This window comes from Drosophila ananassae, chromosome 3R (genome assembly GCF_017639315.1).
Source record: "Drosophila ananassae strain 14024-0371.13 chromosome 3R, ASM1763931v2, whole genome shotgun sequence".
Lineage (NCBI taxonomy): Eukaryota > Metazoa > Arthropoda > Insecta > Diptera > Drosophilidae > Drosophila > Drosophila ananassae.
In genome coordinates this window covers 4,965,763-5,109,941 of record NC_057930.1, presented here as the reverse complement: position 1 = coordinate 5,109,941, position 144,179 = coordinate 4,965,763, and the positions used below count along the sequence as shown (strand labels likewise).

General features: G+C 40.7%; 4 protein-coding genes and 2 long non-coding RNA genes across 10 annotated transcripts in view; 2 read left to right on the top strand and 4 right to left on the bottom strand.

Moving 5' to 3' along the window:
- Positions 1-62,674: 62,674 nt before the first annotated feature.
- On the bottom strand, positions 62,675-64,514 carry LOC6505391 (iron-sulfur protein NUBPL). The gene is given in 3 exon segments (XM_001966868.4): positions 62,675-63,678; positions 63,681-64,180; positions 64,247-64,514. Coding segments are annotated over 3 exon segments (888 nt in total). The 5' UTR covers positions 64,419-64,514; the 3' UTR covers positions 62,675-63,462.
- Positions 64,515-65,240: 726 nt separating this feature from the next.
- Positions 65,241-83,680, top strand: LOC6505408 (RNA polymerase I-specific transcription initiation factor RRN3). Of its 3 annotated transcripts, XM_001966869.4 has the most exons (6): positions 65,241-65,663; positions 65,722-66,203; positions 82,332-82,823; positions 82,873-83,048; positions 83,106-83,355; positions 83,411-83,680. In XM_001966869.4, the coding sequence occupies exons 1-6, from the start codon at positions 65,457-65,459 to the stop codon at positions 83,628-83,630; spliced, it is 1,827 nt and encodes a 608-aa protein (XP_001966905.1). In that variant the 5' UTR covers positions 65,241-65,456; the 3' UTR covers positions 83,631-83,680. The 3 variants fall into 3 exon arrangements, with proteins under 3 accessions (XP_001966905.1, XP_014759542.1, XP_014759543.1); XM_014904057.2 differs by lacking the exon at positions 65,241-65,663 and having other exon boundaries at positions 66,066-66,203; positions 82,346-82,823; XM_014904056.3 differs by lacking the exons at positions 82,873-83,048; positions 83,106-83,355; positions 83,411-83,680 and having other exon boundaries at positions 82,346-82,484.
- Positions 83,681-95,026: 11,346 nt separating this feature from the next.
- LOC116655384 lies at positions 95,027-97,334 on the bottom strand. The gene is made up of 3 exons (XR_004310484.2): positions 96,523-97,334; positions 95,218-95,890; positions 95,027-95,153 (listed from the first exon to the last, which is right to left on the bottom strand). It is a non-coding gene; the product is annotated as an uncharacterized LOC116655384 (long non-coding RNA).
- Positions 97,335-97,664: 330 nt separating this feature from the next.
- Positions 97,665-100,569, bottom strand: LOC116655385. Its single transcript, XR_004310486.2, has 3 exons — positions 100,225-100,569; positions 98,922-99,077; positions 97,665-98,141 (listed from the first exon to the last, which is right to left on the bottom strand). It is a non-coding gene; the product is annotated as an uncharacterized LOC116655385 (long non-coding RNA).
- Positions 100,570-100,770: 201 nt separating this feature from the next.
- On the top strand, positions 100,771-107,964 carry LOC6505409 (CCR4-NOT transcription complex subunit 3). Of its 3 annotated transcripts, none has more exons than XM_014904060.3 (12): positions 100,771-101,181; positions 101,274-101,383; positions 101,579-101,723; positions 101,835-101,932; positions 102,021-102,170; positions 102,240-103,055; positions 103,121-103,184; positions 103,249-103,581; positions 103,641-103,805; positions 106,210-106,823; positions 106,892-107,095; positions 107,156-107,964. In XM_014904060.3, the coding sequence occupies exons 3-12, from the start codon at positions 101,699-101,701 to the stop codon at positions 107,252-107,254; spliced, it is 2,568 nt and encodes an 855-aa protein (XP_014759546.1). In that variant the 5' UTR covers positions 100,771-101,181; positions 101,274-101,383; positions 101,579-101,698; the 3' UTR covers positions 107,255-107,964. The 3 variants fall into 3 exon arrangements, with proteins under 3 accessions (XP_014759546.1, XP_014759544.1, XP_044572043.1); XM_014904058.3 differs by having other exon boundaries at positions 106,886-107,095; XM_044716108.1 differs by having other exon boundaries at positions 101,480-101,723; positions 106,886-107,095.
- A 34,606-nt stretch (positions 107,965-142,570) lies between these two features.
- The window catches only part of LOC6505390 (protein-associating with the carboxyl-terminal domain of ezrin), a 2,799-nt gene continuing 1,190 nt past the window's right edge, over positions 142,571-144,179 (bottom strand). The window contains exon 3 of the mRNA XM_001966871.4: positions 142,571-144,179. This exon is cut by the window's right edge and continues 272 nt beyond it. Coding sequence (XP_001966907.1) covers positions 142,661-144,179 — 1,519 coding nt within the window. The 3' untranslated portion in view covers positions 142,571-142,660.

Below are 144,179 nucleotides of genomic sequence, written 5' to 3'. Positions count from 1 at the left end.
GTACCGCTATCCTTAGTCGCTCCAGATGCCCAACGCAAGCAACAAACCAATTGGCTAATCACCGACTGGCGAATTAAAATAAACGAACAAAAGTGTAAAATGTAACGTTTACTCTTAATAGACAAACATGCTCTCAACTTTCACTAAACGATCCCTCAAGCTAACGAAGTAACGTACCTTGGCGTCCACCATGACAGACGACTAACCTGGCGTAAGCACATCGAATGCAAGAAGGTGCACCTAAAACTGAAAGCCAGCAGCCTCCACTGGATCATAAATTCACGATCGCCACTGTGCCTGGACTACAAGCTACTACTCTACAATTTAGTCCTAAAGCCAATCTGGACGTATGGCTCCCAGCTGTGGGGGAACGCGAGCAGCAGCAACATAGACATCATACAGAGCGCACAATCGCAACGGTATGTTCGCAACGAAAACATCCACCGGGATCTGGGCATCCTCGCAGTGAAAGACGAAATTCAGAAGCAAAAAGAGTCCTACAAAGAAAAACAAGAATCAAGAATCATCATCAAGAATCATCATCAAACCGTCATTTGGAGAATCATCAATTTGGAGAATCAACAAGCCTTACTTGTGGTCCGTTTACACTGAAGCCACGCGAAGTAGGTAGCTTTCAGAGAGTCCTAATTGTGAACCGTTTTAACATACACAGGATCACTCGATGTAGGTTGATTTTAAGTGCCGTAGTGCAAACACTCACAGCTTTCCTTGCCCGAGCTCCGGGAAAACTTCTATAATAGTTTTAATAAAACAATTAACAAAAAGAAAAGCTTGGGTAACCCAATATAACCGAAAAGAAGCCAATTAACCACAATTTATTAAAAGCAATAGACAAGCTTTTTCTAACAGTTGTGATGTGCTAAAACAAATACTAGTACATTGTTTTAAATAAATAAATAAATAGAAGCTCAGTTAACCAAAGAAACGGCTTCTACTCTTACTTTTCAACCCGCGATATCGAAATGGAAAAATCGGCGATTAAGATTTAGGGCACGGTCTTGCTCACCCGCTCTGCTTACTCCGACTGCCGCGTCATGGAGTTCGCAGTGTAAAACCCCTCCTCCAATGGGGGATCCAAATTTCGCACCAACAACAAGCAGTGCTGCAATTTCTGCAACCACAGCGACATCCACTGCAACTCAAAATACCGCGACATCAACGATTACAGCGAGTACAAAAACAACAACTTCGGAAAGGGCCAAAACGGCCCCGGCCATACCGACTGGATTGGATCGCTACATCCAATTTAAGAGCAAGCTCAGCCCGCAGAGTAATCCAGCAGGCAATGAAACAAAAATTAACCGCGTCCAGAAGATCGACGAAGAACCAGGAAGATCCAGTAGTAACAGATTTGCCCTACTTGACGAAAACCAACCAGCGCCAGACACCGCAAAAAAACCCAAGCCCCTCCAATCTATATCAAGGAGAAAAACTTGAGTGCCCTGGTCAACCGAATTGCGGCGTTGATCGGGAACGGTGACAACTTTCATGTTGTCCCGCTTATCAAAGGGAACATCCACGAAACAAAGGTGCAAACTAAGACTGAAGAGCACTTCCGTATCGTGTCCAAATATTTGGACAATGATCGGATAAGCTATTACACGTACCAGCTGAAAAGCAGCAAGGGCATACAAGTGGTAGTTAAGGGAATCGAACCCGATGTTACCGCCGCAGAAATAAAACTCTTCAAGGTCAAGCTCGAGCCACGCAACGGTCCAGTGACCGTCCAAGAGTATGCACACACTAGGTCATACTGCACACTTCGGGCTGTCTGTGTAGTCTGCGGGGACACCCACAACTCCACTTACTGCACTACAAACAAGGGCAGTACCGCGAAGAAATGTGCAAACTGCGGAGGCAACCATACCGCAATCTATGGAGGATGTATGGTGTACAAGGAGTTGAAGAGTCGCTGTGTCAAGCGACCGCAACGCGCACCCAAAATCCACAGAATGTGTACATTGCATCAAAAGCTACGCCAGACGTCTTCTTCGCCAAAGCTGCGAGGTCCTCATTTGGTCCCCTAAACACCACCAACGGCTTCTCCTAACTCACACAGCGCTCAACAGGCCCCAGAACAGTCACATAGCAAAACGGAAACTATGATGCTTACCCTCCAACAAAGTATGATGGAGCTTATGTCATTCATGAAAACGACCATGCCAACACTTTTTCAAAACCAGAACATGGTAATACAGCTGCTCGTTGCACAACAGTCTAAATAATCTATGCAGACTCTACGAATATCAATGTGGAACGCCAATGGTATCTCACGGCATAAACTAGAATTTTCACGATTCTTGATCGATAACCATATTGACGTTATGCTACTGGTGGAAACGCATCTTACAAGCAAATACTACTTTCAAATAAAAGGCTATACAATCTACCGCACAGATCATCCAGATGGGAAAGCCCACGGCGGAACTGGAGTTCTAATCAGAGAACGTTTAAAACACCATTTTCACAAAAGGTTTGAAACAAACTTCTTGCAGGCCACATCGATACCAATTCAGACAAGAAACGGAAGCCTTTCAATCGCTGCCGTTTACTGCCCTCCTCGTTTCTTAATCTCGGAAGGACAATTTATAGACTTCTACAATTCACTTGGGGATCGCTTTATAGCCGCAGGAGACTACAACGCCAAACACACGCACTGGGGATCACGTCTAGTGACTCCCAGAGAAAGGCAATTGTACAATGCAATTATAAATGTGAGAAATAAACTGGACTATGTTTCCCCTGGAAGTCCGACATACTGGCCAACCGACCCACGCAAGCTCCCAGACCTTAATGATTTTGCAGTGACAAAAAAGATACCTTGCAATCTAATAAGTGCCAAAGCAGTCCCGGACCTTTCATCAGTGCTTTTAACGCTTCTTCAAAGCCCAGAAATAACTGAACACCCCCTCAGCCTGTCATCGCCAAAAATGAACTGGCTTAAATACAAAAAGTACGTGAGTGCCCACATAGAACTCGCCCTGGAGTTTAACATGGAATCAGACAACGACCACACTACGAGCGCCTTGGAGGAAGTACTCGTTGCGGCAGCTAAAATCTCTACTCCTCAAGGGAAGGAAGTAGACCGCTCGTGCGAGAAAAGAGGCGCTCGCGTCGTGAGAGGCAAAACAGCAGATCACCAGCTTCAAAGCAACGCCTTAAGGAAGCAACTCGATCACTCCACCAGGCTCTTCACCAACAGGAAGAAAATGCAAAAATGAGGTACATCCAGAATCTTTCACCAACAAGCAAAAAGTATCCTCGGTGGAGGGCCCACCTAAATCTCAGCGCCCCAATCGAAACGACCACCCCGATAAGAAACTCTTCGGGATGCTGGGCTCGCAGCGACGAAGACCGAGCTGAAACATTCGCTACACATCTCGAAAGTGTCTTCTAGACCAATTTTGCTTCCGAAGAAACCACGGAACCATCGAGCAAGTGAACAGATTAGATTAACATCCGAAATACGCTCAGCCTTCGAAGAGCGAGAATACTGTAGCGCTATTTTTCTCGACGTATCTCAAGCTTTTGACAGAGTTTCGCTTAATGGACTCATGCACAAAATTAAAACGTATTTTCCAACATACACCCACAAGCTACTGGAATTATACCTCTACAATAGGGTATTCTCCGTGAGATGCAACGCAGCTACTTCGGGCGACTACATCATCGAAGCTGGAGTTCCACAAGGAAACGCACTCGGCCCGTGTCTATATGTTTTGTATAATGCAGATATTCCTACGAACGCACAACTAACAACGTCAACATTCGCCGACGGTACCGCTATCCTTAGTCGCTCCAGATGCCCAACGCAAGCAACAAACCAATTGGCTAATCACCGACTGGCGAATTAAAATAAACGAACAAAAGTGTAAAATGTAACGTTTACTCTTAATAGACAAACATGCTCTCAACTTTCACTAAACGATCCCTCAAGCTAACGAAGTAACGTACCTTGGCGTCCACCTTGACAGACGACTAACCTGGCGTAAGCACATCGAATGCAAGAAGGTGCACCTAAAACTGAAAGCCAGCAGCCTCCACTGGATCATAAATTCACGATCGCCACTGTGCCTGGACTACAAGCTACTACTCTACAATTTAGTCCTAAAGCCAATCTGGACGTATGGCTCCCAGCTGTGGGGGAACGCGAGCAGCAGCAACATAGACATCATACAGAGCGCACAATCGCAACGGTATGTTCGCAACGAAAACATCCACCGGGATCTGGGCATCCTCGCAGTGAAAGACGAAATTCAGAAGCAAAAAGAGTCCTACAAAGAAACAGAATCAAGAATCCAAGAATCATCATCAAACCGTCATTTGGAGAATCATCAATTTGGAGAATCAACAAGCCTTACTTGTGGTCCGTTTACACTGAAGCCACGCGAAGTAGGTAGCTTTCAGAGAGTCCTAATTGTGAACCGTTTTAACATACACAGGATCACTCGATGTAGGTTGATTTTAAGTGCCGTAGTGCAAACACTCACAGCTTTCCTTGCCCGAGCTCCGGGAAAACTTCTATAATAGTTTTAATAAAACAATTAACAAAAAGAAAAGCTTGGGTAACCCAATATAACCGAAAAGAAGCCAATTAACCACAATTTATTAAAAGCAATAGACAAGCTTTTTCTAACAGTTGTGATGTGCTAAAACAAATACTAGTACATTGTTTTAAATAAATAAATAAATAGAAGCTCAGTTAACCAAAGAAACGGCTTCTACTCTTACTTTTCAACCCGCGATATCGAAATGGAAAAATCGGCGATTAAGATTTAGGGCACGGTCTTGCTCACCCGCTCTGCTTACTCCGACTGCCGCGTCATGGAGTTCGCAGTGTAAAACCCCTCCTCCAATGGGGGATCCAAATTTCGCACCAACAACAAGCAGTGCTGCAATTTCTGCAACCACAGCGACATCCACTGCAACTCAAAATACCGCGACATCAACGATTACAGCGAGTACAAAAACAACAACTTCGGAAAGGGCCAAAACGGCCCCGGCCATACCGACTGGATTGGATCGCTACATCCAATTTAAGAGCAAGCTCAGCCCGCAGAGTAATCCAGCAGGCAATGAAACAAAAATTAACCGCGCCCAGAAGATCGACGAAGAACCAGGAAGATCCAGTAGTAACAGATTTGCCCTACTTGACGAAAACCAACCAGCGCAAGACACCGCAAAAAAACCCAAGCCCCTCCAATCTATATCAAGGAGAAAAACTTGAGTGCCCTGGTCAACCGAATTGCGGCGTTGATCGGGAACGGTGACAACTTTCATGTTGTCCCGCTTATCAAAGGGAACATCCACGAAACAAAGGTGCAAACTAAGACTGAAGAGCACTTCCGTATCGTGTCCAAATATTTGGACAATGATCGGATAAGCTATTACACGTACCAGCTGAAAAGCAGCAAGGGCATACAAGTGGTAGTTAAGGGAATCGAACCCGATGTTACCGCCGCAGAAATAAAACTCTTCAAGGTCAAGCTCGAGCCACGCAACGGTCCAGTGACCGTCCAAGAGTATGCACACACTAGGTCATACTGCACACTTCGGGCTGTCTGTGTAGTCTGCGGGGACACCCACAACTCCACTTACTGCACTACAAACAAGGGCAGTACCGCGAAGAAATGTGCAAACTGCGGAGGCAACCATACCGCAATCTATGGAGGATGTATGGTGTACAAGGAGTTGAAGAGTCGCTGTGTCAAGCGACCGCAACGCGCACCCAAAATCCACAGAATGTGTACATTGCATCAAAAGCTACGCCAGACGTCTTCTTCGCCAAAGCTGCGAGGTCCTCATTTGGTCCCCTAAACACCACCAACGGCTTCTCCTAACTCACACAGCGCTCAACAGGCCCCAGAACAGTCACATAGCAAAACGGAAACTATGATGCTTACCCTCCAACAAAGTATGATGGAGCTTATGTCATTCATGAAAACGACCATGCCAACACTTTTTCAAAACCAGAACATGGTAATACAGCTGCTCGTTGCACAACAGTCTAAATAATCTATGCAGACTCTACGAATATCAATGTGGAACGCCAATGGTATCTCACGGCATAAACTAGAATTTTCACGATTCTTGATCGATAACCATATTGACGTTATGCTACTGGTGGAAACGCATCTTACAAGCAAATACTACTTTCAAATAAAAGGCTATACAATCTACCGCACAGATCATCCAGATGGGAAAGCCCACGGCGGAACTGGAGTTCTAATCAGAGAACGTTTAAAACACCATTTTCACAAAAGGTTTGAAACAAACTTCTTGCAGGCCACATCGATACCAATTCAGACAAGAAACGGAAGCCTTTCAATCGCTGCCGTTTACTGCCCTCCTCGTTTCTTAATCTCGGAAGGACAATTTATAGACTTCTACAATTCACTTGGGGATCGCTTTATAGCCGCAGGAGACTACAACGCCAAACACACGCACTGGGGATCACGTCTAGTGACTCCCAGAGAAAGGCAATTGTACAATGAAATTATAAATGTGAGAAATAAACTGGACTATGTTTCCCCTGGAAGTCCGACATACTGGCCAACCGACCCACGCAAGCTCCCAGACCTTAATGATTTTGCAGTGACAAAAAAGATACCTTGCAATCTAATAAGTGCCAAAGCAGTCCCGGACCTTTCATCAGTGCTTTTAACGCTTCTTCAAAGCCCAGAAATAACTGAACACCCCCTCAGCCTGTCATCGCCAAAAATGAACTGGCTTAAATACAAAAAGTACGTGAGTGCCCACATAGAACCTCGCCCTGGAGTTTAACATGGAATCAGACAACGACCACACTACGAGCGCCTTGGAGGAAGTACTCGTTGCGGCAGCTAAAATCTCTACTCCTCAAGGGAAGGAAGTAGACCGCTCGTGCGAGAAAAGAGGCGCTCGCGTCGTGAGAGGCAAAACAGCAGATCACCAGCTTCAAAGCAACGCCTTAAGGAAGCAACTCGATCACTCCACCAGGCTCTTCACCAACAGGAAGAAAATGCAAAAATGAGGTACATCCAGAATCTTTCACCAACAAGCAAAAAGTATCCTCGGTGGAGGGCCCACCTAAATCTCAGCGCCCCAATCGAAACGACCACCCCGATAAGAAACTCTTCGGGATGCTGGGCTCGCAGCGACGAAGACCGAGCTGAAACATTCGCTACACATCTCGAAAGTGTCTTCTAGACCAATTTTGCTTCCGAAGAAACCACGGAACCATCGAGCAAGTGAACAGATTAGATTAACATCCGAAATACGCTCAGCCTTCGAAGAGCGAGAATACTGTAGCGCTATTTTTCTCGACGTATCTCAAGCTTTTGACAGAGTTTCGCTTAATGGACTCATGCACAAAATTAAAACGTATTTTCCAACATACACTGGAATCATACCTCTACAATAGGGTATTCTCCGTGAGATGCAACGCAGCTACTTCGGGCGACTACATCATCGAAGCTGGAGTTCCACAAGGAAACGCACTCGGCCCGTGTCTATATGTTTTGTATAATGCAGATATTCCTACGAACGCACAACTAACAACGTCAACATTCGCCGACGGTACCGCTATCCTTAGTCGCTCCAGATGCCCAACGCAAGCAACAAACCAATTGGCTAATCACCGACTGGCGAATTAAAATAAACGAACAAAAGTGTAAAATGTAACGTTTACTCTTAATAGACAAACATGCTCTCAACTTTCACTAAACGATCCCTCAAGCTAACGAAGTAACGTACCTTGGCGTCCACCTTGACAGACGACTAACCTGGCGTAAGCACATCGAATGCAAGAAGGTGCACCTAAAACTGAAAGCCAGCAGCCTCCACTGGATCATAAATTCACGATCGCCACTGTGCCTGGACTACAAGCTACTACTCTACAATTTAGTCCTAAAGCCAATCTGGACGTATGGCTCCCAGCTGTGGGGGAACGCGAGCAGCAGCAACATAGACATCATACAGAGCGCACAATCGCAACGGTATGTTCGCAACGAAAACATCCACCGGGATCTGGGCATCCTCGCAGTGAAAGACGAAATTCAGAAGCAAAAAGAGTCCTACAAAGAAAAACAAGAATCAAGAATCATCATCAAGAATCATCATCAAACCGTCATTTGGAGAATCATCAATTTGGAGAATCAACAAGCCTTACTTGTGGTCCGTTTACACTGAAGCCACGCGAAGTAGGTAGCTTTCAGAGAGTCCTAATTGTGAACCGTTTTAACATACACAGGATCACTCGATGTAGGTTGATTTTAAGTGCCGTAGTGCAAACACTCACAGCTTTCCTTGCCCGAGCTCCGGGAAAACTTCTATAATAGTTTTAATAAAACAATTAACAAAAAGAAAAGCTTGGGTAACCCAATATAACCGAAAAGAAGCCAATTAACCACAATTTATTAAAAGCAATAGACAAGCTTTTTCTAACAGTTGTGATGTGCTAAAACAAATACTAGTACATTGTTTTAAATAAATAAATAAATAGAAGCTCAGTTAACCAAAGAAACGGCTTCTACTCTTACTTTTCAACCCGCGATATCGAAATGGAAAAATCGGCGATTAAGATTTAGGGCACGGTCTTGCTCACCCGCTCTGCTTACTCCGACTGCCGCGTCATGGAGTTCGCAGTGTAAAACCCCTCCTCCAATGGGGGATCCAAATTTCGCACCAACAACAAGCAGTGCTGCAATTTCTGCAACCACAGCGACATCCACTGCAACTCAAAATACCGCGACATCAACGATTACAGCGAGTACAAAAACAACAACTTCGGAAAGGGCCAAAACGGCCCCGGCCATACCGACTGGATTGGATCGCTACATCCAATTTAAGAGCAAGCTCAGCCCGCAGAGTAATCCAGCAGGCAATGAAACAAAAATTAACCGCGCCCAGAAGATCGACGAAGAACCAGGAAGATCCAGTAGTAACAGATTTGCCCTACTTGACGAAAACCAACCAGCGCAAGACACCGCAAAAAAACCCAAGCCCCTCCAATCTATATCAAGGAGAAAAACTTGAGTGCCCTGGTCAACCGAATTGCGGCGTTGATCGGGAACGGTGACAACTTTCATGTTGTCCCGCTTATCAAAGGGAACATCCACGAAACAAAGGTGCAAACTAAGACTGAAGAGCACTTCCGTATCGTGTCCAAATATTTGGACAATGATCGGATAAGCTATTACACGTACCAGCTGAAAAGCAGCAAGGGCATACAAGTGGTAGTTAAGGGAATCGAACCCGATGTTACCGCCGCAGAAATAAAACTCTTCAAGGTCAAGCTCGAGCCACGCAACGGTCCAGTGACCGTCCAAGAGTATGCACACACTAGGTCATACTGCACACTTCGGGCTGTCTGTGTAGTCTGCGGGGACACCCACAACTCCACTTACTGCACTACAAACAAGGGCAGTACCGCGAAGAAATGTGCAAACTGCGGAGGCAACCATACCGCAATCTATGGAGGATGTATGGTGTACAAGGAGTTGAAGAGTCGCTGTGTCAAGCGACCGCAACGCGCACCCAAAATCCACAGAATGTGTACATTGCATCAAAAGCTACGCCAGACGTCTTCTTCGCCAAAGCTGCGAGGTCCTCATTTGGTCCCCTAAACACCACCAACGGCTTCTCCTAACTCACACAGCGCTCAACAGGCCCCAGAACAGTCACATAGCAAAACGGAAACTATGATGCTTACCCTCCAACAAAGTATGATGGAGCTTATGTCATTCATGAAAACGACCATGCCAACACTTTTTCAAAACCAGAACATGGTAATACAGCTGCTCGTTGCACAACAGTCTAAATAATCTATGCAGACTCTACGAATATCAATGTGGAACGCCAATGGTATCTCACGGCATAAACTAGAATTTTCACGATTCTTGATCGATAACCATATTGACGTTATGCTACTGGTGGAAACGCATCTTACAAGCAAATACTACTTTCAAATAAAAGGCTATACAATCTACCGCACAGATCATCCAGATGGGAAAGCCCACGGCGGAACTGGAGTTCTAATCAGAGAACGTTTAAAACACCATTTTCACAAAAGGTTTGAAACAAACTTCTTGCAGGCCACATCGATACAAATTCAGACAAGAAACGGAAGCCTTTCAATCGCTGCCGTTTACTGCCCTCCTCGTTTCTTAATCTCGGAAGGACAATTTATAGACTTCTACAATTCACTTGGGGATCGCTTTATAGCCGCAGGAGACTACAACGCCAAACACACGCACTGGGGATCACGTCTAGTGACTCCCAGAGAAAGGCAATTGTACAATGAAATTATAAATGTGAGAAATAAACTGGACTATGTTTCCCCTGAAAGTCCCACATACTGGCCAACCGACCCACGCAAGCTCCCAGACCTTAATGATTTTGCAGTGACAAAAAAGATACCTTGCAATCTAATAAGTGCCAAAGCAGTCCCGGACCTTTCATCAGTGCTTTTAACGCTTCTTCAAAGCCCAGAAATAACTGAACACCCCCTCAGCCTGTCATCGCCAAAAATGAACTGGCTTAAGTACAAAAAGTACGTGAGTGCCCACATAGAACTCGCCCTGGAGTTTAACATGGAATCAAACAACGACCACACTACGAGCGCCTTGGAGGAAGTACTCGTTGCGGCAGCTAAAATCTCTACTCCTCAAGGGAAGGAAGTAGACCGCTCGTGCGAGAAAAGAGGCGCTCGCGTCGTGAGAGGCAAAACAGCAGATCACCAGCTTCAAAGCAACGCCTTAAGGAAGCAACTCGATCACTCCACCAGGCTCTTCACCAACAGGAAGAAAATGCAAAAATGAGGTACATCCAGAATCTTTTACCAACAAGCAAAAAGTATCCTCGGTGGAGGGCCCACCTAAATCTCAGCGCCCCAATCGAAACGACCACCCCGATAAGAAACTCTTCGGGATGCTGGGCTCGCAGCGACGAAGACCGAGCTGAAACATTCGCTACACAACTCGAAAGTGTCTTCTAGACCAATTTTGCTTCCGAAGAAACCACGGAACCATCGAGCAAGTGAACAGATTAGATTAACATCCGAAATACGCTCAGCCTTCGAAGAGCGAGAATACTGTAGCGCTATTTTTCTCGACGTATCTCAAGCTTTTGACAGAGTTTCGCTTAATGGACTCATGCACAAAATTAAAACGTATTTTCCAACATACACTGGAATCATACCTCTACAATAGGGTATTCTCCGTGAGATGCAACGCAGCTACTTCGGGCGACTACATCATCGAAGCTGGAGTTCCACAAGGAAACGCACTCGGCCCGTGTCTATATGTTTTGTATAATGCGGATATTCCTACGAACGCACAACTAACAACGTCAACATTCGCCGACGATACCGCTATCCTTAGTCGCTCCAGATGCCCAACGCAAGCAACAAACCAATTGGCTAATCACCGACTGGCGAATTAAAATAAACGAACAAAAGTGTAAAATGTAACGTTTACTCTTAATAGACAAACATGCTCTCAACTTTCACTAAACGATCCCTCAAGCTAACGAAGTAACGTACCTTGGCGTCCACCTTGACAGACGACTAACCTGGCGTAAGCACATCGAATGCAAGGTGCACCTAAAACTGAAAGCCAGCAGCCTCCATTGGATCATAAACTCACGATCGCCACTGTGCCTGGACTACAAGCTACTACTCTACCATTCAGTCCCAAAGCCAATCTGGACGTATGGCTCCCAGCTGTGGGGGAACGTGAGCAGCAGCAACATAGACATCATACAGCGCGCACTATCAAAAATCTTGGGAACTGGGGCACCTTGGTATGTTTGCAACGAAAACATCCAACGGGATCTGAGCATCCTCGCAGTGAAAGGCGAAATTCAGAAGCAAAAAGAGTCCTACAAAGAAAAACTTTCTTCACTCCCAAATCCCCTCGCTCAGGGATTGACTCGGGTTTCTAGCAGATACCGCCTGCGACGCACCGACCTTCCAACCCAGCAATCGATTTGTAGGGCCGTCTAACTCTCTATCAACATGACTGTTAGTTAAGTTAAAAATATAAGATTTGATACACGTCTTTTTAGTCTCCCAAAGAGAAGATTCAAGAAAAAAAACAACGTTTTTTAAAAAAAAAAAAAAAGAGTTCAGACACTGAGTAACGAGACGATTCACTCTGATTTCGCAACTGTCTTTATTTCAGAAGAACAACTCTTATATAAGATGCTAAATTATACATCATTAAATCTAAGAATGGTCAATGTTATGGACGTTCTAAAACTGAGGTTAATGCCAGGGTCACCCACCTCTGAATCTGCTGACTCAGATGGTTTGTGCATGTACTGCTTTCCCCACGCATGTACTGTTTTCCACACGCATTTCGGCTTCGCTGTACATGTACTGCTTTCCACACGCATTTCGGCTTCGCTGGCTGGTTTTTGCTTGCTTCGGTCAGTCGGTCATTCTTCCCGCTGATAATGCTGATTCTGTAGGACCGGCCGATAAGGAATCAGCCGAACCACTATACCACCGGTACTTGAGGAAAACCAGCCTGGGACTTCAAGTACCCCACATCAACTCCAGCCTGATCACAGCAAGCGCCTGGTCAACCCGAGCAGTCCCTTGCAGAATCCAGGTAAATTTAGTCAGGACTATTTACGGTTTTTGACTACGACTCCGGGACCTACCGTTATTCCCGTGAGTTCAAGTTTGACGTAGTTGCCGCATAACGCTCTACGGACGAACATTTGGTGACCCCGACGTGGCCCTTTTCTAGGGGATCACAACCTGAACACAAGCCGCAACGCAATTTAACTCATCAAAAAAAACCACATCATAAAATACATACATAAAAAAAAAGGATACATCCAAATTCTCATTAATAAGAAAATTGAAAGCAACATAGCCATCCAAAGGCCAATAAGAAACTTCGCTAAGGACTCCGCAGAGCGTAAACTCAAGGAAGGATACTTCGAGGAGAGACTCAGACAGCTCACTCACTCATGGACCCAGTTTAAAAAAAATGATGCCAACCTCCATGAGCTAGCACTACACACACATTCCTGAGAATAAGTATTTCACAAAGGCCAAAGCGCTAGAAGAGCTTGTGAAAAAATATGAAGCAATATTTTCGGATGGAATCCCATCAGTGTCAGGCCCTTCACGATTAGACGATATGGAAGACTTTCTGTGCAACCGCACCGAAGGACGGGAAGGTCCACACACCTCAGACAACACATGAAGGAGCTATGGAAGGAAATCGTCACGGGATACCATGATCTCATCGACCTGGAACCAGCCATAAAAAATGATGGATACACCGATGACAGATTTCAGGTGGTACGAGCAGAATACTTTTTGTTTCTGAGCGAAGAATCGCAATGGCCTTCAGCATCAACACAAAAACCTGCGATCGCACCTCCGTTTGTAATACCACCAGTAGAAATTCCAAAGTTTGACGGAGACTACAGGCATTGGCTACGATTCTACGAAATTTTTACGGAATGCATCCACGATCAAGACTACAGCGATGCATTAAAATTCCGTCATTTGGAGAATCATGTAACAAGTGAAGCAAAAAACCTAATCTCAACGTCAATTGGCGGACAAACCAGTTACCAGGATGCCGGGCAACGACTAAAGAATAGATACCAAAATGAACGGCTGTTGATTAAATTCGCGATCCAAGACCTTTTCGGACACCCTAGAACAAATGGATCAGCGGACCAGCTGCGCATCCTACATGATACCGTGCTCCGAACGGTCGCCACTCTCAACGCACTCAAAGTGTCAACAGACAACTGAGAGCCAATCTTGATACACATCATTGAGGAAAGATTGGATCCACACACGCTGTCATCTCTAGAACTAGCCCTCACCGATCCAACCAATCGACAATCTCTGAAGGAGATGTTAGAAAACCTTGAGCGTCAGGCAACCAGTCAAGTAACAATGCAGAAAAATACGTCGGCGGCTCCACTTCGATTCAGTTCATCACGATGGGTGTGTTCAGCCACAGCCCTGCTTACAGATAATCCCACCGTTCTTTTACCAACCGCCCAAGTGGCAATATATGGACCAGCCGGAACCCCTCAACAATGCCGCACACTTCTAGATTCTGGATCACAGATTAACATAATCACCAGAAGGATGGCTGACACACTTGGACTACAATTGGAGCCATCAACCCTGAACATCGCTGCACTGGGAGGAACAACTAAAAGATCACGAAAAAAGGCTGTGGTGACCCTATCATCATTAACCACTGACTTCGAAGATCAAATCAACGTCGTTGTACTACCGGAAATAATGCCCAATTAACCATCCCAACCTATTCAAGCGCCAAGAAATATCTCACCCCAGTTGCGCTTAGCCGATCCTGAATTTACACAGCCCCAGAATATTGATCTGTTGTTGGGCGCCGAAATCATCTCCCAGCTTATGAGGCCACAACAGGCATTTGAGAGAAGGACAGCCACTACTAAAAAATACCGCGCTTGGATAGATTGTGATGGGGCCAGTGCGACCGGAATCAGCTCCTAATATCAAGGCAGAACAAGTCGTCGGTAATACGACGGCTTGGACACCGGAAGCTAACGAGCCACAACAAAGTTTGATTCCATGCATCGGCAAGAAGCAAATAATAAAAACCGAAAGATTACGTAGTTCCCCACTCATTGCGAATCAACAAGGAGAGCCGCAGACGGACCCCGAACCACAAGCCCAAAGTTGTCAACTCACAACTGAAGAGCACAGAGTGGAAGGGCCAGTAACCAAGGAAATTCAAGGAGTAGAAGTCACCTCCTATCTGGCATGGGTAACATGCATCTCCAAAAGGGAGCAAGAAGCAAAGTCAAGAGAGACCAAGAGTCCTGTATGCGCACTGACCAACCAAAAAAAAGGTCTAGTACTTCATGGGATGCCCAAGGAGAATGGTTACGAGGGCGCGCAACAAGGCGAAGGAGACAACAGGTCGGATAGAATTATCGTTGGTAGAGATCTCACCCACATGATTCAAAATTTTTTTTTGTAGTCACTTTAGATTTTTAGTGATTAGTTTTAAGATACACAATATTTTCTAGCGCAAGGGTACACATCGGTTCACTTAGACGGTCCAACAACAACGCACAGCCCCTATTACCTAGAAGATTGAGTACCTCAATGGGGGGAGAATGTTGACACCTAGTGCCAAGACCTACTACCCTATATGCACACTTAGTAATTGATCCAATCAATATGCATCAGCATGTCGCAATATAAAACCCACTAACCGATTTTCTCACCTATAAAAAATTAGTAATAAGCATAAAACTATATCCAACCTATTAACCCAGCACTAGTAGACGGCGCCAAAAGCAGAAGCAGCATATCAGCGGGGAGAATGACCGACTGACCGATGCAAGTAAAAAACCAGCCAGCTAAGCCGAAATGCGCAAGCAGTACATGAACAAACAATCTGAGTCAGCAGACTCAGAGGTGGGTGACCCTGGCATTAACCTTAGTTTAGCACGTCCAGAACTTTGACCTTTCTTAGATTTAATGATGTATAATTTAGCATCTTATATAAGAGTTATTCTTCTGAAATAAAGACAGTTCCGAAATCAGAGTCAATCGTCTCGTTACTCAGTGTCTGAACCACGGCACTTAAAATCAACCTACTTCTAGTGATCCTGTGTAAAACGGTTCACAAGTAGAATCCGCGGCATACCAGTCTACTTCTAGTGTTGCTCCCGTGAAACGGACCACAAGTAGAACCCCGCGTCACCTCCTTACTTCTCGTGTTGCTCCCGTGAAACGGACCACGAGTTGATCCCGCGGCATACCAGTCTACTTCGAGTGTGCTCCCGTGAACGGACCGCCAGTAGACCCCGCGGTACCTAACTACTCCAAGTGTTGCTCCCGTGAAACGGACCACGAGGAGACCCCGCGGCATACCAGTCTAGCTCGAGTGTTGCTCCCGTGAAACGGTCCACCAGCAGACCCCGCGCTCTCACACCCTACTCTAGAGTGATGCTCCCGTGACCCGGCCCGCCAGTAGGACCAGCCGCTAAGACATCAGCCGAACCACCATACCACCGGTACTTGAGGAAACCCCCCCCAGGACTTCAGCACCTACAACTCATGCCTGATCACAGCAAGCGTCTGGCCAACACCGAGCAGTCCCTTGCTAGAACCCCGGTAATTAGTCAGGACTATTTACGGTTTTTGACTACGACTCCGGGACCTACCGTTATTCAATGTAACAATGCAGAAAAATACGTCGGCGGCTCCACTTCGATTCAGTTCATCACGATGGTTGTGTTCAGCCACAGCCCTGCTTACAGATAATCCCACCGTTCTTTTACCAACCGCCCAAGTGGCAATATATGGACCAGCCGGAACCCCTCAACAATGCCGCACACTTCTAGATTCTGGATCACAGATTAACATAATCACCAGAAGGATGGCTGACACACTTGGACTACAATTGGAGCCATCAACCCTGAACATCGCTGCACTGGGAGGAACAACTAAAAGATCACGAAAAAAGGCTGTGGTGACCCTATCATCATTAACCACTGACTTCGAAGATCAAATCAACGTCGTTGTACTACCGGAAATAATGCCCAATTAACCATCCCAACCTATTCAAGCGCCAAGAAATATCTCACCCCAGTTGCGCTTAGCCGATCCTGAATTTACACAGCCCCAGAATATTGATCTGTTGTTGGGCGCCGAAATCATCTCCCAGCTTATGAGGCCACAACAGGCATTTGAGAGAAGGACAGCCACTACTAAAAAATACCGCGCTTGGATAGATTGTGATGGGGCCAGTGCGACCGGAATCAGCTCCTAATATCAAGGCAGAACAAGTCGTCGGTAATACGACGGCTTGGACACCGGAAGCTAACGAGCCACAACAAAGTTTGATTCCATGCATCGGCAAGAAGCAAATAATAAAAACCGAAAGATTACGTAGTTCCCCACTCATTGCGAATCAACAAGGAGAGCCGCAGACGGACCCCGAACCACAAGCCCAAAGTTGTCAACTCACAACTGAAGAGCACAGAGTGGAAGGGCCAGTAACCAAGGAAATTCAAGGAGTAGAAGTCACCTCCTATCTGGCATGGGTAACATGCATCTCCAAAAGGGAGCAAGAAGCAAAGTCAAGAGAGACCAAGAGTCCTGTATGCGCACTGACCAACCAAAAAAAAGGTCTAGTACTTCATGGGATGCCCAAGGAGAATGGTTACGAGGGCGCGCAACAAGGCGAAGGAGACAACAGGTCGGATAGAATTATCGTTGGTAGAGATCTCACCCACATGATTCAAAATTTTTTTTGTAGTCACTTTAGATTTTTAGTGATTAGTTTTAAGATACACAATATTTTCTAGCGCAAGGGTACACATCGGTTCACTTAGACGGTCCAACAACAACGCACAGCCCCTATTACCTAGAAGATTGAGTACCTCAATGGGGGGAGAATGTTGACACCTAGTGCCAAGACCTACTACCCTATATGCACACTTAGTAATTTGATCCAATCAATATGCATCAGCATGTCGCAATATACAAACCCACTAACCGATTTTCTCACCTATAAAAAATTAGTAATAAGCATAAAACTATATCCAACCTATTAACCCAGCACTAGTAGACGGCGCCAAAAGCAGAAGCAGCATATCAGCGGGGAGAATGACCGACTGACCGATGCAAGTAAAAACCAGCCAGCTAAGCCGAAATGCGCAAGCAGTACATGAACAAACAATCTGAGTCAGCAGACTCAGAGGTGGGTGACCCTGGCATTAACCTTAGTTTAGCACGTCCAGAACTTTGACCTTTCTTAGATTTAATGATGTATAATTTAGCATCTTATATAAGAGTTATTCTTCTGAAATAAAGAGAGTTCCGAAATCAGAGTCAATCGTCTCGTTACTCAGTGTCTGAACCACGGCACTTAAAATCAACCTACTTCTAGTGATCCTGTGTAAAACGGTTCACAAGTAGAATCCGCGGCATACCAGTCTACTTCTAGTGTTGCTCCCGTGAAACGGACCACAAGTAGACCCCGCGTCACCTCCTTACTTCTCGTGTTGCTCCCGTGAAACGGACCACGAGTTGATCCCGCGGCATACCAGTCTACTTCGAGTGTTGCTCCCGTGAAACGGACCGCCAGTAGACCCCGCGGTACCTAACTACTCCAAGTGTTGCTCCCGTGAAACGGACCACGAGGAGACCCCGCGGCATACCAGTCTAGCTCGAGTGTTGCTCCCGTGAAACGGACCACCAGCAGACCCCGCGCTATCTAACCTACTTAGAGTGTTGCTCCCGTGAAACGGACCGCCAGTAGGACCAGCCGATAAGGAATCAGCCGAACCACCATACCACCGGTACTTGAGGAAAACCACCCCAGGACTTCAAGCACATCAACTCATGCCTGATCACAGCAAGCGTCTGGCCAACCCGAGCAGTCCCTTGCAGAATCCAGGTAAATTTAGTCAGGACTATTTACGGTTTTTGACTACGACTCCGGGACCTACCGTTATTCAATGTAACAATGCAGAAAAATACGTCGGCGGCTCCACTTCGATTCAGTTCATCACGATGGTTATGTTCAGCCACAGCCCTGCTTACAGATAATCCCACCGTTCTTTTACCAACCGCCCAAGTGGCAATATATGGACCAGCCGGAACCCCTCAACAATGCCGCACACTTCTAGATTCTGGATCACAGATTAACATAATCACCAGAAGGATGGCTGACACACTTGGACTACAATTGGAGCCATCAACCCTGAACATCGCTGCACTGGGAGGAACAACTAAAAGATCACGAAAAAAGGCTGTGGTGACCCTATCATCATTAACCACTGACTTCGAAGATCAAATCAACGTCGTTGTACTACCGGAAATAATGCCCAATTAACCATCCCAACCTATTCAAGCGCCAAGAAATATCTCACCCCAGTTGCGCTTAGCCGATCCTGAATTTACACAGCCCCAGAATATTGATCTGTTGTTGGGCGCCGAAATTATCTCCCAGCTTATGAGGCCACAACAGGCATTTGAGAGAAGGACAGCCACTACTAAAAAATACCGCGCTTGGATAGATTGTGATGGGGCCAGTGCGACCGGAATCAGCTCCTAATATCAAGGCAGAACAAGTCGTCGGTAATACGACGGCTTGGACACCGGAAGCTAACGAGCCACAACAAAGTTTGATTCCATGCATCGGCAAGAAGCAAATAATAAAAACCGAAAGATTACGTAGTTCCCCACTCATTGCGAATCAACAAGGAGAGCCGCAGACGGACCCCGAACCACAAGCCCAAAGTTGTCAACTCACAACTGAAGAGCACAGAGTGGAAGGGCCAGTAACCAAGGAAATTCAAGGAGTAGAAGTCACCTCCTATCTGGCATGGGTAACATGCATCTCCAAAAGGGAGCAAGAAGCAAAGTCAAGAGAGACCAAGAGTCCTGTATGCGCACTGACCAACCAAAAAAAAGGTCTAGTACTTCATGGGATGCCCAAGGAGAATGGTTACGAGGGCGCGCAACAAGGCGAAGGAGACAACAGGTCGGATAGAATTATCGTTGGTAGAGATCTCACCCACATGATTCAAAATTTTTTTTGTAGTCACTTTAGATTTTTAGTGATTAGTTTTAAGATACACAATATTTTCTAGCGCAAGGGTACACATCGGTTCACTTAGACGGTCCAACAACAACGCACAGCCCCTATTACCTAGAAGATTGAGTACCTCAAGGGGGGAGAATGTTGACACCTAGTGCCAAGACCTACTACCCTATATGCACACTTAGTAATTTGATCCAATCAATATGCATCAGCATGTCGCAATATAAAAACCCACTAACCGATTTTCTCACCTATAAACAATTAGTAATAAGCATAAAACTATATCCAACCTATTAACCCAGCACTAGTAGACGGCGCCAAAAGCAGAAGCAGCATATCAGCGGGAAGAATGACCGACTGACCGATGCAAGTAAAAACCAGCCAGCTAAGCCGAAATGCGCAAGCAGTACATGAACAAACAATCTGAGTCAGCAGACTCAGAGGTGGGTGACCCTGGCATTAACCTTAGTTTAGCACGTCCAGAACTTTGACCTTTCTTAGATTTAATGATGTATAATTTAGCATCTTATAAAAGAGTTATTCTTCTGAAATAAAGACAGTTCCGAAATCAGAGTCAATCGTCTCGTTACTCAGTGTCTGAACCACGGCACTTAAAATCAACCTACTTCTAGTGATCCTGTGTAAAACGGTTCACAAGTAGAATCCGCGGCATACCAGTCTACTTCTAGTGTTGCTCCCGTGAAACGGACCACAAGTAAACCCCGCGTCACCTCCTTACTTCTCGTGTTGCTCCCGTGAAACGGACCACGAGTTGATCCCGCGGCATACCAGTCTACTTCGAGTGTTGCTCCCGTGAAACGGACCGCCAGTAGACCCCGCGGTACCTAACTACTCCAAGTGTTGCTCCCGTGAAACGGACCACGAGGAGACCCCGCGGAACGAGTGTTGCTCCCGTGAAACGGACCACGAGGAGACCCCGCGGCATACCAGTCTAGCTCGAGTGTTGCTCCCGTGAAACAGACCACCAGCAGACCCCGCGCTATCTAACCTACTTAGAGTGTTGCTCCCGTGAAACGGACCGCCAGTAGGACCGGCCGATAAGGAATCAGCCAAACCACCATACAACCGGTACTTGAGGAAAACCACCCCAGGACTTCAAGCACATCAACTCATGCCTGATCACAGCAAGCGTCTGGCCAACCCGAGCAGTCCCTTGCAGAATCCAGGTAAATTTAGTCAGGACTATTTACGGTTTTGACAACGACTCCGGGACCTACCGTTATTCAATGTAACAATGCAGAAAAATACGTCGGCGGCTCCACTTCGATTCAGTTCATCACGATGGTTGTGTTCAGCCACAGCCCTGCTTACAGATAATCCCACCGTTCTTTTACCAACCGCCCAAGTGGCAATATATGGACCAGCCGGAACCCCTCAACAATGCCGCACACTTCTAGATTCTGGATCACAGATTAACATAATCACCAGAAGGATGGCTGACACACTTGGACTACAATTGGAGCCATCAACCCTGAACATCGCTGCACTGGGAGGAACAACTAAAAGATCACGAAAAAAGGCTGTGGTGACCCTATCATCATTAACCACTGACTTCGAAGATCAAATCAACGTCGTTGTACTACCGGAAATAATGCCCAATTAACCATCCCAACCTATTCAAGCGCCAAGAAATATCTCACCCCAGTTGCGCTTAGCCGATCCTGAATTTACACAGCCCCAGAATATTGATCTGTTGTTGGGCGCCGAAATCATCTCCCAGCTTATGAGGCCACAACAGGCATTTGAGAGAAGGACAGCCACTACTAAAAAATACCGCGCTTGGATAGATTGTGATGGGGCCAGTGCGACCGGAATCAGCTCCTAATATCAAGGCAGAACAAGTCGTCGGTAATACGACGGCTTGGACACCGGAAGCTAACGAGCCACAACAAAGTTTGATTCCATGCATCGGCAAGAAGCAAATAATAAAAACCGAAAGATTACGTAGTTCCCCACTCATTGCGAATCAACAAGGAGAGCCGCAGACGGACCCCGAACCACAAGCCCAAAGTTGTCAACTCACAACTGAAGAGCACAGAGTGGAAGGGCCAGTAACCAAGGAAATTCAAGGAGTAGAAGTCACCTCCTATCTGGCATGGGTAACATGCATCTCCAAAAGGGAGCAAGAAGCAAAGTCAAGAGAGACCAAGAGTCCTGTATGCGCACTGACCAACCAAAAAAAGGTCTAGTACTTCATGGGATGCCCAAGGAGAATGGTTACGAGGGCGCGCAACAAGGCGAAGGAGACAACAGGTCGGATAGAATTATCGTTGGTAGAGATCTCACCCACATGATTCAAAATTTTTTTTTGTAGTCACTTTAGATTTTTAGTGATTAGTTTTAAGATACACAATATTTTCTAGCGCAAGGGTACACATCGGTTCACTTAGACGGTCCAACAACAACGCACAGCCCCTATTACCTAGAAGATTGAGTACCTCAATGGGGGGAGAATGTTGACACCTAGTGCCAAGACCTACTACCCTATATGCACACTTAGTAATTTGATCCAATCAATATGCATCAGCATGTCGCAATATACAAACCCACTAACCGATTTTCTCACCTATAAAAAATTAGTAATAAGCATAAAACTATATCCAACCTATTAACCCAGCACTAGTAGACGGCGCCAAAAGCAGAAGCAGCATATCAGCGGGGAGAATGACCGACTGACCGATGCAAGTAAAAACCAGCCAGCTAAGCCGAAATGCGCAAGCAGTACATGAACAAACAATCTGAGTCAGCAGACTCAGAGGTGGGTGACCCTGGCATTAACCTTAGTTTAGCACGTCCAGAACTTTGACCTTTCTTAGATTTAATGATGTATAATTTAGCATCTTATATAAGAGTTATTCTTCTGAAATAAAGAGAGTTCCGAAATCAGAGTCAATCGTCTCGTTACTCAGTGTCTGAACCACGGCACTTAAAATCAACCTACTTCTAGTGATCCTGTGTAAAACGGTTCACAAGTAGAATCCGCGGCATACCAGTCTACTTCTAGTGTTGCTCCCGTGAAACGGACCACAAGTAGACCCCGCGTCACCTCCTTACTTCTCGTGTTGCTCCCGTGAAACGGACCACGAGTTGATCCCGCGGCATACCAGTCTACTTCGAGTGTTGCTCCCGTGAAACGGACCGCCAGTAGACCCCGCGGTACCTAACTACTCCAAGTGTTGCTCCCGTGAAACGGACCACGAGGAGACCCCGCGGCATACCAGTCTAGCTCGAGTGTTGCTCCCGTGAAACGGACCACCAGCAGACCCCGCGCTATCTAACCTACTTAGAGTGTTGCTCCCGTGAAACGGACCGCCAGTAGGACCAGCCGATAAGGAATCAGCCGAACCACCATACCACCGGTACTTGAGGAAAACCACCCCAGGACTTCAAGCACATCAACTCATGCCTGATCACAGCAAGCGTCTGGCCAACCCGAGCAGTCCCTTGCAGAATCCAGGTAAATTTAGTCAGGACTATTTACGGTTTTTGACTACGACTCCGGGACCTACCGTTATTCCCGTGAGTTCAAGTTTGACGTAGTAGTCCTAAGGACTCTGCAGAGCGTAAACTCAAGGGAGGATACTTCGAAGAGAAACTCAGACAGCTCACTCACTCATGTACCCAGTTTAAAAAAATTATGGCAAGCTCAAGGAGCTAGCACTAAGTCCTGAGAATGAGTATTTCACAAAGGCAAAAGCGCTAGAAGAGCTTGTGAAAAAATATGAAGCAATATTTTCGGATGGAATCCCATCAGTGTCAGGCCCGTCACAAAGGCCCCGGAAAACAGGCGAAATCTCGAGCCAAAGGCACAATCATCACGAAGAAACGAAGGAGAAGACCTTCGATTAACATCATTAAAACGAAGACATGAAGGACGATTAGACGATATGGAAGACTTGCTGTGCAACCGCACCGAAGGACGGGAAGTGTCCACACACGTCAGACAACACATGAAGGAGCTATGGAAGGAAATCGTCACGGGATACCATGATCTCATCGACCTGGAACCAGCCATAAAAAATGATGGACCATGATCATGATGGAATGATGACAGATTTCAGGTTGTACGAGCAGAATATTTTTCGTTTTTGAGCGAAGAATCGAAATCAACTTCAGCATCAACACAAAAACTCACGATTGCACCTCCGTTTGTAATACCACCAGTAGAAATTCCAAAGTTTGACGGAGACTACAGGCATTGGCTACGATTCTACGAAATTTTTACGGAATGCATCCACGATCAAGACTACAGTGATGCAGTAAAATACCGTCATTTGGAGAATCATGTAACAGGTGAAGCACAAAACCTAATCGCAACGTCGATTGGCGGACAGACCAGTTACCAGAATGCATGGCAACGACTAAAGAATCGATACCACAATGAACGGCTGTTGATTAAATCCGCGATTCAAGAGCTTTTCAGACACCCCAGAACAAATGGATCAGCGGACCAGCTGCGCAGCTTACATGATACCGTGCTCCGAACGGTCGCCACTCTCGACGCACTTAAAGTGTCAACAGACAACTGGGACCCAATCTTGATACACATCATTGAGGAAAGATTGGATCCACACACGCTGTCAGCTCTAGAACTAGCCGTCACCGATCCAACCAATCGACAATCTCTGAAGCAGATGTTAGAAAACCTTGAGCGTCAGGCAACCAGTCAAGTAACAATGCAGAAAAATACGTCGGCGGCTCCACTTCGATCCAGTTCATCACGATGGGTGTGTTCAGCCACAGCCCTGCTTACAGATAATCCCACCGTTCTTTTACCAACCGCCCAAGCGGCAATACATGGCCCAGCCGGAACCCATCAGCAATGCCGCACACTCCTAGATTCTGGATTACAGATTAACATAATCACCAGAAGGATGGCTGACACACTTGGACTACAATTGGAGCCATCAACCCTGAACATCGCTGCACTGGGAGGAACAACAACAAGATTAGGAAAAAAGGCTGTGGTGACCCTATCATCATTAACCACTGACTTCGAAGATCAAATCAACGTCGTTGTACTACCGGAAATAATGCCCAATCAACCATCCCACCCTATTCAAGCGCCAAGAAATATCTCACCTCAGTTGCGCTTAGCCGATCCTGAATTTACGCAGCCCCAGAATATTGATCTGTTGTTGGGCGCCGAAATCATCTCCCAGCTTATGAGGCCACAACAGACATGTTTGGGAGAAGGACAACCACTACTAAAAAATACCGCGCTTGGATGGATTGTGATGGGGCAAGTGCGACCGGCATCAGCTCCTAATAGCAAGGCAGAACAAGTCGTCGGTAATACGACGGCTTGGACACCGGAAGCTAACGAGCCACGACAAAGTTTGATTGCATGCATCGGCAAGGAGCAAATAGTAAAATTCGGAAGAGTACATAGTTCCCCACTCATTGCGGATCAACAAGAAGCTAACGAGCCACGACAAGATCAACAAGGAGAGCCGCAGACGGACCCCAATCCACAAGCCCAAGGTTGTCAACTCACAACTGAAGAGCACAGAGTGCAAGGGCCGGTAACCAAGGAAATTCAAGGAGTAGAAGTCACCTCCTATCTGGCATGGGTAACATGCATCTCCGAAAGGGAGCAAGAAGCAAGGTCAAGAGAGGACCAAGAGTCCTGTATGCGCACTGACCAACCAGAAAAAAGGTGTAGTACTTCATGGGATGCCCAAGGAGAATGGTTACGAGGGCGCGCAACAAGGCGAAGGAGACAACAGGTCGGATAGAATTATCGTTGGTAGAGATCTCACCCACATGATTCAAAATTTTTTTTTGTAGTAACTTTAGATTTTTAGTAATTAGTTTTAAGATACACAATATTTTCTAGCGCAAGGGTATACATCGGTTCACTAAGACGGTCCAACAACAACGCACAGCCCCTATTACCTAGAAGATTGAGTACCTCAATGGGGGGAGAATGTTGGCACCTAGTGCCAAGACCTACTACCCTATATGCACACTTAGTAATTTGATCCAATCAATATGCATCAGCATCTCGCAATATACAAACCCACTAACCGATTTTCTCACCTATAAAAAATTAGTAATAAGCATAAAACTATATCCAACCTATTAACCCAGCACTAGTAGACGGCGCCAAAAGCAGAAGCAGCATATCAGCGGGAAGAATGACCGACTGACCGATGCAAGTAAAAACCAGCCAGCTAAGCCGAAATGCGCAAGCAGTACATGAACAAACAATCTGAGTCAGCAGACTCAGAGGTGGGTGACCCTGGCATTAACCTTAGTTTAGCACGTCCAGAACTTTGACCTTTCTTAGATTTAACAAGAAAGGAAAGCTAACTTCGGGCGGAGCCGAAGTTGATATACCCTTGCAGAAATTTCTATCAAGTTAAATATTCATATGGTCAATTTTTTCATAATCCATTTCAAAAAACATATTTAGCCCATTTAGTTAAACACACTCAGAGTAGGGTTATCAGAATATTGATATCGAATAATGGTATTTTGTAGAACTAACGATCATAAAATTTAAATACATTTAATTTTGGGCCTGCAGGAGTTTTTATTGGCCCATTGAATTTATCCCTCGCTTTAATGAACACGTGCAAGGGTCATTGCAAGCGCACGTGCAAGGGACAAATTGCATAACAGGTATCACAGGTACGAACCGTAACATAACACGGCACTTTGGCACCTATAATAACAGGTAGTAGCTCATTTCTGATTGGTCCAGTAGGATAAAAATTATCTTAAAAATTGTTACTTCATATATTTCTAACATTAAAATTGCACAACAGGTAGATCAGGTAGATATAAAACATGGTTTTTATTGCCTTTTTAAAAACGGATGAAATTGCGTAACCCTAAAGGGTTAAGGTACAATGTTTTATTATTTTGGATATTACCTAACTTGGCTATATATTGGAAGATCCATTAATCCCCAGATCAGTCAATGACAAAAATTTATCGAGTGACGACGTTACTCTGCCGAAAGTATTTTTTAAAAGTGTGAAAAAAGTCTTTTTTTAAGTGCAAAAACAAGTGTGAAAAAGTATTTTTTTAAGTGCAAAAATAAGTGTGAAAAAGTATATTTATAAAAGTGAAAATTAGTAAATAGTTTATTTCAAAAATAGTTTTGAAATTACTTTTGAAACAATTTGGTAAGTCTAATCACCCAAAACTTTCAACCCAACAATCCTTATGTCCTATTATTTACGTTTCCAATTAATTAATTTCCATAATTTTCCATTTTCAAAATTCATAATTTTTCAACTAGCACGGAAAAAAGATGCCACGTATTTCACGATTGTCACAGGAGCAACGCCGACAAGCTGCTTTAAATCGAAGCAGGGCTCGCTACGAGGAAAATAATTCACAAATAAGGATGCAGAATTCTCAGCACATCGCCAATGTTCGCGCCAGGCCCGTCACAAAGGCCCCGGAAAACAGGCGAAATCTCGAGCCAAAGGCACAATCATCACGAAGAAACGAAGGAGAAGACCTTCGATTAACATCATTAAAACGAAGACATGAAGGACGATTAGACGATATGGAAGACTTGCTGTGCAACCGCACCGAAGGACGGGAAGTGTCCACACACGTCAGACAACACATGAAGGAGCTATGGAAGGAAATCGTCACGGGATACCATGATCTCATCGACCTGGAACCAGCCATAAAAAATGATGGACCATGATCATGATGGAATGATGACAGATTTCAGGTTGTACGAGCAGAATATTTTTCGTTTTTGAGCGAAGAATCGAAATCAACTTCAGCATCAACACAAAAACTCACGATTGCACCTCCGTTTGTAATACCACCAGTAGAAATTCCAAAGTTTGACGGAGACTACAGGCATTGGCTACGATTCTACGAAATTTTTACGGAATGCATCCACGATCAAGACTACAGTGATGCAGTAAAATACCGTCATTTGGAGAATCATGTAACAGGTGAAGCACAAAACCTAATCGCAACGTCGATTGGCGGACAGACCAGTTACCAGAATGCATGGCAACGACTAAAGAATCGATACCACAATGAACGGCTGTTGATTAAATCCGCGATTCAAGAGCTTTTCAGACACCCCAGAACAAATGGATCAGCGGACCAGCTGCGCAGCTTACATGATACCGTGCTCCGAACGGTCGCCACTCTCGACGCACTTAAAGTGTCAACAGACAACTGGGACCCAATCTTGATACACATCATTGAGGAAAGATTGGATCCACACACGCTGTCAGCTCTAGAACTAGCCGTCACCGATCCAACCAATCGACAATCTCTGAAGCAGATGTTAGAAAACCTTGAGCGTCAGGCAACCAGTCAAGTAACAATGCAGAAAAATACGTCGGCGGCTCCACTTCGATCCAGTTCATCACGATGGGTGTGTTCAGCCACAGCCCTGCTTACAGATAATCCCACCGTTCTTTTACCAACCGCCCAAGCGGCAATACATGGCCCAGCCGGAACCCATCAGCAATGCCGCACACTCCTAGATTCTGGATTACAGATTAACATAATCACCAGAAGGATGGCTGACACACTTGGACTACAATTGGAGCCATCAACCCTGAACATCGCTGCACTGGGAGGAACAACAACAAGATTAGGAAAAAAGGCTGTGGTGACCCTATCATCATTAACCACTGACTTCGAAGATCAAATCAACGTCGTTGTACTACCGGAAATAATGCCCAATCAACCATCCCACCCTATTCAAGCGCCAAGAAATATCTCACCTCAGTTGCGCTTAGCCGATCCTGAATTTACGCAGCCCCAGAATATTGATCTGTTGTTGGGCGCCGAAATCATCTCCCAGCTTATGAGGCCACAACAGACATGTTTGGGAGAAGGACAACCACTACTAAAAAATACCGCGCTTGGATGGATTGTGATGGGGCAAGTGCGACCGGCATCAGCTCCTAATAGCAAGGCAGAACAAGTCGTCGGTAATACGACGGCTTGGACACCGGAAGCTAACGAGCCACGACAAAGTTTGATTGCATGCATCGGCAAGGAGCAAATAGTAAAATTCGGAAGAGTACATAGTTCCCCACTCATTGCGGATCAACAAGAAGCTAACGAGCCACGACAAGATCAACAAGGAGAGCCGCAGACGGACCCCAATCCACAAGCCCAAGGTTGTCAACTCACAACTGAAGAGCACAGAGTGCAAGGGCCGGTAACCAAGGAAATTCAAGGAGTAGAAGTCACCTCCTATCTGGCATGGGTAACATGCATCTCCGAAAGGGAGCAAGAAGCAAGGTCAAGAGAGGACCAAGAGTCCTGTATGCGCACTGACCAACCAGAAAAAAGGTGTAGTACTTCATGGGATGCCCAAGGAGAATGGTTACGAGGGCGCGCAACAAGGCGAAGGAGACAACAGGTCGGATAGAATTATCGTTGGTAGAGATCTCACCCACATGATTCAAAATTTTTTTTTGTAGTAACTTTAGATTTTTAGTAATTAGTTTTAAGATACACAATATTTTCTAGCGCAAGGGTATACATCGGTTCACTAAGACGGTCCAACAACAACGCACAGCCCCTATTACCTAGAAGATTGAGTACCTCAATGGGGGGAGAATGTTGGCACCTAGTGCCAAGACCTACTACCCTATATGCACACTTAGTAATTTGATCCAATCAATATGCATCAGCATCTCGCAATATACAAACCCACTAACCGATTTTCTCACCTATAAAAAATTAGTAATAAGCATAAAACTATATCCAACCTATTAACCCAGCACTAGTAGACGGCGCCAAAAGCAGAAGCAGCATATCAGCGGGAAGAATGACCGACTGACCGATGCAAGTAAAAACCAGCCAGCTAAGCCGAAATGCGCAAGCAGTACATGAACAAACAATCTGAGTCAGCAGACTCAGAGGTGGGTGACCCTGGCATTAACCTTAGTTTAGCACGTCCAGAACTTTGACCTTTCTTAGATTTAACAAGAAAGGAAAGCTAACTTCGGGCGGAGCCGAAGTTGATATACCCTTGCAGAAATTTCTATCAAGTTAAATATTCATATGGTCAATTTTTTCATAATCCATTTCAAAAAACATATTTAGCCCATTTAGTTAAACACACTCAGAGTAGGGTTATCAGAATATTGATATCGAATAATGGTATTTTGTAGAACTAACGATCATAAAATTTAAATACATTTAATTTTGGGCCTGCAGGAGTTTTTATTGGCCCATTGAATTTATCCCTCGCTTTAATGAACACGTGCAAGGGTCATTGCAAGCGCACGTGCAAGGGTCATTGCAAGGACACGTGCAAGGGACAAATTGCATAACAGGTATCACAGGTACGAACCGTAACATAACACGGCACTTTGGCACCTATAATAACAGGTAGTAGCTCATTTCTGATTGGTCCAGTAGGATAAAAATTATCTTAAAAATTGTTACTTCATATATTTCTAACATTAAAATTGCACAACAGGTAGATCAGGTAGATATAAAACATGGTTTTTATTGCCTTTTTAAAAACGGATGAAATTGCGTAACCCTAAAGGGTTAAGGTACAATGTTTTATTATTTTGGATATTACCTAACTTGGCTATATATTGGAAGATCCATTAATCCCCAGATCAGTCAATGACAAAAATTTATCGAGTGACGACGTTACTCTGCCGAAAGTATTTTTTAAAAGTGTGAAAAAAGTCTTTTTTTAAGTGCAAAAACAAGTGTGAAAAAGTATTTTTTTAAGTGCAAAAATAAGTGTGAAAAAGTATATTTATAAAAGTGAAAATTAGTAAATAGTTTATTTCAAAAATAGTTTTGAAATTACTTTTGAAACAATTTGGTAAGTCTAATCACCCAAAACTTTCAACCTAACAATTCTTATGTCCTATTATTTACGTTTCCAATTAATTAATTTCCATAATTTTCCATTTTCAAAATTCATAATTTTTCAACTAGCACGGAAAAAAGATGCCACGTATTTCACGATTGTCACAGGAGCAACGCCGACAAGCTGCTTTAAATCGAAGCAGGGCTCGCTACGAGGAAAATAATTCACAAATAAGGATGCAGAATTCTCAGCACATCGCCAATGTTCGCGCCAGGCCCGTCACAAAGGCCCCGGAAAACAGGCGAAATCTCGAGCCAAAGGCACAATCATCACGAAGAAACGAAGGAGAAGACCTTCGATTAACATCATTAAAACGAAGACATGAAGGACGATTAGACGATATGGAAGACTTGCTGTGCAACCGCACCGAAGGACGGGAAGTGTCCACACACGTCAGACAACACATGAAGGAGCTATGGAAGGAAATCGTCACGGGATACCATGATCTCATCGACCTGGAACCAGCCATAAAAAATGATGGACCATGATCATGATGGAATGATGACAGATTTCAGGTTGTACGAGCAGAATATTTTTCGTTTTTGAGCGAAGAATCGAAATCAACTTCAGCATCAACACAAAAACTCACGATTGCACCTCCGTTTGTAATACCACCAGTAGAAATTCCAAAGTTTGACGGAGACTACAGGCATTGGCTACGATTCTACGAAATTTTTACGGAATGCATCCACGATCAAGACTACAGTGATGCAGTAAAATACCGTCATTTGGAGAATCATGTAACAGGTGAAGCACAAAACCTAATCGCAACGTCGATTGGCGGACAGACCAGTTACCAGAATGCATGGCAACGACTAAAGAATCGATACCACAATGAACGGCTGTTGATTAAATCCGCGATTCAAGAGCTTTTCAGACACCCCAGAACAAATGGATCAGCGGACCAGCTGCGCAGCTTACATGATACCGTGCTCCGAACGGTCGCCACTCTCGACGCACTTAAAGTGTCAACAGACAACTGGGACCCAATCTTGATACACATCATTGAGGAAAGATTGGATCCACACACGCTGTCAGCTCTAGAACTAGCCGTCACCGATCCAACCAATCGACAATCTCTGAAGCAGATGTTAGAAAACCTTGAGCGTCAGGCAACCAGTCAAGTAACAATGCAGAAAAATACGTCGGCGGCTCCACTTCGATCCAGTTCATCACGATGGGTGTGTTCAGCCACAGCCCTGCTTACAGATAATCCCACCGTTCTTTTACCAACCGCCCAAGCGGCAATACATGGCCCAGCCGGAACCCATCAGCAATGCCGCACACTCCTAGATTCTGGATTACAGATTAACATAATCACCAGAAGGATGGCTGACACACTTGGACTACAATTGGAGCCATCAACCCTGAACATCGCTGCACTGGGAGGAACAACAACAAGATTAGGAAAAAAGGCTGTGGTGACCCTATCATCATTAACCACTGACTTCGAAGATCAAATCAACGTCGTTGTACTACCGGAAATAATGCCCAATCAACCATCCCACCCTATTCAAGCGCCAAGAAATATCTCACCTCAGTTGCGCTTAGCCGATCCTGAATTTACGCAGCCCCAGAATATTGATCTGTTGTTGGGCGCCGAAATCATCTCCCAGCTTATGAGGCCACAACAGACATGTTTGGGAGAAGGACAACCACTACTAAAAAATACCGCGCTTGGATGGATTGTGATGGGGCAAGTGCGACCGGCATCAGCTCCTAATAGCAAGGCAGAACAAGTCGTCGGTAATACGACGGCTTGGACACCGGAAGCTAACGAGCCACGACAAAGTTTGATTGCATGCATCGGCAAGGAGCAAATAGTAAAATTCGGAAGAGTACATAGTTCCCCACTCATTGCGGATCAACAAGAAGCTAACGAGCCACGACAAGATCAACAAGGAGAGCCGCAGACGGACCCCAATCCACAAGCCCAAGGTTGTCAACTCACAACTGAAGAGCACAGAGTGCAAGGGCCGGTAACCAAGGAAATTCAAGGAGTAGAAGTCACCTCCTATCTGGCATGGGTAACATGCATCTCCGAAAGGGAGCAAGAAGCAAGGTCAAGAGAGGACCAAGAGTCCTGTATGCGCACTGACCAACCAGAAAAAAGGTGTAGTACTTCATGGGATGCCCAAGGAGAATGGTTACGAGGGCGCGCAACAAGGCGAAGGAGACAACAGGTCGGATAGAATTATCGTTGGTAGAGATCTCACCCACATGATTCAAAATTTTTTTTTGTAGTAACTTTAGATTTTTAGTAATTAGTTTTAAGATACACAATATTTTCTAGCGCAAGGGTATACATCGGTTCACTAAGACGGTCCAACAACAACGCACAGCCCCTATTACCTAGAAGATTGAGTACCTCAATGGGGGGGGAGAATGTTGGCACCTAGTGCCAAGACCTACTACCCTATATGCACACTTAGTAATTTGATCCAATCAATATGCATCAGCATCTCGCAATATACAAACCCACTAACCGATTTTCTCACCTATAAAAAATTAGTAATAAGCATAAAACTATATCCAACCTATTAACCCAGCACTAGTAGACGGCGCCAAAAGCAGAAGCAGCATATCAGCGGGAAGAATGACCGACTGACCGATGCAAGTAAAAACCAGCCAGCTAAGCCGAAATGCGCAAGCAGTACATGAACAAACAATCTGAGTCAGCAGACTCAGAGGTGGGTGACCCTGGCATTAACCTTAGTTTAGCACGTCCAGAACTTTGACCTTTCTTAGATTTAACAAGAAAGGAAAGCTAACTTCGGGCGGAGCCGAAGTTGATATACCCTTGCAGAAATTTCTATCAAGTTAAATATTCATATGGTCAATTTTTTCATAATCCATTTCAAAAAACATATTTAGCCCATTTAGTTAAACACACTCAGAGTAGGGTTATCAGAATATTGATATCGAATAATGGTATTTTGTAGAACTAACGATCATAAAATTTAAATACATTTAATTTTGGGCCTGCAGGAGTTTTTATTGGCCCATTGAATTTATCCCTCGCTTTAATGAACACGTGCAAGGGTCATTGCAAGCGCACGTGCAAGGGTCATTGCAAGGACACGTGCAAGGGACAAATTGCATAACAGGTATCACAGGTACGAACCGTAACATAACACGGCACTTTGGCACCTATAATAACAGGTAGTAGCTCATTTCTGATTGGTCCAGTAGGATAAAAATTATCTTAAAAATTGTTACTTCATATATTTCTAACATTAAAATTGCACAACAGGTAGATCAGGTAGATATAAAACATGGTTTTTATTGCCTTTTTAAAAACGGATGAAATTGCGTAACCCTAAAGGGTTAAGGTACAATGTTTTATTATTTTGGATATTACCTAACTTGGCTATATATTGGAAGATCCATTAATCCCCAGATCAGTCAATGACAAAAATTTATCGAGTGACGACGTTACTCTGCCGAAAGTATTTTTTAAAAGTGTGAAAAAAGTCTTTTTTTAAGTGCAAAAACAAGTGTGAAAAAGTATTTTTTTAAGTGCAAAAATAAGTGTGAAAAAGTATATTTATAAAAGTGAAAATTAGTAAATAGTTTATTTCAAAAATAGTTTTGAAATTACTTTTGAAACAATTTGGTAAGTCTAATCACCCAAAACTTTCAACCTAACAATTCTTATGTCCTATTATTTACGTTTCCAATTAATTAATTTCCATAATTTTCCATTTTCAAAATTCATAATTTTTCAACTAGCACGGAAAAAAGATGCCACGTATTTCACGATTGTCACAGGAGCAACGCCGACAAGCTGCTTTAAATCGAAGCAGGGCTCGCTACGAGGAAAATAATTCACAAATAAGGATGCAGAATTCTCAGCACATCGCCAATGTTCGCGCCAGGCCCGTCACAAAGGCCCCGGAAAACAGGCGAAATCTCGAGCCAAAGGCACAATCATCACGAAGAAACGAAGGAGAAGACCTTCGATTAACATCATTAAAACGAAGACATGAAGGACGATTAGACGATATGGAAGACTTGCTGTGCAACCGCACCGAAGGACGGGAAGTGTCCACACACGTCAGACAACACATGAAGGAGCTATGGAAGGAAATCGTCACGGGATACCATGATCTCATCGACCTGGAACCAGCCATAAAAAATGATGGACCATGATCATGATGGAATGATGACAGATTTCAGGTTGTACGAGCAGAATATTTTTCGTTTTTGAGCGAAGAATCGAAATCAACTTCAGCATCAACACAAAAACTCACGATTGCACCTCCGTTTGTAATACCACCAGTAGAAATTCCAAAGTTTGACGGAGACTACAGGCATTGGCTACGATTCTACGAAATTTTTACGACATGGCAACGACTAAAGAATCGATACCACAATGAACGGCTGTTGATTAAATCCGCGATTCAAGAGCTTTTCGGACACCCCAGAACAAATGGATCAGCGGACCAGCTGCGCAGCTTACATGATACCGTGCTCCGAACGGTCGCCACTCTCGACGCACTTAAAGTGTCAACAGACAACTGGGACCCAATCTTGATACACATCATTGAGGAAAGATTGGATCCACACACGCTGTCAGCTCTAGAACTAGCCGTCACCGATCCAACCAATCGACAATCTCTGAAGCAGATGTTAGAAAACCTTGAGCGTCAGGCAACCAGTCAAGTAACAATGCAGAAAAATACGTCGGCGGCTCCACTTCGATCCAGTTCATCACGATGGGTGTGTTCAGCCACAGCCCTGCTTACAGATAATCCCACCGTTCTTTTACCAACCGCCCAAGCGGCAATACATGGCCCAGCCGGAACCCATCAGCAATGCCGCACACTCCTAGATTCTGGATTACAGATTAACATAATCACCAGAAGGATGGCTGACACACTTGGACTACAATTGGAGCCATCAACCCTGAACATCGCTGCACTGGGAGGAACAACAACAAGATTAGGAAAAAAGGCTGTGGTGACCCTATCATCATTAACCACTGACTTCGAAGATCAAATCAACGTCGTTGTACTACCGGAAATAATGCCCAATCAACCATCCCACCCTATTCAAGCGCCAAGAAATATCTCACCTCAGTTGCGCTTAGCCGATCCTGAATTTACGCAGCCCCAGAATATTGATCTGTTGTTGGGCGCCGAAATCATCTCCCAGCTTATGAGGCCACAACAGACATGTTTGGGAGAAGGACAACCACTACTAAAAAATACCGCGCTTGGATGGATTGTGATGGGGCAAGTGCGACCGGCATCAGCTCCTAATAGCAAGGCAGAACAAGTCGTCGGTAATACGACGGCTTGGACACCGGAAGCTAACGAGCCACGACAAAGTTTGATTGCATGCATCGGCAAGGAGCAAATAGTAAAATTCGGAAGAGTACATAGTTCCCCACTCATTGCGGATCAACAAGAAGCTAACGAGCCACGACAAGATCAACAAGGAGAGCCGCACACGGACCCCAATCCACAAGCCCAAGGTTGTCAACTCACAACTGAAGAGCACAGAGTGCAAGGGCCGGTAACCAAGGAAATTCAAGGAGTAGAAGTCACCTCCTATCTGGCATGGGTAACATGCATCTCCGAAAGGGAGCAAGAAGCAAGGTCAAGAGAGGACCAAGAGTCCTGTATGCGCACTGACCAACCAGAAAAAAGGTGTAGTACTTCATGGGATGCCCAAGGAGAATGGTTACGAGGGCGCGCAACAAGGCGAAGGAGACAACAGGTCGGATAGAATTATCGTTGGTAGAGATCTCACCCACATGATTCAAAATTTTTTTTTGTAGTAACTTTAGATTTTTAGTAATTAGTTTTAAGATACACAATATTTTCTAGCGCAAGGGTATACATCGGTTCACTAAGACGGTCCAACAACAACGCACAGCCCCTATTACCTAGAAGATTGAGTACCTCAATGGGGGGGGAGAATGTTGGCACCTAGTGCCAAGACCTACTACCCTATATGCACACTTAGTAATTTGATCCAATCAATATGCATCAGCATCTCGCAATATACAAACCCACTAACCGATTTTCTCACCTATAAAAAATTAGTAATAAGCATAAAACTATATCCAACCTATTAACCCAGCACTAGTAGACGGCGCCAAAAGCAGAAGCAGCATATCAGCGGGAAGAATGACCGACTGACCGATGCAAGTAAAAACCAGCCAGCTAAGCCGAAATGCGCAAGCAGTACATGAACAAACAATCTGAGTCAGCAGACTCAGAGGTGGGTGACCCTGGCATTAACCTTAGTTTAGCACGTCCAGAACTTTGACCTTTCTTAGATTTAACAAGAAAGGAAAGCTAACTTCGGGCGGAGCCGAAGTTGATATACCCTTGCAGAAATTTCTATCAAGTTAAATATTCATATGGTCAATTTTTTCATAATCCATTTCAAAAAACATATTTAGCCCATTTAGTTAAACACACTCAGAGTAGGGTTATCAGAATATTGATATCGAATAATGGTATTTTGTAGAACTAACGATCATAAAATTTAAATACATTTAATTTTGGGCCTGCAGGAGTTTTTATTGGCCCATTGAATTTATCCCTCGCTTTAATGAACACGTGCAAGGGTCATTGCAAGCGCACGTGCAAGGGACAAATTGCATAACAGGTATCACAGGTACGAACCGTAACATAACACGGCACTTTGGCACCTATAATAACAGGTAGTAGCTCATTTCTGATTGGTCCAGTAGGATAAAAATTATCTTAAAAATTGTTACTTCATATATTTCTAACATTAAAATTGCACAACAGGTAGATCAGGTAGATATAAAACATGGTTTTTATTGCCTTTTTAAAAACGGATGAAATTGCGTAACCCTAAAGGGTTAAGGTACAATGTTTTATTATTTTGGATATTACCTAACTTGGCTATATATTGGAAGATCCATTAATCCCCAGATCAGTCAATGACAAAAATTTATCGAGTGACGACGTTACTCTGCCGAAAGTATTTTTTAAAAGTGTGAAAAAAGTCTTTTTTTAAGTGCAAAAACAAGTGTGAAAAAGTATTTTTTTAAGTGCAAAAATAAGTGTGAAAAAGTATATTTATAAAAGTGAAAATTAGTAAATAGTTTATTTCAAAAATAGTTTTGAAATTACTTTTGAAACAATTTGGTAAGTCTAATCACCCAAAACTTTCAACCCAACAATCCTTATGTCCTATTATTTACGTTTCCAATTAATTAATTTCCATAATTTTCCATTTTCAAAATTCATAATTTTTCAACTAGCACGGAAAAAAGATGCCACGTATTTCACGATTGTCACAGGAGCAACGCCGACAAGCTGCTTTAAATCGAAGCAGGGCTCGCTACGAGGAAAATAATTCACAAATAAGGATGCAGAATTCTCAGCACATCGCCAATGTTCGCGCCAGGCCCGTCACAAAGGCCCCGGAAAACAGGCGAAATCTCGAGCCAAAGGCACAATCATCACGAAGAAACGAAGGAGAAGACCTTCGATTAACATCATTAAAACGAAGACATGAAGGACGATTAGACGATATGGAAGACTTGCTGTGCAACCGCACCGAAGGACGGGAAGTGTCCACACACGTCAGACAACACACGAAGGAGCTATGGAAGGAAATCGTCACGGGATACCATGATCTCATCGACCTGGAACCAGCCATAAAAAATGATGGACCATGATCATGATGGAATGATGACAGATTTCAGGTTGTACGAGCAGAATATTTTTCGTTTTTGAGCGAAGAATCGAAATCAACTTCAGCATCAACACAAAAACTCACGATTGCACCTCCGTTTGTAATACCACCAGTAGAAATTCCAAAGTTTGACGGAGACTACAGGCATTGGCTACGATTCTACGAAATTTTTACGGAATGCATCCACGATCAAGACTACAGTGATGCAGTAAAATACCGTCATTTGGAGAATCATGTAACAGGTGAAGCACAAAACCTAATCGCAACGTCGATTGGCGGACAGACCAGTTACCAGAATGCATGGCAACGACTAAAGAATCGATACCACAATGAACGGCTGTTGATTAAATCCGCGATTCAAGAGCTTTTCAGACACCCCAGAACAAATGGATCAGCGGACCAGCTGCGCAGCTTACATGATACCGTGCTCCGAACGGTCGCCACTCTCGACGCACTTAAAGTGTCAACAGACAACTGGGACCCAATCTTGATACACATCATTGAGGAAAGATTGGATCCACACACGCTGTCAGCTCTAGAACTAGCCGTCACCGATCCAACCAATCGACAATCTCTGAAGCAGATGTTAGAAAACCTTGAGCGTCAGGCAACCAGTCAAGTAACAATGCAGAAAAATACGTCGGCGGCTCCACTTCGATCCAGTTCATCACGATGGGTGTGTTCAGCCACAGCCCTGCTTACAGATAATCCCACCGTTCTTTTACCAACCGCCCAAGCGGCAATACATGGCCCAGCCGGAACCCATCAGCAATGCCGCACACTCCTAGATTCTGGATTACAGATTAACATAATCACCAGAAGGATGGCTGACACACTTGGACTACAATTGGAGCCATCAACCCTGAACATCGCTGCACTGGGAGGAACAACAACAAGATTAGGAAAAAAGGCTGTGGTGACCCTATCATCATTAACCACTGACTTCGAAGATCAAATCAACGTCGTTGTACTACCGGAAATAATGCCCAATCAACCATCCCACCCTATTCAAGCGCCAAGAAATATCTCACCTCAGTTGCGCTTAGCCGATCCTGAATTTACGCAGCCCCAGAATATTGATCTGTTGTTGGGCGCCGAAATCATCTCCCAGCTTATGAGGCCACAACAGACATGTTTGGGAGAAGGACAACCACTACTAAAAAATACCGCGCTTGGATGGATTGTGATGGGGCAAGTGCGACCGGCATCAGCTCCTAATAGCAAGGCAGAACAAGTCGTCGGTAATACGACGGCTTGGACACCGGAAGCTAACGAGCCACGACAAAGTTTGATTGCATGCATCGGCAAGGAGCAAATAGTAAAATTCGGAAGAGTACATAGTTCCCCACTCATTGCGGATCAACAAGAAGCTAACGAGCCACGACAAGATCAACAAGGAGAGCCGCAGACGGACCCCAATCCACAAGCCCAAGGTTGTCAACTCACAACTGAAGAGCACAGAGTGCAAGGGCCGGTAACCAAGGAAATTCAAGGAGTAGAAGTCACCTCCTATCTGGCATGGGTAACATGCATCTCCGAAAGGGAGCAAGAAGCAAGGTCAAGAGAGGACCAAGAGTCCTGTATGCGCACTGACCAACCAGAAAAAAGGTGTAGTACTTCATGGGATGCCCAAGGAGAATGGTTACGAGGGCGCGCAACAAGGCGAAGGAGACAACAGGTCGGATAGAATTATCGTTGGTAGAGATCTCACCCACATGATTCAAAATTTTTTTTTGTAGTAACTTTAGATTTTTAGTAATTAGTTTTAAGATACACAATATTTTCTAGCGCAAGGGTATACATCGGTTCACTAAGACGGTCCAACAACAACGCACAGCCCCTATTACCTAGAAGATTGAGTACCTCAATGGGGGGGGAGAATGTTGGCACCTAGTGCCAAGACCTACTACCCTATATGCACACTTAGTAATTTGATCCAATCAATATGCATCAGCATCTCGCAATATACAAACCCACTAACCGATTTTCTCACCTATAAAAAATTAGTAATAAGCATAAAACTATATCCAACCTATTAACCCAGCACTAGTAGACGGCGCCAAAAGCAGAAGCAGCATATCAGCGGGAAGAATGACCGACTGACCGATGCAAGTAAAAACCAGCCAGCTAAGCCGAAATGCGCAAGCAGTACATGAACAAACAATCTGAGTCAGCAGACTCAGAGGTGGGTGACCCTGGCATTAACCTTAGTTTAGCACGTCCAGAACTTTGACCTTTCTTAGATTTAACAAGAAAGGAAAGCTAACTTCGGGCGGAGCCGAAGTTGATATACCCTTGCAGAAATTTCTATCAAGTTAAATATTCATATGGTCAATTTTTTCATAATCCATTTCAAAAAACATATTTAGCCCATTTAGTTAAACACACTCAGAGTAGGGTTATCAGAATATTGATATCGAATAATGGTATTTTGTAGAACTAACGATCATAAAATTTAAATACATTTAATTTTGGGCCTGCAGGAGTTTTTATTGGCCCATTGAATTTATCCCTCGCTTTAATGAACACGTGCAAGGGTCATTGCAAGCGCACGTGCAAGGGACAAATTGCATAACAGGTATCACAGGTACGAACCGTAACATAACACGGCACTTTGGCACCTATAATAACAGGTAGTAGCTCATTTCTGATTGGTCCAGTAGGATAAAAATTATCTTAAAAATTGTTACTTCATATATTTCTAACATTAAAATTGCACAACAGGTAGATCAGGTAGATATAAAACATGGTTTTTATTGCCTTTTTAAAAACGGATGAAATTGCGTAACCCTAAAGGGTTAAGGTACAATGTTTTATTATTTTGGATATTACCTAACTTGGCTATATATTGGAAGATCCATTAATCCCCAGATCAGTCAATGACAAAAATTTATCGAGTGACGACGTTACTCTGCCGAAAGTATTTTTTAAAAGTGTGAAAAAAGTCTTTTTTTAAGTGCAAAAACAAGTGTGAAAAAGTATTTTTTTAAGTGCAAAAATAAGTGTGAAAAAGTATATTTATAAAAGTGAAAATTAGTAAATAGTTTATTTCAAAAATAGTTTTGAAATTACTTTTGAAACAATTTGGTAAGTCTAATCACCCAAAACTTTCAACCCAACAATCCTTATGTCCTATTATTTACGTTTCCAATTAATTAATTTCCATAATTTTCCATTTTCAAAATTCATAATTTTTCAACTAGCACGGAAAAAAGATGCCACGTATTTCACGATTGTCACAGGAGCAACGCCGACAAGCTGCTTTAAATCGAAGCAGGGCTCGCTACGAGGAAAATAATTCACAAATAAGGATGCAGAATTCTCAGCACATCGCCAATGTTCGCGCCAGGCCCGTCACAAAGGCCCCGGAAAACAGGCGAAATCTCGAGCCAAAGGCACAATCATCACGAAGAAACGAAGGAGAAGACCTTCGATTAACATCATTAAAACGAAGACATGAAGGACGATTAGACGATATGGAAGACTTGCTGTGCAACCGCACCGAAGGACGGGAAGTGTCCACACACGTCAGACAACACACGAAGGAGCTATGGAAGGAAATCGTCACGGGATACCATGATCTCATCGACCTGGAACCAGCCATAAAAAATGATGGACCATGATCATGATGGAATGATGACAGATTTCAGGTTGTACGAGCAGAATATTTTTCGTTTTTGAGCGAAGAATCGAAATCAACTTCAGCATCAACACAAAAACTCACGATTGCACCTCCGTTTGTAATACCACCAGTAGAAATTCCAAAGTTTGACGGAGACTACAGGCATTGGCTACGATTCTACGAAATTTTTACGGAATGCATCCACGATCAAGACTACAGTGATGCAGTAAAATACCGTCATTTGGAGAATCATGTAACAGGTGAAGCACAAAACCTAATCGCAACGTCGATTGGCGGACAGACCAGTTACCAGAATGCATGGCAACGACTAAAGAATCGATACCACAATGAACGGCTGTTGATTAAATCCGCGATTCAAGAGCTTTTCAGACACCCCAGAACAAATGGATCAGCGGACCAGCTGCGCAGCTTACATGATACCGTGCTCCGAACGGTCGCCACTCTCGACGCACTTAAAGTGTCAACAGACAACTGGGACCCAATCTTGATACACATCATTGAGGAAAGATTGGATCCACACACGCTGTCAGCTCTAGAACTAGCCGTCACCGATCCAACCAATCGACAATCTCTGAAGCAGATGTTAGAAAACCTTGAGCGTCAGGCAACCAGTCAAGTAACAATGCAGAAAAATACGTCGGCGGCTCCACTTCGATCCAGTTCATCACGATGGGTGTGTTCAGCCACAGCCCTGCTTACAGATAATCCCACCGTTCTTTTACCAACCGCCCAAGCGGCAATACATGGCCCAGCCGGAACCCATCAGCAATGCCGCACACTCCTAGATTCTGGATTACAGATTAACATAATCACCAGAAGGATGGCTGACACACTTGGACTACAATTGGAGCCATCAACCCTGAACATCGCTGCACTGGGAGGAACAACAACAAGATTAGGAAAAAAGGCTGTGGTGACCCTATCATCATTAACCACTGACTTCGAAGATCAAATCAACGTCGTTGTACTACCGGAAATAATGCCCAATCAACCATCCCACCCTATTCAAGCGCCAAGAAATATCTCACCTCAGTTGCGCTTAGCCGATCCTGAATTTACGCAGCCCCAGAATATTGATCTGTTGTTGGGCGCCGAAATCATCTCCCAGCTTATGAGGCCACAACAGACATGTTTGGGAGAAGGACAACCACTACTAAAAAATACCGCGCTTGGATGGATTGTGATGGGGCAAGTGCGACCGGCATCAGCTCCTAATAGCAAGGCAGAACAAGTCGTCGGTAATACGACGGCTTGGACACCGGAAGCTAACGAGCCACGACAAAGTTTGATTGCATGCATCGGCAAGGAGCAAATAGTAAAATTCGGAAGAGTACATAGTTCCCCACTCATTGCGGATCAACAAGAAGCTAACGAGCCACGACAAGATCAACAAGGAGAGCCGCAGACGGACCCCAATCCACAAGCCCAAGGTTGTCAACTCACAACTGAAGAGCACAGAGTGCAAGGGCCGGTAACCAAGGAAATTCAAGGAGTAGAAGTCACCTCCTATCTGGCATGGGTAACATGCATCTCCGAAAGGGAGCAAGAAGCAAGGTCAAGAGAGGACCAAGAGTCCTGTATGCGCACTGACCAACCAGAAAAAAGGTGTAGTACTTCATGGGATGCCCAAGGAGAATGGTTACGAGGGCGCGCAACAAGGCGAAGGAGACAACAGGTCGGATAGAATTATCGTTGGTAGAGATCTCACCCACATGATTCAAAATTTTTTTTTGTAGTAACTTTAGATTTTTAGTAATTAGTTTTAAGATACACAATATTTTCTAGCGCAAGGGTATACATCGGTTCACTAAGACGGTCCAACAACAACGCACAGCCCCTATTACCTAGAAGATTGAGTACCTCAATGGGGGGAGAATGTTGGCACCTAGTGCCAAGACCTACTACCCTATATGCACACTTAGTAATTTGATCCAATCAATATGCATCAGCATCTCGCAATATACAAACCCACTAACCGATTTTCTCACCTATAAAAAATTAGTAATAAGCATAAAAGCATATCCAACCTATTAACCAGCACTAGTGTAAGACGGCGCCAAAAGCAGAAGCAGCATATCAGCGGGAAGAATGACCGGACTGACCGATGCATAGTAAAAACCAGCCAGCTAAGCCGAAATGCCAAGCAGTACATGAACAAACAATCTAGTCAGCAGACTCAGAGGTGGGTTGAGCCCCTGGCATTAACCTTAGTTTAGGCACGTCCAGAACTTGACCTTTCTTAGATTTAACAAGAAAGGAAAGCTAACTTCGGCGGAGCCGAAGTTGATATACCCTTGCAGAAATTCTATCAGTTAAATATTCATATGGTCAATTTTTTCATAATCCATTTCAAAAAACAGATATTTAGCCCATTTAGTTAAACACACTCAAGTAGGGTTATCAGAATATTGATATCGAATAGATGGTATTTTGTAGAACTAACGGATCATAAAATTTAAATACATTAATTTTGGGCCTGCAGGAGTTTTTATTGGCCCATTGAATTTATCCCTCGCTTTAATGAACACGTGCAAGGGTCATTGCAAGCGCACGTGCAAGGGTCATTGCAAGGACACGTGCAAGGGACAAATTGCATAACAGGTATCACAGGTACGAACCGTAACATAACACGGCACTTTGGCACCTATAATAACAGGTAGTAGCTCATTTCTGATTGGTCCAGTAGGATAAAAATTATCTTAAAAATTGTTACTTCATATATTTCTAACATTAAAATTGCACAACAGGTAGATCAGGTAGATATAAAACATGGTTTTTATTGCCTTTTTAAAAACGGATGAAATTGCGTAACCCTAAAGGGTTAAGGTACAATGTTTTATTATTTTGGATATTACCTAACTTGGCTATATATTGGAAGATCCATTAATCCCCAGATCAGTCAATGACAAAAATTTATCGAGTGACGACGTTACTCTGCCGAAAGTATTTTTTAAAAGTGTGAAAAAAGTCTTTTTTTAAGTGCAAAAACAAGTGTGAAAAAGTATTTTTTTAAGTGCAAAAATAAGTGTGAAAAAGTATATTTATAAAAGTGAAAATTAGTAAATAGTTTATTTCAAAAATAGTTTTGAAATTACTTTTGAAACAATTTGGTAAGTCTAATCACCCAAAACTTTCAACCTAACAATTCTTATGTCCTATTATTTACGTTTCCAATTAATTAATTTCCATAATTTTCCATTTTCAAAATTCATAATTTTTCAACTAGCACGGAAAAAAGATGCCACGTATTTCACGATTGTCACAGGAGCAACGCCGACAAGCTGCTTTAAATCGAAGCAGGGCTCGCTACGAGGAAAATAATTCACAAATAAGGATGCAGAATTCTCAGCACATCGCCAATGTTCGCGCCAGGCCCGTCACAAAGGCCCCGGAAAACAGGCGAAATCTCGAGCCAAAGGCACAATCATCACGAAGAAACGAAGGAGAAGACCTTCGATTAACATCATTAAAACGAAGACATGAAGGACGATTAGACGATATGGAAGACTTGCTGTGCAACCGCACCGAAGGACGGGAAGTGTCCACACACGTCAGACAACACATGAAGGAGCTATGGAAGGAAATCGTCACGGGATACCATGATCTCATCGACCTGGAACCAGCCATAAAAAATGATGGACCATGATCATGATGGAATGATGACAGATTTCAGGTTGTACGAGCAGAATATTTTTCGTTTTTTAGCGAAGAATCGAAATCAACTTCAGCATCAACACAAAAACTCACGATTGCACCTCCGTTTGTAATACCACCAGTAGAAATTCCAAAGTTTGACGGAGACTACAGGCATTGGCTACGATTCTACGAAATTTTTACGACATGGCAACGACTAAAGAATCGATACCACAATGAACGGCTGTTGATTAAATCCGCGATTCAAGAGCTTTTCGGACACCCCAGAACAAATGGATCAGCGGACCAGCTGCGCAGCTTACATGATACCGTGCTCCGAACGGTCGCCACTCTCGACGCACTTAAAGTGTCAACAGACAACTGGGACCCAATCTTGATACACATCATTGAGGAAAGATTGGATCCACACACGCTGTCAGCTCTAGAACTAGCCGTCACCGATCCAACCAATCGACAATCTCTGAAGCAGATGTTAGAAAACCTTGAGCGTCAGGCAACCAGTCAAGTAACAATGCAGAAAAATACGTCGGCGGCTCCACTTCGATCCAGTTCATCACGATGGGTGTGTTCAGCCACAGCCCTGCTTACAGATAATCCCACCGTTCTTTTACCAACCGCCCAAGCGGCAATACATGGCCCAGCCGGAACCCATCAGCAATGCCGCACACTCCTAGATTCTGGATTACAGATTAACATAATCACCAGAAGGATGGCTGACACACTTGGACTACAATTGGAGCCATCAACCCTGAACATCGCTGCACTGGGAGGAACAACAACAAGATTAGGAAAAAAGGCTGTGGTGACCCTATCATCATTAACCACTGACTTCGAAGATCAAATCAACGTCGTTGTACTACCGGAAATAATGCCCAATCAACCATCCCACCCTATTCAAGCGCCAAGAAATATCTCACCTCAGTTGCGCTTAGCCGATCCTGAATTTACGCAGCCCCAGAATATTGATCTCTTGTTGGGCGCCGAAATCATCTCCCAGCTTATGAGGCCACAACAGGCATTTGAGAGAAGGACAGCCACTACTAAAAAATACCGCGCTTGGATAGATTGTGATGGGGCCAGTGCGACCGGAATCAGCTCCTAATATCAAGGCAGAACAAGTCGTCGGTAATACGACGGCTTGGACACCGGAAGCTAACGAGCCACGACAAAGTTTGATTGCATGCATCGGCAAGGAGCAAATAGTAAAATTCGGAAGAGTACATAGTTCCCCACTCATTGCGGATCAACAAGAAGCTAACGAGCCACGACAAGATCAACAAGGAGAGCCGCAGACGGACCCCAATCCACAAGCCCAAGGTTGTCAACTCACAACTGAAGAGCACAGAGTGCAAGGGCCGGTAACCAAGGAAATTCAAGGAGTAGAAGTCACCTCCTATCTGGCATGGGTAACATGCATCTCCGAAAGGGAGCAAGAAGCAAGGTCAAGAGAGGACCAAGAGTCCTGTATGCGCACTGACCAACCAGAAAAAAGGTGTAGTACTTCATGGGATGCCCAAGGAGAATGGTTACGAGGGCGCGCAACAAGGCGAAGGAGACAACAGGTCGGATAGAATTATCGTTGGTAGAGATCTCACCCACATGATTCAAAATTTTTTTTTGTAGTAACTTTAGATTTTTAGTAATTAGTTTTAAGATACACAATATTTTCTAGCGCAAGGGTATACATCGGTTCACTAAGACGGTCCAACAACAACGCACAGCCCCTATTACCTAGAAGATTGAGTACCTCAATGGGGGGAGAATGTTGGCACCTAGTGCCAAGACCTACTACCCTATATGCACACTTAGTAATTTGATCCAATCAATATGCATCAGCATCTCGCAATATACAAACCCACTAACCGATTTTCTCACCTATAAAAAATTAGTAATAAGCATAAAACTATATCCAACCTATTAACCCAGCACTAGTAGACGGCGCCAAAAGCAGAAGCAGCATATCAGCGGGAAGAATGACCGACTGACCGATGCAAGTAAAAACCAGCCAGCTAAGCCGAAATGCGCAAGCAGTACATGAACAAACAATCTGAGTCAGCAGACTCAGAGGTGGGTGACCCTGGCATTAACCTTAGTTTAGCACGTCCAGAACTTTGACCTTTCTTAGATTTAACAAATACCCTTGCAGAAATTTCTACCAAGTTAAATATTCATATGGTCAATTTTTTCATAATCCATTTCAAAAAACATATTTAGCCCATTTAGTTAAACACACTCAGAGTAGGGTTATCAGAATATTGATATCGAATAATGGTATTTTGTAGAACTAACGATCATAAAATTTAAATACATTTAATTTTGGGCCTGCAGGAGTTTTTATTGGCCCATTGAATTTATCCCTCGCTTTAATGAACACGTGCAAGGGTCATTGCAAGCGCACGTGCAAGGGTCATTGCAAGCGCACGTGCAAGGGTCATTGCAAGGACACGTGCAAGGGACAAATTGCATAACAGGTATCACAGGTACGAACCGTAACATAACACGGCACTTTGGCACCTATAATAACAGGTAGTAGCTCATTTCTGATTGGTCCAGTAGGATAAAAATTATCTTAAAAATTGTTACTTCATATAGGGTTAAGGGTTAAGGTACAATGTTTTATTATTTTGGATATTACCTAACTTGGCTATATATTGGAAGATCCATTAATCCCCAGATCAGTCAATGACAAAAATTTATCGAGTGACGACGTTACTCTGCCGAAAGTATTTTTTAAAAGTGTGAAAAAAGTCTTTTTTTAAGTGCAAAAACAAGTGTGAAAAAGAATTTTTTTAAGTGCAAAAATAAGTGTGAAAAAGTATATTTATAAAAGTGAAAATTAGTAAATAGTTTATTTCAAAAATAGTTTTGAAATTACTTTTGAAACAATTTGGTAAGTCTAATCACCCAAAACTTTCAACCTAACAATTCTTATGTCCTATTATTTACGTTTCCAATTAATTAATTTCCATAATTTTCCATTTTCAAAATTCATAATTTTTCAACTAGCACGGAAAAAAGATGCCACGTATTTCACGATTGTCACAGGAGCAACGCCGACAAGCTGCTTTAAATCGAAGCAGGGCTCGCTACGAGGAAAATAATTCACAAATAAGGATGCAGAATTCTCAGCACATCGCCAATGTTCGCGCCAATAACCCAGAATATCGGGAGGAAAGTCGGGCACAGGATGCCATAGCGCGTGCCCATAGGAGACGCAGCGAAAGGATTCGAAACCTTGAGCGGATTCGGGATGCTGAGGCACGCGCGACTCGCCGGGAGGACCCCGAGGAGCGCCAAAGAGAGCAGGTGCAAAACACTGCTGACCATGCCGCTCGGAGGACCATTCCGGACCATCGAATTCCCGAACGGATTCGGGATAGGGAGGCGCGCGCGACCCGCCGAGATGAACCCGAGGAGCGACGACGAGAGCAGGTGCTAAACACTGCTGACCATGCCGCTCGGAGGATCATTTCGGACCATCGAATTCCCGAACGGATTCGGGATAGGGAGGCGCGCGCGACCCGCCGAGATGAACCCGAGGAGCGACGACGAGAGCAGGTGCAAAACACTGCTGACCATGCCGCTCGGAGGATCATTCCGGACCATCGAATTCCCGAACGGATTCGGGATAGGGAGGCGCGCGCGACCCGCCGATATGAACCCGAGGAGCGACGACGAGAGCAGGTGCAAAACACTGCTGACCATGCCGCTCGGAGGACCATTCCGGACCATCGAATTCCCGAACGGATTCGGGATAGGGAGGCGCGCGCGACCCGCCGAGAGGACCCCGAGGAGCGACGACGAGAGCAGGTGCAAAACACTGCTGACCATGCCGCTCGGAGGATCATTCCGGACATCGAATTCCGAATGGGATTCGAGGGATATGGAGGCGCGCGCGACCCGCCGAGAGACCCCGAGGAGCGACGACGAGATGCAGGTGCAAAAACACTGCTGACCATGCCGTCTCGGAGGACTGACCCGGAGAACCGAATTCCTGAACGGATTCGGGATGCCGCAGCGCGCGCTTATCATCGGCAGGACTCGGAGGAACATTGCAAGGGAACAGGAGAGAAATACTGAGGAGCACCGACAACGACGAAGGAATCCGGAAGAGAGGCAGCGAGAACGGGAAATGGACGCCAATAACAGAAGAGGAATTAGGAGAAATCCCATCGCAAGATCGCAGGAGCAACGGATGAACACATCTCAACGACGGGAAACACGCCAACAGCGGAGGATTCGGGAGGAACAAATTCGGCAAATGGCAGAGGATCGGCTAATCAACTTTAGGATGGACCCCCAAAACCGACTGGATGCCTCCCAAAGGCAGTCACAAAGGAACATGGACGCAAGAGCAGCCCTTTCTGAGGATGAGATGGAACAGGAACGGGAACTACAACGTCATAGGATTCGATCATCGGCGAGGGATCTTTATCACAGGAACATAAAAGAAGGACCAACGGAAATTTGTGTCTGCTGTGGAGGAACGTGGTTCCGTTCGCAGGTAAGTGGATTATACATCCTTGCTATCTCCTCTAAATTTCCCCTCCTAAACGTTGGCAACGCTTTCTATTTGTCAAGAAAATTTCCCAGTCCGTCCGGCAAATATAATTTTTGCAACACCTGCCGTCGTGCCGTCTCTTTAGGCAAACTCCCATCACTCTGCCTTTCGAATGGTTTCGACTTTCCCGAAATCCCCGAGTGCTTAAATGGACTCACCTGCCTCGAAGAGCGCCTGATTTCACCGAGAATCCCTTTCATGAGGATTATTTCTCTCGGCTATGAAAGGCAATGCGGTATCCGAGGCGCTGTGGTGAACGTTCCAATTTCAGTTCCTGACATTGTGACTGCGCTTCCGCGCTCTTTCGACTCTACTCATGTCATCCAAGTCCATTTAAAAAGGAGGCTAGAGTACGCTCACAATTTCATGACTGAAACTATTCGACCCGCTCGGGTCCTTGAAGCTGTACGGTACTTAGTGAATACCGAGCTCTACAGAAAGCACAACATTTCACTGAACGAGTCATGGCTAGCACAACTTCAAGGAAGTAATGAAATTCCTTTTATTGCGGATGAATCTGATCGCGAAGCGGTAGAGCAACTTCTTCAGCAGCAGCACCAATCCCAAAATGCTGTAGAGCTCGAGGAAAATTTAAATCCCGGAGGCCATGAAACATTATTGGAAAATAATGATACTGCAATTCAACGCATTGCATTGGCACCGGGAGAAGGCCGCCGCCCAACAAGCTTAACGCTTGACGAAGATGCAGAGGAACTTTCATTTCCAACTATTTCTTGCGGAGAAATATTTAAAGGAAATACAACCTATGCAAAAAAAGCCAGATCCCAAATCCGTTTTTACGACCGTCGTTGCGCTGTGGTTCCTAAAGTTTTATATATGTATAAATTTTACGAAATGCAGCGTATACAAAATTCAATTTCAATTGCTTTACGCAAAAAATCTGGAGCAGTTACCGCTGGTAATCTGCGAGATGAGTCTTTTGTACATAGACTTGTACAACATGATGATGGCTACCACATCCTTAAAGGCTTACGGTCTGCACCAGCTCATTGGGAGGCTGAGAAAAAGAAAGTGATCGCCATGATTCGACAATTCGGGTTGCCAACGTTTTTTATAACACTTTCCGCTGCTGAAACTAAGTGGAATGAACTTTTAGTTATCCTTTCTCTTCTATTGGACAATAGGGTTATAAGCGAGGAAGAAGCGGCAGCTCTTTCCAGCTCCGAAAAGGCTCGGTTAATCCGATCCGACCCAGTGACGTGCTCTCGGTATTTCGATTACAGGTTGCGACAATTAATGAAATTTTTCAAAACCGAAATATTTGGGGAATTCAATCTTTCCCATTTTTATTGGAGAATCGAATTTCAGCACAGAGGATCTCCGCATTCTCATGGCATGTACTGGCTTGCTGGTGCTCCTAAGCTCGACGACACCGAAAATACCGAGCAAGTAATAAACTTTATCGATAGGTTTATTACCACAAATGGAGACGATCCTGAACTACAAGAAGTAATTCAGTATCAACGTCACAAGCACAGTTCATCTTGCCTAAGAGAGTTACGCGGACAGGAGTTTTGCCGATTCAATATGCCACACCCTCCTATGCCCGAAACGCTAGTTTTGCATCCGATAGAAGAAAACGAAGTAAATGTTGAAGAACATAAAACTTTGTACAAAAAAATTAAGGAAACTTTAAGAACCATTCCTAATGAAGACGCAGCTTTATTTAATAATTTTGAATATTTTCTGTCCCACCTTGATACTAATTTTGAAGCCTACAAATTAGCCATACGTTCCAGCTTGAAAAAGCCACAAATTTTTCTTCGCAGACAATTTTCCGACCGACTGCTCAATGCTTATAATAGAGATATTCTAGGCTTACACAGAGCTAATATGGATATTCAATTTATCCTAGATGCCTACGCCTGTTGTAGTTATATCATTAACTACATAAACAAATCAAACAGAGGCGTATCGCAGTTGCTCCGTGAAGCCATGGCAGAAATAAGCCATGGGAATATATCTATTAAAAGGAAATTGCAGCACCTAGGGAACAAGTTTATTAACGCTACAGAAATATCGGCCCAAGAAGCATCATACAATATTTTGGGCCTGCATATGTCGGAGGCAAGTGAAGGTACAATTTTTATAAACACTTGCCATCCAGACAAACGAGTTCGATTGGCTCGCTCAAATGAAGAATTAGAGCGACTACCAAACAACTCGGTGGATATTTTTGAGCGTAATATTCTTGACCGATATGTGCAAAGGCATGAGCAGCTGGAAGGAATTTGTTTAGCAGATTTTGCAGCTTGGTATACATTCCGTTGAAGACGAAGTTGCTGAGCAAAACTATCCACTGATGGACGGGTCTGGTTACGTTAAGAAACGTAAGCATCCCCTGATTCTTAGATGGGTTCGCTTTAGCATTAACTCTTCACCATCGGATTATTTCCGAGAGCATTTAATGCTCTTCTATCCTTGGCGAAATGAAGAAGCGTAACTTCTTTCCAACGACGTTGAAAACACATTCAGAACTAATCATGAATCTATTAGGATCATGAAAAGAAACTATGATGTGTTTGATGATATGGAGTTAGAAAGAGTTCTTGAAGATTTGCAAGAGGATAGGGGGGATAATAATCCCAATTTGGAAGAACCTGCCACCCAATTTTTAGACAAAGAATTTAGAGCTTTAGCAGTGCCTAATATAGAGCGGAACGTAAATATTCTTCAGGATGACAATGCAACAAATAATCCTGAAGAAGATGGCGAACTTCAATTAATTAGACTCCCCCGTTAGTTTCCAATGATGACCTTTGCTCGCTAACTCGGACCCTCAACTACAAACAAAGACAATATTATGCACATGTAATGCATAATGTTGTTTGTAAAAATATATTTTACGAATATGTTGGTGGAGGGAGAAGCAGACTGATTTCAACCATATATCAGTCTGTGACTTGGCGAGCCAATAAGCTTCCTGGTGCTACGGATTCGGCAAAGATTTTATTATGTGCTCCAACTGGAAAAGCTGCTTTTGGAATTGGAGGATTAACTCTTCATTCAGTGTTTTCTCTTCCAATTAATCAGGCCTCAGGTCCTTTAAGACCTTTAAGCAATGATAGTTTAAATACAATTCATTGCAAATTGATAGATCTCCAATTAATTATAATTGATGAAATTTCCATGGTTGGCTCAAAAATGCTTTCATTTTTGGATCAAAGGCTTCGACAAATTTTCCGATGCCCAGCCTTATGTTTTGGGGGAAAATCAATTATAGTTTTTGGAGACCTAAAGCAGCTTTCCCCAGTTGGAGACAGTTGGATATTTTCGGAGAGGACGAATAATCCTTATAGCGTTTTAGCAGGAAATAGCTTATGGAGCAACTTTAAGTATTTTGAGCTCACAGAAATAATGCGCCAAAGAGGCGATCATGCATTTGCACAAGCCTTAAATAATTTATCTGAGGCTTGTATGACAATTGAAGACATAGAGCTCCTAAAACAAAGAGTTGTTTCACCCAGCGAAGTTCCAGATGATGCCATTCATTTATTTTCTTCTAACGAAGAAGTAAACCATTTCAATTCCATTAAATTAGCGCAAATTGGGACGGAAGAGTTGGTTTCCACTGCAGTTGATACAGTGAAAACTGCGAACATATCTGCACGAAATAGAGAAAATACGTTAAGATATGCTCAAAATATGAAAACCTCTGAAACTCAGGGTTTACCATATGTTCTTCATCTCAAAACAACTGCTAAATATATGGTTACCGTTAATATTGACACAAATGACGGACTTGTAAATGGAGCAACTGGTCAGCTAAAGCAAATTGACCATTGCGTAGTTAATGGCTCAAATTTAATAACGCGACTTTGGATTAATTTTTTCGAGCCCATGGTTGGTGCAATCGCCAGATCAAAAGTTCGAAATAGTCCAGATCCCGAATGGACTCCTATAGTAAAAGCCTCTCGAGTTTTTCAGTGTGGAAGATCAGAGCATGCTTCTGTTGACAGAAAACAATTCCCAATTGTTCCTGCTGAGGCTATTACCATCCATAAAAGCCAAGGAGCAACATATAGCAAAGTCGCGGTGCATCTTAAAAGAGGCATTAAACGAGCTTCGCTATATGTTGGATGCAGTAGAGCTACTAGCGCATCGGGACTTTTCCTTCTAGGCGACTTTGTTCCTCCAACAAGATTTGGAGCTCCAAATGTCCAAGCCGAACTTCAAAATTTAAGAGAGGAAAAGTTCTTGACTACGCATTACGAGATTGTGGTTAACAGAAACGAAGCAAACTGCCTATATTACCATAATGTTGAGTCTCTTCGAAGCCATCGCGAAGATATTTTTAACGACCCTATTATTTGTTCTGCAAATTTTCTTTGTTTTGTCGAAACTTGGACTCTTCCCAACGAAGATTTCTCTTTGCAAGATTTCGATATTATAAAAAGAATTGACAGCAATCGATTAAATGGTTTTGGGAAAAATGGAATAATTATTTATGCCAAGCAAAACATTTCGGAAAATGTAATGTTTTTGTTTGAGACAAATAAGTCTTTAAATCCTAGAACCATATATCAATCTACTGCTTTTAAATATCTTGATACATCTTTTATTGTTGTTTATAGGAATCCTGCGTATCCTATAACACAATTTCGAAATGAAGTTATGGCGGATGTAGAAAGAATACGCAGATTAGAAAATAATAGCAAATTGGTAATATTAGGAGATTTTAATATATGCAGATCCAGAAGCACTGATCAACTTGAAGAGGCTTTAAGTGAACATAACCTTAGTCCAATTAATAATATTGCAACTACAAAACATTTAACGCAAATTGATTGGATATTTGCTGAAAATGAGCTGAGGAATGCTGTAGCTATTACATATAAAACAACCTACAGTCATCATGATGGAATTTTCTTAAGATATTAATTTATTTATTTATCATATTTATTATTAATTTATTTATTAAATTCATTAACATAAATTGTACATATTTATAGAAATTATTAATATGCTTGTAGATTTCGATAAATTATTTATTTAAAAAAGTGCAATATAGATTAAGTTATTTATTTCCCTCTCGTGGATTGAGACCTTGTCGTGGTGAGGGGCTGAGTATGTGAGGATTCTTAATAAACATCACGGAAACCAGCATCAATCCTTTGTTTTAATTAGTTTATAAAATATACGGTATATTCATCGAATACAAGATATAGTCGGCCGACCTTTAGGTCATTTGCGATACGTTACGAGTTACGTTATGTTGGGCAAAAATAAAATTGGCGAAAAGTCCCAACCCTCAAACTTAAAAAAAAAAAATTATAGCATTTCCGACCGTTCAGTTATATGGCAGCTATAGGATATAGTAGATAAATATATATTTATTAAATTTTGTAGATAAATATGCTGACCAAAAAAAATTTGAAAGAATTCCCCAACGTTATAACTTAAAAATTTAAAAAGTTGTGTCTTTTCCGATCGTTCAGTTATATGGCAGCTATAAGATATAATCATGCGATCTTTATGAAACTTGGCAGATCGAATTAGATTTCCCAAATTCCCGTAGCAAGTCCCATCATTCTAACCTTAAAAACAACAAAGTTATGCCAATTCCGATCGTTAAGTTATATGACAGCTACATGATATAGTCGGACGATCCGACTGAAATTTTGTAGATAAGATATTTCGGCCAAATATAAAATCGGTCGAAAGCCCCAACACTCTAACTTAAAAAACACCAAAATTATTTCATTTCCGAAGAATCAGTTATATGGCAGCTATAGGATATAGTCGACCAATCCTTATGAAATTTTGCAAATCACGTTACTTTGCCTAAAATGGAATGTACCAAGTCCCATCTTTATAACTTAAAAAACACCAAAGTTATGCCAATGCCGATCCTTCTATGACAGCTATAGGATATAGTCGGCCGATCCTTATGAAATTTTGTAGATAAGATCTTTTAGCCAAATATAACATGTGTGGAACGTCCCAACTCTCTAACTTAAAAAACAACAAAGTTATGTCATTTCCGATCAATCAGTTATATGGCAGCTATAGGATATAGTCGACCGATCCTTATGAAATTTTGCAAATCACGTTACTTTGCCTAAAATGGAATCTGTACCAAGTCCCATCTTTATAACTTAAAAAACACCAAAGTTATGCCAATGCCGATCCTTCTATGACAGCTATAGGATATAGTCGGCCGATCCTTATGAAATTTTGTAGGTAAGATCTTTTAGCCAAATATAACATGTGTGGAACGTCCGAACTCTAACTTAAAAAACAACAAAGTTATTTCATTTCCGATCAATCAGTTATATGGCAGCTATAGGATATAGTCGACCGATCCCGGCCGTTCCGACTTATATACTGCCTGCAAACAAAAGAAGGATGTGTGCAAAGTTTCAACTCGATAGCTCTAAAACTGAGAGACTAGTTTGCGTAGAAACAGACAGACGGACAGACGGACATGCTTATATCGACTCAGGAGGTGATCCTGATCAAGAATATATATACTTTATAGGGTCGGAGATGTCTCCTTCACTGCGTTGCACACTTTTGACCAAAATTATAATACCCTCTGCAAGGGTATAAAAACACCAAAGTTATGCCAATGCCGATCCTTCTATGAGAGCTATAGGATATAGTCGGCCGATCCTTATGAAATTTTGTAGATAAGATCTTTTAGCCAAATATAACATATGTGGAACGTCCCAACTCTCTAACTTAAAAAACAACAAAGTTATGTCATTTTAGATCAATCAGTTATATGGCAGCTATAGGATATAGTCGACCGATCCCGGCCGAGTCGGCCGATCCTTATGAAATTTTTTAGATAAGATCTTTTGGCCAAATATAACATGTGTGGAACGTCCCAACTCTCTAACTTTAAAAACAACAAAGTTATGTCATTTCCGATCAATCAGTTATATGGCAGCTATAGGATATAGTCGACCGATCCTTATGAAATTTTGCAAATCACGTTACTTTGCCTAAAATGGAATCTGTACCAAGTCCCATCTTTATAACTTAAAAAACACCAAAGTTATGCCAATGCCGATCCTTCTATGACAGCTATAGGATATAGTCGGCCGATCCTTATGAAATTTTTTAGATAAGATCTTTTGGCCAAATATAACATGTGTGGAACGTCCCAACTCTCTAACTTTAAAAACAACAAAGTTATGTCATTTCCGATCAATCAGTTATATGGCAGCTATAGGATATAGTCGACCGATCCTTATGAAATTTTGCAAATCACGTTACTTTGCCTAAAATGGAATCTGTACCAAGTCCCATCTTTATAACTTAAAAAACACCAAAGTTATGCCAATGCCGATCCTTCTATGACAGCTATAGGATATAGTCGGCCGATCCTTATGAAATTTTGTAGATAAGATCTTTTAGCCAAATATAACATGTGTGGAACGTCCCAACTCTCTAACTTAAAAAACAACAAAGTTATGTCATTTCCGATCAATCAGTTATATGGCAGCTATAGGATATAGTCGACCGATCCCGGCCGAGTCGGCCGATCCTTATGAAATTTTTTAGATAAGATCTATTGGCCAAATATAACATGTGTGGAACGTCCCAACTCTCTAACTTTAAAAACAACAAAGTTATGTCATTTCCGATCAATCAGTTATATGGCAGCTATAGGATATAGTCGACCGATCCTTATGAAATTTTGCAAATCACGTTACTTTGCCTAAAATGGAATCTGTACCAAGTCCCATCTTTATAACTTAAAAAACACCAAAGTTATGCCAATGCCGATCCTTCTATGACAGCTATAGGATATAGTCGGCCGATCCTTATGAAATTTTTTAGATAAGATCTTTTGGCCAAATATAACATGTGTGGAACGTCCCAACTCTCTAACTTTAAAAACAACAAAGTTATGTCATTTCCGATCAATCAGTTATATGGCAGCTATAGGATATAGTCGACCGATCCTTATGAAATTTTGCAAATCACGTTACTTTGCCTAAAATGGAATCTGTACCAAGTCCCATCTTTATAACTTAAAAAACACCAAAGTTATGCCAATGCCGATCCTTCTATGACAGCTATAGGATATAGTCGGCCGATCCTTATGAAATTTTTTAGATAAGATCTATTGGCCAAATATAACATGTGTGGAACGTCCCAACTCTCTAACTTGAAAAACAACAAAGTTATGTCTTTTCCGATCGTTCAGTTATATGGCAGCTATAAGATATAATCATGCGATCTTTATGAAACTTGGCAGATCGAATTAGATTTCCCAAATTCCCGTAGCAAGTCCCATCATTCTAACCTTAAAAACAACAAAGTTATGCCAATTCCGATCGTTAAGTTATATGACAGCTATATGATATAGTCGGACGATCCGACTGAAATTTTGTAGATAAGATATTTCGGCCAAATATAAAATCGGTCGAAAGCCCCAACACTCTAACTTAAAAAACACCAAAATTATTTCATTTCCGAAGAATCAGTTATATGGCAGCTATAGGATATAGTCGACCAATCCTTATGAAATTTTGCAAATCACGTTACTTTGCCTAAAATGGAATGTACCAAGTCCCATCTTTATAACTTAAAAAACACCAAAGTTATGCCAATGCCGATCCTTCTATGACAGCTATAGGATATAGTCGGCCGATCCTTATGAAATTTTGTAGATAAGATCTTTTAGCCAAATATAACATGTGTGGAACGTCCCAACTCTCTAACTTAAAAAACAACAAAGTTATGTCATTTCCGATCAATCAGTTATATGGCAGCTATAGGATATAGTCGACCGATCCTTATGAAATTTTGCAAATCACGTTACTTTGCCTAAAATGGAATCTGTACCAAGTCCCATCTTTATAACTTAAAAAACACCAAAGTTATGCCAATGCAGATCCTTCTATGACAGCTATAGGATATAGTCGGCCGATCCTTATGAAATTTTGTAGATAAGATCTTTTAGCCAATTATAACATGTGTGGAACTTCCCAACTCTCTAACTTTAAAAACAACAAAGTTATGTCATTTCCGATCAATCAGTTATATGGCAGCTATAGGATATAGTCGACCGATCCCGGCCGTTCCGACTTATATACTGCCTGCAAACAAAAGAAGGATGTGTGCAAAGTTTCAACTCGATAGCTCTAAAACTGAGAGACTAGTTTGCGTAGAAACAGACAGACGGACAGACGGACATGCTTATATCGACTCAGGAGGTGATCCTGATCAAGAATATATATACTTTATAGGGTCGGAGATGTCTCCTTCACTGCGTTGCACACTTTTGACCAAAATTATAATACCCTCTGCAAGGGTATAAAAACACCAAAGTGATGCCAATGCCGATCCTTCTATGAGAGCTATAGGATATAGTCGGCCGATCCTTATGAAATTTTGTAGATAAGATCTTTTAGCCAAATATAACATATGTGGAACGTCCCAACTCTCTAACTTAAAAAACAACAAAGTTATGTCATTTTAGATCAATCAGTTATATGGCAGCTATAGGATATAGTCGACCGATCCCGGCCGAGTCGGCCGATCCTTATGAAATTTTTTAGATAAGATCTTTTGGCCAAATATAACATGTGTGGAACGTCCCAACTCTCTAACTTTAAAAACAACAAAGTTATGTCATTTCCGATCAATCAGTTATATGGCAGCTATAGGATATAGTCGACCGATCCTTATGAAATTTTGCAAATCACGTTACTTTGCCTAAAATGGAATCTGTACCAAGTCCCATCTTTATAACTTAAAAAACACCAAAGTTATGCCAATGCCGATCCTTCTATGACAGCTATAGGATATAGTCGGCCGATCCTTATGAAATTTTTTAGATAAGATTTTTTAGCCAAATATAACATGTGTGGAACGTCCCAACTCTCTAACTTTAAAAACAACAAAGTTATGTCATTTCCGATCAATCAGTTATATGGCAGCTATAGGATATAGTCGACCGATCCTTATGAAATTTTGCAAATCACGTTACTTTGCCTAAAATGGAATCTGTACCAAGTCCCATCTTTATAACTTAAAAAACACCAAAGTTATGCCAATGCCGATCCTTCTATGACAGCTATAGGATATAGTCGGCCGATCCTTATGAAATTTTTTAGATAAGATCTTTTGGCCAAATATAACATGTGTGGAACGTCCCAACTCTCTAACTTTAAAAACAACAAAGTTATGTCATTTCCGATCAATCAGTTATATGGCAGCTATAGGATATAGTCGACCGATCCTTATGAAATTTTGCAAATCACGTTACTTTGCCTAAAATGGAATCTGTACCAAGTCCCATCTTTATAACTTAAAAAACACCAAAGTTATGCCAATGCAGATCCTTCTATGACAGCTATAGGATATAGTCGGCCGATCCTTATGAAATTTTGTAGATAAGATCTTTTAGCCAATTATAACATGTGTGGAACTTCCCAACTCTCTAACTTTAAAAACAACAAAGTTATGTCATTTCCGATCAATCAGTTATATGGCAGCTATAGGATATAGTCGACCGATCCTTATGAAATTTTGCAACTCACGTTACTTTGCCTAAAATGGAATCTGTACCAAGTCCCATCTTTATAACTTAAAAAACACCAAAGTTATGCCAATGCCGATCCTTCTATGACAGCTATAGGATATAGTCGGCCGATCCTTATGAAATTTTGTAGATAAGATCTTTTAGCCAAATATAACATGTGTGGAACGTCCCAACTCTCTAACTTTAAAAACAACAAAGTTATGTCATTTCCGATCAATCAGTTATATGGCAGCTATAGGATATAGTCGACCGATCCTTATGAAATTTTGCAAATCACGTTACTTTGCCTAAAATGGAATCTGTACCAAGTCCCATCTTTATAACTTAAAAAACACCAAAGTTATGCCAATGCCGATCCTTCTATGACAGCTATAGGATATAGTCGGCCGATCCTTATGAAATTTTGTAGATAAGATCTTTTAGCCAAATATAACATGTGTGGAACGTCCCAACTCTCTAACTTAAAAAACAACAAAGTTATGTCATTTCCGATCAATCAGTTATATGGCAGCTATAGGATATAGTCGACCGATCCCGGCCGTTCCGACTTATATACTGCCTGCAAACAAAAGAAGGATGTGTGCAAAGTTTCAACTCGATAGCTCTAAAACTGAGAGACTAGTTTGCGTAGAAACAGACAGACGGACAGACGGACATGCTTATATCGACTCAGGAGGTGATCCTGATCAAGAATATATATACTTTATAGGGTCGGAGATGTCTCCTTCACTGCGTTGCACACTTTTGACCAAAATTATAATACCCTCTGCAAGGGTATAATGATGTATAATTTAGCATCTTATATAAGAGTTATTCTTCTGAAATAAAGAGAGTTCCGAAATCAGAGTCAATCGTCTCGTTTCTCAGTGTCTGAACCACGGCACTTAAAATTAACCTACTTCTAGTGATCCTGTGTAAAACGGTTCACAAGTAGAATCCGCGGCATACCAGTCTACTTCTAGTGTTGCTCCCGTGAAACGGACCACAAGTAGACCCCGCGTCACCTCCTTACTTCTCGTGTTGCTCCCGTGAAACGGACCACGAGGAGATCCCGCGGCATACTAGTCTATTTCGAGTATTGCTCCCGTGAAACGGACCGCCAGTAGGACCGGCCGATAAGGAATCAGCCGACCCACCATACCACCGGTACTTGAGGAAAACCAGCACAGGACTTCAAGCACCCCACATCAACTTCAGCTTGATCACAGCAAGCGCCTGGTCAACCCGAGCAGTCCCTTGCAGAATCCAGGTAAACTTAGTCAGACTATTTACGTTCTTTGACTACGACTCCGGTACCTAATGCTACTCCCGCGAGTTCAAGTTTGACGTTGTTGCCGCATAACTCTACGGACGAAAACATTTTATGATTATTTTTAATGCATTTTTTGGTGGCTGCTTGGCCCAACAAGTCTCTTTTTCAGGCTTCAAAAAACGATTTTTTTTTATGTTTTTAATATGTTAAAAAAAAAATCAGGCACGTGCCGAATAAGAATATTTTTTATGTGCAATTTTTTACACCTATATAGCATATTTTCGTCACCAAAATTGATATCAGATATTTTGGATTTTGCATGCAGGTTCGTCACCGGTATTTTTCCTCGTCAATAGGTTGTTTTATATGAAATGTATTAATTACTTAAATTACTGAAGTTTAAGCCTTTAAGCTATCAAAGAAATGGCGCGTAGATTGTGAACGATAATAGTATGACTCTAAATATTTGCATGTAAAAAACAATCTCAATTATTATTAATTCCCATTAAAAAATCGAACCCACGTCCTTAACAAGCAGATTAACAGTTGAACTACATCTTAACCATTGAATTTTGCGGTTTTTCGCAATAAATATATTTTTTTAATATTTAAAATGACAAGAAAATGTTTTTGATGAATAACGAATTTCAAATATAACCTTATTTATTTTCCCTACTTTGTGATAGGCGGTGACATACCGGTAAGTAACATTACATTATTAATATTAAAAACTATAATTACTCACCATGGGATTCGAACCTTAGTGGACCGACATGCACGCCTCTAATCTATCAAGGAATCCCGCTTACTTTGTGACAGACTATAATATACCTCTACAAATTTGCATGTTTAAAACAATCTCAATTATTAAGAATCCCCATTTAAAAAAAATATTGAATATAACAGTTTATTTTGAGATTGCGATATTACAAAATTACAAAATTAAAGTAAGCAAAAATCAACTCACAATAAAGACTTTTCCGCTTGGAATCGAACCCACGACCTTACGATTAACTGGCAGATACCTTAATCATTGAACCATGGGGTTAAAGTTTTCTGCGCAAAATATTTAGAATGACAAGAAAATATTAGTGATTAATAACTAATATCGAATATGCCTAATTTAGAACTCTAGCAGCAGCAGAGGGCCGGCAGAATTAGTTCGCCTACTTTGATTGGACGTTCGAAGAGCAAACCTTATTGAATTTTTTTTGTTTTTCGAACGAAATTTGACATTCGGGACGGAAAAGTCGGGGTCAGGAATTTCAGTACTGCTGGGATAGTACTCTACAAATATCGGATTATAATAAGAAATCTTAATTCGACGCATGCTCAACAGCTCGGTCACACAAGCTTTGGCGAGTACAGCGCTTGTCAAGCATGATATTGCTCTTAAAAGGCAAGTATTTTCATTCACAAAAAAAAATTAATTTATTTTATCCAAAAAAATTTTGTTTTTAATTTATAAATACAAATTTTTGCTTTGGCAGTTGGTAGGATAAGATCCTTCGAGTGTAGCGTTGGGGGAGGCACGCTCTACCCACTCAGCAACACCAGAAATTAACAACTATTTATTATAATAATTTCGGATGCAGCCAAAGTTAGCTTTTCTTTCTCGTTTTGATAATTAATTTTCATAAAAATTAAATTTCATTATTAATCATCGCATTAAAATAATATTAATTTAAGGAGGCATCGCTCTTATCGCCTTTGGAATCATTTTTTTTCTCTATTAACGAACAAATTTCCTTTGCCAGTCGGGTAAATAGATTGGCATACTCGCTGTTGGGGTATTTTACAACCACAGGAACACCAGCTTCCGAGCAATCTGCTATGTGGGCATCAAGCGGAATTGAAATAAGCTTAGAAGGCAAAGACTTAATTGAAATTTCTTTTTAAAAAACTCCATACGGTTTTTGCAGTTTTCACAAATTGAGTAACGCATGTTTTCCACCACACCCAATATTGGGACATTCATCTTTTCATACATTTTAGCACCTCTTATCGTCACCTGTATCGAAGCAGTGTGGGGTGTGGATACAAGAATAACACCTGTAACAGGTACGTGCTGATTAAGGGAAAGATGCACATCGCCCGTGCCCGGAGGGGTGTCTACGACCAATATGTCCAACGGGCCCCATTCTGCACCCTTAAGCAGTCTTTGAATAGCCGACATAACAAGTGGACCTCGCCAAATAATTGAGCCATCTAAAGGTGTAAGCATTCCCATCGATAGGCACTTTACATTATAGTTCTCCGGCGGAATCATACGATCTTTATCATTTAAGAGTGGCTCGCTTTGTACGTTCATCAGCAAGGGAATGCTCGGACCAAAAATATCACCATCCAAAAGACCAACCCGTTTTCCTAGTTTGGCTAGGGTGCAGGCCAAATTCGCTGAAAATAAAGAGAGCTGCACCTTACATACATATAGGAATCTAAGTTTCTTAACATTTTGCCCACCTGCAATAGTGCTTTTTCCCACTCCCCCTTTTCCAGATGCAACGACTATGATATCTTTTACACCAAATATCATCTCTTTTTTGGGCAAATTTCGAGCCATCAAAAGTTGTTGGTGCTGATTTAATTTTGTCGCATACGAGCGCAAGAAAATCTTTATTAGTGAACCCAGCATAGCTAAAATATTAAATTTTATATGAATATGTTTTATAGGATCAGTGTGACTGCACCGATAACGATGAACAATATTGTCCGGCGCAAAAAGAAATACCAAAACAAAAATACATTTTTAATTTAATGAAATGAAGATATATAATTTAAACCTTAAATATTAAATTTTCAACATAGCCCAATTGGAATGAAGCGACCTCATACAACATGTGGTCCATGTTGTGCAAACGTGCAAAAACTAAATTTTTAATTAAATATATTACGGCCCAACTGTCAATCAGCTGTGCTTGTTGATAAATTAATTTTAATTTGAATTTAACTATAAATGTTGGGAACAATTTATTTAAATGTATGCATTTTCTGTTGTCATAGCATTCCTCTTTAGGTTGTGAATACTTTTGGGAGTAAAACTATTACTTTAACGTTTTTTTTAAGGTGACACAATTTTTTCGTATAATTGGCGTTAACTTGACTTTGGAAATCTGACACGCGTTTTTTCTGTATGATACAAAAAAACACTACAAATGTCTCAAAAGTCTATCGCTGACCCCGTCAAACATTAAAATGATTTATCTTTTAGCTAAGGTCCTGTAAAATGTTCGTCCCAAAGTAAATTTCTGGTATTTTTTTCGATCTAAGTACGGGGTGACGAACAGACCGTCCAAAATTGTTAACTAAATATTCATAAGAAAAAAACAGTTTTGGTCGATCTGAGTAATAGGATTTAGGCTATAAAGTTTATGGCGAAAATTGCATGCCTAAATAGTATTATAATATAACAGTATTATAATAAAAGCACCGATAGTAGTTATGGGACATCGATACTTCGAAATACTTTATATCGTTGTATCGATATTTGTATCGTGGCTTCTCCATCTTTAAAACAACGTGTTTTAGAGAACAAATAATCTAATAAAATACTTTCTTTGCAAGGTGTATAGTGAATCATTAAATTTGTATGAAATCTCACATCCACAGCAACTCGGGTATATTAGGGTTCTTCGATTTCGTTGAGTTGGAATTATAGTAGGTGTAAAATAAAATGTCAGTCTACCCTACAAAGACATCAATATTGAAGACGTTTTCCGGAGCGGATCGGGAAAGAGCCAAAGTTATGGCCGCCAACAAAGTTCGATTTTCCACTCCTAAGGAAAAAGGGCTTGCAGAATCAGTACGCGTGGCATCAGAAGAACAAAATTTTCATTTAGTCCATGAGTTTACCTATTTCTTAAGGGAAGCAGAATTAGATGTAAGTTCATATGGTTAGGGGATACTTTTTAAATTTAATTAAAAATTGTTAATTATAGGATGATGAGCTGGAGGAAATTTTAAAAGAAGCTAGAAAAATTGTTCACAACTTAACGCCCGACTTTGTCAACGTTGTGGAAGCTTTGCTGTCTCTTAATTGGAGGAAACGTAGCTGCAAAACAATCGAAGCTTTTACCGAATTTAGCATTGAAATTTTGGTGGCACATAACAGATATTTACCTATGGGTATATCCAAGTTTATCTTGCATTGGATACCAAACGATCAAGATGCAGCCGACTGGGTTAATGGTTGCCCATCAAACCAAATCTACTGCGAGCTGAAGCCAATCCATGATGTGATTAATCGAATTATAACCGCAGTGCCCATGGCATTCGACGTTATCGTCGATACAATATCCTCAAAGTTTCCCTATTTTAAAAAGCCTGCACATGTAACTGCTGGATATTTATTTAATTTACTCTGGTTATTGGATTACAAACCCGTTTTTGAGGAAATAATTTTGCAGCTGGTTCTGCAAAAGTAAGTATACATATGTATATGCGTTGTAGATCTTGGTTCGAAATAATAAAAATATATTATGTATTCTGATAAGGACACCCATAGAGTCGATATGAGCCTGTTATATGCCACAAAAAGACAGATGGTTTCTTCGAATACTAAGCTTGTCTCTTAGTTTCAAAGCTAGCGACTTTGAACTTGCCCCATATTCTTTCCTTTGTTCGCAGTACATAAGTCGGAAAGACCGGGATTGATTGACTTTATCCCTATCTGTCATACCACTGTGGACGGTAGTCCACAAGGTAGCGAACTGCATGCCTTTGCGTGCGCAAGAAGACATTTATTTAAAATTTTCTGTGTTCGTCCGATAACTAAACAGGTTTTTGCAGTTTCAAGGTTGGGAATTTTGTATTGATCTTTTTTTTAATCAAATAATTGGATCTACATTTACGTTAACGAAATGTTATATGTACGAACTATCGAATATATCGTAGGTTTTGTGTTTGAACTTTGAAGGGTGCGAAATTCTATGGATTATATATTTTTTTTTTCTGTCTGTCCGATCTGAATAAGTAATGTATCCATGAGCTATTGTTGAAACCAAACTATTTTTATAGAAATTATTGTATTAAAACTATATAAACGTTACTTGTTACCTCTTATCTTAGCTGATCGCCACCTGACATTGTACAGGCACTGCAGCGTCATTTCCTGTTGGCACCCCCGGAAAGGGTTCAGTAAGGGGATTTTTGCCAACCTAAAATATTATTCTTATAAATAAGATTTTTAAATTAAAATATTCCATTGCACCACAAAAAATCTTTTCGGTATAAAAAAATATTTAGAGACCTTTGCTATTACGTGACGATTTTTCTTCCAAAAATATGAGCGCTCGTGCCGACTGCAAAGCGGTAGGGGTGAAAAAAGGAAGCCACTTTTTTAATATTCTTATTTAAATAAAATGAATGCGTTTATTTTATTTAATTTTTTTATTTTTTATGTGAAAAAAAAAAATTGTCAACCGAATCTATGTTTATCAAATGCTAGGAACCTTAACATTACAGCTGACCCATCGTCAGCTCTAGTTTGCGGACTATATCTCGAATATTATTATCTCGAAGGCTATCTCAACATGCAATATAATTAAGATAGTTAGAGCCAATTTTCAAAGAGTTTTATAGTTTTCTGTGTCTTTTTTCTTTTTTTCTTTTTCTTACGATTTAAACGCACATGTGTGACTATACCCAACAGTACTAGTCAACCATGAAACACCCCTGATTCACCCGTGCGTCTCCTGATCAGCCATGAATCAGCCTTGAAATCTAGAACAAGCTGCCATAGATTTTGTACTGAAATTTTTAAAAATGTTCTATCGGTCCTGAATTCGATTTCAAGCATGAATCAGACCATAATCAGCCCTGATTCGGAATTCGGATTCAGCAGTGAAAATTGCCTCAAAATCAGTCCTGATTCAGACGTGAATTTCAGAAAAGAAAGTATGATTCCGAGCGGGAAATCCTGGCTAAATCAGTTCGCGTTCATGAACCAAAATCAATGAAAAACAGGAAAGAAAAGCTAACTTCGGGCGGAGCCGAAGTTTATATACCCTTGCAGTTGAGTCGCAGTCCGCTAGGTGGCGCCACGCATCTTATATTATTAGATCTATAGCGGATAGCATATAGTCGGCCGATCCTTATGAAATTTGGTATATCGAATTATTTTGCCAAAAGAGGAATCCATTAACACTCCCATCCTTCTAACTTGAAAAACAACCAAGTTATAGCATTTCCGATCAATCAGTTGTATGGCAGCTATAGGATATAATCGGCCGATCCTTATGAAATTTGGAAAATTATTTTGTCCGAAATATAATCTGTACCAAGTCCCATCTTTCTAACTTTAAAAACACCAAAGTTATGCCAATTTCGATCGTTCTATGACAGCTATAGGATATAGTCGGCCGATCCTTACGAAATTGTGTACACAAGATATTTTGGTCAAATATAACATGTGTGGAAAGTCTTAACATAAAAAACACCAAAGTTATGGCATTTCCGATCAATCAGTTATATGGCAGCTATAGGATATAGTCGACCGATCCCGGCCGTTCCGACTTATGTACTACCTGCAAGGAAAAGAAGGATGTGTGCAAAGTTTCAACTCGATAGCTCTAAAACTGAGAGACTAGTTTGGGTAGAAACCGACAGACAGACGGATAAGCTTTTATCGACTCGGGAGGTGATCCTGATCAAGAATATATATACTTTATAGGGTCGGAAATGTCTCCTTCACTGCGTTGCACACTTTTGACCAAAATTATAATACCCTCTGCAAGGGTATAAAAATGTCCCTTATAATCTTCTAATTTGATATTCATTATTTTTAATGTATTCCTTAAAAATTACTGTTAATTTATATTGAAATGTTAACTAAATAATTGTTCATTTATATTGTAGCAAATGTTAACTAAATTAATATGTATAGTAACATTACTTTAATAACACTGGCCAACAGCTACAGAGATGGCACTTGGGTTAATGTTTAGTTGGAGATGGAGACTTAAGAGTCTTTCCATAGTCTTAAGGAGGAAGGATGATAGACTTATAGGTCTGAAGTCCTTAGGGGTGCAGTGGAAGGTTAGGTTTGCCCGCCTTAGGTATGAATACAACCTTCGTGCACAGCCACGCCTTTGGTACCATACCAGTAGTGAAGACTGTGCTGAAGATTTTTTTGATCCATTTCCTTAGGTTAATGCCAGCCCTGGATAACTGAGCGGGTAGAATACCGTCTGGGCCTGGAGATTTGAAGTGTTTAAAACTATCTATTGCCCATTTAAGATTCTTATCACTAAGGAGGTAGTTGAGTGAGCCCTGGTGGCCCTGGCTACGCATCACCTGGGTTGGTTCTTCCGATGAGCAACCCGGGAAGTGTGCGTTGATGAGGGTCTCCAGGGATTCCTGGCTTGAGGTTGTCCACCGCCCATCCGTGTTCTTAATATAACCTACGATGGGGGCTGTAGTAGAAAAAATCTTTCTTAGGCGGGCGGCCTCTGACGTCTCCTGGATGTTGGTGCAGAAATTGGCCCAGGCAACCCTCTTTGCCTTTCGCAATTCCTTGTTATACCAGCTTTAAAGGCCTCCCACGCCTTGTCCGTGTTGGTACGGTCCGCGTGGTTAAAGGCCCTACGTGCATTTTTCTTGATGGGGGCTAACGACGAGGTCCACCATGGAGGCTTCTTCGATCTGCTGCTACCTATTCTTTTCTTGGGGCAGGCCCTGTGGTATGCTTTTGCGCTCGTCGCAGTAAGCTTATCTACCATGGCGTTGAGCCCCTCGTAAGTCTCGATAATCTCTGAAGGTGGTTCACCTAAGGATCTATCTAGTATCTTTTTATAGATCTCCCAGTTTGCCTTCCTAGGATTTCGAACTGCTTTCTTAGTGAAGTTTTCAAAGTTTACGGCTTTTTCAATGTAGCGGTGGTCTGAAAAGGAGTGCTTCCCTACTGACTCACCCCTCTCATTTGTGTCAGTGCTTCCCTACTGACTGTGATGAGCGTTGGCATCGCATCCTATTAGTAGGTTGATTTTCTTCCTATCGCTGTCTTCCACAAGCCGTCTGAGTAGCAAGTGCGGTGGGGGTCCTATGTGGTCATGACCCAATACGCCGAGCATATTCTTAGATGGCCGCCTGGGCCTTCTATCGATGCGGCTACATGATATTCATTGCTGAAATTTGGTAGCAAGAAAATGTTGAGGCTCTTTTTTGCGAGTATGCATGCTCGCTTTTTACCTGTTACGTCGGCTGTGCACAGCCTGAAATCCGACGCCCCCAAATCGAGAATCCTGTCTCTATGGATTCAGGGTTCTTGGATGAGGGCCACGTCAGCTCCACTCTCTGCGAGATGGAGCAGGAGGGCGGCGGATGCCTCCTTACTGTGATGGAGATTTATCTGCAGGAATGTCAGGGACATCCTTTAGATTCTCCACTGTAACCTCAGCCTCGGTGTCGGAGCCTAGCAGTGAGTCCTCCTCCATACCGACGCCCCCAAGAGCCCTTGACAAGTCAGTCCCCTCTGAGGTGTACCCTTCCAGAATGTCCTCCTCCCAATCTGACACTCCTTCTGGGTGGACCTCTTCGGTCGGTTCCTCCAAGTCTAGCTTTTGTGCGTATGTCTCCAAGTCGATGCCTCCTGACTTACTCCTCGCATCCTCGCATTGTAGATCCTCACTACTACGTGCTCGAACCCGTACTTAATACGGCTATCGTACTTAATACGGCTACCAGCACCCTCCAGGATCCTCGCAGTCTCCTCATTTAAAGTGAGGACAACCTGCCTTCTTAGTCCCAGTGCTTCCTCCACCTTGGCGACTCTCCAGTCCGCCGTAGGGAGTGTGGGATTGCACATTTTCAGCATGGCCAGTATGGTTGCAGGGTCCGCCGGCTTCTCTGTCAGCCATACGCGGGCCCTCGGTTTGCTGGGGACCTTGTCCACCGCCTCCAGACTGGCTCCTGGGTACACCTCTCCAAGCGACGCAATCATGCGCTTGTAGAGGCCTACAGACCTCGCATTTTGGCACGCTATCACCTTGATGCTACCCTGGTAGCACCCTGCGTCTTCGCAGTCCGGTGGAGGTCTTGAGCATCTCCTCCATGAAGCGCCCATGCAGCTCATTCATCACCCTCCGCAAAAGCTCTTTGGGGATCAGGCCGTCTTTGGAGCCGTTGTCAACAACCCCAATGATGGTCTTACCCTTTGAAACCTCGGCGAAGGATCTGTTGCTCTGTTGCGCCTGCACCTTTTTCTTCTTCGCTAGGGGCGCTCCACCGTCAGTCGACCTCTGCCTATTCGCACTTTGTGCACTATCTTTGGCAGAGTCGCCTACTCATGTCGGCTTTTTCGGATCCAATCTCACTCCCGCTTTTGCTGGCTGGAAGTCAGGTAGGATTTTCCTCGCCCACTTAATTATCCCAGCCTGATTGGGGTTGGATTTCGCCGATGGGTCTTCCCTCATCAGAATGAATGGGGGTTGGTGCATTGGCATCTCCCCCTACACCGGCGCAGCTCGCCTCCGGACGTTGTCCCTCAGGAGCTTCGCCATCCCAGCGTCTCTTTGGCCTCTGTCTGCCTTGGTTCTTCCCCCCGCCCGACTACGATTCGCCAGCGACCTCGTAAAAGGAAAACGAAAATTTTGGAAAAGTGATGATTTATTTCTCAACATAATCTCATTTTAGATCGATACACATGACCCAGCGATGATCTAACTTATTTAACCGGTCTGAAAAATACGTATTCTCGAGGTCTGCAAAATAGGCCTCTGTGGCGGCGACGACCCCATCATTCGACGCAAATTTCTGTCCAGCGAGTGACTTTCAAGTTTAAAGTTTGGAAACAAAAAGAAGTCACACGGGGCCAAATCTGGAGAATGTGGTGGATGGGGCAGCAGTTCGTAGCCCAATTCGACCAATTTGGCCGTGGTGAGGGCGGAAGTGTGAGCCGGTGCGTTGTCATGATGGCAGAGACCTTTTTTTTTCGCCAAATGGGGCAGTATTTTTTGCAATTCGGAAGCGAATCGGCCCAATAATTCGGCATAGTACAGCCCTGTGACCGTTTTGCCCTTCTCCAGGAAGTCGATGTAGATCATACCTTCGCCTTCGGACCTTCTTCGGATCAGGTTCGCCGGGTGAAGTTCATTGTTTCGACTATTCCTTGGTCTCTGGTGTGTACCTGTGGATCCATGTTTTTTGTCATGAGTGAGCAAACGTGGCACGCTTCGCGCCGAAAGCTTTCTCATGCCCAAAATTTCACGCGGTCTTTTGAAATGCCTACTGTCTCAGCTATCTTGCGCATCTTCAATCGGTGGTCTGCCAATACGAAATCGTGGATTTTTGTCACGTTATCCTCCGTGGTAGCCGTTTTCTGGCACGCCCACGTAGCTTATCAAAACATGACGTGCGATCACGTTGAAACTCGTTAACGGTCGCCATCGAAGGAGAAGAGCCACCGTACACAACATCCAAGTGCTCTTTGATTTCGTTGCTCGATTTTCTTTCCAAAAACAAGAATCGAATCAAAAGATCGATATTGTTTTTTCGCAATTTTTCTAAAATCCGATTTTACGTCCGAAGCTACGAGAAGTAGCCGTCTACGAGAATGTAATGACGCCATCAGGTACAGGGTGGCCACAAAAAATTTGCGTTTTAAAATCATTATAAAAAAAAATACGAGTATATATTTTTCAATACATTTTATTTTTACGTAGTAATTGTATTTAATCCCGTTACGTAGTCAGTTACCATTCTCCAAGCCGACGTCCAAATCGGCCACCTTCGTTTTTTGGTATTTCGATAAGGCCATGGTGTTGATAGTAACTCGGCAAACTTGCCCGTTCAGGCTCATCATTGTGTCGGCTTGCGATGGTGATTGGAGGTACCTTCTCAAACCAATATGGTCTGATGGTCAATACGGGCGCATACTCTTTAATCCATCGTTGCCAAGACCTCTTTTGGCATTCCTCATTCCATCTATGCTTTAGATTTATCCCCTCATTTAGTTGCGACTTATATCAATTCGCGGTTCTCCTGGTAGGTTGAATCGCTGCTTTATGACGACTTTAATCTTATGTGTTGGTCTTATTGTGATCGATATTTTTCAGCTCTTCACGTACGGCTTTTTCCATTGCTCTGAAGTTTTTACCATTGTCTGTAAACATTTCCTTCTGTGTCCTCCGAAGGCTCATAAAGATGGCTAGGCATATGATACATCAACTAGTATACAGACTCTAGACGATCTCAATATGAACCGCACGCATCGTAAGATACTGTCCTAATTGCGTTCTTAGCTATTTCTACTGAGCTCTGTCTGCCTCTAGTCCGTAGTAATCCATCGTTGTCTGGGTATGCGTTCATTCCGGCTAATCTGCTTCGCTTGAGGGGCGCCGATGATGCTCTCTTGCTTTGTTTATGTTGGCCAATTGCTGCAATCTTTAGCTGGGTTTTGCCTGCTAAGTTTAGCTTCGAGGGGTACAGCGCCACTGCTCGACCGGCGTTGTTTCTAGGATTTCGTCGACTCTGTGCATCACACTGTAAAACTGTCATTGAGTCAAACCAGGATGTGGCGTTGTCTATTCACAGAAGAGTAACATCTGAATCCTTCTAATATATACTTCATTCGATCGGTACATTGATAAGAGGTTTGATCTTGCATCAGAGATCTGTGAGTAGGTGAGCTGCTTCGTCAAGACAGGGGAGCGATTTTGTCTTGAGCGGCGCTGCTTTAGACTTTGCAGTCAACAACGAAACTTTAATACCTTCTGCTTTATACCTTTAATACTCTTCTTCACAGAAGAGTAACTTCTGAATCCTGCTAATTTATACTTCATTCGATCGGTACATTGATAAGAGGCTTGATCTTGCGGCAGAGATCTGTAAATAGGTGAGCGGCTTCGTCAAGACAGGGGAGCGTTTTTATCTTGAGCGGCGCTGCTTTAGACTTTGCAGTCAACAACGAAACTTTAATACCTTCTGCAGCTTTTCACCAAGTATCCTCCATAAGCTCTCATCGATGCGTCAGAAAAGGCATGAATTTGAATTGATGACATCGTCTCGTTACTCACAAATTTTGGTATTGAGATATCTTTTAACTGGGACAAGGCAAGCTAAATTTTGTTTCGCTGTTTCAAAGTACAAAGTACAGAATGTTCCTCTTAGTCGCCCTTTTACCCATAACGTAAGCGTCAATTTCAAATTTTAATAAATCATCTTTAGGAACTAATGCTTTAGTCAGCTCTGAGTCCAAAAACGTTATTGGCTTATAACAGTGCTCTTGGTTGAAATAAATTCAGGCGAGTTTGAAAACATCTAGCTCAATTAAAAACCCAGTGTTTTGAAGAACCTGAATTACTTCAGACTTGATAATCTTTAGCTACTCAACGCCACCAACACCCGTTAAGATATCGTCGACGTAAAAGTCAAACCCATTAACTATAGCAGCTCGGGGGAATTTATTTTTTTGCGGATTGACTCGACCTCTTCAACCGTACAGCCAGGAATGGAGCTGGTATGTAACGGTGTGGAACATGAACAATTTAAAGAACTCTGATGGGTCTTTCCTCCACACTATCAACTGATATCGCCCATCTGCTTCATTTACAATTGGCGATAAAAGTTTGTTTGCAGTAGTATATGAGTCGAGACGGCCGGGATCGGATATAACTGATTGATCGGAAATGTCATAACTTTGGTGTTTTGGCCAAAATATCTTATCTACAAAACTTCATAAGGATTGGCCGACTATATCCTATAGCTGTCATAAAACGATCGGAATTGGCTGATTTTCTACGGATTTCATTTTGGGCAAAGTAATCCGATTGCCAAATTTCATAAGGATCAGCCGATCGGCACAACCTGAACTGCAAGGGGGGATATCAACTTCGGTTCCGCCCGAAGCTAGTTCTCCTTTCTTGTTTTCTTTTGAATTAACTTCCAATTCTAAGCAAGTTGATGCGCGATTCCTCCCTGTAACCATCTGTAACCACTGAGCAATATCTTCAGTTATGAAAAATGAAATTCATTTGTGACCCTGAGTGAAGTAACGCTCGAGCCAATATGTGCTCGCCAAAACCCTTTCTATGGATGACGCATGCAGGTGAAGAATAAGGTGCATCAAGCGTTAACGCTGGAGCAGGATTTTCTGTCGCTGGTGGTAACGCTATGTTATTTTCAGTCACAGTGAATCGGTGCAGAATTGATGCGTCGGTGTGATATTGCACAAATTTGACAAAAATTCGATTTACACTTCTCAACCGTGTGACCTTTTCTCAGACAATTTAGACAAAGAGAGGCAGACTTAAAAATCTCAAACATTTGAATTACAGCAAGGCAAGCGAACGGTCTGGCGTTTTACAATAACTGCATGTTTGTTTTTTGTTGGCAGAAGAGCAGAAGAGGAAGTTTTTTTTTTATATACATATATGAATTTATAACCAAATTTGTATAAATCTTTATTCAAATTTAGCTCTACTATTTTTCAAGTACGTATGCGCCAAGAATTGAAAGGAGGGTGCATGCGCTTCTGCATTTGGTACATATGTACAGACATACGATGTCTGCCCGTCTACGCTTTTAAGTAGATCTCAGAGACTATAAAAGGCTCTAAAAGATTTTGCACGAAGACTCTTATGAATGACGCGTCAAATTTTTTCCACGCCCCCAATTTTGATTCTCATATTGGCTTGCTGCATTTTTGAACGCGTGGACTACTAGACTCCTATGCCATCCACACAGATCAAGTTTGTGTCAAAACTTTGCTACGCTCTCTCCCAACATCAAAAACGAAATCTTCATGTAACGACAGCTAAGAATAGTTTCTTAACAGTTGTAATGTAACTATTCCTAGTTGTAATGTAAACTATTCCAATTCCTTATATTCCTACCATATATTCCTAATCCAATGCCTTCTAACTTATATAACTTCCTGACATGCTTATATCGACTCGGGAAGTGATCCTGATCAAGAATATATACACTTTATAGGGTCGGAGATGTCTCCACTGCGTTGCACACTTTTGACCAAAATTATAATACCCTCTGCAAGGGTATAGTAACTATTAATAATTATATTATTATATTCCTAATCCTTATATTCCTAATCCAATGCCTTATAACTTATATAACTTCCTGACATGCTTATATCGACTCAGGAAGTGATCCTGATCAAGAATATATACACTTTATAGGGTCGGAGATGTCTCCACTGCGTTGCACACTTTTGACCAAAATTATAATACCCTCTCCCAAAATACTCAATTATAATACTATTAATAATAACACAGGCCGACAATTTGCAACTTTTTTTTTCCTCCACGCATAATTTTACCTGCTCCATAACCTTTAGGCTCCCCTGAACCAAAGTCCAGAAGAAACATAGGTTCACAGTTTCCGCGGTACACCTAAGAGAAGAAATTGATTAAAATTTTACCATATATTAAACTATGTAGGCCGTGTAATGGCGATGACCATCATTGTTTCCAGTACATATCATTTTTGAAATGTATGAGTACCAACTAAAATTAAAAAATGGTATCTAGCAGGTATCTAGCACCATATCTTTGGAATACTCATCCAAAGTTGAAATCTCAGATTTTCTACATTAATTTTTGGTCTTCTATGATTTTTCCCCAAATATTTTCCTTTAGAAGATTTTCATTTTCTTATTTTGCATATTTTGCCATATTTTGCATATTTCTTAACCATATTTTACATAACCATAACTTACCATATTTTTCATATATTTTGCATATTCTGCATATATTTTGCATATTCTGCATATATTTTGCATATTCTGCATATACTTTGCATATTTATTGCATATGCATTTTATGCATATGCATTTATGCATATTTTTTTTTTTAACTATGTAGGTAAATTATTTAATTCCTTGTGCGGTAGGTTGCTGAAGCTGGTGGCCCTCGTCGCTATAGCTCCCAAGGCTCCCAAGGTTTGGGTAGTGGTGACCACCAAGGTTGGCAGCCATTGTAGAATCGAGTGGTCGCTTCGACTTGCTTCCTTCTTCCGAAGTTTACGGTGGGAGATACTTTTCTCCGTTGTTACGGCCCTTAAGGCACGATAACCAAATTCAATAAATGTGACGGCTAAAGCCGGAGTTTCATAATCGAGCTAGTGCTCTTTATTCCAAATCCAATTTAAAACTAAACTTAAGAATTGACAAAAGCTAAAGCCTGGCCTGATGCCCGTGGCAGACCGCTGACCTTGTACATTTTGCAGATGTCATACGATCGCTGTCCACCAATCAGACAAAGCCACATGAGACAAAGCCCCAAATTGCACATAACGGTCCAACTTGCTGGCTAAGCTTTCGGGCCCGTTAGGCTGGAACCAACTTAAGATGGACCTCACAAGAGTGTGTTAATAATAGTAATGAAAATGATTAATAATAAAAATGATTAACATTAATAAGAATGGATAATTATTGGATAAGAATTGGCCTGCTCAGTCTACGCTGGGAGTTGGTTGTTAACTACTCCCCTCTTAAATTGGACGCCGTCCTCGGTGAAAGCCAATTCGTCCATGGACCTTTGTGACTGGGATGTCTCTCGTTTGCGCCTGCAGTGTTGTTGGAGCTGGATTCAGCCGCATAGTGTGAAGCTAACGGCGACTCCCGCGGCGAACCAAATCTTCGGGGATCCTCCGGGCGACACGTCTCTCTGAGCTCCTGCATCAAACGCAAGTTATGCTCGTTCAACCGCTGTAGTAGTGGCAAACTTAGTATGTGATCGTGTCCCATGATGTTAATTAGAGGGGAGACCGCAATACCCGGGTTCTTATTCACAGCGTAGTTGAGGTTCAGATACACGGAGTCGTTGCTCACCGCCTTCCTCTCGAAAGTGATAAGGTGGGTCCCTACTATAGATGTTGTGGGACCGTCACCGATAGTAATCCTCGTTAATTTTTCGTTGACGATTATTATTCCGTCGTCCACAATTGTAAGGGGTGCCAGGCTGCTGGGCCGCGTCCGGCTTGTAGCCGCCCCGCCTGCATGTAAATGCCTGGCGCAAAAGTCGTGGGACGCCTTTTTGCAAAATGTGGGCAAGTTGGTAGAAGCGCTATCGGCGACTGCTAGGATTCCATCATAACATTCCGCCACGATGTTGTCTTCTATTTGTAGCATAGTATGGTAGTGTGCGACAGGAAAGAGCAGGACTTTCTTACAAATAAGCTTAACTCTAGGATACTGAACTATGACATGGATAATGACATTAGATTGGAAAATTTTATTTTTAGATACATCCATAAGGCTAACTATGGGGACCTCTGTGAGCTGTTCGTCAAAAATAGCCTTGAGGTCATTATGGTTGAAAATAATAGGGTTTATGATGTTGTTTTTAGCGAGGATTTCGGATATTAGCATTCTATTTCTGGCGAGGAGTATTTCGAACAAATGACCTGAGTCGACAAGCCCGTCCCTTTTCTCCTTGAGGATCCAATTTACTGTGTCTGTGAACAAATTAATGTGTTTCTGTGTCTCTGTGTTAATAAAAACCTGTCTATTGTTGGCCTCGATAAGCGATGCTTGATTAGTTTTAATTCTAATAAGAGCCCTCATTATCGCAAAATATGGTCTTGGTGTTAGGGTAGAAATTTACCAATTGGAGGATAGGTGCTCGTACATCTATTATTGCCCTAGAAACCAAGGGCTGTATGATAGCGAATTTGGGAAATTTGTCAATGCAGGTTAAAAAGATTTTTTTGTCGGTCGAAAAAATTTCGATATGCAACATTTCTTCAACATATGACGGGATAGGTGTAGTTCCTAATTCCTGCTTCTTGGGATGGCGGTCGTATTTAGCTTTATTGCAGACCTTACAATTTACGACCACTTCGCTAGCTAATTTAGACATGTTCGGGAAGTAGTAATCCCGGAGAATTTGCTTTGCGTTCTCCTGTGCAGCCCTATGAGCGCGATTGTGCTCGGTGTTAGCGATTTCAAACTATTCGTTAGCGTTGGTGATGTCACTGACGAAGTTTTTACAATGCCAAAACTTTGTCGCAGGAAATTCCTGCCTCAAGGCATGTTGGATACGAGCCAGTGTAGGGAAATCACAATGAATCGCGTTCACAACGTTGGCGTTGATGATTTCCTTAACAGATTCAACAAGCGAGTCCTTATTATTAAAATCAACGATACGGCGGGTTTTATTTATGAAATCCCGCCGAAGCGGTTGGCTTGCTTCTTCCAAAATGATTTGGTTTCTAAAGCAGATAAGAGGTTTGTCTGTAGTTTCTATGGTGTATGAGAGCGAACGCTCACTATGCACCGTGTCCGCATCGGACTGGCCCTCAGCCTCTGGGTTATACAGGGGTTGCCTCGATAGCGCGTCAGCAACCAGGTTTTGCTTCCCGGGTGTGTAAAGCACTTTCCCGTTGTTCTCATCAATAAATGCTTTCCATCGCTTAATCTTAGCGTTGGTGTTTTTGTCGGATACCGCATATGTGAGGGGCTGGTGGTCTGTAAAGAACCATGCCTCCTTGTTACCGTATAGGTAGTTTTTGAGTTTGCCTATTGCCCAGACTATCGCCAATAACTACCGCCTCTTTCGTTGGTGGCGTAGTTCAGTTCGCAGTCTTTTAGCGTGCGTGAAATCATGGTAATAGGTCTTTTATTCTGGGACAGTACCGCGCCTATTCCAGTAATTTCAGTATTCCAGGCAATTTGAAATCAGGGTATGTCAATATGACATCTTCCGATGCCAAAATGTTACGAAGGTGATCGAATGCATTTCGCTGCGTTTCATCAAACCTGACAGCTACTTTTTTCGACATATTCTTGCTGACCGTCCCGTTTTCCCCTTTGAGGATGGCGGTAAGAGGTCTAGCAATAGAGGCACAATTCTTTACAAAGCTCCTGTAATAACTCGCCAGGCCGAGGAAAGACCTGAGGCTAAACAGATTTCTTGGCTCTGGGAACTCTTTTATTGCCCTGACTTTTTCTGGGTCTGTTTTTGTCCCTCCTCTGGTGACAATAAATCCTAAAAATTCAACGCTCTCTTTAAAGAACTTTGTCTTTTCCCGTGCCACCCTCATGTTGGCATCGAGTAGGCGCCCAAGCAGTGTGTCAAGGTGCTTGACATGATCCGTTTCATTTTCGGAAAAGATAATAACGTCGTCAACGTAGACGTAGCATATTTTGCCGATTCCTTCTCGCAGCACATAGTCGATGGCTCTTTGTAAAATACTTCCAGCGTTCTTTAGACCGAAGGTTAGTCGGCAAAATTCGTATTTCCCACCATTGGCTGAGAACGAGGTCTTCTCTCGGTCCTTTTCAGCCAGGTATATTTGATGGTACCCTGACCTTAAGTCTAGGGTGGTAAAGAATTTAGCTTTCCCCAAGTTTGCTAGAATCATGGCATGGGGTAGCGGTCGGCGATTGTTCGCTCGTTTAGCTTCGTGAAGTCGATTACTAATCGCTTGATGCCATTATCGTCAGTCCCTTTTTTGTCAACCACCCAGGTAGTGCTGTTGTATGGGGAGCTGGACGGCCTAATTATGCCATTTTGCAGAAGCTTGGCATGGGGTAGCGATCGGCGATTGTTCGCTCGTTCAGCTTCGTGAAGTCGATTACTAATCGCTTGATGCCATTATCGTCAGTCCCTTTTTTGTCAACCACCCAGGTAGTGCTGTTGTATGGGGATCTGGACGGCCTAATTATGCCATTTTGCAGCAGCTCTTTGATTACTTTGTTTACAAAGTCCGCTGCCCCCATAGGATAGGGGTATAACCTGGAGTAGACAGGTTCGTCACTCGTCGTTCGGATAGTAGCGATGACCGAAGTGTTAAAGGTGAGCGCCTCGTTAGAGGTCGAATACACCTTAATTCTTTTCAGAATAATTTTTTTGAATTCGGCTTTAGCCGAATTTGGCACCACTATATCATCGATTTTTGTGAAATTGACATTCTGACAGTCAAAATTTTGAGCTTTTCAGTGACGCTTGCGTATTTTATTAAGCTGTTGCCTAGGTCCAATGCTACTCCTGCTCGCGTTAGCGAATCGAAGCCTATTATAGCATCGAACGTGCTCAGTGTATCCAAGAGGAAAAATTGGACGTCTAGTCCAAAGATGCGCATTACGCACTTGTTTTTGACGTCACTGGAGCCGTGAATAGAGCTCACAGTGAAAGGGGTCTCGACCGGCATTACCTTTCTTAGCTCCTTTACGGGCTTCACGTAATTTTTTGCCGCCCCCATGTCGATGAAAATTTTTACTGTTTTGCCAGCCAACTGTCGCTCGACGAACGGCAGTCGAGAGCGCTCCCTAAAAAATGGAGGAGGTCGTTAAGCTCGGCGGTATCGCTATCTTCCTCAATGGTGGCAACATCAGCCTCAGCTGCGGTGGCATATTCTGTTTCCTCCTGTTGGGGCTGGGCATATTATCGACGCGTTGGCGTCTTTGGCCCGATTTCCTCTGGGACGAGTTCTGCCCTTTGTTATTGTTATTACTTTGCGGTTTCCCCCAGCTTGTTTCTTGTCTGAATTTAGCCGGTGAGGGGTCTACCTCCATGGGCTGAACTTTATTCTGGTCTAAGGTCTCAGGATCCCTGCGCTTTGGCCAGGAATTGTCCTCATGAGGCCTACCTTGGTTTTGCTTAGAAATGAAGTGCGGATTTTTGTCCTCACCTTTCCATTGCTTTCCCTGACCTTTATTGTTGCGCCTGTTGCCCTCATTGAAAGGGGCCTTGTCTTCCATAGCTAGCCAACACTATTACATATTGTATAACTTCAGGGGTAGAGTTCGAATATTAATAGTAATATTAATCCGTTGGGCGTCAATTATTTAATTGCTTGTGCCGGCTGGCTGTGCCTCCGTGGCAGGGGAAGAGCCGGCTGGTTGAGGATCAGTGGCAGGGGTCGCTATAGCCCCCAAGATTTGGGTAGTGGTGACCACCAAGGTTGGCAGTCACTGTAGAATCGAGTGGTCGCTTCGACTTGCTTCCTTCTTCCGAAGTTTACGGTGGGAGATACTTTTCTCCGTTGTTACGGCCCTTAAGGCACGATAACCAAATTCAATAAATGTGACGGCTAAAGCCGGAGTTTCATAATCGAGCTAGTGCTCTTTATTCCAAATCCAATTTAAAACTAATCTTAAGAATTAACAAAAGCTAAAGCCTGGCCTGATGCCCGTGGCAGACCGCTGACCTTGCACATTTTGCAGAAGTCATACGATCGCTGTCCACCAATCAGACAAAGGCGCAAATTGCACATAACGGTCCAACTTGCTGGCTAAGCTTTCGGGCCCGTTAGGCTGGAACCAACTTAAGGTGGACCACACAAGAGTGTGTTATTAATAGTAATGAAAATGATTAATAATAAAAATGATTAACATTAATAAGAATGGATAATTATTGGATAAGAATTGGCCTGCTCAGTCTACGCTGGGAGTTGGTTGTTAACTTATATTCATTGAAATTAATTTTGGTGTTTTCAGAATTCAAATAACTTAAACCGTTAAAAATATGCAAATGTCCAATTTTTACTATTTTAGTTTAGACTCGCAAATAAAAATTTGATTTCATCGATACATTATATGTTTCTTCATAAAATCGCATCGATTTATCTCAGAAAATTAAAATTTTTAAAGACTTTTAATTCTAGACGTAAACGCTCCTAGAGATGAAATTGACCTCGAAAATCATGGCGAAGAAAAACAAATGGAAGATCCTTTATTTCAAATAGATGAAATAGCTGCCCTGACCGACGCGAATAAATCCGAAGAGTTGGTGGATCATCCTATAGGACAAAGTCTTGATATATGTCTGCATATGCTTTATAAATTTTTTGATAAAAAATGCAACATAAAGCCGAATTGCACGGACCAGCAACGATGCGCAGCAAACCGTATATTTAATATACTTCTTTTCACATTTGATGAGATTTTATTACCGAGTCATAACACGCACCATGTACAATTTGTTATATTTTTTATAACCAGCTTGCGACAAACTTATTCTGAAGCTTTTCTAAGTTCGCTATGGCAGAAGGTTCAGAATCCTAATGTTTCCGCTATTATCCGGCATGGTGCTATTGGATATTTGGCAAGCTTCTTAGCAAGAGCAAAATTCGTACCACTCTGGTAAGTATAAAAAAAATCATGCGAATATTGTTAACTTTAGTTTTTTCAGTACCTTAACATTATACTTAATGGAATTGTCCAAATGGGCGCATTCTTACATAGACGACTCCGATGAGTACAGTCAGAATTGCTCGCTAAAATCAAATTTAGTATTTTTTTCTGTATGCCAAGCTATTTTTTATTTGATTGCTTTTCGAGTAAGAGATTTGACGGCTACTACCAAAGGTAAACCCGAATATGTTAACTGTTAATGCAGGAATATTAAAAGAAAAATTTATTTAGATTTGCTGTTTCTTCAGTCTCTTCAACTTTCACGCCTCGCAATGTGTCATTTTAATCCATTGCGATATTGTCTAGCTGCTATAGCTACGGCATTTGCTGGTGTAACTCGAACTTATCAGTTGGCGTACTGTCATACTGTTCTAGAACGAAATGCGCGTCGCAAACTAGCTACTGTTTACGGCCATGAGAAATGTATGCCAGAAGAAACACTAGAAACATTCTTTCCTTTCGATCCATATATGCTTAAAATGTGAGTGGTCTTTAAAGAATCTTGAATATATGTATTAAAATTATTTTTTTTTAAGGTCTAACAAGTATATTGAGATCAACTACCTTATTTATCAAGGAAATACAGATGATAATGCGACGCCAGAGCCTCTTCGGCGAAAAAGAGGTGACTCTGAAATGGTAGAAGATGACGACTTTATTAAAATTGATAAACGACAAAAACTTTTGGAACTATCCAAAAGTCAAGAGCTTGAAAAAGACTTTAATTATGGATCCTCTTCTGGCTTTAGTAAATAAAAAATTTACACAAAAAAAACGGGTTTCGCAAATAAACCGTTAAAAATGCAGTGTTTCTGTTTTTTTTTTCTGTTAATTTTGTTTAAAAATACTGTAGACGAAACGGTTTAAAAATAATCTAAAAGAAAAGCGAAACGGAGGAAAAGCGGTGGTCTTATCATAAGTTTCTAAATTGTTTGTTTCCCCCAGGTTCGCATGCACTTAGCTGGTATTTGTAGCGCACGCGCTTTTGGGAGCTTTCGTAGAACTGCTGCAAACTAGCTCCCCAGTCGGACTTTTCGGTACTAGCAACGTTTCGGTGCATTCCGGCAGGCATCTTTCGTTGCTTGTTCTAACCCACCCCGAGTTGAGAGAGGAAAATTGTTCTCCCAACATAGATTTTGCTCTCATAAAACTGGCCTTAGAAAATTTTCATCTCGCTTGGACTTTGTGCGTGGGACTTTTAACTTAGAAAAAATTACTTCATGAACAATTCAACGTATATTACACAGTGTTACAAAAAAAACAAAAGTGAATGAACTTTTGAAGTGACATAGTAGGAATTGTTTATTGGGCCGTTCAAACAAAACCATGTTTGAAATATTTTTAACACCCTCAAAATCTTGATTTATGGTTAAAAAACCGTTTTTCGGGACTTCTTTGCGCCTTAAAATTCCTGGACGCGTTTTTTTCAATCGATTTCAAAATTTTCGGTGTTTTTCAATAGTTAAATGTTGTAGCTTTTGAAAAAAAAATACATCTTTGATTTTGTTAAACAAAAAGGACAAAATTTTTACAACTGAAACTGAAGTTTTCGACTTTTATTCGTGTTTTTCGGATTTTGACGCCAGTTTTTCCGTACAATTTACAAAAATTCTGTCAGTTTTGCCACATATCAATGTTGTTTCATTAATTCTGAATAAACGCGACAAATTTCATCAAAAAATAAGGAAAATTGGTGAAGTTATAACGCTTTTCCCAAAAAAAGTCAATTCAACCTTGCGTGCGCTCCAAAAATTTTAAAATCGGTTGAAAAAAACGCGTCCAGGAATTTTTAAGCGCAAAGAAGTCCCGAAAAACGGTTTTTTAACCATAAATCAAGATTTTGAGGGTGTTACAAATATTTCAAATATGGTTTTGTGATATACTCGATCCAACAAACAATTGCTACTATGTCACTTCAAAAGTTCAAAATCACTGTTACACTGTGTTATTTAAGTTTACCAACTTATGTTCTATAATAATTTTATTGAAGTACCAAATTTAAACATAGCTCAATATTTAATGAAAAATATTATTATTTAAATAAGAAATTTGTGAAGCAATTTGAAGCAATAAAAATATCCCGCGTAATTAAATTGCGTTTTGTGCAGCGTTTTTATGATAAATCAACCCAAATCGAAACGGTCACATTGGGTTGTTCATAGTGCGTCGCATTGTGCTTATTATTATTGTGAAATGGTAAGTTCACTGCTGTGTTCATTCAATTATTCTCATTTTATTATGTCAATAATTTTGAATAAACATTATTTTATTAAAAAAATATTTTCAGTTCTGGCTGTACTAGAAATCTGGACGTCTTAATATCTTCATTTGTAAAAATCTTAAATAATTTGTTTTTCTTTTTAATTTATTTTCAGCTTTTTGTTATTTCTTTTTTTATCCTTTCAGTTTTATTTATTAAGATTAATAATTAATAAATGTAATAAATATGACAAAGAACGCACATCGAATTTAGTAAAAATCAATTGGCATGGTTGGGAAAAACAAAAACAAAAACCAAAAGCAAAGCAAAAAGCCAGGGAAATTTTTTTTCAACCAGAATTTCCTTAGGTGAGATTTCGCGCCGATCTCCCCTCGCCGGTAAGCTTGCGCGTAGGGGAGAACCACCTTCTTTTTCCGAGCGCCAAGCATGTTGATACTCGCTCCGCTAGGTGAGAAAAGCGGCCACGCCAATGTAAATCGGAATCAGACTGGGAAGCTCAGAACCATGCGCCGAGGGCAAGAGGCGAGGCAGGGGAACGCACACAAATACAACCCAGTCTTGCCTGGCGCTCGCCAAACGCGCATCCCGCGGTAGGAAATGAAGTGCGGAAAACATATACATAAACATATATACATAACTATATTAGTTATAAATAAATATTATAGAGTAAATAAATATTAAACATATAATAAAGTAAACGGAAAATCTATGATCAAAGTTAGGCTATAACAAAGTGTTCAAGCATTGAACACGATAAGAATTCCAAACATGGAATGTAGGAGATCGGACCCATGTGAATAAGTGATTAACAGCATGGTTTGAAAGACGATCTCCTGCAGTCTAACCAAATATTTATGTGGTGCACTTGAAGCACTTAAGAAAGGGTCACATAGCATGTCAGCGTGCAGTCCGTTGATAAGTAGTTTTAAATAGATTTAAGATTTTCATGTATCTTTCTTGTAAGAGAAGTGTGTGAAATAAAAACAGTTTTAAAACGGAACTCATTGGAGTAACACTTATTTGAAGGGCTCCTCTTAACACAAAGGTTATCCTTTAAACAATAACCATAAGATTCTTCTCAGCTTCATACCTTTCTTTTTTATAACTTTGTAAAGCGTTTTATAATTTTGGTCAAATTTTCAATTTCAATTTACTATAGCTGTCATAGAAAGATCGAAAGGGGCAAGCACCCTGGGTTTCAAGTCCCGAGGGGCGCTAAATCGAACTCGGCTAACACTGTATGTTTCGAGAATTCATTTTTTTCCGCGGTGCTAGTGCTGAGTGTTTCGAGATACATATGCGATCACAAGGATACGGGGCGCTCGAAACGTCATAAGGTAATTTCCAGGAATTTCTTTCTTGGAAAAATTGCGAGTTGTGCGGGGCCAAAGCACACCAATTTCGATCAAGGTAGGGTTTTTCTTTTACAGTGTTTCATCAGGGTACTCATGTTTTTTTGTTTCTTTTTGGGAAAATTTTAACAAAATCGATCGGACAAGTGAATAAAGTGATAAATGATAATAAAAAGATCATAAAGTGAATTAAAATTTATTAAAAAAAAATACAAAATTTCCATTGACAGAAAATATATCGATCTTTCCATGAACAAAGACATAGATTTTTGGTCTAAGACAATTTCGTATTAATTTCGTGATTTGGTACTAGTACTGGATACTAGCATCATCACTCGATTACTATGATATAATAGCTGAATTTGCGGCAACCAAGGCCAGGAAAGTTTCCCAGTTTTAAAGCCCATACTTAACACACATCCTTTGCATCTGTATGCAGGGTTGTCGGGAGGGGGGTTTGATTAATTTGATTGATTAAATGAGAAAAAATGAAAAAATTGATTTTGAAGTTTGTGTCTCAGCTAGTCCTAATGGGGAATATGAAGAGGGGCCCTTGAAACCCCACGTACCGGAGCCCGGTTCGGCTCTCGACGGCCCTGTCTGTATGCACTTTTCTAGCAACAGTTTTAAAAAAAATACAGTTTTAAAAACAGAGCGAAAAAATAAAAACCAAAAATAATTATTATTTGTGATTTTTATTTTTTTTTGCTCAAAAATATCACTCTCAATAAAAGTGTGAGTTAAAAATTTCATCAATTTCTTCACTAGAGAGAATTTGGGAGTATAAACCGCCAGTCAATTGTCTCAGCCAGACAGAACTCCTTAAGGGGTTAGGTGGGTTTGCGCTGCCATAAAATTGACATCCCTTAAGGGATGACCGTTGCTCGCTGCTTAGAAACAATCGCTTAAGCTTCAGCAATTCGTATATGGCTCCAACGCAGTTGATTTCGTTGTCCGATCAAATCTATAGATTCCAAATAAATAATAAATAAATAGATCCTTGATCAGTTCCAGATGTTCGGCTTTAGTAGTAAAGCATATAAGCACGCTTATGTAACATTTTATGTAAAAGCTTGACGAAAATATGCTATATAGGTGTACAAAATTGCAAATTTTGTTTGTTTTTCTTGCACGTGCCAAACAAGAATATTTTTTATATGCAATTTTGTACACCTATACAGCATATTTTCGTCACTAAAATTGATATCAGATATTTTGTGTTTCGCATGCAGGTTCGTCATCGGTACTTTACCTCGTCAAGAGGTTTTTTTTATATGATATCAGTTGTTTTTTTGCATATATTGATCCTCAATTATTTAAAATAGAACACATAATATATGGAATATATATATATAGAAGTAACCTCTGGACTGGCGATTTACACAGTTAGCCATACTTAAATTGCAAGGATAAACACCAAAACTCTTTTTTTTTTAACTCCATAGATTTTGGCATTTAAGAAGGTGGAATAATTAAAAACCTTTCCAAAGACGTAACGAATTTTTCGTTTTGAAGTTATACGTACTTTTAATTTTAAAAGGTTTTGGAATTTGGTTAGTTTAAAAATTTTAATTAAAAATTTGCCCAAAAATGTATTTTAAATCCAAAATTGTTTCGTAGTTGTGGGAAACCAAATTGGTCCCGAGGGGCGCTAAATCGAACTCGGCTAACACTGTATGTTTCGAGAATTCATTTTTTTCCGCGGTGCTAGTGCTGAGTGTTTCGAGATACATATGCGATCACAAGGATACGGGGCGCTCGAAACGTCATAAGGTAATTTCCAGGAATTTCTTTCTTGGAAAAATTGCGAGTTGTGCGGGGCCAAAGCACACCAATTTCGATCAAGGTAGGGTTTTTCTTTTACAGTGTTTCATCAGGGTACTCATGTTTTTTTGTTTCTTTTTGGGAAAATTTTAACAAAAACGATCGGACAAGTGAATAAAGTGATAAATGATGATAAAAAGATCATAAAGTGAATTAAAATTTATTAAAAAAAATACAAAATTTCCATTGACAGAAAATATATCGATCTTTCCATGAACAAAGACATAGATTTTTGGTCTAAGACAATTTCGTATTAATTTCGTGATTTGGTACTAGTACTGGATACTAGCATCATCACTCGATTACTATGATATAATAGCTGAATTTGCGGCAACCAAGGCCAGGAAAGTTTCCCAGTTTTAAAGCCCATACTTAACACACATCCTTTGCATCTGTATGCAGGGTTGTCGGGAGGGGGGTTTGATTAATTTGATTGATTAAATGAGAAAAAATGAAAAAATTGATTTTGAAGTTTGTGTCTCAGCTAGTCCTAATGGGGAATATGAAGAGGGGCCCTTGAAACCCCACGTACCGGAGCCCGGTTCGGCTCTCGACGGCCCTGTCTGTATGCACTTTTCTAGCAACAGTTTTAAAAAAAATACAGTTTTAAAAACAGAGCGAAAAAATAAAAACCAAAAATAATTATTATTTGTGATTTTTATTTTTTTTTGCTCAAAAATATCACTCTCAATAAAAGTGTGAGTTAAAAATTTCATCAATTTCTTCACTAGAGAGAATTTGGGAGTATAAACCGCCAGTCAATTGTCTCAGCCAGACAGAACTCCTTAAGGTGTTAGGTGGGTTTGCGCTGCCATAAAATTGACATCCCTTAAGGGATGACCGTTGCTCGCTGCTTAGAAACAATCGCTTAAGCTTCAGCAATTCGTATATGGCTCCAACGCAGTTGATTTCGTTGTCCGATCAAATCTATAGATTCCAAATAAATAATAAATAAATAGATCCTTGATCAGTTCCAGATGTTCGGCTTTAGTAGTAAAGCATATAAGCACGCTTATGTAACATTTTATGTAAAAGCTTGACGAAAATATGCTATATAGGTGTACAAAATTGCAAATTTTGTTTGTTTTTCTTGCACGTGCCGAACAAGAATATTGTTTATATGCAATTTTGTACACAGTCACTAAAATTGATATCAGATATTTTGGGTTTCGCATGCAGGTTCGTCACCGGTACTTTACCTCGTCAAGAGGTTTTTTTTATATGATATCAGTTTTTTTTTTTTATATATTGATCTTCAATTATTTAAAATAGAACACATAATATATGGAATATATATATATAAAAGTAACCTCTGGACTGGCGATTCATACAGTTAGCAATACTTTAATTGTAAGGATAAACACCAAAACTCTTTTTTTTTAACTTCATAGATTTTGACTTTTAAGAAGGTGGAATAATAAAAAACCTTTCCAAAGACGTAAAGAATTTTTCGATAGCTTCAGTGGTTTTGAAGTTATACGTATTTTTAATTTAAAAAGGTTTTGGAATTTGGTTAGTTTAAAAATTTAAATTAAAAATTTTCCCAAAAATGTATTTAAAATCCAAAATTGTTTCGTAGTTGTGGGAAACCAAATTGTCTCAAACAGATGAGAGGCCTATCCTTATGAGACTTTTACTATATAATAAATGTAACGAATTGTGAGGTGGCATTTCTGGAGATATCGGATGAGAGGAAGGGGTTGCACGCGGTGTCCGGCCAGATCTCGTCGGCTAATGGGCGGATTCTGAAACACCCCGTTCTCTCCCCTCGATGCTGCCTCGGGAATCATAAATTATTTCGATAATGTTGCGTACGCGACCTCACGAACCGCGTAGGTCAAACTCAGGCTCCTGTGAACGGTGCGTATCAGGATCCTTCGGGGATCCCCAAGAATGTACATGGCCTAGGCTAGCGGCAGGGCGGTGCAAATCATACGAGGCGAACTATGTTTTCTCACTTTATTATAAACTTCATATTTATTCCTTAAAGAAAGACCTTAAATCTCTAAATAACATCCTTATCCTAGCTCTCTAATATCCTAATGATTCAACATCTATTCCTTCTTATTACGCTTAACAATAACTTATCACTAAGGAATCGCGAACTTAACGTGTATTCAATTCGATAGGATTGGCGGACGCCCGCTCTACTTTATTCTATAAGATTTTAATTGCTAGAAGTACTATACTATAAAGTCCGCGTACGGAAGTGGGCCTTGTTCGAATTTTATCTTCCTTTTATTTCTGTTCAGTACATCAAGGTTGTTGACTGTCTAACTGGTGAATCCGGAACTCGGAAAATGGGGGAAAATATTGATCGGAGAATTCCGCATCGGATCGGAGAAGCGCTTCCTCGAGGCTAGAAGAGAAAATATGCAACACGGGAGGACTCTTGCCTAACCCGTTAACAATGCCAACAACAAAACACTCAGCCAGCAGCAGTGCTCTAGCTCGAAATCTTCGGGCATTACTTCTTCTTTTCCGCATACGGCACCGCAAGGCCAACAGCCGGACAAGTCTCTCCGTTCCCTTGATCACCAGAGCGCTTCTTAAAAGCGCCGCAAGCGCCCAGTCCCTGCTTCCTATACTATGGCCGACGGCTAGTCCACGGCTGCTCCTAACGGAACGGTCCTTGAAAGCGCCGCGGGAACCTGACGGCCTGACGGCGAGATTCGCGCCGCAACTGTGACCCGCTCTGCTTTTTCTGGCCGAACGTTGCTCGCACCACGCCTCGCTGCCACTAGGGGTCTAGCTTGTACGCTGGTACCCTTGACCTAACGAAACGAAAACACCTACGTCAGGCTCGCACAACCTTGACCCAGCCTCAAGACTCACCTCGCTTCTGCGACCCGCAACCTGCCTTGACTGAGCTCCACGTACATTGCCAAATGGCCGCTTGTGGCCTTCTTTTTCTATGACTGCTGGTCCTGCGCCAGCTCCTCCAGCACGATGATCCCTCAGCGGGTAAAACTTCGCTGCAGCTCTTCGTGAATTTCTGGATGCTTCTCCTTGCTCGCCAGAACTTTCTTGTTCCGCGGTTAAATCACCAAAAGAACGCTGCTTCCACTCGGTTTTCTAACCTCCGTTACCAGATCGACAAAGCCCTCCACGAAACGCTAAATAGGGTCCTACTATGCGATCGGGCTGCCAGATAGGCTGATTCACCGCACTCCCCAATTCCGATCGTTCAGTTATATGGCGGCTATTGGATAGAATTGGCCGATCCCTATGAAATTTGCAAATCAGATTATTTTGCCCAATTGGAATCTGTACCAAGTCCCATCTTTCTAACTTAAAAAACACCAAAGTTATGTCAATTCCGATCGTTCTATGACAGCTATAGGATATAGTTTGCCGATCCTTTGTATATAATATATATTTGTCAAACATAACATGTGTGGAAAGTCTCAACCCTCTAACTTAAAAACACCAACGTTATGGCATTTCCGATCAATCAGTTATATTGCAGCTATAGGATATAGTCGATCGATCCCGGCCGTTCCGACTTATATACTACCTGCAAGGAAAAGAAGGATGTGTGCAAAGTTTCAACTCGATAGCTTTAAAACTGAGAGAATAGTTTTCGTAGAAACCGACAGACAGACGGACAGAAAGACAGACGGACATGCTTATATCGACTTAAAAGGTAATCCTGATCAAGAATATATATACTTTATAGGGTCGGAGATGTCTCCTATACTGCGTTGCACACTTTTGACCAAAAATATAATAGGGGCAAGGGTATAAAAACAAGAAAGGAAGGCTAACTTCGAGCGTAGCCGTTGATATACCCTTGAAATTAAGCAGAAGCTTATATTATTATTATACATATCGGATCGTATATAGTTGTCCGATCCTTATAAGAATTTCACCATCAACAAAATTTCTAATAAAAATATTGGAAACAGCCCCAAGCATCTTTAAAAATAGAATGGTTGTGCCATTTCCGATCTTTCAGTTATATGGCAGGTATAGGGTATAATCGGCCGATTCTTATGAAACATAGGATTATATTGCCCAAAACGGAAACCGTAGATAGTCCCATCATTCTAGCTTCAAAAACAACAATGTTAAGCCAATTATCCTAATAAAACTTTGCAAATCGAATAAGATTGCCCAAAATGCAATCTGTACAAAGTCCCATCTTTCTAACTTAAAAAACATTCCACAGCATAAACATATGATAGCTATAGAATATAGTCGGCCGATCCTTATGAATTTTGCACATAAGATGTTTTGACCAAATTTAACATGTGAGAAAAGTCCAAACCCTCCAACATAAAAAACACCAATAATAGGCATTTCCGATGAATCAGTTATATGGCAGCTATAGGATATAGTCGACCAATCCTTATCAAAATTTGTCCGATCGGATAATTTTTTCCAAAGTGGGATCCATAGAAAGTCCCATCCTTCTTACTTAAAAAAAAAAAACAAACTTATGGCATATCCGATCAATCATATAATAAACATGTATTACATATAAAATAAATGCGCAAAATTAAAAAAAAAAAAGTTTTTCCAGTTTTTCTAGTTAAACCAATTGTTGAATGTAACACTTTATTTTGGGTGTGCGATATAAAATAATAAATATTAGAAAAGTATTGGCGGAATTGGTTTGCCTAGTTTTTTTTTAGCCTTTAATCCATGATTTGACCCAAAAACGGTGGTGGCATTATGCATTATATGCATTATATGTTCAGTGGAGGCATATGCATATAAACCTTTTTACTCGTAAAATTGTGCATTTGTGAGTCTTCTCATTAAGACATGAGACACTGAAACACAAAGCAGAATTACATCAAAATTTGCCCTGAAGGAACAAAGTTCGAGGTTGGCCGAGTGGAGAGCGTCGTGGTTCCTAACACGGAGGGCCTGGGTTCGAGTCCTAATTGAGTCAATGTTTATGTTTACTTCTTAAGCCCTTTTTATACCCCTGCAGAGGGTATTATAATTTTGGTCAAAAGTGTGCAACGCAGTGAAGGAGACATCTCCGACCCTATAAAGTATATATATTCTTGATCAGGATCACCTCCTGAGTCGATATGAGCATGTCCGTCTGTCCGTCTGTCTGTCTGTCTGTCGGTTTCTACGCAAACTAGTCTCTCAGTTTTGGAGCTATCAAGTTGAAACTTTGCCCACATCCGTTTTTTCCTTGCAGGTAGTATATAAGTCGGAACGGCCGGGATCGGCCGACTATATCCTATAGCTGCCATATAACTGATTGATCGGATATGCTATAACTTTGTTGTTTTTTAAGTTAGAGGGTTAAGACTTTCCACACATGTTATATTTGACCAACGTATCTTGTGTACAAAATTTTATAAGGATCGGCCGACTATATCCTATAGCTGTCATAGAACGATCGGAATTGGCATAACTTTGGTGTTTTTTAAGTTAGAAAGATGGGATTTGGTACAGATTCTATTTTGGACAAAAGAATTTGATTTGCCAAATTTCATGAGGATCGGCCGACTATATGCGATCCGCTATATATCTAATAATATAAGATGGGTGGCGCCACCTAGTGGACTGCGACTTAACTGCAAGGGTATTTAAACTTCGGCTCCGCCCGAAGTTAACTTTCCTTTCTTGTTTTTTGATAATTTATTATATAGTGAAACTCTTATGAGGATCGGCCTCTCATCTGTTTATTTGTTTAAATAATTTGGTTTCCCGCAACTACGAAACAATTTTGGATTTTTAATAAAATTTTGGTCAATTTTTTAAATAAAATTTTTAAACTACCAAAATTCCAAACCCTTTGTAAATTAAAAATACGCATAAATTCAGAACCACTGAAGCTATCGAAACATTCTTTAAATCAGTGGTTCCCAAACTTTTTTCTGTCATGGACCCCTTTGAGGACTTTGCAGGATCCGGTGGACCCCCTTCAGCACTCCCTAACAAATAACCGCAAATCTCCTCGTTCTGTGATATTCAATCTGTTCCTTTTTTTTGTTAATAAGTTTGTAACGGCACTAAAACTTTTTTCGACGAGATATGATGAGGGAAACGCTATGAGAAGCTTTTGCGTGATTGCCCACAGGATATTTTTTAGGTATTTCTGCCTGCAACCAAAATTTCTGATACCCTTTTTTAAATGTCACTTTCAGCTCCTCATTAGTGCTGAGCTCGAGTAGCTCCTCTTGTAATATCACATTCTCCACTTCTTCATCAAATGGATTTATGATCCATGGTGGTATTTCCATCGACAGAATGTCTTCAAATCTAGTATTAAAATCACCATGCAGGGCAATCAAATGTTGAATGTATGTCTGAATATCTTCATCAAGGCATTCTACCTGCGATAAGTTTGAAAACTGTGAAAACTCGCGCCGACCAATATTTCCCTTCATAAACTTCAATTTACCAATAAAAGCTGAAATTACACTGTTTGTTGTTATTAAATTAAGGCTGTCCCCTTGTAATTGTAAGTTGAGCTCATTAAATTTTTGAAACAAATCTGTCAAATAGGCGACGTCTGCTTTAAAATTGATTAGGTTTTTTTTTAAATCAGGATCTTTACTGCCCAGAAATTCCTGTCCTGAGTTGAAAAGTGAATAAAATCTTGATAAGCATGCACCTTTCGACAACCAGCGTACTTCGGTATGTAACAGCAATCGTTGGAAATCTTCATCATTTTCATCGCACAATTGTGTGAATAAGCTCGTATTTAATGCATTGCTTCTAATTTTGTTAACTGCATTAAGCACAAATTGAAGCGATTGGTGCAATCTGTCACTTAAATTTTTCGCTACTAGATGTTGTCGGTGGATAACACAATGAATTGTAGTTACCTCTGGTATAATTCTTTTAAGATGGCTTATAAACCCACGATATCGCCCGACCATGGCAGGAGCTCCATCTGTTGCCACCGATCTGTTTGTGAATGGAATCGATTTTTCTTTAAAAAAATCACTGAGAACAGCAAATATTGATTCACCTTTAGTGTCCGTCTTCAAAGTTCTTGCAAATAGTAGCTCTTCATGGATTTCTTCGCCCATAACAAATCGAACATATGCCAATAATAATGCTTCGTTGCCAGGTAAAGTTGACTCGTCCAGTTGAATAGAAAAATGAGTTGTTTGCAGATAATCACACAAGAAACTTTCAACATCAGAGCTCATTTCATCAATACGTCTTTGTACAGTGTTGTTACTCAACGGAATTTTTTTTGAATATGTCTAATGAAGATTTGTGCAGAACAGTTTTTAAGACCTCTTCAACAGCAGGTAAAATTAACTGTTCTCCAATGGTGTGCGGTTTTCCAGATTTTGCTATGAGTAATGAGATATTGTAAGATGCCCGCAAGCCATCATCATTGCTTTCAGACGTTGAAGCAAACATACTGTGCACGGTGGGTCTTTTTTCATATTTTTCTTTTAATGTTTGGAAATATTTTAAATCTTTATCTTTTTTATCTGAATGACACCTTCTTAGGTGCTCTTCCAGCTTTGATGGTTTCATGGAGTCATTGCCCAAAACTTTGTTGCATAAAATGCATGTGGGCAACCGTTTGTCTGCCTGTGATGGAAGAAAACCAAATTTTAAATATTCAACACTATACTGACGACACTTCTTCTTAGATTCGGTCATGTTTCGTATCAATTACCAATCTGCAATGTAAACAATAAATAAAAAACCGAACAATCAAATACCTACTGAACTTATATACTTCCATAAAATAATATATTATTATAAATATACCTATCTCATATAGAGTAAGGTTGGTTGGAAGAGATTTCTTTCCATTTAATTAACATTTTTTGTAAAAAAAATTTTAAAGTAAATAATATATGAAATAAAAATACAACTCGTTAATTAAATAACGCAAAACCTTACAGTAGTTTGTCGAAAATCAAGAGAAGAATCGATTCCACTAATAAAAACATTAGGGTAAAATTTTATCCAACAAAATTGAAATTATGCCGTGTTTGATTATTACTCAACTTTTGATTAACACAGGTCTTACGCTTTTTGATTAACACGTTATTGTATATACCCATTACTTTTTTATTGTTTTTATCCCACAGGAAGGTGATACTACTCATGATAATAAACAACTTTTCCTATGAAGCCGCTTCCGAAATCTCGAAAAAAATCTGTTTTTCCATACTTCCATTTCTCGAGATTTCATAGGGAAAGTTCTTTATTTACATGAGTTGAATCACTTTCCCGCGAGAACAAAACGATAAAAAAGTCACGGTGTATGCATATAACAAATAGGCAGGTATGTACTTATACTTACTTTTGCGATACTGGTAATCACTAGGTAATATCGATTCACTTTACTTTTAGAAAGTGTGGAAACAAATTATGGCACTAATATCGATTCAGATTTCCTTATGACATTTCGGAAATGAGAAACGTTTCTCCTTGACATTCGTATTTATAAACAAATTCATTTGCACGTTTGTAGAGGTGCAGAACTTGCTGAGCTTCTCGATGTTTTTTAAAATACATCGATGTTTTTCATTTTTCCAAAACATCGAGGTATCGATGTTTCCATCGATGTTTTCTGCACCTCTACACGTTTGAACAAGTATTGCGGACGGGACGGTTGCCGGCAGCGGCGCGTCGACGACAAGTCTCGACGCGTTGTACTGAATATGAAACAAATTTTTACACTTTTACAGGGTTTTACAAGTAACAGTCGCTGAGCTTCTCAAAATATTATCTGCCTATAGTGATAGAAGTCAAGCCAATATCTTAGTTCTTCACTATCGAAACCAAATTAATTTTCATTCACCCCCGCTTACAAAGTGTAGACCCCCATTTTTTGTTAGACCCAACGTAGACCCCCGTCGAGTCTCCCGTGGACCCCTGGGGGTCCACCTGGACCACTTTGGGAACTACTGCTTTAAATCATTGGAATTATTCCACTTGTATTATTCCACTTCCTTTAATGTCAAAATCTATGGAGTAAAAAAAAATACTTTTGGTGTTTATCCATACATTTAAAGTATTGGTAACTGTGTTCTATATGTGTTAAAGATCTATGTTTATATACCCTGCAGTTCCAGTGTTGAGGAGTTCCTTGTGGAACTCTCCATTACCTGCTCACCATACATGGGGAATTCCTCAGTGCTGGTATATGAAATCAGTTAACGAATTTTTGTATGGGATGTCCTATGCATCGGTGACCTGACTTTTCTCCCTAACTAGTTAGGGAATTTCCCCAGGAATTCCTGCAAAGAAATCCTAGGGAAGGTGTTTGGTATTCTTTGCAAATAACTCATCAAAGAACTCCTTGGTCATTTTTTGCAAAAAAATCCCTGGGAAGACATTTTGAAAAAAAATCATTGTCTATTTTTAGAAACCCACCACACCAATGTTTTCGCAAATTGTAAATATTTTACAAATATCATAAACTAATTTTACTTACTTTCGCCTGGACTGGGATTCGAACCTCCGAGCTTTTGTTTAAGAGACAAGCCTCTAAGCTATCAAGGAATCGCGCGTAGGCAGCGACTGACAATAATATGACTCTACAAAGTTGTATATATCAATCTCAATTATTTTTTAAATCCCCATTTAAAAAAAGAATAAATGTAAAATTTTATATTAAGCTTGCGATATTAAAAAAAAATAAAAGTAAACTCATAATATTCATAGTTTTCCGGTGGGAATCGAACCAACGATCTAAGATTAACAGGCAGACATCTTAACCATTGAACTATTGGGTTAAAGTTTCACGCGAAAAATATTTAGAAACACAAGAATATGTGTTCCCTCTCTCCCTCTCCGCTTACTTACTTTGCTGAGAGAATTTTCTTTCTCTCATCGACTGTCTTTGCATTTTCTATTGTTTTAAAGACGTTGTCTCTCACTCTTTTCTCAGTGTGTCCCTCTCAGTTGTTTTTGGTACTGCAGGAAACAAACAAAAACACTGATATCATATAAAATAAACTCTTGACGAGGTAAAGTACCGGTGACGAATCTGCATGCTAAACCCAAAATATCTTATACCAATTTTGGTGACGAAAATATGCTATATAGGTGTACGAAATTGCATATAAAAATGTTCTCAGACGGCACGTGTCTGATTTTTTGTTTGTTTTTCTTGCACGTGCCGAACAAGAATATTTTTATACCCTTGCAGAGGGTATTATAATTTTGGTCAAAAGTGTGCAACGCAGTGAAGGAGACATCTCCGACCCTATAAAGTATATATATTCTGATCAGGATCACCTCCTGAGTCGATATGAGCATGTCCGTCTGTCCGTCTGTCTGTTTCTACGCAAACTAGTCTCTCAGTTTTAAAGCTATCGAGTTGAAACTTTGCACACATCCTTCTTTCCTTTGCAGGCAGTATGTAAGTCGGAACGGCCGGGATCGGTCGACTATATCCTATAGCTGCCATATAACTGATTGATCGGAAATGCCATAACTTTGGTGTTTTTTAAGTTAGAAAGATGGGATTTGGTACAGATTCTATTTTGGGGAAAACAATCTGATCTGCCAATTTTCATAGGATCGGCCGACTATAAACGATCCGCTATGTATCTAATAAAATAAGATGGGTGGCGCCACCTAGCGGACTGCGACTGAACTGCAAGGGTATATCAAATTCGGCTCCGCCCGAAGTTAGCTTTCCTTTCTTGTTTATATGCAATTTTGTATAAAATTATTTAATAAAAATAATACCTTTCGGTTGGAGTATAATTCGATCAGATCGGATGTCTACAGAAAATTTTTAATTCTTCGGCTATATATAGAGTCTCCTCGCGCACGCCAAAGCATGCATGACTGCCATCCACAGTGATTTAAATTTTTTGTCGTTTGGCATCCCTATGCAAATGTCTGAAATTTTTTTTATTAATCACATATGATTTTCAGTTGGACCGTAGTACGTTCAATCACTAACCATACAACATATAGACTTCTCATTTCATACAACGAAAATGGACGCAAAAATTTCTTGCGGCAGGCCACCGGAGGCGCCAGAGAGAATCTTACTCTCATCTTACGCTCATAATCTCATTGAACTTTTTCGGTTGTTCAGTCGCAGGTAAGCGCATCATCAAGAAGGTTTATCCGCGGTTAAACTGATCTTTATATTTATGAGTGCTCACACATTAACATACACGGTTTCATGTGTGCGTTCGACTTCCTTTTGAAGCCAGCTAAAATTTTTGATTTTCGTAACTTTTCAGGCATGCTACCATAAGAAAAATACGACTTATGTTGAAAAAAAATATGTTTTATATTTTAATATTTCAGCTTATATTTTATATATGTATGTTATGGTAGGTGGTAGTGGTGGCTGTAAAATGGTTTTCATAGTTATTCAGAAGTTTTTCCGAATTAAAATCTATATATCAAGGTATTATTCAGTCGATTGCTCTTAAGTTGTAGTTCTGCAAGCGGATGATGTTTCATACCCTTCTGATGGATTATTTTTAGTGGAGTGACAATAAACAAAAGCAGCTGACAGCAAACAGCATTTTTTGTTTCTGTGGCCATCAGTAGGGTTTTAAGTGAAACCGACTAAAAGATACTCTGTTCCAATCTTAATACAACGATTTTTATTTTTTCGTAAATATATAAATAAGTAATTTCGTAAATAAACTAAATATGTATGAAATATTAAAAAAATATAATATAATATATAATACATTTTTTTCATAGTTAAATAATAATAAATACTCCCATTTTCTTAGGGTAGCATGCCTAAAAAGTTACAAAAATCAAAAATTGTAACTTCGCGCACATGAAACCGTGTATGGGAATGTTTGAGCACGCATACATTATAAAGACCAGTTTAACCGCGGAAGAACTTCTTGATGATGCGCTTCTCTGCGACTGAACAACCAAAAAAGTGCAATGAGATTATGAGCCTAAAAATGAGCGTAAGATGAGAGTAAGATTCTCTCTGAGGCATCGTTGTATGAAATGAGAAGTCTATATGTTGTACATATGTATAGTTAGTGGTTCAATTTATACACACTGAAAATAAACTTTTTTGTTCGTCGAACAAACTGACTGGAAGATTAAAAATTTTAAAACATTTGCTGAAGGGCTTTAAGACGTTAATCTATGCTTGGGTTGGCATCTCCATATAAATTTCTGGTATTTTTTAGTCTTAAGCTAATACCATTTAAGTTTGAAATTAATACTTACAAATTTATTTGCGGCGCCCCTAATATAAATTTATAAATACTATATAAATGGTTTTATAATATCCACTAAAAGACCGAATAATGCAAGAATAATTCTAGATGAAAAACAAATCAATTTTACCCCAAGGCGTATCTCTAAATCGAAGAATTTTCATATCGATATTTGACTAGTGATGTACAAATGTAGCAATAATATTGTTCTCAGGAAAACAAAAACTTGGCGATAAATATTTTTTATTCATATTTTTCGTTTTTGGAGTGATTTTGCAAAAAACGACATTTGCGCCTAGTTTTTTAAAAGTAAATTATCAAATATAAACCTATGTCTTTACATACGAGCTAAAATAAATTCAAATAAATGCCAAATCTCTTTAGTTATACCATCCCCATTTGTAATATTTCCTGGAGAATGGCATTGCCAAGTAAAATCATCATAGTAACGAGAACGAGAGTACGCGTATAGAATAATAAAAAATGAGAAACCGTTAATAAAATCAGAGGATTACAGTAGATTAAGAATGGCAAAAAGCAAATAAAAGATCCACGAAGCAGAGAACAAGTTAAAATGGGGAACTAGAATATTTTAGAATGAAAAACACAAAAGTAATATGAGCGCAAAGGTATTTCATAGAGAATGTCAAAACTCGAGTAAAACCAGCGAATAATAGGAACGAGAACGAGAGTACAGTACGAATTGGAACTTTGTGCGGAATAAAAAAAAAAGAAGAAGAATATGGCGACGACGTGAGCATCTTTTGTGTGTATTTAAAGTGTATATAAAACAAGTGGGTAGAAATCAAAACAAAAACACTTGATTTATAAACTATAATCGCAACGTTTTATCTTTATTACTCTGGAATCATCGCATCGCTTATAGACTTGAAGCCTTACTTTTATTAATCCCAAGTACCACTGCACGAAAACGCAGAAGAAACGAAAATTCATTTGCTGTGTGTAATTACAGGAAGTATTGTTCCCATTTTAGAGGTAAATAATTGCCATCCTAGTGGCCAGTTGCATCTCAACCCACTTTCCTCAACAAAAAAAAAATACAGGCATATGTTGACACATGTACGTTTCCAGCTGGCTAAAATTATAATAATTACACATTCGCCACCATGCTGATCCGTTTGTGTAGGTGCACCCGATTCGATATAAACTAATGATCTCGGATCGTTGCAGACTCCAATTCAACCGAATAAAAAGCGGTGCTAAAAACGGTTTTCCTGCTAACAGCAATAGTTAGCACCAGACTATGTCTAACTTTTTGCGACACCAGGAGGTACAAGAGAACACATAGCCATGGCTGCGACAAGAAAACTTCAAGGTACACCAGTTTCAAAAAAAACTTCGGAATTTCCTTAATGTTTTTAAAATAAATTTATTAAAAATCCAATTAAAATTTACGTTAAAGCAGCAAAATTCTTTTCTTGGTTAGGTGAAATCGATCGATGTTTAAAAAAAGTAGCCGAGGGCGTTGAAACTTTTGAAGATATTTGGAAAAAAGTTCATAATGCCACGAACACGAACCAGAAGGTGAGCAAATATCATTGATTTGTTTGTATTTTAAGCAGAATCAGAAACATACAGATTTTTCTAATAATTTTAACATAAATTACTTCAGCAAAAACATCTGCAGGAGAAATATGAGGCAGATCTTAAAAAAGAAATCAAAAAACTGCAGCGATTGCGCGACCAAATCAAATCATGGATTGCATCGGCTGAAATTAAGGATAAAAGCGCATTGCTTGAGAATCGAAGGCTTATTGAAACAGTGAGTATTTAAAAAATGTTTCAAGGCAAACATAATTAATTTTTTTTTTTTATATATTTTTTTTTATAGCAAATGGAGCGATTTAAGGTGGTTGAGCGCGAAACAAAAACAAAAGCCTATTCCAAGGAAGGCTTAGGAGCGGCACAAAAAATGGACCCAGCTCAACGAATTAAGGATGATGCGCGAAATTGGTTAACCAGTTCTATTAGTTCACTTCAAATACAGATAGACCAATATGAAAGCGAAATCGAATCACTTTTGGCAGGGAAAAAGAAGCGCTTAGATCGAGATAAACAAGAACGCATGGATGACTTACGAGGAAAGCTGGACCGACATAAATTTCATATATCTAAGCTGGAGACCTTGCTTAGGTTGCTTGATAACGATGGAGTTGAAGCAGAGCAGGTGAACAAGATTAAAGACGATGTGGAATATTATATTGACTCGTCGCAAGACCCAGACTTCGAAGAGAATGAGTTTATCTACGACGACATTATCGGACTTGACGAGGTAGAGCTAAGTGGCACGGCCACAACTGATAGCAACAACAGCAATGAGACGAGCGGCTCGCCAAGCAGTGTCACCTCTGGCGGAAGTCCTTCGCAGTCGCCTGTAACAGTTCAGCAGGTATTACCTCCCTCAATGCCTGTAGCGCCTAGTAGTGGAAGCAGTAGCACGGTCAGCACAGCTTTGTTTCAATCGCAGCAAGCAGCACAAACTAACGGCAACAATGTGGGTTATGCGAGTGATACCAGCGCTGCTTCCTCATCTGCTACAACATCAACAGATGCTGCGAGTAGTACAGTTGCCATTGGTGGAAGTGGAGTGGGTAGCACTGATAAGCGCAATAAAAACACCGAAAGCAATACGAACAGTAAATTAAAAGTATTTATAAAAAAAGTCTTATTATATCATTTGAATCCATTGTAACAAACTTTTATCTTAAACAGCAACCTCAACCAATAAAGCCCATCCCTGTGCGAGCATCTCCTAAGGCGCTTACGGGTAGTGATAGTGAGTAGATGCTAAATGTTCTACAATGTCATACTTATATCTTCTTAAATAAAACTTTTTTTAGCTCAAGTTAACAAAATTGTTAGCTCAACACCAAGTAAAATTAACTCTCAGCCAACAACAGCTGCTGCTATTGTCGCGCAAAGCAGCATTAGTGGAAGTGCAGCTGGAATCTCTAGCTCCATCGTTGGAAACGGACCACCAACAACAGCTGCTATAGGGCATAATTCTACAGTTCAACCTCATGCCCCTACGCCAGGCTTTACCGTCACTAACTCTACTACTTCCTCTAATGCCTCTACATCATCTTGTTTAACAAACAGTTCTGTACAAGGCTCGACTGTGATTCCAGTAGCGCCAACCATTGCATTTGCTGCGGTAGCAAAAAACAATACATGTAAGCGGGTAGCTCTATCTTGCTTGAAGTCCTAACTTATCGGGAAGGTCTCTTTCTAGCACTATTGGAAAATTCTCCTGCATTGCAACAACCTCAGCAACAAACCACAGTTCCTACGGTGGCTGCCATCGTTGGAGCCGGACCTCAGACCCTGCAACAACAGCAACAGCCTCAGGCGGCACAGCTATCCAATCTTCAAACGAATTCCTCTCACATACAAAACGGTAAAAACGAAATACCTTTTTCTATACTGCAAAATATATTTCTTTACTTTTTATTTCTTTAAATTCTTGACTTAGTTTTTAGGGGGTATTCTGGTCTAGGAAAAAGTTTATAATTTCCATAATTCAATTAAAAAGTTGTACGATTTGAGAATAAAGAAACAAGACGATTGTTAAACTTTCAAATAATATTCGAAGATTTCAAAACTTTAATAACGCATCAATATTAGACCGAATCGGAATACTAGAAGGATTGTATCCTTGAATGCGTCCAATTTTGGACCCCCAACGTAATTAAGGGTTTGTTAAATTTTTACACAGTATTGGCAATGTTTTAAATGTTAAATAATGTATAATAAAAACATAAAAGTTATTTATTTTTCGAAAAGTGTGGAAATGGATCCCTCGACCAGAATCTGCCCCCTTTAAAGTAATCCTACACAGATAAAATGCACTTATCCCAACGGTTTTTCAAATCCTTAAATATCCTTAAATAGGCTTGACCTCTTTCAGGTATTTTTTTGTTATTTCTTTATTCATTGCAAACATTCTTCGTTGTTTTTAGCCCTTTAGTTTTGTGAAGAAGAAAATGTCACATGCGAGATGTAGGCTCCCCTGAACCAAAATCCAGAACAAACATAGCTTCTATCACCCACAGTTTCCGCGGTACACCTAAGAGAAGAAATTGATCAAATTTTACCAAATATTGAATTATGTAGGCCATGTAATTGCATTGACCATCATTGTTTTAGTGCATATCAAGTTTTGGCTATCTAAAACTGCGCAATATGTGGGTGATGGAACCTATGTTTGTTCTGGACTTTGGTTCAGGGGAGCTTAAAGGTTATGGAGCAAGTGCGTGGAGATTTTTTGCTGTTGGCCTGTGTTACCGGTCGTCTTGGCACAAAAATAAATAAAGTAGGCATATGCATTTTTATGTTATTATTATATTCCAAATGAAAGGTATTGATGTGTAGAACATATATGTATGCTTATATGTGAAGTAGCTTTCGCCTATTCAAAAATATTTAATTTGATATTTTGTTTGATTTTTATTTATAAATATTATTTTAATAATTTTTTTAATTTTTTGGGCGCAGCCGTAGTACCTTTGCAGTTTTGTTTAAGTGACAAACTTCACTAAGGCTTCTGTGGTCGAAGGCTTTAGTGGTTAAAGCATGCGTCTCTCAACAATCGGCTAAACTCGTAAAGCTACACAGTTTTTTAGCCTAACGTTTGTTGCGACCAGATACAGCAAAGCATACAGTTCCTTTAAAGGCTGCAACTCTTACAGTAGCTTTACAGTCTATAAATTACAAGTCAATATCTTGAAAAATAAGAACGTTGACCTGATCATTCTTATAGTAGCTATATGACATACTTGTCTGAACTGAAAAATCCTTAAACTTGGTCTTCCTTATCAAAAATATATATTTTTTACAGGGTGGGAATAATAATGGATCGATATCACACAAGAAAGAAAAGCTAACTGCGTGAAAAGTAGAAGTTTCTTTAACTTTTAACTTAATTGGGATTCTTAAATGGAGTAATTTTATTAGGATCTTACCACATACCAATTGAACGATCAAAAAAAGTTTTTTAAAGACAATTTTAAAAAAAGGAATATAAAAAGAAATTAGTTAGATAGTAAAACTTGCAAAAGGTTTTTGAAATTTCCTCTTTATTTTATATATAGTTGCAAAAAAAATAGCATCACTTCAGCAGATTTTGGGTTGAAACTTATATGGGTAGAAGCCTGCCGTCCAAACTTATATTCTGCGTGCCAAGCTTGAAGTCGATAGCTTTAAAACTCAGAGACTTATATTGACTCAGGAGGGCATCCTCATTGACAATATATATGTATAATAAAATTATAATATCATCCGCAAGGGTGCAATAAAGAAGCGATATTACTCATAATAGCGATTCATAATTTAATATCTTTCGTGATTCTGCAGATTGTAGATAACGTCTTTTTCAAAAATCAGTTAAAAGATTTCTTATAAGAGAGTTCTATTACTGAAATGATTAAAATGACAAGAATCGTTAATTATACGCTTTATTTTTCATATATATATACCCCTTTGCCAACACATCGTTACTTTATGTAGTTAGATTTCATAAATTTTTAAACTTAATTTATTCTTATATAAAGATTTAATGCGTTAAAATAGTTTTTAAATGGTGCGAGTAAAATTTATAGAACGGTTTGTATGATATAAAAAAACAGAATTGAATTTTTTTTCCTATATGTATTTTATATAAATCAACAAAACGTATACTATAGAGTCGGAAATTGTTACTTCAATACATTACAAAAATCTGGACAAAATTAATGTACCCTGCAAGGATATAAAAAGAAAGGATTTTTTTTTCGAAAAGTGACTCCCTTATTTTATTTTATTAGGTCTATCAGTCTCAGACGGTAATAGTGACAACAATAACAGTATCATCGATGCAATATCACTTAAAAGCATGGCACAAGAAGCTATTAATCGATCAGCAATCGATACGACTACCTTAATTCAACAACAACCCAACAACATGGATACGAGACAGTCTCAATCACAGCAGCCGTCTTCGCAACAATCGCTCATGCAACAGCATTTCAACACGGAAAATACTGCCAATCAGCTACAGCAACACCAAGTGCCGCCACAGTTGCAGAACGTCGGAGCATCGGGGACGCTAATAAGTTCGGTTGTAGCTGTGACTCACGGTGCAACAGCCAGCAATGGTCCTACAGCCGGACTTATTAATGTGACGAACGCTGCTGGTCAGCCAACAAGCAGCAATACGAAGCCACATTCACACCAACAGCAGCTGGCCACTACGGAAGCACACATTCCTACATTGTTGGGGGTTACGCCATTGGGTCCAACGCCACTTCAGAAGGAACATCAAGTACAATTTCAAATGATGGAGGCAGCTTATTTCCATCTTCCACATCCCATGGATACGGAGAAGTTACAAACGTACTTTCATCGCGCGCCAGTGCCGACTCCAGCACATTACCCCCAGGTGAGTTCTACGTAATTGTTATGTTGATTGCAGTTAACTGTATCTTGAATATTTTCACAAAGGCACAGCTGCCCATATACGATACCGTTGAATTTTATCAACGGCTTTCAACAGAGACGCTTTTTTTTGTATTTTACTACATGGAGGGCTCCAAGGCCCAGTATCTAGCGGCCAAGGCTTTGAAGAAACAAAGCTGGCGTTTCCACACAAAGTATATGATGTGGTTTCAGCGACATGAGGAACCAAAAATTATAAACGATGATTACGAACAGGTGAGCCTAAAAATTGTTGGGGAGAATTGTAAGACGTGAATGAACATTTCTTACTTACAGGGTACGTACATCTACTTTGACTATGAAAAGTGGAGTCAGCGCAAAAAGGAAGGATTCACTTTTGAATACAAGTACTTAGAAGACAAAGAGCTGAATTAAATATGTTGCGATGTGTGTTGCTTCGTCTGTGTATAAGAAACCTAATCCATTAAACCAATAAAATAATTCTACCATTTTCATAAAAAATCACACGCAACCAATCATAACACAACTCTCTCAATCCTTAAGCCATCATAAAAGGAGAAGCGTAAAGAATGGTATAATAATATGATATCTTACTTGATTATCAGGCAAAAGAAAATGGAAATTAGGCGATCATGAAAACAAGAGTAAGCATAAGTTAAAAGAATAATGAAGTACGGTTTTTTAAATGCATGTAAAAACATATGCTTATTTATAAATGTTTAACTATTCTCTATGGATATTTTCTTTGCGCGAAATAATTAAATGAACAATTTTACATTTAACTTTCATATTGATTTTGAATTATGTTTTATTCATTCAAGAAAAACACGCAACAATTAGTTTCATGAGTCTTAACTCAAAACTTTCATATTGTATAAAATTCACAGTCAAGTGTAGCTAACACTTAAACGATTTTTATGCGATTAGAATAAGCAGCTAATTAAAATTAAAAAAAAAAAAATTCAGCTGATCTTATTAAATTTAATATTCTAATTACGGTTACTAAGATCATTGATTAAGTTCAGTAAAATGTGTTAAAAAGCAACAAACCACAAAATAATGCATAAATAAAAAACCTTTAATAATAAGATAACAATAAACTTAAAATGAGTACATAATTCAAACACCCTTTTTTTAATTGAACAGAAATCAATTTTTTTAACACGTTCACAAAACTATATGTAGCCGATTTTATTTTATATGGTCTGTCTTCGATGGTCAATAATAACAATCCTATAGTAATTTTCCTATCATGTTTATGATTTAATTTAGTGGCTTGAGTTTTTTTTTTAAGTTTATTTTTATAAAAGTTTATAATGGAATAAAAAGGATATTCATATGCGGGTGTATAAAATATAAATAAAGAAACTTTAATCTTAAAATCATAAACAAGGAGAATAAATGTTTTACACAAAGAGGGCCCTGGTCTCTAAGAAACCTGTTTTATACCTGAGTGCTCGTAGAGAAAAAGTGTTCATTATATTCGTACAAATGTATGTAACAGTAAGGCCCCAAAAAAAGGTAAGTAAATTCGTGATCAGAATCAAGACTGGTCAATGTTGTCCATGCCTGAAGAACGCGATCATTTTGGAGACTATGATTTTTAAAATTGATTTTCAAGTAGTTTTATGGGTTAAAATTAAAGTATATCGTTTTGAATTACAAAATTTCCTGAAGCATCCAAAACAAAACTAAAAAAACTTTTGTTTTAAAATTCTTGAGGGTCTCTTTTCACTCTTGGCATCACCAAGGACCTTAATCATTATCAGTTTATTTTTTTAAATAAAATAATGATTATTGAAGAAAAAATATTCTTAATTCAAATAATGAATACAAATCATGAGTAATCATTATCTGCTGAGTACAAAAATAAAAATCACACAATTTTTTTTGTATTTGGATTTTTTTGCAAAAAAATATTACTCGATTCTAGGTGGCAAACTTTGCGTAAACACTTTCTGCATACGTCATTATTTCCTTTGTACGCAGTTAAGAGACGGAACCGCCGGGATCGTTCGAAAGGTTCGAATCGAAATGGTTGCAAGGTAGTCTGCTAAAAATTTAAAGTGAAGGGTCAAAATCGTTATTAATGCCCGAAACCTCTATTATATAATATTTTATATATTTCTTAAATCTTCTCCATAGGGACTAACAATATGTTATAAAACATAATCCTTAAAATTTACTTGCTTTCCTCATCGGACCCGAAACGTTCAGCACTTGCGTATAAACTACCTGCTCGTGGTTGCGGAGCACCCACTATTGATCGTCGGAAATGAGGGTGTCCGTCCAACGTGCCATGGTGGCAGTGTACCTAACCTGTTAGGCGACGAGTGTCCTCTCACAAGCTGCTTTACTCCTGCTTTTACGCATCGCCAGGAACAGCTCTTTCGTCCCGAAGACAGCCCCGTTCGCCATGCAGTCCATTCTTCAATCAAGTCCATCCCCGCTACATACAAGATGGCTTCATCGGAGACCGCCCTGAAGTCACTGGCGCCACCCGTATAGCTCCTAGCCTGTAGGCCGCATCCACTCCACTCCTGTAGCTTGGCGTAGAAATTGACTGATTTTCTCATATTGTATAAAATTCACAGTCAAGCGTAGCTAGCTGATCAAAAAAAATCAGCTGATCTTATTAAATTTAATATTGTAACCACGGTTACTAAGATCATTGATTAAGTTCAGTAAAATGCGTTAAAAAGCATCAAACCACAAAATAATGTATAAATAAAAAACCTTTAATAATAAGATAACAATAAACTTAAAATGAGAATATGGTTCAAACACGCTTTTTTGAATTGAACAAAAAAATATTTTTTTTTCACGTTCACAAAACTATATGTAGCCGATTTGAATTTATAAGGTACCTATAAAGTGCATGATTTTATTTAGTGGCTTGAGTTGTTTTTTTTTAGTTTAAATAGCAAAATGGTGTTTTTCTAAAAGTTTATAATGGAATAAAAAGGACATTCACATGCGAGTGTATTATATAAATAAAAGAATATTAGTAAACAATTTTAATCTTGATATCATAAATTCATCGATAAAAAAATAAAGATAAACAAGAGGTATAAATGTTTTACCAGAAGGGAGCCGTGAACGAGTGGTCGTTCATTATATTCGAACAAATGAACATAACAGAAAATACACCATACAAATGATTACGCAGTGATAAAAAAAATACCAAAGAAAGGTTTAAACTTTAAAGAAAAGTCTGAAAAAGATGGGCTACTTAATATTATTTGAAGAAGATGGACTTATTTTTAGCTGAAAAATTTGTTTCAAATTTGCAATTTTTAAAATTTTAAGTCCATTGTTGAACAGTGCACAGTGGTATATGGGGGAAGGAATTTATAAATGCCCAATAAAATTTAGCCAAATCGAATGGTTTTTAGAGGAGTTATAGACATTTATATTCTTCTCCCCCACTGAATTTGTATACCCTTATAGAGGGTGTTATAATTTTGGTCAAAAGTGTGCAACGCAGTGAAGGAGACATCTCCGACCCTATAAAGTATATATTTTATTGATCAGGATCACCTTCTGAGTCGATATGAGGATGTCCCTCTGTCCGTCTGTCTGTCTGTTTCTACGAAAACTAGTCTCTCAGTTTTAAAGCTATCGGGTTGAAACTTTGCATACATCCTTCTTTTGTTTGAAGGCAGTATATAAGACGGAATCGGTCGACTATATCCCATAGCTGCCATATAACTGATTGATCGGAAATGCCATAACTTTGGTGTTTTTTAAGAGAGAGGGTTGGGACTTTCCACACGTGTTATATTTGGCCAAAATCGTATCTACAAAATTTTATAAGGATCGGCCAACTATATCCTATAGCTTTCATAGAACGATCGGAATTGATATAACTTTGGTGTCCTGGTAAGATGGGACTTGATGCAAATTCCACTTTGTGCAATCTAATACGATCAGCCAAATTAGGATTGGCCGACTATATCTTATAGCTGCCATATAACTGGCACAACCTTGCTATTTGTTAAGATGATTGGGGCTGTTTCGAACATTTTTATTAAAAAATTGATTTGATGGTGAAATTCTGATAAGGATCGGCCAACTATATACGATCCGATAGAGATATAATAATATAAGCTGCTACCTAACTGCAAGCGTATATCAACTTCGGCTCCGCCCGAAACTTCGGTTCCGTTGTAAATCCTTTTCGTGATCTGTTCTTGTTAAGGGTAAATTCTTTTGATAAAATGCCTTCCATTGAAATGCGACATAAAAAAATGGGAGAAAGATATAAGAAGTCCGCAACTAAGTCATAGTTATCAGGGTTTGTTGGGCCAAGCAGCCACCAAAAAGTGCATTTAAAATAATCATAAAATGCTTAGCTGCAGCTGTTGTTGTCAGCATGTATTCACTTGCACTTTGGGAGCTTTGGTGGAGCTTCTGCGCAAGATCTTAGATTTTAGGCACTTGTAATTCGGCATTGTTTTGGATCGGCCGCGGAATTTGTTTTGGGGTTAAATTGACCCATAATAAATTGAATTGTTAAATTGAACCTGGTCTATTAATTCGGCCGCTATCAAAACGCTGATTGCTCAACAGGGTTAGATTCTTAAAAATACTTTCATACTTTTGTATGCAATTCAAAACCCATCAAGGAAGCAGAATGAAAAGTCTATAAATCCCGTAGAATGGTTTAATTTGGCTTTGAATTTTGATTTGTTGTTGGATTTGGAGATTTGGAATTTTCTGAGCTGGCGCTAAAACAAGATTTTATTTTTGGCTGCGAAAAAATTTAGACACAAACTGGATCTGATCGGTAAGTGGTTAAGATTGATTAGTGAAAAGTAACAGAGATGACCTAGCTATATTGCTTGGTACACAATTTCCTGGATGTTCTCAAGAAAGAGACGCTTCGTCCGCTGCAATCGTTCCTCTCACGAATTTTAAGCAAGACTTTGACCAAAAACCTCTAAGCTCTACAAATCGGCCGCCCGATCATGCGGGCGAAAATTCCATGAACTGGTTCCCTCAAAGGGTCTATAGAAAAACTTCCTTTATACGATACGACCCGAAAAGACTTCAGATCAATTGGCAGTTCCTTTCCTCTTAAGACCCTAGAAAGGGTCAAAAACATAGCGCCTTCTATTTTCGACATAGAAAAACAACCAAACAAGAGTGTGCCTCCAAAAACTATAACCGACGCCCTGATTTCTCTTGGGGTACATGGTCACTTGTTGGGACTCATTGATCAAATGCTAATTTGCAGGACAGTGATGTTTTTACTGACACATCAACCCTCAGTAGGAGATATAAAATCCTACCACAATCCCCACCAAAGCTAAACAACCAGAGGTTTTTTTTCAATAGGACTTAAATATGACGTAAATTATGAGCTGGATCCACACTTTCATAGTCAGACCCATACTACTGTATGGCATCCTCGATTGGTGGCCAACAGTCAATAAGAAAACCAACACAGTGAAGTGTTGGACAAATTTTTAAAGCGGTAGCACTTTTCATCAGTGACGCTCTCAGAATCACTCCAAACGAAACCCTAAACGCTACACTTAATCTACCCAATCCCAGACTAGCTGAAGAGAAACCCACCAGTCGTACTCTACAACAACGGTCACACCACTCTACTATTAAAGAACCCCCTAGTTCCCATCAGCACAGACTACTATACTTCTAGGGCATATACAAAAACATTTTTCTGCCCCATATTTCCGCGATAAGTTTTTATACAGATGGCTCCAAATTTAAAAACAAAGTAGGAGGAGGCGGGTACTCCAAACGATTCAGACCGCTTTAAAAATCTAAAAACATTCAGCTTCACAAACGGTTAGGAAAAAATTTTCATCTGAAATAAAGGTACTTCAGAAAGGACTGGTATACCAATAACCTCACATAAACTTTAAATCAAAGACCTACATTAGCACGGCTCTCAGAGTCATCCGGGCACTGGTTAATGGGAACACATGCTTGGCGAATGAATTCACAGCGACTACTGCTGCAGCTGCAGGAATGAAGATGAAGAGGAAACAGTAAAACATATCCTTTACCACTGCCCAGCCATACAATGTCCCAGTTAAATACATCTAGGAAATAGATTCATTATCGAAATATTGGAGGTGTAAGTCTTATTATTCTAACGGAATACAGAAATTCACCCAAGCCTTAGGGTGGGCGAACGAGAACCTGGTTCCCGAACACGGGAAGGGAAGATCCATAATACTCGTGGGTAGTTCCTTGTTAACTTATCACAGACGAGGTTGAGCTTTGTCTTCAGTATAAATCCTCTTCTGCCTAATGTCAACTACATTCCTATTCAGATCAAGACCCATTTAGATCAAGATTAGATCATTGATAAAAGGGGGTCCTTGAGGGACCCCAGATGTACACGAACTAAGCGGGAATATACATTTTTAAATAGAACTCGTGTTCGGAAGCCCATTCGGAAGCCATAAATAAAAAGGACGTCAACTTCAATAGTTAGGAAGTTAGTGATGGAGTGGATCATGGTGGCATGATAGAGGGATATAAGGGATAGAATATTGATCAGATAAAGCGTTAAGAATAAAAGATTTAAGTTTATAAAAACAGCAAAGCGACAGGACCATTGTAGTGTGAACATAATACCCTAATGGGATCATGTTGAGCATATATTAAACTAAAATGGCAAAGGAGTAGGAGACAAAAGTTTCTAGTCCTTCTAGAGCTCTAGGCGGTTTGCAGAGAGCACTGGAGAAAAAGCAGGATTAACCGTTTGGAGATTCAGAAAATGATATACATATATTTATATTATATGCGTATGGCTTATATCGCAGTGATGGCGCAGCGGCGAATTCCTACAACCTTCTGTTTTATGCACGGAGAAGTTTGTCCGAGCTACTAAATATATTGAAAATGCCAGAAAAGGCAGCAAATTTTTTTGATTATATAAAAATGTTGTATTTTTTTTATGAGCCGCCTTAAAAGCCAAGAACCATAGCTTGCAAATAACTGTTAACAGTTTTTTCCTCTGGTCGCGAGAGCAACCGAAAAAAGCATGCCGTTTCAGTTTCTCTCTGAGCAGCAGACTTTGTTTCGGTTTTCTTTTGAACGAATTATGATGAGCCGATCATGAAATTCTCGTCTACCGAACATCGCTCAATGAGAGATTCGAGTGACGCTCGTGCAGAGAGACTCAGTAAAATACCGATTGACTGAAAAAGTCAGCGCAAAAAGACTTTTCAATAATTTGTTTTTGTTTCGCTGCACAGTGGTACATGGTACATGCAATTTTTTCGAAAAAACTTCTTAAAATTTTAAACGTGAATTTTTCCAATTTCAAACTAATTTATTGATTATTTTAATTAAAAAATGAATAGTTTTCTTTTAAATTCATTAATTTTGAGTTAAGCTTAACAACTAATAAAGAATTAAAATTGATGCACTTTTTTATTAATTTCTAGTCCCATTTTCAATAAATTTGATAAATCAATGTTTACACGCGAGATTCACAAACCCAATTAACGCGTTGAGCCCACGAAACTTCACATACACACATACATGCACAAAAGACTTTTTGAATCGTCGATCGCAAGCAAACGGTCCGAGAATGAGCAGACCAAAACGAAAATAGCAAAAAGTGTTCTTCGACTGAGCGCGAGCAAAATTTGTATACGAGCAATTCAATCGGTTTCTCTTAGACTTTTTGCTCAAAGTCTCAGTGACGAACGCTTATTTTGAGACCGCACGAATCGGTTAACAGTTATTTGCAAGCTATGCCAAAAACACATTACACAGGCCGACAATTTCCAACTTTATTTTTCCTTCACGCATAATGTTACTTGCTCCATAATCTTTAGGCTCCCCTGCACCAAAGTCCAGAACAAACATTGGTTCTATCACCCACAGTTTCCGCGGTACACCTAAGAGAAGAAATTTATAAAATGTTACCATATATTGAATTATGTAGGCCGTGTAATGGCGATGAACATCATTGTTTCTAGTACATATCATTTTTGAAATGTATGTGTACCAACTAAAATTAAAAAATGGCATCTAGCAGTTACCATATCTTTGGAATACTCATCCAAAGTTGAAATCTTAGATTTTCTACATGAATTTTTGGTCTTCTATGATTTTTCCCCAAACATTTTTCTATGGAAGATTTTTCTTTTCTTATTGAAATCAGTAGATCATAACATGTTTTAATTTTGGATTTAGGGGAAAACTCGGAAAACTTTAAGGGAAAAACAAAAATTTTAATGAATTTATTATACGCGGTTAAACAATATTTTCTTCAATTAAATTGAAGTTTTTAATCTCATATTTTCAAAAAGTCATATGATTAAAAAATCCAATTTAATTGACTAAAAAATTGTTTAACCGCCTGTATTGTTTATTAATTTAACACTTTATTTGCGGACTGGCGATGCTGGTCCATCAACAGCACGTGTTCGACTTAGAACATCAAGAGATCGCGGAGAGGAATCAATTGTTGACGTCGGCGCTGACGTCGCTGCTCGCTCTTTGCCGCCGGTTCCCACATCCCTCCTTTTTTTACAAGCTTTAATTTTAATCCTCGGTCCAAGCTTGTTGGTTCCATCCCGGCTGTCTGTGCTGGCTGGTGTTCCGTTTGTTCTGTGTTTGTCATCTCTTCTGGTGGAGTCACATGTACCTGTGGAAAAGAATCAGGATCGGAGCTACTGTCCGACGGGCTCCTTATTGGTATTTTCTTTAGGTGGCTAATATTCCTGGTTAAACGTCTACCATCTTTTGACACCATAGCTATGTTTCCTTTTCTCTCTATAACATCGTATTCGGTAGTTTCGAAGTTTGGCGTTAGCTTATGTGGGAAGACAACATTTTTTATTAGGACCTTGTCACCTACTCCTATATCAGTTTCCTTCGCCCCTCTCTTTTTATCAGCTGATTCTTTCCCCTTCTGTTTTGCAATGCAGTCTTGGTCTCGGTTTGCTGAGTCTAATACTTCCGCTCCAAAATCTTGAACCCCTGGCATCTTCTCACGGATCAGCCTGTTAAACATTAACTGCGTAGGAGCAGCACCTGTGCTGAAATGTGGGGTTCCATTGTACATCAACCCAAATTTCTGTATCTCCTCTTTATAGTTATTTTTGTGTTGGTATGCGATCTTTAATAGCTTCACTAGCGATCTGTTTATGTTTTCAACCTCACCATTTGCCTTAGGCCAATAAGGCGGAGTTCTAATCTGCTCTATTCCACAAACCTTGCAATATTCTTTAAACTCACTACTGAAGTAGTGCCGTCCATTGTCCGTCCTTAAGAATTTGGGAAAACCAAGTCTGCAGAAAATTTCTATCATTACATCGATAATGGTCGTTGATGTTATAGAACGCTGGAATTTGAACTCCATGTTTCGCGAGTAATAATCAATGAAAACGAGTAAGAATTCACCATTTGGCAAGGGGCCCAACAAATCGGAAGCCACGCATATCCAAGGACCCGTTGGAAACGGTTTTATACTCATCGGTGCTGGATTGTTTGCTTGTGAGACTAAAATGCAATCTCCGCAGAAGAAATTTATAAAATGTTACCATATATTGAATTATGTAGGCCGTGTAATGCCGATGAACATCATTGTTTCTAGTACATATCATTTTTGAAATGTATGTGTACCAACTAAAATTAAAAAATGGCATCTAGCAGTTACCATATCTTTGGAATACTCATCCAAAGTTGAAATCTTAGATTTTCTACATGAATTTTTGGTCTTCTATGATTTTTCCCCAAACATTTTTCTATGGAAGATTTTTCTTTTCTTATTGAAATCAGTAGATCATAACATGTTTTAATTTTGGATTTAGGGGAAAACTCGGAAAACTTTAAGGGAAAAACAAAAATTTTAATGAATTTATTATACGCGGTTAAACAATATTTTCTTCAATTAAATTGAAGTTTTTAATCTCATATTTTCAAAAAGTCATATGATTAAAAACTCCAATTTAATTGACTAAAAAATTGTTTAACCGCCTGTATTGTTTATTAATTTAACACTTTATTTGCGGACTGGCGATGCTGGTCCATCAACAGCACGTGTTCGACTTAGAACATCAAGAGATCGCGGAGAGGAATCATTCGTTGACGTCGGCGCTGACGTCGCTGCTCGCTCTTTGCCGCCGGTTCCCACATCCCTCCTTTTTTTACAAGCTTTAATTTTAATCCTCGGTCCAAGCTTGTTGGTTCCATCCCGGCTGTCTGTGCTGGCTGGTGTTCCGTTTGTTCTGTGTTTGTCATCTCTTCTGGTGGAGTCACATGTACCTGTGGAAAAGAATCAGGATCGGAGCTACTGTCCGACGGGCTCCTTATTGGTATTTTCTTTAGGTGGCTAATATTCCTGGTTAAACGTCTACCATCTTTTGACACCATAGCTATGTTTCCTTTTCTCTCTATAACATCGTATTCGGTAGTTTCGAAGTTTGGCGTTAGCTTATGTGGGAAGACAACATTTTTTATTAGGACCTTGTCACCTACTCCTATATCAGTTTCCTTCGCCCCTCTCTTTTTATCAGCTGATTCTTTCCCCTTCTGTTTTGCAATGCAGTCTTGGTCTCGGTTTGCTGAGTCTAATACTTCCGCTCCAAAATCTTGAACCCCTGGCATCTTCTCACGGATCAGCCTGTTAAACATTAACTGCGTAGGAGCAGCACCTGTGCTGAAATGTGGGGTTCCATTGTACATCAACCCAAATTTCTGTATCTCCTCTTTATAGTTATTTTTGTGTTGGTATGCGATCTTTAATAGCTTCACTAGCGATCTGTTTATGTTTTCAACCTCACCATTTGCCTTAGGCCAATAAGGCGGAGTTCTAATCTGCTCTATTCCACAAACCTTGCAATATTCTTTAAACTCACTACTGAAGTAGTGCCGTCCATTGTCCGTCCTTAAGAATTTGGGAAAACCAAGTCTGCAGAAAATTTCTATCATTACATCGATAATGGTCGTTGATGTTATAGAACGCTGGAATTTGAACTCCATGTTTCGCGAGTAATAATCAATGAAAACGAGTAAGAATTCACCATTTGGCAAGGGGCCCAACAAATCGGAAGCCACGCATATCCAAGGACCCGTTGGAAACGGTTTTATACTCATCGGTGCTGGATTGTTTGCTTGTGAGACTAAAATGCAATCTCCGCAGGACTCAACAAACTTTTCAGCCGCACGATCTATGCCAGGCCACCAAACCTTGGAGCGTAGGCCTTCATGGGCTAGCTTTAGCACATTTTCCCGCAGAGAAGTCGGAATGATTAAACGGATTCCTCTCAGTAGGACGTTCCCGATTGTGGAAAGCTCGAATCGGAACGGATAGAGGTTATTTGATGCGGCGGAAGTCCATGAATTACTTGTAAGCAAGTAATGGCATCCACAATTTCTTCATCAAGGATGCTTTTCTCTGCTGTCTCCGATATTCTCATTGACATAAGGATTGAGCTCTCCAGTATACGAAAAATGCTATATTCGTCTCTTGACTCGAAATCCTTTCTCGATGATATGTTACACAGGCGAGACAAAGTGTCTGAGATGTTTTCCTTTCCAGCTTTATAAATAACTTAACAGAAGCCACCTTTCGATGCGAACTGGTGGTTTTGATGATGGCTTAAATATTGTGGTCGGTAACCAATTCAAACTCTAAACCGGCTAAATAGTAATACAATTTTTCTAACGCCCATACCAGTGCCATCGCTTCTCAACATCAGACAAACTTCGGCTGGCAAAAGAAATGATCAAATGGGGTTCGCTTCCTTCTGTGAATTGTAGCAGTACTGCTCCCAGCGAAACCGGGCTTGCATCTGCAATCAGACGTGATCGATGTTTTATATTGAAGTATGAAAGTCTGGGTATTTCAGCCAGGCGAGTTTTAAATCGTTGAACGCTCTTTTCTCTTAGGGGACCCAGACCAATTTAGTGCCCTTTCCCAACAATTTCCTCAACGGTTCTGTGCGATCGGCTAAATCCGGAATAAACTTCCCAACGTAAGTGACCAGACCTAGGAAGCTTCTCGTCTCCTCCTTATTTCTCGGATTTCGGAATGAAGTGATAACATCTACTTTCTCGGGATCGACACTGATACCCTTGTCTGATAGAATGTGGCCTAGAAATCTTAACCTGTGAGTTTTCCAAACACATTTTTAGTCATTTAGTACCACATTATTATTTTTGATTATTTCTCGTACTTTCCTGACGGTCTCGTCATGTTCATCTTCATTTGATCCAAAAATTATGACATCATCTATATAATTAAGAACGTTGGGGCATGGTGACAATAACTCTTTAAGCCGTCGTTGGAATATTTCGGGGGCTGAATTTATTCCGAACATTAATCGTTTGTCGCGGAACAAACCCCGTGGGGTTATAAATGTTGTTATCTGACGGCTTTCCTCCTCCAGTTCTAATTGATGATATGCATCTTTCAAATCGAGCCTTAAAAAGTATGTAGCATCTTTCAACATAAACGATTCAAAAGTAGGCAGTGGGTAGTGTTCCCTCATCACCGCTCGATTGGCCATCCGCATATCCAAGCACAACCGGATGTCGCCATTCTCTTTAAAAGCTATTACAATAGGCGAGATCCAAGGGCTGTGACCAACCACTGGCTCTATTATGTCACGGCTTAGAGCCTTCTGAAGTGTAGACAGTACCTTTGCTTCGATGGCAACCGGTATAATGCTAGGGTCAATTAATAACTCGACTGTTACTCCTTTCCACTTGGGAAATGGAGTAATGCACTCAGCTCGGTTAAGCTGTAATCCTTATGCTAAGACGTTCGCTGTTTCTCGGCCCAGTAACGATTGTTTTTCATTTTTAATTACATAAAATGAATCTCTTTATCTGGACTTGTTGATATGGGAGCCTCGAACATACAAATTACGTTAAGCAATTGGTTTGAAGCATAACCCCGAAATTGTCTCTCCAAGTTGGATCTGATGTTGAAAACTACGGCTTTGTTTACTTTCATTGATAACAAGTCAGCTTGGCTAATCAGATTAAAACGCGAGCCTGAGTCGATGATAAGGGGCAAAAGCTGCCCTCCTATTGAACACTTTATCAGTTCATCACTTTCATCATCATCGCTGCAAATTTGGAAACATTCTTCCTTGGTCGGTTTCGTTCCGGAAGGAGCGCATTCATCTTGCACTTGCCGCACATCTATCCGTGATCGCTTTGTTCCACCGTTGTTTGGTTGTGTGGACTGGCGTTTAAGATTCGTTCTGAACTTGCGGGCGAAATGTCCGAACCGCAAGCATTTTTTGCATTTTACTTATCGCGCAGGGCAGATCAAGTTATCGTCAGAGAGACCCATTCGACTACATCTACCGCATTCTGTACCCTGTTCGGTTTTCGGAATTATATTTTATTTATTGGTTCTCTTTCCGACTTAGAAATCATTGTTTGTGATTGATTAATAATTTCTTCTTCTACTCTACAAGCTTCGATTACTTCAGCCAAGGTATGCTCTTTCTCTAGTAGCTTTTTCTTCAATTCCAGCGAAGTCCAGGAGTCCATGATTTTATCTTTTAAACAGTTCTCTTCAATTTCGGCCTTAGTGGAGCCGCAATTGCATTTCTGCATTTGCTGACGTAACCGGATAGTAAGTTTTGCAAAACTCACACCTTCCAAAGATGAAAGGTTCCAAAACATATGCCGTTCGAAGGTTGAGTTTTGTTTCGGAGAAAAATAATCATTTAGCTTTTCCACCAGTACCAAAAATACGTCGACTTCTTTATTATTATCCGGGTCTACTATAGCATCGGGTAAGGAGAAAGCAACCGTTTGCAATTGCACAGCTCTCAAGTGAAGCAACTTATTCCTTTTCCTGGTAGGTGTTTCAATCTCTTCAGCATCGGGATCTTTCCCACTCGTTTTGTAACTGTGATTTTTCAATGGTTTCACACAGAAAAGGTTTTATTGTATTTTCATCCATTTCCCTTCTTCTGCAAGTGAAACGAAAACCAAAATTTCATTTACTTATTATTTTGGCAAACTGCCTCTGAGTATGTCAGCTCATTACCAGAGGCTAACTGCCTCTGTACAAACAGATTATTTCTCTGTTTAATATGGTTTTTTCTTTCAACTTACAACGTACTGTTGCCCAGTTAAGGATTTTATTTATTTCATTTTTCATTAATGATTCTCTTGACTTGCTCAGTCACTCTTTTAATTAGGCTTATGTTATTTTGAATCGAAATCAACTCTCTCCTTTCACTCTCTCTTCATTAGAATCGTTTAGCTTACCAGTCTTAAGGTGAGCATTCACCGTATGTTGGTGGTGGTAGGGCACCATAAGAGCAGAAGAACAGGTAGAACCCAAGAAGGGAGAGAGAGATAGAAAAAGAATACGACACATGCATTTGTACCAAGTACCGCAATATCACGAAATTACGTCTTGTAAATATATGTACATATTTAATTTAAATATTAGTTATTGCTCTTTTTTTCCCCTTAATTTGTAGTTTCACCTCGTCGCCAATGTATTGACCCAAGAATCCCGTTTGTAATGAATAGATTTGTTATGTTGATTTGTTTATTAATTTTACACCATCGCCCTCACTCTTTGCCACCGGTTCCCACACCACCAATAATAAATTCAATAAACATTTTTCGAGTTTTCCCTTAAATCCAAAATAAAAAAATGGGATGATCTACTAATTTCAATAAGAAAATAAAAATCTTCCATAGGAAAATGTTTGGGGAAAAATCATAGAAGACCAAAAATTAATGTAGAAAATCGGAGATTTCAACTTTGAATGAGTATTCCAAAGATATGGTAACTGCTAGATACCATTTTTATACCCGTGCAGAGGGTATTATAATTTTGGTCAAAAGTGTGCAACGCAGTGAAGGAGACATCTCCTACCTTATAAAGTATATATATTCTTGATCAGGATCACCTCCTGAGTCGATATAAGCATGTCCGTCTGTGTCTGTATCATATAGCTGCAATATAACTGAATGATCGGAAATGCCATAACTTCGTTGTTTTTCAAGTTAGAAGGATGGGACTTTCTGTGCATTCTAATTTGGGCCAACTTATATGATCTGCCAAATTTATAAGGATCGGCCGTCTATATCCTATAGCTGTCATATAACTGATTGATCGGAAATGCTATAACTTCGTTGTTTTTCAAGTTAGAAGGATGGGAGTTTCAATGTGTTCCTCCTTGGGCAAAATAATTCGATATGCCAAATTTCATAAGGATCGGGCGACTATATACGATTCGCTATATATTTAATAATATTAGATGCGTGTCGCCACCTAGCGGACTGCGATTAAACTGCAAGGGTATATAAACTTCGCCTCCGCCCGAAGTTAGCTTTCCTTTCTTGTTTAATTTTAGTTGGTACAATTCCATTTAAAAAACAAGAAAGGAAAGCTAACTTCGGGCGGAGCCGAAGTTGATATACCCTTGCAGTTGAGTCGCAGTCCGCTAGGTGGCGCCACGCATCTTATATTATTAGATATATAGCGGATCGTATATAGTCGGCCGATCCTTATGAAATTTGGCATATCGAATTATTTTGCCAAAAGAGGAATCCATTGAAACTCCCATGCTTCTAACTTGAAAAACAACGAAGTTATAGCATTTCCGATCAATCAGTTATATGACAGCTATAGGATATAGTTGGCCGATCCTTATGAAATTCGACAAATCAAATTTTTTTTTCCCAAAATTGAATCTGTACCAAATCCCATCTTTCTAACTTAATAAACAACAAAGTTATGCCAATTTCGATCGTTCTATGACAGCTATAGGATATAGTCGGCCGATCCTTATGAAATTTTGTACACAAGATATTTTGGTCAAATATAACATCACAACGTCTCAACCCTCCAACTTAAAAAACACCAAAGTTATGGCATTTCCGATTAATCAGTTATATGGCAGCTATAGGATATAGTCGACCGATCCCGGCCGTTCAGACTTATATACTGCCTGCAAAGGAAAGAAGGGTGTGTGTAAAGTTTCAACTAGATAGCTTTAAAACTGAGAGACTAGTTGCGTAGAAACAGACAGACGGACAGACGGACCGACGGACAGACGGACAGACGGACATGCTCATATCGACTCAGGAGGTGATCCTGATCAAGAATATATATACTTTATAGGGTCGGAGATGTCTCCTTCACAGCGTTGCACACTTTTGACCAAAATTATAATACCCTCTGCGAGGGTATAATGATATGTACTAGAAACAATGATGGTCAACGCAATTAAATGGGCTACATAATTGAATATATGGTAAATTTTGATCAATTTCTTCTCCTAGGTGTACCGCGGAAACTGTGGGTAATAGAACCTATGTTTGTTCTGGACTTTGGTTCAGGGGTGCCCAAAGGTTATGGAGCAGATGAAATTATGTGTGGGGATTTTTTTTCTGTTGGCCTGTGTTATTTGAAGCGGATGGAGGCAAAGCTCTAGAAGAAAATCTTAACCTGGATCCAGCACAAAACATAAGTCAAGGAGCTGACCTATCGAATTCTTAGCTTGTCTAATTTGACCTAGAGATATGACAAACATTCTTGCAGTAACGAGTTGAAAGATATAAAGATGGTAAGTTTTCAATATTTGACCAATTGAGTTCTGGTAGATTAAAGTCACTAGTATGTCACTATCGGACATAAGATTAAAAACCGGCTGAATAGCAGATAAGTGATGCCAGGATATAGGCGGTTCAAATTACTGGGGAATATATAATGAGGTGATAAACATCCATTGAGCAGACAAAATGATAATTTAAAAATCAACAAACTCTTGCCGCTTCAACTCGTCAGAATAAAGTTCAAAGCAATAGAGAAAACAAATGGGATAAAAAAAAATTACTTCTTTGGAAGTGAAACTCCCAGCAACGATGCTCTTTCAAAAAAATGGGTTTTTGGTAAAAAATAAATAAAACCGTTGGCTGGGAGTCAATTCTATTTTGCACAAATGTGAAAATTGTAACACGATCGGTGCATGACTTTTTGAGTGATAGTATTATTTTGGTTTTATGGAGACTCTTACAGTTCCAGCTAAGAGTCTCCATAAAACCAAAATAATACTATCACTCAAAAAGTCATGCACCGATCGTGTTACAATTTTCACATTTGTGCAAAATAGAATTGACTCCCAGCCAACGGTTTTATTTATTTTTTACCAAAAACCCATTTTTTTGAAAGAGCATCGTTGCTGGGAGTTCCACAGTTTTAGAACTATTGTCGCCAAGACACCCACACATTGCCATAAAAATGCGCATACCACACCAAAAAATAAAAAGTATCAATTGTTGTGACAAAAAGGCTACATATATACATAGATGTTTGGTCAGTGATATTTATCAATGGCGTTTTATCCAAATAATAACACGGAATTATTTATTTTTTGAACGTTATAATGTTGTTTATTTATGGGCGCATATGAAATGGAGAGAAACAAAAGCTCCAGTTTATGACGCGTGTACAATAAGATAAAGGGCTAAAGTAAGCCCGCCTTAGAATATAGGCTGAGCGAAAGCTCGTTAGCTTAATACTACGAATGAAGCCCGTTAAAGCCGAGCGGTCGAGAAGGGTCGGCTTGCGACCAACAATAGCTAAAAGATAAACTAAGATAATACAAACTATACTTATTATATTTTAGTGATCTAATCTATACCGTGGCTGCTACCTGACGCAACATTCTCCCCCAAGTTGAGGCCTGCCCTTTAACTTCATCTTTAAGGGGCAATAGGAAAGCTAGCTACTGCGTGCTTGGTAGTTCCATAAGCGGTTCTAATCACCGCTACCCAAGACTCTCCATCGCGACCAGGGGCTTGATCAATAATTCTCGTCAACGGCCACTTCATATATGGCATGTTCTCGTCCTTGACTAGAACCACATCGTTGATCGCCAATGCCGTGCCGTGCGCGGGCCATTTGCAGCGCTGCGGAAGAAGGCTGAAATACTCCTCCTTCCAGCTTTGTGACATCATGATTGACGGACCACCAGTTAAAAAATGCGCTGGCGTTAGGACATCAAGGTCTGCAGGATTTTCTGGAAGAGACAATAAAGGCCGTCAGTTTATGACAGCACCAATGTGACATAGCAGAGTTCGCAGCTCCTCAAATCCAAGAACTGAGGATCCAACAGCCCGGTAAAAGTTATGCTTTGCTGTTTTGACAGCCGCGTCCCAGGGCCCACCAAAACGCGGAGATCGAGGAGGAATAAATTGCTCAATCGCGCGAAATTTCAGAAGCGCTCGATGATGCTCATCGCTTATGAAGAGTTGGAGCAGATCTTTCAGCTCGCACAAAATTGGTTGCATTATCAGACCAAATGTGCCGCGGCTTTTGGCGAGTGCATATAAACCGTTTTAAATCTTGGAAAACAGCAGATGTGGATAGATCCTTTACAAGCTCTAAGTGCACGGCAAGGAAGAGCACCACGCGACAGGATGACTGCCGGGTTGAAAGAACATATCGCCATTCCATCGTTCTGGTCAACTCCTGGAATTTCGGAACCCATTTTGGTGACGAAAACATAAAAACGAACGGGCTTCTCGCGAATCCAGGAAAGTGCCATAGCAGAATCGCACCAGCATCGTAGACCTTCAACTGAGCTTCTTCCGACATAAGCCGAGCCGAGCAAAGTTGCTGCTTCAGATAATTCCAGTTTCGCCACCGTAACAGTCTCGATTTTAGCATCACAAAATCCACGAATCTCCACTTCAGACTGTGATGATAATGACCATGTAGGGAACTCAGACGCTGTGCCGTGGTAAAGCTGCAACAAAGCATCTCCCAATCGGAATGAAAAGCATGAGAGAGACTTTCATCCCAGGACAACTTCTCACGGCATAGCTTCAGGCATAGCTGTCATAATGACAGGTCCACCAAATCCTATCGCCTAGTGGGCTTTGAGGTTGACTGAAGCCCTTCAAACGAAAAAAGCAAATGATCAGTAGCAGGATCCCAAGCGAGGCCCAGAGTCTTCGTAAAATTGCTGGCATCACAACGCTCGATCTTCATCCGGCCCTTTAGTGAAGTTGGAGCACCAGTTTCTCAACCGTAATTGGCCCTTGGCGAGGATCCCCAATGTTTCCCTATTATTTTAATAGCCTCATCTATAGAGTCACCTGCGGAAATTAGATCATAGACATAAAAATCGTGACGTAGACCTTCTTCACCCTTTGGAAACATAGGCTGCTCATCCTCTGCCAACTGATGCATTGCTCGAACTGATAAAAATTATGCCGGCATTCTGTAACGAATTGTTTTGCTTGATTACGCTCGTAACAAATGCTGCGGCTAGCTCACAGAGTTTGTGGGTCGTTCCACCGAATTTATATATCCGACGTGACTGCCCGAGCCCAGAAATAACACCGAGTGCTTCGCTTAAACAATATTCTTTTTTGTTCTATCTTGCTACAATGCATTGTAATGGTGAATTTCACCGCCGTTGAACGCTTTGAATGTCAGACTTAGCCACGGAGGGTCCTTCACCTTTTTCCGTGCGCGTAGCCGTGCTGGCTTGTCCGGCCCCACTTCTTCCCCCTCTTGCCATCTGTCTTCCAAACGCATTTCTTTCCTTCCTCACTTTCTAAACACAGCCGCCACCGTGGGCCGCTATGTTCCCCGCTCTCTCCCACATCTTCCGAGAACAGCCGAGCTGACCCGCCCGAAACCGACCAGACATCAGCACATCATTCAACGAATACCCAGAGGTGGCAGCAGATCAATAAAAACCACCCTGACCTTGGTTGTTGAACTTTCCTCTTTCAAAACACAGTGATGCGGTGGGAAATATTGTCTGGCGGGTTTTTCAAGCATTGAACATGATGAAAATTCCAAAGATAGAATTTCAAGAGATCGGACCCATCAGTTTAAAAACGATCTTCTGCAATCTAAACAAATACTTATATGGTGCACTTGAAGCACTTAAGATAGCGTCACATAAGTAAGATAAGTATTTTTAAATAGATTTAAGATTTTCATGTATCTTTCTTGTAAGAGAATTGTATGAAATAACAACAGTTTTAAAACGAAACTCATTGGAGTAACACCTAATTATTGTAAGGGGCTCCTCTTAACATGGGTCGTGCACCAGCCAGGACTGGAGACATATGCCCCAACTCAAAATACTCCTTTATGAACGCAGCATACTGATCCTTCAATTGAGGCTTACGGCAAAGCTGCAAAGCTGGAAATATATAATGGCGGCAGTGATATTGGCGGCAATGACAGCATTGGCAAGGGCCAAATACTCTAAACAAAGGGACCGTAGGAGCACATCAACAAAGAATCCGTCTGTCCCGCCGCCAATTCCAGACACTGCCATGTGACATTCGCATCTACGAAGCTGCAGCTGACTAGCCAGTCGGAACTTAATCACGTGCCCCTGCGATCCTGAATCCAATAGAGCTCGGCAAGGAGCAAAGGCCCCAGCGCGACTCCGAACGAGAATGTCGCTGTAGCCAGAGAATCGTGGATGGTGAAGCGCTTACGGGGTCGATGCACTCGGCTGTGGCTGACGTAGACGGAACAACCGAATAGTGGTTGGTGGAAGTCTGTAATTCTAAAAAATGCAGCAGGCTTTGATGCATACAACTGCGATAATTAGCAGCAAGGTACTCACGCAAGGTACTTAACAGAAATTTGGGGCATGCAGACACTACATGGGACCACCCACCACATAATATACAGGCAAAGGAAGGTGAATTAGTGATAACAAAAGGAGATCTACTGTTATTTGCGACTCTACGACTTCCCACCTGAGTGCCCGGCGCGTAAGCTACCAGGGCCTAATCCATAGCCTCCAGAGTCCTGCATCGATGCTTCAAAAATTCTTCCATCAACTCACAAGTAGGGATGAGGTCCGAGTTCGAGGTATTTTGACCTTCGTCCCACTTGGCCTGAGCTGCATCCATCCTTTGAAGGGTCACCCGCACAATGATGTAGGCGGCGATCTGAACTGTCGTCACCAAATTTTTCAAGGCATAAATTAATTTATCTGAATTGAGGCCCAGAATCTTGTTCACATGAGCCTGAAATATTAACTGACGGTTATTGTTGCTCCAACACGATTTATGCCCGGCGAATGCACTTGCAAGTGAAACATATGTATATATGTGTCGGAGATAAGATAGATTTAATTCAAATAATATTTACTGATTAAATATAAGTTAAGTGTATGGTCCAAAAGGAAATAAATGAGCATTGAAAATGAAGAGAGAGAAGCTTATTAGAATAAGAGCGCGGTAGGGAAAGAGAGTAAAGCCCTGCTGAGCGTGGCGCAATGATGGAAAGAAGGAAGAGGAAAGGGAAGGCAATCAAGAACAGCCATCCGAAGTGAACGGTCATAAGAAAGAATATCGTTGCGACTCGCTGCGCGTGTAAAATAGAAAATGACTGAGAAAAACGACCAACATTTCCCGACATCAGAAGTGGGATCACCGCCCCTACAAGATAACTCGGAAGATAGCTGGCGCAGACTATTAGAATCGCAAAATAGAGTGATAACCGAACTATTAAAAGCAACGCCGCAACCTGACACGCGCGCCGCATCCGCGATGTTACCGATATTCAACCCCGAAGCTGCAGAAGCCGACGCGGCAGCATGGTGCAAAACGGCGGATATGATTTTAAGTGAACATCCACGAGAAGGTGCATCCTTGGTGATGACGCTCAGCAAATTGCTACTCGGTAGTGCATCGCAGTGGCTTGCGCAAATTTGTTTTCCCGGAATGAGCTGGTCGCAATTCCGAGAATTGTTCATGGAACGCTATGAAGGCAACGAGACGCCGGCAGCAGTGTTGCTCAACATGCTCAAGGGACGTCCCAAAGCAAATGAATGCCTCTCGGTGTATTCCAGCCGACTAATTACATTGTTATTGACCAAGTGGAAATCAATGACCCATGAGGGTGACCCATGCATCCCAAATTGACCTCAGACTGCAGCGTGTAGCGTTCACCACAAACATAAAAACACGTGCTGAACTGCAACAACAACTCAAGGCGCTGTAATATGCACATATATGCACTATTAATATCATATATATATATATATCGACCACCCACTGTACCAAGAGTACTTAAAGGGTACACACTGTAACACTTTGTCGCAGTGTTTATGTTATCCAAGGTCTCGGTCATAAACCGAAGTGCACCGAAATATGAATCGCCCGCTATGCCTTTGCTGCACGCCGAAAAGTGCATATGTCCGCATATACGTAACACGAGTGGACCTTATGCATGTCCACATACCTCCGCCTAAGCGAACATAACATAAATATATATTCATATATAAATATTTAAGAATACATAAACGTCTCTCCGCTGCCGCTTTGGGCAGCGCAGCTACGAGACTTAGACTTCCTTTAACTCATAAGTAAATTTGTAAAATCAGAAACTCCCATGAGCTCGGAGCGGCAACAACAGCTGCTCCGAATACAAAGCAAACCTTAAATAAAATAAAGATATGTTAAACCTTTAAACCAACCGATATAATCAATAACAACTGGGAACACGACCACAAACCTGGGGAGCCTTCAAGATAACACTACAGCGCACACGTTCAGCAGAAATTTAGAATTTTCTGGATCAGAGGGACCCGAGAGAAAGAGATTCAAAATGCAGACGCCGATTAGATGCCATAATTGCGGAAAACTTGGACATAAGGCAATGGAGTGTCGCAAGAGGAGAACAGAAGAACGAAACGAGACTAGATAAGGCGAAAGAAACAACAGAACAACGATGGTACAAGAGAGATCAACAATAACTTGCTTCAAGTGTGGCGGCGTTGGACATATCGCTTCAGTGTGCACGAGAGGAACAGCAACAGCGAGCCGAAGCATCAACGAAAGGAGAGTAGACATGTGCGCAGTACATCAGCCAAATGGGACTGCAATTCAATTTGGTGAGAAGTTTCCATTTTTCTTTGATTCTGGATCAGAACGCTCTTTGGTGAAAGGAACAGTCGGTGCCAAGATGGCCGGAAAAAGAATCCATAACATGATTGTTTTGAGAGGCATAGGCGACAATGTTGTCAAGAGCAATATGCAAATTCTGTCCACCATACAAATTTCTGAATTTAATTTTGAATTGTCATTTCACGTAGTAGATAATAAGTGCCTCAAATATGATATGATAATTGGACAAGACATTTTTGAGCTTGGTTTTGGAGTAACTTTAGAAAGATATAGATTCGATATCTACAAAACTCAAACCGTATTGTCTTTAAACAATGATAAAAATGTAAACGAGATAGATTATAAAAGTAATGTTAATTTGGAGCTAAGCAATAGTAATAAGTTAAAATTAAACGACATACTGGCCAAATATTCCAAATTTCTCATTGATGGCATTCCAAATAGATGTGGATGTAAACAAAACAGTACAGAGACGACCATATCGTCTTAGCGAGAGTGAGAAAGAAATAGTAAGAGAAAAGATTCAGCAAATGCTAGAATGCAATGTAATTAGACCAAGTAGCTCCCCTTTCTCTAGTCCAATGTAACTTGTAAAAAAGAAGGACGGCAGTGACAGACTGTGCATAGATTATCGAGAACTCAACGCAAATACTGTGTCAGATAGATACCCCTTGCCATTAATATCAGACCAAATAGATCGCCTGCAAGGCGGTAAATATTTCTCTAGCCTAGACATGGCCAGTGGCTTCCATCAGGTGCCAATTCACCCCGATTCGGTTGAGCGAACTGCATTCGTGACACCAGAGGGTCAATATGAATTTTTAGCTATGCCCTTTGGCCTCAAAAACGCTTCGTCAGTCTTTCAACGTGCCATAGTTCGAGCTTTAGGGGATTTGGTTAATAAATATGCAGTAGTCTATATCGATGACGTATTAATTGTTTCTAGACTATAGAGGAAGCATTTGACAGATTGGAAACAGTTCTAAGCGTATTATCATAGTCAGGCTTTTCCTTTAACATTAAAAAATGAAAATTTCTGCAAACGGAGATAGAGTACTTAGTTTTTCTTATAAGAGATGGCGAGCTAAAACCCAATCCTCGAAAAATACAAGCACTAACCCAACGTCCCAAACCAGAATCAGTCACACAAACTAGACAGTTCATAGGTTTAGCATCTTACTTTAGGAAATTTGTCCCACATTTCTCAGAAGTAATGAAGCCTCTTTATCTGCTAACATCAAAAATAAACGAATTTGAATGGAGCGAAAAGCATGAGGAAATTCGAAAAAAAATTATTAAGGTGCTAACTAGTGATCCCGTTTTGATCATATTCGATCCAAATTTACCAATAGAGCTGTATACGGATGCTAGCGCCAATGGGTATAGCGCTATACTATTGCACATGGTAGATGGTCAGCGCCCTGTAGTTGAGTATTACAGTAAATGCACCACAATATCCGAGTCAAAATATCATTCGAATGAACTCGAGACATTGGCGGTGTTCAGTGCGATTAGAAATTTCCGACATTATTTAAGCGGCAGAAAGTTCACAGTATATACGGACTGTAATTCGAATTACAGGTGGAATATAAAAAAGGGAGCCAAATGGCTCAAGTTGACTGCTTGTCTAGGAATCCCGTCACCATAGTAGAGCAGGAAAGTTTGAGTAAGGTAGTGGAGGTACGAGTTGACTTGGCAACTATAACCCACAACTGGCTTATATCCGAACAGAGGCGTGATCAAGACATATCGCAAATCATGACCGAGTTAAACAGTGATGAAATGCAGAAAGAAATAGCTAATTCTTATGAAATCAGGAATAGTTTGCTGCATCGTAAAATTCAAAGAAATGGGAAGACACGATGCTTGCCAGTCGTACCCAGGGCATTTAGGTGGTCGGTGGTTAATCATGTTCACGAAGCTGTAATGCACTTGGGGTGGCAAAAAACCCTAGATAAGATTTACGAGCGATTGGTTTGATGGAATATCAAAATACGTGCGAAGATTTGTAAAAAATTGTGTGACATGTAAATTGTCAAAATCGGTGTCAGGTAAAATACAATCGGAGTCTCATCCCATTCCCAAAGTAGAGATACCATGGCATACGGTGCACATTGATGTTGGGAAATTAAGCGGAAAAAAGGACGAGAAGGAATACGTAATAGTTCAAATTGATGCCTTCACCAAATTTGTTTACCTGTACCACACGTGGAACTTGGACACGGTAAACTTCATACAGTGAGTAAAGTCTGCGATATCAGTATTTGGTGTTCCTAATAGAATTATAGCGGACCAAGGTAGATGCTTCACGAGTAGCGAATTTCGAAAATTCTGTTCCAATAACAAAATTGACCTTCATGTAGTAGCAACGGGTGCCAGTAGGGCAAATGGCCAGATGGAGCGCGTTATGAGTGTGCTAAAGGGCATGCTAACGGCTGTAGAGGCAAGTGAGCGAACATGGCAAGAAGCATTGGGCGAAGTACAATTGGCAATAAGCTGTACCATGAACCGGGTAACTAACCATAGTCCATTAGAGCTGATGATTGGCAAAGAAGCGAGACCCTTGGGAATGCTCACTGTAAATGAGGAAGAGCGTGTAGATCTGAATAAGGCTAGGAAGGAAGCTAAGGAAGGCATAAGTAAGAATGCTCAGTATGATAAGGCAAGAGTAAATAAAAAGCATGCTCAGGTAGTAAGGCATAAAATTGGCGATCATGTATTGCTGAAAAGCGAAGAGCGGCACCAAACGAAGTTGGATCCAAAGTTTAAGGGACCATTCGAAATTGTACAATTGCTAGATGGTGACCGATATTTGTTAAAATCACTGACAACTAGAAGAGTGTATAAATACCCGCATGATAGTGTGCGTAGTGTGCCTAAAGATCGAGAGACCTTGGAATTTGAAGAAGAGCTGGACGACGGCAAAAAGTAGTGCGTGCAAGCAAGAGATCTGTGACCCAAGAGGGGTGCGAGGGAAACATTTTATGCAGAAGAGAGCTTAGTACTCTGATTTGTATGTGAGAAGCCTGCTAAAATTATGATTTGATGATGAGTGAAATGGTAACCAGATGATTGAGCTTGAGCGGAAGAGAGAGTGTACTCTAAGATATGTGAAAGAAAAGAAATTTATCCTGCTAAGCTAATCTCTGATGGATATCCAAGTGGTTGGGTTTGTACGGAAGAGAGCTTGTACTCTAGAGAATTTGAGAAGTGTTATCCCGTCAAACTAACGCTTGAAGGCACAAGAAGTGCAATTGAATTTGTTTTGAAGTATAAGTAAGCTTTGTAATCATAAGGATAAGATAAGTAATATAAAATATTGACAATGATGTGTTCTGATAAATCTTGTACTATGCAAAGCAACACGAGGGCGTGTTATAGTCAGGAAGGCCGTGGCGGAGATAAGATAGATTTAATTCAAATAATATTAACTGATTAATTATAAGTTAAGTGTATGGTCCAAAAGGAAATAAATGAGCATTGAAAATGAAGAGAGAATGAAGAGAGAGAAGCTTATTAGAATAAGAGCGCGGTAGGGAAAGAGAGTAAAGCCCTGCTGAGCGTGGCGCAATGATGGAAAGAAGGAAGAGGAAAGGGAAGGCAATCAAGAACAGCCATCCGAAGTGAACGGTCATAAGAAAGAATATTGTTGCGACTCGCTGCGCGTGTAAAATAGAAAATGACTGAGAAAAACGACCAACATTTCCCGACATATGTTATAATTAGCGGACCGGATAAAAATTGACTGTTCCGAATAAAAATTTTATTGTATGTCTATGTATTTATACAGAAAATTTTTAATTCTTCGGCTATATATAGAGTTTCCTCGCGCACGTCTAGGCATGCAGGTCGTCACCTCGTGGACTTCCGTCCACAGTGATTTATATTCATAAATGATTTATAAATACTTTTCAGCTACTGATGCACTGTATGCAGTATATGTTCAAAAATGTACATATACATGTACATGTTTTGACACTGCGCAAAACAGAATCAGATGTATTCGCACTGGTTCTATTTTATGTTCGTGAAATTGTTTATTGTATTATTTAATCACGTCGGAGTCACCATATATTGGTCATTGATATCTTTTAATGACCTTTTATCCAAATAATAACACGGAATACTTCTCTTAATTTTCGAGTTGATCCGACTAATAGTTTCGTAGATACAGCCTTGAAAAGGCGGACGCTCGAGGTCAAGTATAGGCAGAGCGCAGGCTGAACCTTTAAACGCGTTTTTCTCAAAACTATTTTTTCAAAGTCGATTGTCAAGATTTCTAGCAAACTACTCAACCGATTTTAATGAAATTTTACCCAGGTCTTCGAGATATCATTTACAAGGTATTAACTGAAGGATTTTTTTTTCAATTTCAAACTAAAAAGAAACTTTCATCGAAAATTGTATTTTTTTATAAAAACGTCTCAAAAAAATTCAATTTCACAATTGTTCAAATTTCACAAATTGTTTATTAAATATGAATCTCTTAATTAATAAAAAGATTCATTGAAATATTCTGTGTAACGTTAATTTCTTACACGTGCTGAATAAGAATATTTTTTAAACAATATTGCAAAATAGAAAATGAATATACATACATACATACGTAATTAATGCTACATTCATACACAACTCTAAGCTTCACAGGCGGCTACATAAAATTGGTGACCAAGAGGGGCCGTCACCGGCCCCTCTTCATATAATATGAGTTTTTTGTTGAATGTAATGTAAAAATTAATTGTTATTTATAAAATTTGTACAATTAATTATAATTAAGAGTTAGGCAAATTATTCTAATAGAAAATCAATCAATTTAGATTTTATTACACCTAGGGATAATTCAGAGGAAAATAAATGTGACAATAGGTTATAATTTTTACACATAACGCGAAAAGGATCATGATCCGCAAAATTAGATCTGCAAATTAATAACCAAAGGGGTCGGAACGACCTGGTTGACCTGTTTGGAACAGAGAAAAGTATCTTTTCGAGTAAAAGTTTCCTGTCAACTTGACCGAGAATGATTTTATGAAGGAGGAGTCCCAGCACAAGTGCGACGTACCTGCAGTGGTGGCAGGTATAATAACTTTAGCCGACAACGATATGGTGGAAGAAGACCATCTGAGTCCCAATTTAAATATTTTAAGGCAAATAAAAGAAACTGCTTTTGCACTGATTCAATACTACTTTCATGAACCATATACAGCGGACTCCAAACGCATGAACAGTATTCCAGAATCGGTGGAACCAAAGAGATATACAACGTTTTAGTGGTGAAGGGATCATCAAACTCTTTTGACCAGCGCTTGATAAAAGCAAGTACTCCTCTGGCTTTATTAACTGTTGCAGAAATATGTTCATTAAACGACAGCTTGTAATCAAAAAGAACTCAAAGATCAATTATTAAGGAAACACGATCTAAAAAGTAATTCCCAAGTGAGTACCTGATGACATGAGGCATTATTAGAGCACCACAAGAATACTTCATCATGGTCAAATTGCAGATGTCTATGAAGGAAGTGGTCAGAGAAAGAAAAACAGAGCTTGACATCATTAGCATACATAAGTGTAGAAGCATAGCTCACGACACTAGGTAAGTAACTAGGTAACAAAGAGGATAAACAGAATAGGTCCTAAGTGACTGCCTTGCGGAACACCAGATGTTAATTTTATAACATGAGATGTGATGTTCTTGAACAAAACCCGCTGCGTACGATTCGATAGATATGAAGTCATTAATAAGATAAAGTTTCCGAAGAGGGGACGATGATGAATAGAATCGAAAGCTTTGCTAAAATCGGTGTAAAATACATCGGTTTGCATTTGTTTTAGATAACGCTTGTAGACGATAGAAGTAAATTCTAGCAAATTGGTTGTTGTAGAACGGAGCTCGGATTATTTTGGAAGTTTGCCTTACAATTCACGATGTAACGCTTATAAAATTGATTATTAAGAAAAATAAACTGATTGCGAATGTAAACAAAGTTTGTCTAATGAAACAAAGATCCAGACTTAAGAAACATTTTGTAAGCTCTAGATTTCCTGTTCTTAAGACGAGAAAGGTGTTTATTAAACCATGGCGGTTTCATTGATGAAGACGATGAAACTACAGGAACAAGAATCAGTAGCAGCATCAATAGAGTTAAAAGATGAAAGATATTCCCAGTCATTTAGTGAAATTATATGGATTAAATCGTGGAAATTAAATGGTCATTTTTATTAGAATAAATACATAAATAGAAATAAATAAATCGGCGCACACTGAGAATGTTGGGAAGTTGACATGAGTGTATGGGAATGCTAATGTCATCCTTATAGGAATATTGCACAGTCATTAATTGCACTGTGATTGGTTCTGTGTGTGTGTGTGTTCTCGCTTTAAGAAATGTCGTTTTAGCAGGGCGACAGTGTCGCTGTCGCCGAGTGTGGTTCGGTGGTAAGGATAGAAAGAAGAAGGGACGACGCAAGCAGTGAGACTTGCAATTGGGTAGTCGTGTGTGAAAAACCGAAACTCGCTGTGCTAATACGATGTCGGAAAACAACGGTGCTGCAAAATCAGAAGTGGGATCTGGCTCGCTACCTAATAATTCTGAAGGACCATGGTGAATTTTGATGGAATTGCAAAATAAAAACTTGATCGAGCTTATTAAAGCTGTACAATCGGCGACACCTGAAGCAACAAATAAAAAAAACAATTGTGCTACCAAAATTCAACGCAGACCTTGACGTCGCTGCACATCGGCCTGGTGTTCAACCGTAAATATAATTTCGGCAGAAAATACTGTTAAAGGCAGCTAGTTGGTTATGGTTTTGAGTGCATCGTTGGAAGTTGTTGAGCTCAAAGGAGAGATGGTTCATCGAGGAGAGACGTTTATAACAATATTCGACTTTGGAGCGGAATTTTCATTAATAAAACAAAAGGTATTAGCTGGTAAAAGAATTAACAATGTAGTAATGTTGAAGGGTATTGGTAGTGGCGGTATATGTAGCACATTGCGAATACGTTTGTAGTCGTTTATATGGACGATGGTGGCTGCTGCAACAAAAAGTGATGGTTTGAAAAGGTTGCAAATTACTCTTGATTGTCTCACGAACTCTGGATTTTCATTCAATATAAAAAAATTTTCTTTCGTTAAGTCAACGGTTCAATATCTGGGATATGAAGTGAATGATGTTGTTTGGAAATCGGAACATGAAGAAATTAGACAGAAAGTTATTTCCATTCTTACACAAAAGCCGGTCTTAGTAATTTTTGATCCGAACCATCCTATTGAGTTGCATACCGATGCAAGTTTTAAGGGATACGGTGCCATCTTGTTACACAAAATCAACAACAAGTCTCATGTCGTTGAATATTTTAGTAAGGCTGCATCTCCTGCTGATTCACGGTATCATTCCTATGAATTAGAAACTGTTGCTGTTGTTTTGTCTATAAAACATTTTCGCCATTATTTATGGGGTAGAAATTTTGTTGTCTTCACTGACTATAACTCACTTAAAGCATCAAGAACTAAACTGGATCTATGTCCCAGAGTGCAAAGATGGTGGGCGTATTTACAGTCCTTTACTTTTGACATACAATATAAAGAATGTCTCATGTTCAAGAAATCTGCCTTCAGCAGAGTTGACTTGCAAAATTCCAGAAAAACGAGTTAATCTGGCAGAAATATCAGATAATTGGCTTTTGGCCGAACAGCGTAAAGATTCTGAAATTGTAAATTTTTTTTTTTTTTTCCTATTACTCCGCTTGGAAGCTTAGGGCATCCACAAGTGCATTCCACCGGACCCCATTCTGCGCTGTTCTCTTTGCCAAGTCCCAGGTGATGTTATTGTCAGCGAGTTCGCGCACTGTTGATCGGCGCCAGGTTAGCTTGGGGCCTCCCATTCTTCTGCTTCCTTGCGGGTTCCACTCCAGGGTCATCCTAACTATGCAGTCTCGACCTTTCCTTAGTGCATGACCAATCCATTTCTTTTCCTTCATCTGCTGCTGGATTGGTGCTTCGTTTGTGCAGCGCCACTGGTCATCATTGGTTATTCTATTTGGCCAGAATATACCTCATATGATCCTAAGGCACTAATTGACGAAGGCTTGCAGCTCTAGTACCATTCTTTGCGATGTCAGCCAGGTTTCCGATCCGTACAGCAGTACGGATATGATGCACGCATTGAAGATTCTCAGCTTTGTTTTTCTGCTGATCTGCTGGTTTCTCCATATGCGTTCCAATCTCCCGAAAGCAGATCTGGCTTTGCTCAGACGATTCTCCATGTCTTTTTCCACTCCCCCGTTTGCGGATACTACGGTGCCTAGGTATACGAAGCTGTCGACATATTCGACACTTTTCCCGCATATGGTGATCCTGCTTTGGTGGGAGTGGAGGATCTGGAAGGGCGCACTGATCCATTGTGCAGTACCGCCAAATCCGCATCATCGTACATAGATTTCACTATGTTTATGATATTGAGTGGTACTCCCTTCCTTGCAAGCGCCCGCCATATCGCTGCTCTATCTACTGAGTCGAACGCCTTCTGGAAATCGATGAATAGGAGGTACAGCGGCGCGCGCCATTCCACGGCTTGTTCGGTGATTGCGCGTAATGTGTTCGCTTGGTCTACGCAGCTTCTGTGTGGCCTAAAGCCTCCTTGTTCATCGCGTATTGTTGGCTCGATTTTTTCCAGTAGACGTTCATTCAGTAAAGTGGCTAGCACTTTGTAGCTGGTGTTCAGGTGATTCCTCGCCAATTATTGCAATCACTGAGGTCTCCTTTCTTCGGTAATTTTACGATGATGCCTTTCTTCCAGGATGGGGGGATTCGCTCGTTCTCCCATATGCTCTCGAAATGCGGGTGCAACGTTTCGGCCATTAGAAGCGTGTCAACTTGGAGCAGTTCTGCGGGTAAACCGTCCTCTCCGGTTGCTTTGTTGTTCTTCAATTTCCTGATTGCATCACGAATTTCTCTAACAGATGGTGTCGTGTGAGGAATTCTGGTGTTGGTGTTGGGTACAATACTTCTGAAGTCGTCATCTGCGCTGCTCGCATGCTCTGTGTGGCTGATTTCTAAGAAAAGTTGTCGCCATCTGCGGATCTGGGCATCATCATCGACAAGGAGTGTTCCGTTGACATATCGTACTGGATGGTTCTGATTTTGGTAGCTTCCAGATAGCTTACTGATTGTCTGGTATAGTGAGCGCATGTTGTTGGCGTTGGCGGCGCCCTCTGCATTTTCTGCAAGCCTATCTATCAGTGCTCTTTTGTCATTTCTGGTTGATTTCTTCACTAGCTTGCAGAGTTCCTTGTATTTATCCCGGAATTTCTTCTACTGATAAGCTCCCATGTGCGTGTCGAGATCCAGTCTGTGCTCCTGCGTTGTCGGGTGCTCCTTAGTGCAGTGCTCCGCAGTGCTCCTTAGTGTGCTGCATGTGTGTTCCCAGGTGTGGATCTGCTGCGGTGTTAGCTATTCACGTAGCATTGTTGCCAATCTGGTGGATATGACAGGGTCTCCAAGTCGGTGTAAGTTCAGGGGGGGTGGTCTTCTTGTGCTTCTTCTGGTGGCAGTGTGACTTCGTCTGAGCTTGATTGAAAGTTCTCCGACTAATAGTTCATGGTCACTGTCAATTGACGCACTTCTCCTGTTCCGTACATCGCTAAGGGAGTGTCTCCATTTCCTACTTATGCACAGATGGTCGATGGTCAATTTGGTTGCGTGTATGCCCACTCGGTGATGTCCACGTGTACTTGTGCACTTCCTTGTGGGGGAATACAGTGCCACCAATGACTAGTTGGAATGTCTGGCATAGGTCGGCCAGCCTGTCGCCATTGTTGCTACGTGTTCCCCACACCGTGTCGGCCCATGATTGGTTCCAATCCGTTGTTGTTGGGGCCTAATTTCGCGTTGAAATCTCCCATGAGAATTTTAATATCACCTCGTTTGCTCTTGGTGAGTGAAGATGTGAGGGCATTGTAGAAGTCGTCTTTGATGTCATCGCTGGCGTCTTCTGTCGGGGCGTAGCATTGCACGTTGGTAATGTGCCTAGCGTTGCATCGGAATCTAGCAGTGATGATTCTATCGGATACCGGATTCCAGGTGATAAGTGTCTGTTTGTATTGCTTTGACACGTATATTCCTACTCCATTCCTGCCCCCATCACTGCTCCCACTGTGCACTACTAGATTGCCGTGTGTTGTTGTTTTTGTCCCACTGCCTTTCCACCTCATCTCGCTTATGCCAGCAATTGCGATCTGCATTTTTTCATCTCCTTTTCAAACTGCGCAAGTCTGGAAGGCTCCATTAGGGTCCTCACATTCCATTGTCCAATTCGTGTCCGTTGCGAAAAGCGGAGGGTCGTCATCGGGTTGGGGGTGTGAGTGTTTTCTGATCTTGTGTTTGTTTCTGTAATCGTTATTGTTCAGTCGATCCGGTGTTTAGCCGAGTGCAACCTATCTCAGAAGTGGGGCTGCCACCTAACGACATCTGGGAATGCCGGTTTTTCGGGTCTCATGCACATAATTATAAATAGCGAAAATCCAACGAGAGCTTTTTTTCGCTATTTACATCATATGCGCGATTTTTATTGTTAATATTGTGGGTAAATTGAAAGAAAATTCTCTGACTGAGGACATTGCTAAAACTTGCTAAAATGAGTTGAGAGCAGGAATATTATATCGAAAAATTCAGCGAAATGGTAGAATTCGATCATTATCAATTGTTCCTCGATCATTTAGATGGTCCGTAATAAATCAGGTCCATGAGACCATCATGCATTTGGGATGGGAGAAGACCTTAGATAAGGCTTATGACTTTTACTGGTTCGATAACGTGCCTAAGTACATGCCTCGGAAGTTTGTTGATAACTGCATTACGTGTAAAATGTCAAAGTCTCCTTCGGGTAAAGTTCAAGCAAGTCTTCATCCAATACCAAAAGTAAATACACCTTGGCACACCATTCACATTGACATAACTGGAAAGTTGAGTGGCAAGTCTGATCAAAAGGAGTATATCGTTGTCCAGGTGGATGCCTTTACAAAATTTGTTTATTTAACCCACACGCTTAAAATTGATGCTGAAAATTGCATAAATGCTGTCACTTCGGCTATTTCTCTGTTTGGAGTACCAAACCGCATGATAGCAGATCAGGGCAGATGTTTCGCCAGCACAAGATTCAGTGAGTTTTGTGCACAACAAAAAATTAAATTGCATTTGATTGCGACAGGTGCAAGTAGAGCAAATGGGCAAGTTGAACGCATTATGAGCACCTTGAAGAACTTATTAACTGCCGTTGAAAGTAGCAATCGATCTTGGCCTTAGAAGATGGCTTAGGAGAAGTTCAATTAGCTTTGAACTGTACGGTTAGTCGTGTGACAAAGGCAAGCCCTTTAGAATAGTTTATAGGTAAAGTGGCCCGCCCATTGGGATTGATTCCACCCTGCGATATGGTAGAAGAGGTCGACTTGGCTGAGGTTAGAGCACGAGCAGGTCAAAATTTTTTAGCTGCAGCAGAATATAACAAGGAGCAATTTGATAAAAAGAAGGCTAAAGTTGTAGGATGCAAGGTTGGAGATTTCGCATTGTTAAAAAATGAAGAGAGGCATCAAACAAAGTTAAGTCCAAAGTTTAGGGGGCCTTTTTAAATAACTGAATTGTTAGAGGGGCATAGATATATGCTCAGGTCTTTGACAAATAATAGAAAATATAAATATCCTCATGATGACATTAGAAAAATGCCAGATGGACAAATACCAGTTGAATTTGAAAGTTGTAATAAGGATTTAAGTAATGAAAAAATTGTAACAGAAACTGTTGAAAGAGACAGTAATGAAAGTATGTAAAGGAAACTGTTGAAAGAGACAGTAATGAAAAGGAAACTGTTGAAAGAGACAGTAATGTAAAGGAAGCTGTTGAAAGAGACAGTATTGAAATCTTGTAAAGAGAAACTGTTGCAAGAGACAGTAAAGGTGCCTTAAGGGCTAATAATGAAATTTGTAATATTAATGTAAGCACAAGTGGGAAACAATTGTTTTGATCATGGCGTGTGGCGCATTAGATATTATAATGTAAAAGCTGAATGGTTAATGATAATGTAATAATAAGCTATGTCAAAGAAAACAATTTGTATTAGTTAAGAAAGAAAACACAGATATTTGAAGATGTAATTTGTAATGAAAATTATAAAGTTTGATGAGAAATGAGAAGTTATATTTGAATAAACTGTTATAAGTTGATTGTATGGTAAAAAAACATTTTTTTTAGGGTATGCTAATGTCATCCTTATAGGAATATTGCACAGTCATTAATTGCACTGTGATTGGTTCTGTGTGTGTGTGTGTTGTCGCTTTAAGAATTGTCGTTTTAGCAGAGCGACAGTGTAGTGTCGCTGTCGCCGAGTGTGGTTCGTTGGTAAGGATAGAAAGAAGAAGGGACGACGCAGGCAGGGACACTTGCAATTTGGTCGTCGTGTGTGCAAAACCGAAACTCGCTGTGCTAATACGATGTCGGAAAATAACGGTGCTGCAACATATACAATACTTTTCCCCCAATCTCTCATCGATGTTATGTTTTCATTCGAAAATTCATTTTTTTTCCGCCGCCATGCCCTTGGAACTTCAAATTGACTTCAAATGTTCCATCCTTCATTCCTTTTATTTTTAGAAAATTTTTTTTATAGTGCATTTTGCAATTTTTTTTTTTTATCTTATATCCTATATCCAATATATATCTAATAAAATAAATGCTTCTGAACTGAAGGGTGTATCAATATTGGCTTCGTCCGAAGTTAGCTTTCCGTTCTTGCTTTAAATTAAAACTTGTGATTTCAGCACCATAATTTAATTTGCATTAAAGAAAAGTCACGGTAAAATAATAATTATGCATATTTTTATTTCATTGCATTAAAAACATTGATGAATTGGTTTATCGTTGGGGAGAAATGAGCTTAATGAAAACCAACTTAGGCTGTGCCGGTGACATTAATGCCCATATCTTCATCCGTTATATTATGCCCCCAGCCTACGTCTGTATTATCTATATCTGAACCAGTGAATAATGGAACAGCATCAAAACGGCTGGAGTCTACTTCAACCGGTCCCGCAGTTTTCCTGTCTCTTCTTGATCTTTGGATAACGGGCTCCATGTCCTTGAAGTAATCAACTTCACTTAAGCACTGGGGTTGGGCCTTTGATTGTACTTGTATATCCAACGCGCTAAGATCGTCGATATTCTTTGAATCTAATTGAGACGGCAACAAATTTAAATCTTTCGAAATAATTGAGCGAAGATGAGACTCCGTGAAAGCTACTTTTTCAACTTGAGATGGATGACTGCTGGTGGCTTGCAAACTCGGGGCTTCATCTGTAGTTTCCCAATCAGACCAAACATCCTCCTCACCTAAATTAAGTGTAGTTTTTTTGAGCTCATCAGGAAATTTGACAGAATTGGTTTCAAGATTGGTTTTAAAAGTAATTTCAAATGATTTATCATTTAAATTCATTACTTCATGCTCGTCCTCGCCACCGTCGGGACTAAGGCGAAGCGGTAACGAAGTATGATTTTTGTCAGACGGCAACGGACTCCCAGATACCAATTCATTGTCGTCTGCGTCTACGTAGTTAATGTTCATTAAAGGCGTAATTGAACGCGGTTCTAATAATTCTGCATTACTTTTTAAGGGCACAGCTGCATTAGGACGACCATCCGAAAAGTATCTGCGACGATCACCGCCAAGTACTTTTGTTGCTCCCAAAATGGGAACTAAATCAGCGATGCACCTCACTGTCTTAGTAACTAAAACTTCATTTGTATCGTTCATACCAAGCTGTAATTGCGGAAGAATTTCACTTTGCAACTGATCTTCGCTTAAAAGACAAATATATTCAGTAAAGTAGTCTAATAAAATTAACCGAATCTGAGCATCCCTTAGTCTAAACATTTTAAGTATTTGCGGCAATAAATATTGAACGTAAGTCTCAGGGGTAAATAATGATGTATCTCTGTCTAAAGATTTTGTACGTAGCACATAGGGAGTAACAAACTGCTGTGCCGTGGAATCCAGTAGGACCATCCGAGAAAGTAAGTCATTAGCTAATTGGGATGCTACCATTTTCTCTTCAAAACATCGCAGGCGTTCCACCAAATTTGAAAAGAAGTTATGTCGCTCTTGAATTGATTTCAGCGGCAATTCAAAAAGAAAAGAATGTATAACCACAAATTCATGGTTGAAGTAAGGGTGCAGTAAGACCGCAGAAAGTTTTGGTCTAAGCTCGCTGATTTGATGTTTTAAATGTGCCCTACAATATTCGCGAAACTCACGAACATAAGGGATATCAGCCCCATCAGAAAGTTTTTTTTTTAAAATCTCTTCGCACATTGTTGCAAACGCGAACTGCTCAAAATTTTCTCCTCTATTATTTGTGTCGAAAAGTAAAGGGATACATTTTAGCAAGCGCTTGTTGAAATCTTTGCCTGCCCAT

What these genes read in the sequence shown, in the direction of transcription:
- LOC6505409 (XM_014904058.3), top strand. Translation starts at nt 101,699, where the DNA reads ATGGCTGCGACAAGAAAACTTCAAG. An exon ending in ATACGAACAGTAAATTAAAA is followed by an intron (nt 103,056 to 103,120) that starts GTATTTATAAAA and finishes TATCTTAAACAG; the next exon opens with CAACCTCAACCAATAAAGCC. An exon ending in CTCCAGCACATTACCCCCAG is followed by an intron (nt 106,824 to 106,885) that starts GTGAGTTCTACG and finishes ATTTTCACAAAG; the next exon opens with GCACAGCTGCCCATATACGA.
- LOC6505408 (XM_001966869.4), top strand. Translation starts at nt 65,457, where the DNA reads ATGTCAGTCTACCCTACAAAGACATCAATATTGAAGACGTTTTCCGGA. An exon ending in TAAGGGAAGCAGAATTAGAT is followed by an intron (nt 65,664 to 65,721) that starts GTAAGTTCATAT and finishes TGTTAATTATAG; the next exon opens with GATGATGAGCTGGAGGAAAT. An exon ending in GCAAAATTCGTACCACTCTG is followed by an intron (nt 82,824 to 82,872) that starts GTAAGTATAAAA and finishes TAGTTTTTTCAG; the next exon opens with TACCTTAACATTATACTTAA.